Source organism: Fringilla coelebs (genome assembly GCF_963513975.1).
Source record: "Fringilla coelebs genome assembly, chromosome: 11".
In the NCBI taxonomy this organism is placed as follows: Eukaryota; Metazoa; Chordata; class Aves; order Passeriformes; family Fringillidae; genus Fringilla; species Fringilla coelebs.
Window position 1 is genome coordinate 7,334,494 of NC_140037.1, and position 105,997 is coordinate 7,440,490.

The 105,997-nt window shown below is 46.9% G+C and overlaps 1 protein-coding gene across 2 annotated transcripts; it reads left to right on the forward strand.

Annotated features, from left to right (window-relative positions):
• Positions 1 to 24,215: 24,215 nt before the first annotated feature.
• On the forward strand, positions 24,216 to 88,065 carry DCX (doublecortin; the record flags this gene model as incomplete). Of its 2 annotated transcripts, none has more annotated exons than XM_084212818.1 (6): positions 24,216 to 24,594; positions 33,565 to 33,905; positions 75,218 to 75,320; positions 79,248 to 79,385; positions 85,253 to 85,347; positions 88,009 to 88,065. In XM_084212818.1, the coding sequence occupies exons 1-6, from the start codon at positions 24,231 to 24,233 to the stop codon at positions 88,063 to 88,065; spliced, it is 1,098 nt and encodes a 365-aa protein (XP_084068944.1). In that variant the 5' UTR covers positions 24,216 to 24,230. The 2 variants fall into 2 exon arrangements, with proteins under 2 accessions (XP_084068944.1, XP_084068945.1); XM_084212819.1 differs by having other exon boundaries at positions 24,228 to 24,594; positions 79,248 to 79,370.
• Between the last annotated feature and the right edge of the window lie 17,932 nt (positions 88,066 to 105,997).

Sequence of the window (105,997 nt, forward strand, 5' to 3'; positions counted from 1 at the left end):
AAAAATATTGGTCCCTCCCCTGCCAAGGGCTACACAAATGCAATGGTCATGTGTCCCCTGCCCCAGCAGCACCCTTTCCCTCTGTGCATTCCCACACAACCTCCTTTTCTCCAGCACACTGAGTCTGAAAATGCTCATGAGTTTGGACTGAGAGAGTTTTGTTGCTTTGAAAGGCTCTGGGGCTGTTTTGACAATTTGGCTTTGTTTGGAACTTCATCATGGCAATGCCTCGGTTTATTTATAGAAACTTAGTCTCCCACAGATGACTGAAGAAATTCAGTGTTGTCTGATGTTGCTGCTAATTTTTAGGAACATTTCTAATTTGATTTACAGTTGTCAGTGAAGGGCTGCATTGTTCTGCACAGAATTCTGTCTGGAACAGCCCTGAGCTTCATTTTTGCGAGTGAGCTTGTGGGGAAGGCATTGCAGGTCCCCAGAATGGCACTGGCACCTCTTGCAGAAGGGACTGGCAGTGCTCAGGATCAGTCAGAGAGGGCTGGCTCAGGTGGGGCCAGCTGGCAGTGAGCAGGGTCCTGTGAACACCTTTGGAGCAGGGGGCACTTGGGAAGCAGATTCCACCAGGATCCAAAGTTCATGGCAGCCGTCCTCCATCAAGATCCCACATGGATCACGTGGGCCTTGGCAAAAACTTATTGAAAAATAAACAGATCTTGTGTTCTCCAGCCCACAGTCTGGAATGTTATTATTTCTCCTGAAGTAGGATAGTTCTTGCAGCAGTGCCTGTTTTTAAGGGAGTTCAGCACAAACTCTAGATCCAGGTCTGGAGCAACTTTGAGATGTGCTGATCCTTTGTTTTTGGCTGGCCAGTTGCTAAAATACAACCTGAGAGACAAAAGTGAGCCACTGTGCCTCAGTCACTGAAAATGGGTGTGCCATTCACATTTTCTGAAAAAATCCCTTTGCCCAGGATTTTTCTCCTGGGAAGCTGAGAAGCCTCAGAGAAAAGGAAAACAATTCTTATATCATTTGCTTCTCCTGTGTTGTGCTCATGTGGAATGTGTTTGGAGATTGTTCACCCACAGGTGATTGTTCCGTTGGATTCTGCTGGGAGTTGTTTTCACTCTTTGGCCAGTCAGGGCCGAGCTGTGTCAGGACTCTGGAGAGAGTCAGGAGTTTTCATTATTATCTTTTAGCCTTCTGTAAGTATTCTTTCTGTATACTTTAGTATAGTATAGTATAGTATAGTATAGTATAGTATAGTATAGTATAGTGTAGTGTAGTGTAGTGTAGTATAGTATTCTTTAATACAATACAGTATAATAAAGTAATAAATTAGCCTTCTGAGAACATGGAGTCAGATTCACCATTCCTGCCTTTATCAGGACATTTCCCAGCAAATCCAATAAATGCATTCTTGTTTTTCACCCTCCCAGCCCAGCTCATCCCAGAGGTCACCAGGGCTGCACAGTGAACACCCCACCTAAGCCTCCAGGAGATGAGGCTGTGTCCCTGCCTGATGGACATACCATCCATGAGGACAATGCAGGGTTTGTGGAGTCACTCATGGAATTTTCTCCTTCCCATCTGCAGGGCAGGGCTGGTGCCCCAGGGGACACCTGGCATGGGCCTCAGCATCAAACCTGAGGTGTGTAAATGTGTGAGATGTGCAGGTTTTGTGCTCTCTGCTTTCCTCTGGGCATTCTGCATGGAGCCTGGAAATGTGTTTTGTGTTCCCAGCTCACTTCCCCCCTGCCAGCCCCATGCTCTGGCTGAGGACAGCATTTCCCTTGGTGCCAGCCCGTGGTCACTCCTGAGGCACTGGAGGACACCTTGTCACCACAGAGCCCCTCCCAGCCCAGCCAGAGCTGTGTGCTGAGAGCCCTTGGACTCCTGGGGGTTTCTTCCAGACTTCTGCCTGCAGGAACAGCTTGTAGGGTCAATGTAGGATCCCCTGAAAGATGCTTTTCACAGCACAGGTGATGTCAGGAGTGAAATAAATGGGGCTGGTGATCTTTCTCCTTTTTAATGCCTTTATTAAAAGTGATCAGCTCAGGTGGGGAGAGCTGAAAGGTCATGCTGCTGCTCCCAGGAGTGGTGCAGAAGAGACTAAGTGCAGCTTTGTCCACTAATCCATGGGCAGAGCTGGAGGTTCCATCCTCAGGAGACCAACCAGGGATTCCCCATTTCCCTGTTTGACATTTGAGGTCCTCTGTCCAGCCAACATCTTTTTAGTTTATGGTGAGGGGCAAAAAGGGGTCCCAGCATCTCTGCAGGCTCTGGACTTTGTTCCTCACGCCCAGACATCACTTGGATCTCTTGATTCTGGGTTGGCTCGTTGTTTTGGGGGTTTATTTGCAGAGTTTGGTGGGGGCTTTACCCTAGTGCATCCTGGCTCCGAGGTTATTTCCATGTCAACTCACAGGTCCCCTCCTTTCACCATCCTGGGGGGATGCCATCCTCCTGGCAGCAGGCAGGGTGGTACTGACAAAAAGGGAATTCTCAACAATGGAGAGTTACCAACAGACTCTTACCAGGTGATTACAACATGAAGCTAACAAAGAACTCTCCTCTGCCAGAACTGGCTCAACTTGTAATTCTACAACCTTTTTAAAAAAAATAGGGAACCCTTTTTTTACTCATAACAAGGAGGGTCTCAGATAAGATTACACCTGTTAAAACCAAGGCACCCCCTGAGCTTGCCAGGCAGCACTTGTGACCACAACACTGATCAGTAATTCCTGGGCAGAGCCATCCCAAAGCTGGAGCTCCCTGTTGGGCAGGATGGCGTTTGGGTCAGGTATTGACCAGCTCTCTTCTGCCAAGGGACCCACCAGGCAAATCTTCAGAACAGGAACAGAGGATTCCTGGGTTGTGACCAAATCCCCCCAGCCAGGCCATGAGCTGAGTGCAGGGTGGGTAGAGCGAGGGGAATGTGAGCTGCAAAACAGTTAAAGCCTTCTCTGAAGCCTCTGCTGCCACATTATTTGCATGATTCACAGTTAACAGATGGGCTTCTGCCTATGCTGAGGGGGGACCAGTTCTTCATTCACCATCATTAAATAATAATCATGACCGTTTATACTGAAAGGAAAATAATTTTGTGATGACCCCATTACACCAATTTTTATTTCCTTGGTTTGTTTGTTTTAATTGCAGTCTTAGGGAAGAAGGTCTCTTTTCTCAATTCTCATTTACAGAATATGCAGCTGAGAGAGCTCTGCCCACCCACACACTTTAACATTTCAGATATCAGCATTTCCAAGCAGGCTGGATGAACTCTTTCTAAACCTGTCTGGAGGAAACATGGTTGAAATCTTCACAGCAGAAGAGTGAAAAACAGTGATAGATGCAAACACTGCCATCTCTGCTCTGCCACTGCATTTTTGAGGAAATCCTCTGTCTGGATGCATCTGTTCTGTACAGGAGAGCACAGCACAGGAATCCTGAGCTGCTGACAGCTGTACTGAAAGAATTATTGTAGTTTAAGCTAAAAAAAAATAAAATCTTCCAAGTGATACAAAAGCCATTCAGGTGTTTCTCTTTAATCCCTTCTCAACAGCAGGGATCTCTCTCTTGCCATGGCTCCCTTGGCTTCCACCCCAAAGCATTTGTACCTCAGCATCTGCCATGCACTGACACAGAGCCCATGTGCTGCCCTGGGCAATGTTATCCCACTCTATTCTGCTGCACCAAGGCAATGAGCAGAGAGTTAAGTCCCATAAACCAGCCCTGAAATCCTTTCTGATTCATGGGGAGCCCCGTTGTGTCATAGCTGGGACAGTCACCATACAAAGCAACACTCCATTTTCAGAAGGCTTCAAACCCTGTTTCATTTTAGCATGCATGCTTTTTATGCATCCTTACAAAAATCATCAGTTTACTCAAACCAAGTGCTCATTGGAATGGGCAGTTGCAGGTTTCTCTGATTTATCTTTCTTTCTTTCTTGGTTTCTACATCAACAACCTCAATAGGAAGTTCTTTCAGGGGTAAACATGGGTCCTCTTATCAAACATGGGTCCTCTTATCAAACATGGGTCCTCTTATCAAACTTGGGTCCTCTTATCAAACTTGGATCCTCTTATCAAACATGGACCCTCTTATCAAACTCCTCTCTGGCTCACAGAAGTTGCTGTAAAACCTCTTCCACTCGGTTGGTGCCTGGGGAGTGCTGAAGGGGAGAGCAGGCAGGAGGAAGATGTGAATGACAACTGCACAGTTCCCATTTTGTTTCACAAATGTGAAACAAACAACAATTTTTAATTTGTGCTGTTTTCATGAGGGAGTGCAGACAGGGTGTCAGCCCAGGCAGTCTGAGCTGTGGCAGCAATTCCTACACATTTCCAGTAAATCTAAATGGGGAGATGTTTCCATCTGATGCCTTTGTTTGTCTAATAGCAGTCACAAGTTCCCTCTTCCCCAGCCTCTGGGTCAGTAGCAGAACAAGCTCACTGGCCAGTTCCACTTAATTATTGTTCATTTTTGGTGAGGAAAAGAGTAAACATCCCTGTGTGATTCTGCTGAACTAATGTGCTGGGTTATTAACAGCCAGTTTTAGTCCCCCTTCCAGCCTGTGTGCCACAAAATACATTTCCCTTCTGTCTGGGAAGAAACTGTTCTGTGAAAACACTGGACAAAAAGCTTATTGAACAACCCTTCCTTTTGAACAGAAGACTGATTTATCTTTTTATTTTTAGCCTATTAACAACAAACGTTGCTTTATTGCCTCACTTTTCATAGCATGTTTTCAATTTGGACAAAGATCTCTGCCCAGAAAGATTCACCACATGGTCCTTTTCCTCTGCCTTGCTCTACACAACCTCTCTGAGCTCTCACTGGAAGAGGTTTCATCCCTGCTCCAGATTGGCTTTGCAGCAAGCCCCAGCTTCTAAAACCCCAGAAAATTTCTAAAACTTCTCCAGTGCCTGGTAGGTTAACAACCTTTTGACACAATGACATTCCTATATCCCTCTGGAATTTAAACAGCAGTTCCATGTTTAAGGGACATTTAAACATCCCAGTCAGCTCTCCACACCTGACTCCCCCTGGAATTGTAAAGGAATTCAACCTTTCCCATCCCAGTGTCTTTAGGGAGTGTGAGGTTTGTGTCAGTGTCTATTCAGTGCTAGTGCTGTTGTAAAGCTTTCAAATTCTCTATTTCCACTTCTGGAAGGGAGAGGAACTTTCTGTCTTACCCACTAACGCCAGCAAAATCCCTGTTCCCATTCCCAAGGATTTTAGTCCTGGGCTACAGGGAGGACAAAGCCCGTTATCTGCTTTTGCAGACAACTTATTGTCAACATTTCCTCCTGCTTCAGCTCTGCTTCTGATGACAGGCCCAAAATAACAAAGAAAAAGTGCAGGAATGATGTGCAGGACTGCACACTAAGTGTCTTAAGCTGCACCAGGAGCAAGTAGAACCTGTGTGTGATGGTCTGGGGCTCTCAGCAGAGGCCAGTCCTGCAAAGGTTATCCTGGGAATAAATATATGCATTAAAATGGGATTGGAAGGTGAGAGAATAGAGCTCTGCTTTAAAGGGCCACTGCTTCAGAATGAGGGAATCTCCACAGCATGAACTTGGAGCAGACTCAGAACCATCAGCTGTGAGATTTCTGTGGAAATTTCTGTGGAAATTTCCTTGTGTGGACCCCACCAGACTGCAGGAGTGCCCTGCCTGGTTTAATGCAGACAGTCAAATTAATCATACAGAGAACTGTGGGAGTGCAGCTTAAATTCCACTGGGGATCAGTAAAGTCCACTCACTGCAGAACTTTACAACACCCTGCAGTGTAATCAACTCTGCTGGTTTAAATAGAAGTCCTCTGAAGGGAATTTAAATCTCTGAATCTTCCTGAACCAGCTGATCTCCTTTCAAGAAGAAGGAAGATTTGTACCACTACTTTTTCTACTCATAAAATGCCACTTGTCCTTTCACATTTTGAAACATTTCATTTTCAGTGCCTGTAATTCCACAAGGTACCTTCATGTTGTGAAAAACACACAGCCACTTTGCAGTGCATGACCTGTGGTACAGAAGCTGCCTTCTCCCATCAAATATTTCCTGTAGGCAGGAAAACACTTTTTAAAAGCAAATAAGACAATCTGGAATTCTTTCCTGCTCTTTGTCCCAGGGAAGCACAATATCAGCCACAAAAGAAGAACTCTTTGCAAAGGGATCCTGTGTTAATAGAACCTGGCACATCAGTCCCTCCTTCACAGGTTGCTGTGTGAGGAAATCGTGGCTGTCACTTTCAGAGGCACCTCCTGCTCTTTCTGGTGGAGGGAGATTGAGGTCTTGCTCAGATCTGCTGACAGGTGAGGATTCTCTTTGTTGCCCTGCTTGTGGCTGTCACAGCACATCAGGTTCATTACCACTGAGGTAAGATTCGTTTTATGAGCCTGACAAGAAATGTTGAAGTGTCTGAGGCGCTTGGGATAATTCATCTGAGGAAGAGGGTGAGTTCCTTGTGCTGGAAAATGCTTTGTGGGCTGGAAAGAGCTACAGCTGAAGGGGGAGCAGATGTACAGAAGAATTCCATCACAAATGATTGCACCATGTCACCTTCCCTTAATAACCTTGGCCTGACACAGCCAGGTGAGGGATGCAGCTGCCAGGATGACATTTCCCTCAGGAAATGCTCTGTCCCTCCCCTGGTTCCCCCCCTCCCTTCACTTGCAAAATCTTTGATAATTAAATCACTGTGAAGGCAAATGATCTGTTGGTATAATTCATTTGATAATTCAGCCTAAGCCCCACGTTTCTCTTTGCACAAATGAAATTAGCTCTGCTCACAAAAGATCTGCTCCTGAGCTACCTGCTCACTCACACAATCCCTTTTCTAATTAGATGGCTGATACCAGCAAAGTATGGCTTTTTCTTTTTTATTCCCAGCACAGGGAAACCAGAAAGGTGCTTTTCACTGGAGAGGTCCTGGAGACCCTGATGGAAAGGATAGGGAGAGATTAATTCTGATTTCTTACTCTTTTTCTCCCACCACTCAGCTGCGTTTCCTTTTCTTTAGTGTGTGTTTCTGAGAAAAATAAATGAAGTTTTCATAAATCCCTATTTAGAGTGTTAGCTGCTGGCCTCCTGCTCACCTGGTGTCACATTTTCCCCTAGAACCAGCCCAAAGGAGCACATTTTAATTTGGGGGGAAAGGCAAATCTCTTTGTTGTGTTTGACCTAAAACTCCAGCTAAAGGGGAGGCTCTGTTGCCCTGTGCTTCCAGCACTGCTGCCCCAGCTCTCCCTGCAGCCGTGACCCCCACCTGTGCCTCCCACCCTGGAACAGTTTTCTTGTGGGAGCCTGAAGGAGAAATGGGGGAAGCATCCCTTCCAAGGCTTGATTTCTGAAGAGGAGAGCACCACAGCCTGACTGATATCCTCACACCAACAGAGGGCAAACCCAGCCTTCCTGGCTTCTCTATTCAGATTTTGTCTGTAACTCATTGAAGCACAGAGGGCTTGGACTTCAGGAGCCCATAATGACTGAAGAGAGAAATAAATACGTTGTACTGCATACTTATAGACTTTTGAAGGGTTACAATTTCTCTACCACACCCCACCAGTATCAGCAAACACTAGGAAAAGAGCAGGAAAATTATCCCTTTTATTTAAAGTACTCTGAATGGCCAGACTTGGTCTTTGTTTAAGAATTGTTGAAGTTGGAAAAGACCTTACAATTCATCAAATCCAGCCTTTGCCTGAATACCACCACAGTACTGGAATTTTAACCTGAAAGGAAGGAAAATGCTTTGACTGTGCAAAAGGCCTGGTTTCCCTTGAGTGCTTTTTGTGCTGTGGTGTCAGAACAAGGCAAGGGAAGTCTGTGTGCTGACTCGTGCCAAAGATGCCAGGCAGTCCTGCAGAAGTCTGTGTGCTAAACTTTGCAGACTCTGGACTCCCTTAGCAAGTGAGGCAATCTTTGTTTCTGTTAGTGTGGCAGAGAACTCCTGTTGTGATGTCCCTGCTGGCATTTTGGTGTTCACATCTGCTATTTTCACTGCTGAGGGATTTCCTGACTCAGTGGGGTTAAGAACTTCCCTGAACGACTGTTTTTCTTATTTTTTTCCCCCTGATGATGCTCTCAGGTTAAGTCTCCTTTCCCTTTCTTCATGTGAGCAAACAGACTGAAAACATTTCCTACAGCTCCCAGCTGTGCTTGCTCTTAGTGAAACACCAACCCCAGGCTCTTTAGAGCATCCCTCGCTCCCTTTGCTCCTTCCCTTGCTCTCCCTTCTCTCCAGGCTGTGCCTGTGCTCCCTGCCCGGAGTGTCCCAGCCCCGAGCTGCTGGCACAGGGCCACCTCACACCCCAGATGGTGCCACCTGCTGCTCCTGCCAGGGGCTCGGGCTCCTCCTTCCAGACACAGATCCAAATGTTGGGGAAGATGGAACAGGAAAGCCTTGCAAATATGATTGCCTGGAAAAAGGATTTGAGAATATGGAAACTATAAGTGAGATTGAAATGAAGGCAATCTCTGAGATCCCTCAGTTACTGAACAACTGGAAAACAATGGCATGGCCAGCTGAAGGTGATCCCCTTTGGATGGAACAACAGCCTCTGCTTGCAGGCAGCTCCAAGGGGCAGAGCAGACCCTGCTGGCTTGGCAGAAGGGGCCCAAAGAGGAGTTTTTAGGGTTTAAAATGTAACACAGTGTGGTAATGTAATGATTCTTATAGGCTGTATGTAAATGCTGTAGGATTTGTATCTTGTGTTAGATTGGTCAGTGAGAATTAGAATAGTCAACACAGAGGAAGATTTATGGTACTGTAATGGGAACCTTGCTCTCTCTCATCCTCTTCACCACACTCTTGCCTTCTTTCTTGTCACTAGCACATTTTCTGAAAAATCCTCTTTGCCCAGGATTTCGTCTCCTGGGAAGCTGAGAAGCCTCAGAGAGAAATGAAAACAATAATTATCTGATTGCTTCTCCTGTGTTTGCTGCTTTGGAATGTGGTCTGGAGATTGTTCACCAACTGGCCATTGTTTGATTTGGTTTCATGTGAATTGTTTTAACTTAATGCCCAATCACAGCCAGCTGTGTCAAGGCTCTGGAGAGTCACAAGTTCTTCATTATCATTCCTGTTAAGCCTTCTGTCTGTATCCTTTCTCTATTCTTTAGTATAGTTTAGTATAGTATTTTTTATGTAATATAATACCATATAATAATAAATTAGCCTTCTAAGAACATGGGGTCAGATTCACTCATCTCTCCCCTCATCCTGGGGACCCCTGCAAATACCACACTTTCTCTTTACCTCTCTCTTTACCTCTCTCTCCCTCTTTGGGGCTGCTCTGAGCTGTGCCTGGCAGCTCCCAGCAGAGCCTGCACCCAGGCCCTTGGCAATAAACCACAAGTTTCTGACCTGGCTTCAACCATATTTCAAAACAGCAAAACACAGGAGAAGCAAATGACATATTATTATTTTTCCTTTTTCCCTGAAACTTCTCAGCTTCCCAGGAGAAGAACTCCTGGTGAAGGGTTTTTTCCAGAAAATATGACAGTGACAGGATGGCTTCACCCCTCCTGAGGACATCTTTGTTTAGCATCATCTGAGTCTGCTCCAGGGCACCCTGGCTGAGGCATGGAGCAGGCTGCTGCTCACAAAGGTGTAGTTGCACCTCTCCTCCTTGCAGCTGCTGTCCTGGTGATGACTGTCACTTTGGGGCTGGTTATTCTTGGTTTTATCCACCCCAGGGGCTGTGGGTTTTTTCCAGCTGGTGTGGTGAACATAAAGGAACCAAAAGCTCTTTTGCCAGCTGGTGTGATGCAACCTCTCCCAGCTTCTGAGGAGCTTGCTGCTGGTTGTTTGGAATGGTGCTGCTCCACTCACATTGTGCTCTCTGTTTCAGTGCTCTAGAAATGTGGTTTTAGGGCTTGAGGTCTTGTAAAGTGTGATTTTGCTTATGGATCCCATGGTACCCTCTGGAGGCTTCACAGCACCAGACATTCTGCAATAGGGCAGCCAAAGCAATGAATACTTTTCTCCTGCTGTGGCTGAAACTGGTATGGGCTAGCCACAGCAAAAAAGCTATCCTGGAATGTAAGCACACAGTTTGGGGTCACTGGGATGGGGCTGTGTTCCAGGCACACAGTTTGGGGTCACTGGGATGGGGCTGTGTTCCAGGCACAGTTTGGGGTCACTGGGATGGGGCTGTGTGTGGCACAGTTTGGGGTCACTGGGATGGGGCTGTGTTCCAGGCACAGTTTGGGGTCACTGGGATGGGGCTGTGTGGCACACAGTTTGGGGTCCCTGGGATGGGGCTGTGCTGTAGGCACAGTTTGGGGTCACTGGGATGGGGCTGTGTTCCAGGCACACAGTTTGGGGTCCCTGGGATGGGGCTGTGTTCCAGGCACAGTTTGGGGTCACTGGGATGGGGCTGTGTTCCAGGCACACAGTTTGGGGTCCCTGGGATGGGGCTGTGTTCCAGGCACACAGTTTGGGGTCCCTGGGATGGGGCTGTGTTCCAGGCACACAGTTTGGGGTCCCTGGGATGGGGCTGTGTTCCAGGCACACAGTTTGGGGTCCCTGGGATGGGGCTGTGTTCCAGGCACAGTTTGGGGTCCCTGGGATGGGGCTGTGCTCCAGGCACAGTTTGGGGTCCCTGGGATGGGGCTGGCCCAGCTCATCCCCCGTGGGCACAGCTGTGAGCAGCAGGTGAGCAGCACTGACAGCAATGAGCCAGGGAGTGCCCAGGGGTGCTGAGCAGCCACCCAAGGGAGCAGAGGGCACACGGGTGCAGGGCATCAACATGAGGGGTGTAAGGGTTGGGCTAAAGAACAGGAAGGGCAGATGCTTGCAGCCCTCAGAGGTAGCATGGAGCTGCTCTGTTTATTGTGGATCTCTTGCCTGTGGTGTTTGCTGCAACACTGGAACCAGTTCCTATTGATGGGGAAGGAAAGGGAGGCATGTGGAAAGGTCAGTGCAGTGTGTGCAGAGTCTGGAAAATGGTGTCACTTTCTGGGGTGCCCACATCCAGCTGGATTGTGGCTAAACTGAGAGGAGTTCAGGTGGGGAGTAGCCAAGTTGAAAGTGTGATTGTTTCATATTAGCAAGTATAATTTGGGTTTGAGCTCCCCATTCCTTTGGGGCAAAGGGATGTACAGAGGTGTTTGGGAAATGCAAGACAGAGAACAATTATTATGCAAAGGACAGGCTGAGAGAGCCCCTGAAGAAGAGTCATAAGATAAAGCTGAGCTCTACCTCCTCTGTAACTTGAAGTTAGTTTGAGAAGCCAGAATTAGGAAACACCCAAGAGACTGTGTGTGCTCATCCTGGGACTTGTCCAGCTCCTGTCACTGTGGCAGAAACACAGAAATGCCACCTACCACATCCCACAGCTGTGAGCTGTGCCCACCCTGTCACAGCTCTGCTCCAACACCCCCTGACCCGACGTGACCCCTGCTCTGCAACACATCCAATGTGTGCAGTGACACAGCTGCCATCCACAGCCTTCTAAATCCTGCAGTGGATTAGAAATGTATTTATAGGAGCTGAGATGAATATTAATAAGTAGTTCCTCCCTGAAATCTAAATGTCTCCTAAAATCACCAGCTTTTCAGCCAACATAAATTAGCATAAAACTACTGCTAATCTCTGTCCTGGGTGAGGGGTTGGAAAGCAGCCCTGCAGCACAGCAACTCAGTCTAATTAAAAGCACCAGCTCAATCAGTAGTTCAGTGGATGGGACCTCCTGTCTATTAATTAGCAGGATGTTGCTGTAATCTCATCCCTCACCAGACAGGTCACTCCTATCCCCTTTGATGGCTCCAAGTGGTCACTACAAGTGCTTCTAGGTGTGTTTGCCTTGCCCTGTTGGAGGGATAGTCCATAGTTTGTCTCTTCTCAAGGAAACTCACATTGGTGAAGATGTGCCTGGGTTTGGGGTTTGTTCAAGTGCTGGGAAGCCTGAGCAGTCTTCTCCATTTCAGATCTAAATTCTCCACTTTGTAATGTAGAAGCACAGGTTTAAGAATAGTCTGGACTCTAATCTGAGCAGATATCTCTCATGTAGACCCAGGCACCTTGGGTGGGCTCTTTCTCAGCACAGAACTGAGCCATTGACAGGAACATGAGGGAAAAGCCTGTGGGCTGTGGCTTGGCAGAATTCCTGCTCCAGTTTCAGTCCTTGGGGTCCTGTGGCTGTGGGTGAGAATTGCTCCTTCAAAAGGGGCAGCTCAGCAAGTCTGCAGGGAACATCAGACCTGCTCCCTGACAGCCTCTGGAAGTCCAGGAGGACTCTGCTTAAAGCACTGCTGAAAATGTTTCTGCGTCTAAACCCTGATCTGTTGCTGTTGGAGGAAGAGGGAAATATGAACAGCAATTCACTGCACAAAGTAGGAGTTCTTCTAGAGCTGGCTGAAATGAATTCCTGAGCATGGGACTGTGAGAAGATGGGCTGAGGGCAGATGGATTTATGCTGCCTGAAATGCCAGAGTGTGTGAGATCAACGCTGTGCCCTGGACAGCGCTGCTCAAAGGAAACCACCTGCACCCAGCCTGCAGGGGTGGGAGAGAAGAGGGACACTGACCCTGCTGACTCACAGTGATCAGTGACCAGTGCAGTGGGGTGAACTCCCATGTGCCAGCACTCAGAGGCCAGCAGGAATTCCATGGGATGAGTTAAAGGCTATTGAAACGGGTAAGAATTCCATGGGATGAGTTAAAGGCTACTGAAACGGGTAAGAATTCCATGGGATGAGTTAAAGGCTACTGAAATGGGTAAGAATTCCATGGGATGAGTTAAAGGCTACTGAAACAGGTAAAAATTCCATGGGATGAGTTAAAGGCTATTGAAACGGGTAAGAATTCCATGGGATGAGTTAAAGGCTACTGAAACGGGTAAGAATTCCATGGGATGAGTTAAAGGCTACTGAAATGGGTAAGAATTCCATGGGATGAGTTAAAGGCTACTGAAAGGGGTAAGAATTCCATGGGATGAGTTAAATACCCGTTACTGAAATGGGTATTTTGGGGAATGCCATAAAGGAGTGGTACTGCAGAGAGGCTGGCTGGAGTCTAAAGCTCCCAGGTGTTCTCTTCAGCCTCTGAGCTCCTTCAGAGGTTTGGCTGCAGTGGCACAGTGGGGGGTCTTTGCTTCTTTTTTGCCAGGGTTGGGATTAAATGCCCAATGTGAGAGGGCATTTCTTGTTGGGACTCAGATGTTTATCAGTTCTTATCTCTGCTACAGTCTCACAAACCCTGAGCTCTACAGCACTTCACTCTAAGAAACTAAAAATGGAGCCCCATCTCTCTCTCTACAAGGCCTTTTAAGGATAAACTGTCCAATTAAGAAATGACACCTAAATTATTTTACTTTTATGTAGGGTGATAGAATATTAGAAAATAAAGATAGTGTAGAAAGTAACCTTACCCCTAAGGAGTTGCAGCTGGGCCAATTATCAAAGATTAGGCCTGACTTTGACAGGCCACAGCTGTAAGCAATGAGAGGAGTGCTATAAAAGAGTGGGGTGGCTGGTTGAGAAGGGAACTGGAATTGGTTGCTCACTCTGTGAAGAAGAAAGACTCAGTGCTCAGAGGAGCTGCCCAGGAGAAACACCGAGAAGGTGTGAAACTTTTGTGATAAGGAGGCAGCAGTATGGAACCCCTGCAATGAGGTGAGAACACTTCTAACCCAATAACCAACCACTTGCAATGTGGACTTTTTTACCCAATTACACAAAACCACCCAAAGCCCATGGAGAAGAAGGTGAAGAAGAAGAACCAGCTTCTGACCCATCCTAGCTTTATCTCTATTACTGCACTCTAAACCCTTAAACTCTGAATTTCCCACCCTGTGATATCACACTCTTCTATTCAAACTCCACACCCACAATCCCAGTGCTGTCATTCCATTCTGGAAGCTTCTCCACGGCCTCAGGTCAGAGCAGTGTTCTCCTGGGGGTCGGAGCCTGGCGGCACAGACAGTCTGGAATTCTCAGCAGCCAGGGTTCCAGCAGAGCTCGTCCCCTCGGAGGCAGGGAGGGCAGCGGCTGTGGCAGCTGCTGGGAGCTCAAACCCTTCTTGGATTGCCATCTGCCGGCACCGCGTTTAACTGCTGGGGACAGAGGGACAGTGTCCTGCGGCTCCTCCTGTTCGGGTGTCTTTGCTCGGGCTGACCCCATAAGGTGCATTACAGCTGTTTCACTGCAGTACTGACTGAGCCCAAACTCCATCTCTGCCGGCTTTTTTCCCCTGAAATAGCTCAGGTTGGTGGTGGTGGCTGCTGGTGTAGCCTAAGGAAGGGCAATTCTGCTTCTGATCCTGGCCTGAGCAACCATTCAGAATGGTTTGAGAGAAGCCGAACAGGGGAATGTGATGAAAGGCTCGTGGGGGAGATAAGGCCGGGGAGATCACTCAGCAATTACTGTCACGGGCAAGACAGATTCGTTCTGGGCAAATTAATTATTACAAATCAAATCAGAGCAGGGCAGCGAGAAATAAAAGCAAATAATGAAATACCTTCCCCCCATCCCTCCCTCCTTCCTGGGCTCAGCTTCTCTCCTCCCCTCCCACATCTCACTCTCCGAGCGCTGATGGCGCTGTGCAGTTTTTGGGGTTTTCCCCCATTTTTAATCAGTTATCCCAGAGCAGCGCTGCTGTCGCTGTGTGCCGGTCACCCCGTGCGCAGGGACAGCTCAGCCGTGCCCGGTCCCGCCGCTCGGTGTCACCGCGGGGTGGCCCCGCTGTCGCCTGGCGGTGGCACCTCTCGGACCTGTCCTGTCTGCTCACCGGGACACAGCCTGTGTGGGGTGAGTTAAAGCACCCCTGAAAGGAGTTTTTTGGGGAGTACCACGGCGGTGTCTCTGCTGCAGAGGGGTTGGTTAGGGTCTAAAACACCCAGGTGTTCTCTTTAGCTGGGGTCTGTGACATAATTATTTAATAGAGTCATTAATATTTAGTATTATTAAATGCACAAAACCACCCAAACCCATGGAGAAGAAGGACCAGCCTCTGCCCTAAACCCTCCATCTTACTTATACATATTATTATATTCTAAACCCTTAAACTCTGAGTTTTCCACTGTGTGATGTCGCACACTTCTATTCAAACTCCACACCCACAATCCCTGTTCTATCACTCAATTTTGGAAGCCTTCTCCACAGCCTCAGCTCAAATTATAAATAATATCTAATAGAATAATAATTTAATAGTATTTATTATCATTTAATATAAATATATTCTATTTAATAATTATTTAATATAAATTATTTAACATCATTATTTAGCTGGGGCACATGACATAATAATTATAATTACCATATATTATTGTTTTGTTAATTTAAAGGTTGTTAATTTTTTTGTTAATTTTTGTTATGGCCACAGCCTGAGCCCACAAACTGGAGATCTGGGCTGCTCAGCAGAGCTGGGGCTGCAGGGTGAGCACAGTGGAACCAGTCATGGCCCTGTGCAGGGCTGTTCATGCTGGCTGGGCCCGGAGTTAAACTGGGTTTAAGTGGGCAGAGTGCTCCCTGTGCAGGGCTGTTCATGCTGGCTGGGCCTGCACAGTTAAGCTGGGTTTAACTGGGCAGAGTGCTCCCTGTGCAGGGCTGTTCATGCTGGGTGAGCCTGCACAGTTAAGCTGGGTTTAACTGGGCAGAGTGCTCCCTGTGCAGGGCTGTTCATGCTGGGTGAGCCTGCAGTTAAGCTGGGTTTAAGTGGGCAGAGTGCTCCCTGTGCAGGGCTGTTCATGCTGGGTGAGCCTGCACAGTTAAGCTGGGTTTAACTGGGCAGAGTGCTCCCTGTGCTTGCAGGGCTCAGAAACGTCAGGATCAAATGGAAAATATTTGTTGGGTTGCCTGGAGAGTGGAAGCCACCGAATCCAGCAGGCAGTTTGGGTTTCTAATTGGAAACAGAGCAGAGCCTGGGCTTGGAGCAGCAGAGCATTTCATGGCTGCAGCCCTGAACAATGGTCTGTCAGTGTTTGTGGCTCAGCCTGGCCCTGCCCTGGGCTGAGCTGCCTTCTCTGGGGGTCAGAGCCAAGAGGAGCTGGGCAGAAGCAGTGCCTGTGGCAGTTTTATCATCATGCACCACTGTGCCACCTGCAGAGGTGGGCTGGGCACGTTCTGCTGGGTTTTGTGCAGCAGAGCCCTTGCCTCTGCAGTTTGGCTGCTCTAATGAGAGAGGTGACTGTGGCTGCAGCCCACAGGGCCCTGGGTAAAGGCAGGCTGCTGCTGATACCATTTAATTGCAGCTAGCCAGGGTTGAAAATCATATTTATCTTTTTTTTTTCCCACTACCACAGCATTTCATCAGTTGATTTTCTGGCCTGAGCCACTCGCCCTGAGCATCCCCTGTAGAGACAGTGCTCAAACCCACACTGAGTGAATTCACACACTGCACAGGCAGTGGTTCTAGGGCTTGTTTCCCTGGAGGCTGGGACCACAGGAACAGCCATATTCCCTTGTGATTCCTTGCAAGTCTCTGCTCCAGCTCTGTGGTGACTGATAACTGCTCAGAATGGACTATAACTGGAGACCTGCTGGTTTTTTGGTGCCTGAGCAGCTGCTGTCCTTGCTCAGTGTGAGTGTTTACAGTGGGTAACCCTAGGAGAGCACATGGAATCAGAAATGTGCTTGACAGCACCCTCAGAGGAGACCAGGAGCTTCTTCTTGACCTTCTTCATCCAAGCTTTGGGATCCTGATGTTCTGATAGGGTTGTCATTCTCCTGTTCAGTTACTCTGCGGTTCACAAAGTTTTCCAGGCTGGGAATTTAATCAAATAACCTGTGAGTAGCGTGTGCCCCTCTGGGAGGGTTTCCTGATGAGCAGAACGTGCCTAACCTGAAGATGGAATAGCATCAGAGCCATCTCTGTGGAGTTTGTGGTGTTGGCTTCTTGTCCAGCAGCTCCTACAAGCATCTCCTACCCCCCTGCAATGCTAGAAAGGATTTTTCCAGCAAGATGTTCACAAGGTAAAAGGGTGCTACTTTTATCCCAAAAAGGTGAGTGCCAAAGTCACTGTCTCCCTGCTGGATGATGCTTCTCTCCAGTCATCTGTCCAGGGGCATTAATGGTGCTCAGTGCTTTTCTCTTGATGTAGACAGGGAGAACTTCTGCCTGCAGCCATCTCTCACCTCAGCACAGCTCTGCCCTGTGGGGAGGGAGCAGGGGAAGAGCTGCACAAGTTCAGCTCCGAGTTTCAGTACCTGAAAAAAAGCTATTTAGAAGGCAGAGTGTCCCACAGTGTTTCCATACTGTGAGCTTTGCTTTAAAGGTTAAAAACACAGAGGGTTCCACCTCTGCAGGTCTTCAGGAGGTGTTTCAGAAATCCCTGGGTGCTTCAGGAGCTGCTTGGGTGTCAGGATGTGTTTGGAGCCTGCTTCCTGCCTTGTAAGCAGCAGGGTGATGCTGTGTGCTGTGTGCCAGACCCAGGAATTACAGAAGAAAACCAGATTTGGTTCGGTTTGAGGCAGAGTTTGCAGTGTTGGCTCTCCCTGCTGGGGAAAGGGGGCTGAAAATGCTGACCTTGTACTCGGTGTTTAATTGTTCCTCCACCCTGCCAGACTGAGATTCTGTGTCTCTCTGGAGGGAGGGGCTGCAGCTCTGCAGACAGGAGAGCCCGGTTCATTGATGTTTAAACAATGGTCTTTCAGTGTGCTCCTAATTTGCATGAGACTTCGGGCAGATAAGCTTTTCTTTTGATGTCGCTAAATGAGTTTTCTCATTGCTCCATCTACCTCTAAATGCCAGTACAGATGCAAAGCAGCAATTTTCAATAGTTTATTGTAGGTACATGATATTTGTGCCTGAGGAACAATAGCAAAATAGCTGGGGAATATTTGCTGCCGTGAAAAAAATCACCATTCATTAGTGCTGTCTGTATTTTTAGGATAAAACAGATTGGAACCATCTCCAGCAAAGGGTAAAACAAGCACAAAGGCTTTCTTTACCTGCTCTCCTACCTCTTCACTCCTACTCTACTGCCCTACTCCTGGGACACTGATACAGCAAATCCTGCAGCCCCTGCTGGGCTTGGTCTGGGATGACATCTGCTGAGTGGAAGTCTCATGGAAAACAACTTCTGAAATGGTCTGTTGTTGGGATTTCTGTGCTTTTAAAATGAACTGCTCGGGTTTCTTTTACAAATGCTTCCCCAGTGTCACCTGACTTCACTGTCACTGCCTTCAGAGTGACAGGAAGGATCTGTGTTTGAGGGGAAACATCTTGCACTCCCAAGTTGAACGTGACATGATCCCCCGTGATGGCTTTGATGGGATTTTTCCTTTCTATCACTTAGAATTCCATCAGGAAAGTCCTTCAAGCCAATGTTGCACCCAGCAGGCATTTTGAGAGAGGCTGGCAATCAGGTATTCAGTTCCAATTACTGTATAAAATAAAATTATCAAGAAGTTATTAAATTCTTGGTCACAAGTCTCCTAACTACTATGCTGCAGCCCATGGACAACCTTGTAAAAAGGAGAATTTGGATGTTTTGCCGTTCCATTTGCCATGACCTTGGCTGGGGCTCACAGACCATGTACCTTGGTCAGCACAAATGCACTGACAAGCTCAGAGGGTTCTGCACGTCCCTGGGCACAGGCAGAGCATGAGGCAGGCACAGCCATGGATTTCTGCAAGATTTGCACTTTGATTTTAAGGGAAAATGTTGCCACTGAGCTGCCACCAGAAACTGGCTCCTGGAACTCGCTGGCTCTGGCAGAGCTCACCCAAAATTCACAGGGGGGTGCTGGGGTGGGATGCTTCACTTCCTGCTGTCAGGGAATTTGTTTTCAGCTGGCAAAGATTTATTAATTATGGTGGTTTGTTGTAGAAGGGAGGGGATTGAGCCAGAAGAGATCTAGTGCAGAAGGTATTTTTCTTTTGGATGACTGCTGTGGGGTTTAATGCTTTGTTGTCTCTGGATGTGTTTGGAATATCTTGAGTTCATTGAGCTGCACAGTTTCCAGACACTCAGCACAGAAAATGGCATTTTCCCTCTCAGCCTGCTTCCTGATGGTTCCTCAGAGCACCCAAAGGCCCCTCCCTGACTCCCAGATTTCAGAAATACCCAAAGCTGAGGTCACCTGCTGAGGTTGAGGGCATGAGGCTTCCTTTCCCTGGCTCAGCACAGCCTTGGGGTGTGGAGGAGTGGCAGCTCCCACCCAGGGGATGCTGCTGCTGCTCTGGGCACTCCTGGGCACCCTCACACCAAGGTGGCCTCGGAGCCCAGCTGCTTCTTCCACCCTCTCCTCCTCCTCACCCTGAAAACTTTGTCCCTGCTCCTCCCTGGAGGTTCCAGTGCTTGAAGGGTCCAGTCCTTCAATTCCAGACCTGAGCAGCCCCTGCAGATGTTTCCAAGGCTTGCAGAGGGGGAGCTGCTCTGGAGGTGACCCTCCACCCTTCTCTCCCCAGTGGCTGGGCTGACTTTGGCTCTCCAGCTTTGGTATTTAAAAGACTTTCAGATGTGTGTGGTCCCCATAAAAATAAATCTCCAAAGGAAACAAATGTTATGTGGTGAAAGTCTGCCAAGTCCTCGTTGCTTGTTAGCTCGTAGTATTCTGTAGGAGGAACTTAGCTCTATGGCCTGATATAGGATAACTCTCTGATGAACTCTCAGCTCTTTGAAGATTCAGATTTAAAGGATTTTGCTCTGTAGGGTCGAGGTTGAGCCACTGAGTTGATGGGATTCCAGCTGTGAGTGCCTTGACACACTTGTCAGGTCCTTCAAATAACAATTTGTCATTTCAGAGCGTTTGGGTGTTCGAGTTACATCAAGCAGTGATCAGGGATGACAATTTCCAAACAGCCCAGAACCACAGAGGTTAAAGTAAGAAACATAACTAAACGTGTGCATCCAAATAGACTGACTTGGAGATGCTGACCCAAGGCTTCCTTCTAACCCAGTGATCACTTGATTTTTCTGTGATTCTGTGCCACAGCCAGACCTTGGCTGCTGATCACCCTGACTTAGCTCCTGTTCAGACAATGTGCTGCGCCATCAGAGGCAATTTTTATACAGGTCAGGAAGTTGCACAGCAAGGCAACAGGGCATTGACACAGAGTGTTGGAGACTGCAGCTCCTAGTGATGCTAGGAACTGGATTTTCTAGGTGTGTGTGAAGGAGCTAGCACACAGCATCACACAACTCCTGCAGTCTGCCCCTTTCCAAAGTGTCACAGTTGCTCAGCAATGTCAACAAACATGTATTTAAATGGATTTAGTTACACTGGCAAAAGTCTAAATATTACCTTCCTGGAGGAAAGATGATTCACCTGATTTGAAGTAGATAATTTAATGGGAAGAGCTAAATTTATCTTTCCTTTGCAGCCAGATGAACTTCTTGATGGGAAGTGGAATTTTCTTTCCAATTCTCAATCACTCACACTGCCTAAAATTGTTTAGAGTATGATGTCTCAGAGGGTGAGTCTCTCCTGATGTAAATATGTTTTGACTGGCATTAACTCCTTAAGGCCAGGGAAGAAGCTCTGAAGAAGAAATGCAGTCAGGAGCAGGCCCTTGCTTTCCTCAAGAAACTGCTGCTTATTTCTGTGCTGGTGTCTGTGGTCTGAGGTGATTCTGTTCTCACTTGGAGAGAAGCAAATTAGGTGTGATTTCACTGAGGACATGTGAAATCAGTCTGGCTCCAGGGCTCTTCGCCTCTGATGGTGCTCTGGCTTGTGAGATCCTCCTGGTCTCGTGGAGGGAGTAAAGGAGGTGTTCTGGAGCACTGGAGGTGTTCTGGGCACTGTTCAGGAGGAACTCGAGGTTTTACCCAAGACAACATTGCCATGATTTGCTGTAGAAACCTTATCCTTCAGTCAGAGACAAATTCCAGTTCTCTTGTTGGAGTAATTAGTTTAAAATGCTTTCCAAAGGAAGGGCCTGTGCTTCAAAAAGCTCTGTCCTGAGCAGAGGTGTCCGTGCAGACACACTCATCTCACAGAAGAGCCACCTGTTAATGATGCTTGGCACCCTTTGCTGCCCTCAGAACTTCCCATACAAGTCAGACCTGGGAGACTGACACATTCTGGTACAATTCCAGCCGGGTCTGCATCATCCTGCCTGGTTACTTTGGTGTAGTACCTGGATCCTGAGCCATCATCCCAGAAATCTTCCTCTTTGTCAAAGCTGTGTGTGCCACTGAAGGCTGAATGAAGGCTCTCCTTTTCTCTGTTCTTGCTGCTGCTGTACTTGGCACATGCTGAATGATTTATATTTTTGGCAAATTTTTTAAAGCACAGGCAGATTTATATTTACAGCAGTATTGTGTTCAAGGAAAAAATTGTTAATTCTGGGCAGATTAAGCTCATGGTGATGAACAGCCAGGAATTATCTAATTCAGAAAATAGGACCAAATGGGAAGGACAAGGTTTGAAGTCCCACATACCCCTTGCAACAGGATCCAGAGAAATACTGAAATACACCCTGGAGAGGAGAGACCCTGTTCTTCCTCTCAAGGGCTGATTCCTGAGGGAGGGGAGCAGCTCTGTCTCCTCTGCAGTGATCTGACCATGCACACAAGGGAGCAGCCAAAAGCTCCAGCAGGGGATGTGTGGGAGCCTCTGAATAAAAGGCTGGTTTCAGGGAATAAGAAACTTTTCACAAATGTCATGTGTGAGAGTTGCTGGCAGACAGAGACGAGCTCTCAGTGGGTTTGTGTCAGTGTTGCCTGGACTGTCATGCACAGGGCAGACAAAGCTGGAATAAATACCAACTCCTTCTGTGTAAATGTGATACTGCTGTGATGTGCCAAAATGACAACATCTGATGTTTTCACTCGGAACAGACACAGTGTTGTTAGGAAAGGTTTCCTTCTACAGATGGGAAAACTCTCCCATTTCCAAATCCCATTCTTTTCTGATGTCAAGATGAGGCCAGCACCAGTGGGGTTAGGAGCGGGGTTAGTGGTGCTGCAGCAGAGGAATCTCCACCCAGAAAGCAGGTGAAAGATTTTGCTGTCAAAGTGAAAGAGCTCAGTAGGATTTTTTAACAGCTGGCCCCTCCTGTGATGGAATCAGAAAATAAACTTCCCTTACAGTGGGATGTGAGCCACGCTGGATCTGCTGGGTTTAGCTTGTGCTGGATGCCTCCATCCCAAAGCCCCCAGGGGTTTGAATGAATTGGGATTCAGCGCTCTGGCTTTGGCTTGTGTCCAATGCTAACAGAGAAAAAGTATTCAGGGGCACCTCATGCAGAACCACCAAGTGAATTCTCCCTTTCTGCTTGCCAGTGTAAACCACAGATGCCGCGTAAAACCAGCACAGGAGCAGGACTGTGCCCAGTTCCACTGGTCAGAGATTTTCTCAGTTGCCTTCCTAATGCACAGGAGTCGTGTGCCAGCACTGTGCCACACTGTGGGACTGTGACTGGGGCCCCCCTGTACTGCTAATCCTGGAGGATTGGGGCAATTATCCTGGCTTTTTTTCCTTTTTTTTTTTTTTTTTTTTTTTTCAGTTGAGCCAGATGATTTCTTGGTAGAAGTGTGTTCAAGGGGAAATTTGCATCCTTCCAAACACCACCCCCAACCTTGCCCCTCTAAAACCCTTTGTTTACTGATTTGCTGCCCTGTCCAGAGCTGGAATCAGCACCTCAAACACAGCCTGTGAGCAGACAGCTGATGGTGAGAGTGAGAATCACTGAGGCAAAGTTACCGTGAGGGGATGGAACAAGGCACTAGGACCTAGGAGGCGTCTCATCCACCCTGGCAGGAATTTCTTGCTTGGAGCTCAGACAACAAAGGCAGAGTGAGCCTGCTTTTCTTTCTCTGAGCATCTCCACCCTGCACGCTGAAAACCGGTGAGTAGAGCTTTCCTGAGTGACTTGCATGCAGAAAAGTAACAGAAAGGAGGGATCTTTACTTGGTGCTCTGCAGCATCTGCAGTTCATTTTTAAATGAAAACCCCTGCATCCTCTGATTCATTCCCGAAGTTGCTTGGCTGTTTCATTGTTCAGTGCATGACACCAGACTGAATCTACTGAATCTGGCATCGTGGGGGGAACGTTCCCAACTCGGGGTTTCTGTGTGGAATGCCTGCATTGTCATCTGCCTCCCTGCAGCCGGGGGACAATGATTTTTTTTCTCGCGTGGGTCACGCTGACATTGTAAAATACAGAGAAGGAGCTTCATTCCGGCGAGTGAAAAGGGCGGGGATGAGATAGCAACAGCTTTTCCTGGATTTATACCTGGCTGCCAGGCGCTGTAAATCCCCTTTCAGCCCTGTGTTAACATGAGAACCGCGTACATGAGGTGCATGTACCCGGCGCTGCTGGGGGAGCCGCGGGGTCTCTATTGCGGCGTTTGGGGGGGTTCCCTCTCCTTTTGTGTCGGGGTTTGGTGCAGGGGAAAGGTTGTTCCCGAGCATAAACTAGAGATAGTGCAAAACCCCTGCTCGCCGGGTGTCAGCTCCAGCCTCGGCTTTGCGGCGCTGGAGCCCCCGTGCTCAGAACAATGAAAGGTGAGGAGCAGGGGCGGCGTGTCCCTGGGGCACGGGCACTTCCAGCTATTAAATCGCTTAGGGCTGGGAGCGGGGGGTGGAAATAGCCCCTTTATTTTCTCCTCCTCATTAAACGGGAGCAAAAATGCAATTCAGAGGAGGCTCGGGCTGAAAAGAGCTTACCGAAGCTGCGTTTCAATGACAGATTTTTCTTTGCAGTCATTTCTTCTTGGAGATGTAGGCTGGTCCTGGGAATTGATTGATGGGCTAGGAGGGGGCTGCGGATAGGGGGAAGGGTGGGCTGGATCTCATTGCTAACCCTTATTGAACAGGCTGTCACAAAGAAACTGCTTATTCCCCTGTGACCATTCTTTCATAAATGCCAGTTTATTCTAATGTTAAACATTCAGATGCTCTGGGTCCTTCCGTGATTCGACAGATTGAAGGGCTGACTTACTGGGATCTCCTTGTTTTCTGTTGCCAAAGGAAACCTCGCAGGGCTCAGAGGTTTAATTCATTGCCAACTGGTGTTTGGATGAGTTTTTTTGGGGCCGAGTTGTGATTGCCACGTATCCCTTTGGCCCCAAGTCCCAATTTGCTGCACTTTGAAAACTCCCAGGTGCAGGAGCAGGCAGCTCTCTGGAAACGTGTTCCCTGCCCCCAGTAGCTGGATCCCTTTCAAAATGCGAGGACCCCTCCTACTCTCAGTCCCCAGAATCGATACAAATCTGGGTCAGGGGAGGGGGCGCTTCCCAAATGCATCTGTCCTGCTCCAGACGCAGCCTTAGTGTGGTTTTGCTCTCCGGATTGCGGCTCTAACCCGTCCCTTTGCCCTCCTTCTCTCCCCATCTCCTTCCTGCTCAGCTTCAGATCTTTAGGGCTCACCAAACTATGGAACTTGATTTTGGACACTTTGACGAAAGAGACAAGGCGTCCAGAAACATGCGAGGCACACGGATGAACGGCTTGCCCAGCCCCACTCACAGCGCTCACTGTAGCTTCTACAGAACCCGGACCTTACAGGCGCTCAGTAACGAGAAGAAAGCCAAGAAGGTTCGTTTCTATCGCAACGGGGACCGCTACTTCAAGGGGATTGTATACGCCGTGTCCTCCGACCGCTTCCGAAGTTTTGATGCCCTCCTGGCGGACCTGACCCGGTCCCTGTCCGACAACATCAACCTGCCTCAGGGAGTGCGCTACATTTACACCATCGATGGCTCGCGGAAGATCGGCAGCATGGACGAGCTGGAGGAAGGTAACGAGCATCAGCATCCCTTGGTGCAGTGAGGAGGAGGAGGAGGGAGTGGGGAGGGGGCTGCACCACTCGGGGCTGCCCGCAAGGTCACCTTTCCCCGGCTCTGGGGGTGCTGAGCCCCGCTGTGCCCGGCCGGGCGGGGGGCGGTGCGGGTGCCACCCCCGCCGTGTCCCCAGCGCCGGGCAGGTGTGCGGCCGGAGGGGCGTGTCCGGCTGGGGGCCGCGTCCGTGTGTCCGGCTGGGGGCCGTGTCCGTGTGTCCGGCTGGGGGCCGCGTCCGTGTGTCCGGCTGGGGGCCGTGTCCGTGTGTCCGGCTCGCAGCCGGAGGGGCGTGTCCGCCTCCTGGCCGTGTCCGTGTGTCCAGCTCGTGCCCGTGTCCGTGCGTCCGGGGCTGCCTCAGGGTGTCGCCACGTCTGTCCGGACTGTGTTTCCCAGTGGGGTGGGTGGGGATGAATGGAAAGGGAAGAGGGGCTGAGGTGTTCCTGAGTGGGAAGGGTTTGTGCGCTCCGTGTCGGGGTTTTGGGGTACGGCACACGCGGGGTGTGCGCGCAGGGGTGCGGACAGGGGTGTTTGGAGGGCGCGGGGGTCTCTGTTTGGGGAGCGTGTGCAGGGGTGTGCAGGGAGTTCACGCAGCCTGATTAGAGAGGGGATTTAATGAGCGAGGCTTGTGAACAGAGAAGGGCGTTTTGGACAGATTGCGCTTGTGGAAATTTGGGGGTTGTGCGTGCGGCTGTGAGGAGGGTCAGTGACAGGGAGCTGTGGGGGTCTCTGTGCCCGGGGGGTGTGCGGGGCTGTCTCTGAGGGTCTCTCTCGGAGGTGTGCACGGAGGGCACCGGGAGTTGATGCGCTGGGTCCGTGCGGGGGCTGTGTGGAAGGGAGCGCCTCGCTGCCTTTGGGGAGCGGTCGCTGCGGTGGCTCTGGGGCAGTGCGGGAGCATCCTGGGGTGCAGGGGGTGCTCGGGGCAGTGTCCCCGTGTCCCGAGGGGGTGTGGCTGTGCCCGCTCCTCTGCGTGTCACTGCGGGGTGAGGGATGAGCCGAAAATCGATGCTGCTCGGAAGGGTGCCCTGGGGGAAGGTTTGCTCCGGCAGAGCTCAGCTGCCAGCCGTGGGGTGCTGCCCTGCTTGCTGCCTTTCCCGGCAGGGGCAGCACGGCCCCTGGGATGGGATTGCAGGGATGGATGGCCACTCCTGCCTCCCTGCCCGAGGCGGGACCGCGGGGCAGCTCTGCCAGAACCAGAGGGGGGTGGACAGAGGGCACCAGAGCCACGCTGCTTTCCTCTTCCCCGAGCAATCCATTCTTTGTTCGGACCTGGAATATCCTGTTGCAGGAGGGGAGGTGCTCTTCCCTTTTCCTCGGTGTTTTTCTCCAAGCAGACATCCCCGGCCAGTTTGGTAACTCCCGAAAATCCACGAGGTTTTTGCCTTTAGCGAAAGACAATGGATGCGAGTGAGGCACGAAATGCAGGGGCTGCGAGTCATTGTGTGACCTTGACTAAAGCAGCTCTCCCTGGAATTTCTCCTCGGTCAGGCAGGACACTCATCTCCCCGCAATACTTCGAGGGGAGGAGGACGTGGAATAAATCTTGGTTTCCATAGAGGAGTTTTCCTGGGAAGAAATTGCTGCCTTTCGGAGCTGTGATGCTTCCTGGTGGAGTTATTCTCAGCCCATTTACAGCTGTCGAGTGGAGGTGTGGCCTCCCTTAATTTTAGAGATTCTGCCATGTTTCATTCTGGTCTCTTAATATGGCCACAGCCTTTCTCTAATGGCAGCTCTCGGCCCTGCTTGTCCTAGGTTTTATGCAAATCTTTAGAAATAACTCCAGGAGAAAAGGCAGTTCTTTATTCTCTTTTTACACTCTTCCTGCTTTTTGTCAGCTAAGAAAGCTTTAGTTGTTACACCTGCCTTAAATGGGTTTTGCTGCAGGTAAGGAGGTACCTACCTCATGAAAATACATTTTTCTGGTTGAGGCACAGACAGGAGATGCTGGCATTTGGGTTCTGGCTTTGTTCTGCCAAAATGGCATCTGGAAACAGCACCGAAGAAGAGGCACTAAAACCAAAATGGGATTGTCTGTGTGGCTGTGTCCTCAGCAGAGCATCTAGGAAAATAATACCTGAGCAGAGTGAAGACAAAGGAATCCATTTTTGACCATGCCAGAGTAGGTCTGCACGCTGCTATTGATCCCATATTTCTAGGGGTGACCTACACTTCTGCTGTAGAAAAGCAATTTACAACACTGTGGTTATAACCAGCCCTTGTGGGGAACTCTGCCCTCAGCTTGGGTGTTTGCATAGCTGTGTACAAAATACCTGTGTGCCAAATACCTGCATGAAACCCAGAATTTGGGAGTAATTCTGCTGTGACACACAAGAACTGTGCACACACAGCCAGGGCATGTCTGCCTTATAAATTGGCTTTCTGCTTGGAGACTGAGGGTGACCAAACCATTGCTTGTTGCTATCATGGGGCTAATTTATCATTGTCATTTCCAATAAACAAGTAGAATCTAAGAAAAGTCATTAAAGAGGCTCATCTCAGCGGTTTGATGGCAAAAACTTGTGAGTTACTGACAATATTTCACATCATGTTCTTAGTACCTGATTACTCCTGATTTAAAAATGTACTTACATGTTGTAGCCTGAGTGTACTTCTGGAGGGTAGAGAATGATATTGCACCAATATCTAGAGACAGACATTTCAGGTGAGCAAAACCCACATGGTGTGATGCTAATGAACTGGGGCTTGGAATCACCCTGTTGTTCTCCAGAGTTCTTCCCTGGCACTGAAGGTTTCTCCCATAATGAGAACAAGTGAAGTTTTTCACACTCTTTTTTTTCACATTCCTTCCATCTGTTGGGCTGAGCCTCTTGGTCCTTTCCTGTACTGCACCCTAACTTCTCACATTTTGGGAGCCCTCAGAGCTCTGTCACACAGGTGCCTTTTGCTGCCAGCTGAGTTCTCCCTCACAGGTTGCTTTTTCCATTCTTTTCCAGGGAGCTGTCTCATCTCCCAGTGACCTTCTCTCAAAATTCTCCCACCTGATCATTTTTTCTTCCCCTTTTCAGTCCTAGCAGCCATCTTTCATCACTATAGTCATTGTCTCAATCCTGACTTCTTATTTTCAGCATTCAGCTTTAATATAAATTTAAAAAAATAAACAGTAAGATCTAATAAAGAATAATGATAAAAAGCTGTAATATAAATATGTAACTGCATTTACTGGTGAGTCACTTGTAGCTGATAATTCTGTGCCTCGTGCTGTCATCAAACTTGCATATGAAAGATGCTAAAATAATCATGTGCCATCCTTTGCAGCCTTTCTCATGATGGTTGTAGAGCAATTCACATTTCATCCAAATTTCAGCTCAAATTTAGTTCCTTTGGTATCTGGACGTGGTGGTTTGGTTCATTTTGAGCCTCTTCTTGTAGGCTTGATGTGATGAGAAATTGTCCCACCTCAGCTCTGATTATTTTTTGTCCTTGAATGGGGGGCTGGGTAGAGGTGGAAGCTGATGTTGTGCATTGACTTCAGCAGCAAAGGTGCCTTAGGAAATGCTGCTCTTGGCCACTTGCTCCAGTCCCCATTGTCCCATAAATGAGTTCTTTGTGGGACAAAAGGGCTTTTTTTAGCCCTCTCCATAATTTTGCTGCTTTCCCATATTCAGCTTCTTGACATAACGAAATGGACAGTGAGGCACAACCTGGGAGGGAAGGCAAGGCACATCCCAAGGTGGATTTTATGCCCTGTCCTGGGCTGCTTGTTTGAAATTTGCCCTTGTTTCAAATCAAACTCTAGAAAAAGCTGAGTAGGATTTGTTTTGCTCAGTGTAGTTTTATTGCAAATCTTCTTGGGCTGTGTGAGATATTCCACAAAGTGATTCCAAGCTTTTTGTATCCTGTCATGCCCTTGGGAATATTTTCCATAATCTTGTCCAGGAGCATTTAAATTAATCATAGGAGGGGCTCCACCCTGGAACTGAAGAGTCTGGTGTGTGCTGGGACTGAGGGGTTTATAGGAAACATCCTGGAATCCCCACCCAGTGTGTGTCTTCCAGTTTGCCTGGAAAAGTGAAGTTCCTGTAGTTTCCTACTGAAACCTTGGTAACCTGTGGAATTGTTTTCTGTGGGTGTCTGTTGGCTGATAGCTCAGCTAATTACATCCTCCAGAAGAAGATTTCTCCGTGGGGCTCTGTTTTATTTGCTTGCTCACCCTGGCTAGGTGCAGCCAGGACTGGTGTGGTCCCAAAATTCTTTAGGGGCATCGTGTGGGTTCTGAAGGTGATTTCTAATCAAGCATTTCTTCCACTTCTCCAGCAGAACAAGAGGTGCTTCTGTTCATGGAGGAGCCAAGGGAAGGGAGCTCTTCCAGGGCTCATTGTGCCATGCTGGAAGTAGGAATTTTTAGCCTTTTTAGCTGGAGTGGGTCCTTTTAACTCATGAAGCAGCAGCAAGTTCATGCATTTGAAACTCAAGGCCCCCTCCAACACCATATGGAATGAACTCTGCAAGGTGTTAAGTCCACTTAATTCCTGCTGCAGCCCTGGTAAATCCCATGAAACACAAAAGCTGGGCACAGTAGCACATCCTCAACTTTGCAACTGCAGGTCTAACAGCCAGAATAACTGACTGCTGCCCACAGAGACTGTTCCTGGAATAACTGTTAACACTCAGACATTCAAATGGCCTCAATCCAGCTTTCCTGATTTTTCTCAAAAGACTTCTGCCCGCAGTTCATTATCCTTGGAAAGTTGCTGGTGCATGCTGAGGAAGGATAACTTTTCCTGAAAGCACAGCCTGTCATTTTTGGTATTGTCACAGGGAGCTGCTGTAAGAGGGTTGGAGGATTAGCACTCATCTGGAGCTTAGGATTTTTCTAAGGAACCTTCTCCAAGGCAAACCTTAACTTTGCTGAGATCATCCCTTCTTTAGGAGCTGAATAATCTCCTTGTGCTTCCATCAAATGGGTACCACTGGGATGTGTCATGCACTTGGAGTAATCCTGTGTGATGCAAGCCTGGCTTCAAATGGCAAATATGATGGTCATGACAGCAGCTCTGAGGTCTGCAGCCAGCCCAGCCATTGCTGAGGGCAGGCAGGAGCAGTGAGGAAATGCCTTGGCTGCTTTGGTGGCACAGCAGGAATTGTGACACCTCTGGAGCACCCTGGCATGGTGACCACGCTCATCCCCCTGTGGGCTCTGGCTCTGCAGTGTAAAAAGGGCATCATGCACTGAACCAACACTGTCCTTGGCACCAGCACAGGGTTTGGTCAGGATGGTGCTCCCCAGCCCCAGGGCACGAGTCTGTCTCTTTGGGCCTCCCTTTTTGGGGTTGGTTTGGAATTAGTGACGTGGCTGACCATTGTACCTTCTCATGGCTTGCAGTGGGATTTCTGCACAGCTGCTTGCTGGCTTGGGATGTGCTCCTGAAATTATTTGTGCACAGATTTTTGTGCTTAGGGCTGGGAGCAATGTTCTTCTTGGAGTTGTTTCTTTTGCTCGTGACAAGATCTCACATCCTCTTCCCATCCCTTCTGTTATGCTGAGCACATCTTCTGCTGTCACGCTGTGTCTGTCAGTCACATTTCTGTGCCTGGCACAGTTGTACACCTTGACTTCTCATTATAGGCTTAGCACAGACAGATGTGGCACAGAAACCCGCAGAGAACCCACTCCTCCCTCCGTGGTAGCTCTATTCCCTGCTAGATTTCTCTTCTTTATCATCTCCTGGCCCCACTGTGCAGCTAAAAGCTGCAAAGTTCACAGGTCTTCAGCCCATGCTTGCTCAATCCTGCTGCCACCACGGTAAGGTTTGGGTAAAACTCCACTGTGGGAGGTGAAAAACACTGTGGAAAATGTGTTCCTGGCTGGCAAGTGCGTGTGCCACACTGAGGAGCTTGAATGATGATTTTGCTGCTATTTGAGGGTCATAAACTGAGTTAGGAAAGACATTAGTTGAAGTGGTTTTTAAATGAAGTTAAAGCTTCAGGTCACATCCTTAGGTCAGGGAGGAAGGGAAGAAAAGCTCCTCTTCCCTGGAGCTGTGCTGCTGTGACTGCAGAGATGATGCTGAGAAGAGCTGCTGCTCTGAGCTGCTCTTCTGGAGCATCCCTCCAAGGAAATTTCTCCAGTTTTAGAATCGAGCACAGCACGGATTTTATGTGCTGGAGTTTGGGTTCAATGAGACAAGGGGAGAAAGGGCAGATTCCATTTGGCACTTGTGAGTGTGAGCACAGCTCGAGAGGCCAGTGTGTGGGTCTGCACAGATGTGACCTGCCCAGGATGACATCTGTGGAACAAACCCTACAAGAGCTCTGCCTTGGGTGCACAGTGGTGTAAATCCACAAAGGGCTGGGCTGTGCAGTGAGCAGCTCAAAAGGACTCAGCTGGAACCAAGGGGAATGGTACTGTACCAGACAGATCAAGAATCTCTTCGGCTTACTTTAAAATATGCAACTTGTTAATTGAAAATATGCTCCAGCACCTCATGTGTCTACAGATTGCAGATGTGTGCCTTCTTTCACTGTGAAAATAATACAGATGGAGGTCAAATGCAGATGAAAGTCAAGCCTTGCCACACTTCAGTGGCTGATAGTTCAGTTCTGTTTTTCAGGTGGGGAAGCAGAGGTGAATGTGAGGTCAGGAGCTGGCACAGGGAAGCTGGGGTGACAGCAGCATTCAAATCACTAATTCTTAGTGCTGCATTTAAACAGAGAAATCCCTTTTCTCAGAGGATAATGCACAGTTCTGCTGAGCACACTTAGGAGGGCTCTGCTGCCTGGGGATTATGGGCTTGGGAGGGCTCAGGTTCTTAGGATGGTTAATTCCTGGGGGCATTCCAGACTCCTTGCTGCCCTTCTCTCAGTCATGAAACTGGAGAGAAGCCTGGGCCTGCTCTGCACCAGGTGTTACTTGGCTGAAGCAGATGAATAAACCACAACTTATCACTTATTAATCAGAAAGATCTGAAGTATTCAAAGCTTTTGGAAAACGATATCCCCAGAGGGAATTTTGTATAATGCGTGCTACTCTGGGGGCTATATTTGAGTTTTTATTGAGTCAGATTCACAAAATGTTGGGGATTAAGGAGCTCCAGCTATGGGCAGGGCTGTGTGGTTGGTTTACTGAGGGGTGTTGCTGTCAGCAAATAGAGAATTTTACTGTTTGTTCAGGCCAACAGAACCTGCCGGTGGGATTATTGTTAATTTGGGGGCACTGCCAAAATGCCCAACTGAGTGTTCATCACAAACCTTGTCAGCTCTCTTCTGTATTTGTATTCCATCTTTAGAAGGGGAAACAGAATATCTGCTTCCTGTTGGTCAAGGATTTTGGCCATTTTTATACAACTGATGGCGAAGAGCTGCAGTTGGTGATGCAAACACCACGAGTGGGCATCACAGTGGCAAATTTGGTACAAAGGTGGGGTTAAACTAAGTGAGAATCCTTCATCTTTTCTAGGCTGCTTGTGACATCACACCCTGGTCAGTAATAGGGACAGAAATACACAGAGTGCTGCTATAAGGCTGTTAAAATCTGATTATTGTGCGTCTGTTGTGGTCTCACCATGGGTTCTGGTGCCTCCATCAGAGGTGCAGTTCAGTCAGCAGAAGGAGCTCCAATATGAACTTTGTCCTGGGCATGTTACGTGCCTGGGCCACGTGAAAATCAGTGGGATGTTTGGAAATCCCTGTTTTGCCAGCTGGATGTCAAATCCTGTCCTAGAGATCCCTGGGTGGGAAGCCAGACTTGGCTGTGGGATAGGCTTTTCAAAGATGTCTGAGCCTTGGAGTGTGCAGTCAGGGACAGACAAGGAAATGCAGCCAATCTGTTTTTGGTAAAGAAGGAGTTTCTTTCTTTAAAAAATTGTCTTTCAAAATAGTTAAATCTGTATTTTGATTCCAAATGTATCGCAGTACATGAAGAACTTAATTCTGTAAGATCAGACAAAGAAAACACCAGAAGAGAGACTCTAAAATCCTACAGGTCATGCCTTCAGTTCCTATTAAAATTTTATCTAATGGCGAGACGAAAGCTTCTTCCTCCAGCAGTGAGTGACTTTTTTTCAGTGCAGCCTGAGTCATTTCAGACCAGACAGCTACATTCCCTTAGGGATACTGGTTTACAGTCTAGTTCTAGTAATAACTCTTCCAGCATCCATCAGATTTGCAGGCCCAAAAGAAGCTCCTACAAATCCTTTAAGGTGCTTTTATAACCTTGGATAGATAGGATCCTGTAAATTACAGACAAAGCCTGAAACTAATTTTGGGTTAGATAGGGAAGGGCTTTTTGGGAATTACTAAAAAGACCCTGTTACTCTTCTCTGCCATGTCTAAATTTGGATTTAATGTATTTTTGGTTGGTATCAGCCATGTAAATCAAGGAGTGGTATTTGGTGCAGTGTTTAATCTCAGCTGCCACTAGGTCTGTTCCCTAATAAACCACTGATGCTCCAGCAGTGCATATTTGTTATGCCTGCTGGCTTTATTAAAGCTACTTTTAGTGCAGACTGTTCAGGATAAGATTTTGGTTATTTTTCAGGCATGATGCAGAAGGCACTTTTGTGGATGAACGTTGGTGTCCTCTTGGCAGGGAATGACACATTGAAGTAGCACCTAGATCTGTAAAGATAAAGGGAAAACTGGCAAATTTATAAAATAATAGAGGTGGTCAAATGAATTTGGTGTTCTGAAGCTCTTAGAAAGCATAGCTGCATCTTCAAGTCCCTAAATACCTTTATAGCTCAACCTCTCTCAACCCCTGGTTCATTGTATGTATTTGCTGATGGCTGACTTGCTTTGTTTGTAGAAATACCAGCAATATTTTTTAAAAAACCATAAATATAGCATTAAAACAAAGCAGAATGTTTTAAGAACAAGCTGTTGTGGGAGTGCTAATGGGAACAATTATCAGTGATTTGCATGATTCACGGGGGAAGAGCCCAGGGCTTACCTTAGAATCTCGTCTCTTCCTCTAGGGGAGAGTTACGTCTGCTCGTCCGACAACTTCTTCAAGAAGGTGGAGTACACCAAGAACGTCAACCCCAACTGGTCTGTCAACGTGAAGACCTCTGCCAACCAGAAAGCACCTCAGTCCCTGGCCAGCAGCAACAGTGCCCAGGCCAAGGAGAACAAGGATTTCGTGCGCCCCAAGCTGGTGACCATCATCCGCAGCGGGGTCAAGCCGCGCAAGGCCGTGCGCGTGCTCCTCAACAAGAAGACGGCCCACTCCTTCGAGCAGGTCCTCACTGACATCACTGAAGCTATCAAACTGGAGACAGGGGTGGTCAAAAAGCTCTACACCTTGGATGGGAAGCAGGTAGGAGGTTTTTACAGATGTTACGTCTTTTTCTTGCTCTCGCCGTGCGGCTTTGCTGACTCAGAGCAATTCTTGAAGGCTGAAATTAAGCTGAGATGATTGCTGCCATCTGTTGCCTTAGAAGTATGGCTTCTCATGCCAGTGGTTAGGTTACTAAATTTTCCCTGATATTAATACCAAGTAAAGAATGTAGCCGTGGGTCTGGGTGGAGCAGATGCTCGCCCCGCACGCCGGCGTGCGCTGCGTGTCCTCTGGGCCAGCTAAATAAATAACAGGGGGGCTTGGGCTCACAGCCTCCAGCTGGTCTGGCTCTGGACTCACTGGAAGAGCTCTCCAGCTTTAGCTTCACTCAGTGAAAACATGTTGCTTGACTTTCCTCGCCCTCTGGTGAAGGCTTGCTAAGATAAAGAGGTCGATCCAAGCATGCTCTTCTGGCCAGCTCCACAGAGAGCAGGGAAAGTGTGGAACTGTGGAGCGTTTCCTTGACTAAATGCACGAGGAGGTAACGTGCAGAAAGAGTCAGAAATATTTAGCAGGTCATCAAAATGTGCTTCATGACTGCACGTTGCTGGAACTGAAGGAAACATCTGTCTCTTGTTAGCAGCTACACAGCGACGAGCCATTTCGTATTGCTGTATCTATGAAAAGCCTTAAAGGAATGTGGGGGATCATTTTCAGAGCTGGGAAGAGCTAGATTCTTCAAGGATAATTCTGAGCTTGATTTAACATTTCTGCTTATTGTAATTGAGGAATGTCTATTTTTCCTGCTCCAGATTCTGGAGTGAGGCAGCACACCTCTTGTGCGGGTTTGGAGGCTGGCTATTCTAAGGATTGATGGGTTTGCATTAAATTAATTCTGTCATTTCTCTGGAGAAAATGATTCAAGGACTGGCTTTGCCCAAGGAAATGCAGATTTTACAAATAAAAATGTTCATCCCAAATGCAGGTTCCTACAAATATCCTGCACAGTCCAGGTGTGCAGTGTAGCTCCTGGGAGAGCAGCGTGTCCCTCTGACCTGATTGTCTGGTATCCCTGCCCCTGGCAGGGGGCTGGAAATAAATGATCTTTAAGCTCCCTTCCAACCCAAACCATTCTGTGATTCTTGCTTTGTCCCATCCTGCACCCTGCACCTTAGTTACTGTGTGGTTCCAGCTTCAGACACACAATAAATCCCATCCGTCTGCCAAAGCTTTCCTTTCCACTTCTCTCAACACAGCACTTTTCCTTCCTCAGATGCACACTTTGAACATGAGAGGGTACCTGTCCACAGACACAGAAACCTGCTGGAAATGAGCAGTGATACCAGGACTGGGAGCTTGGTGAGACACCAGGGAGAGAGGAAGGAGATTCTCACATGACCTGTGCTCCCTGTGTGATCACACCTGGGTACAGGCCGTGTCCTTTGGGTCACAGCAGCTTTGCAGAGGGTTCCATGGCTGGATCTGGCCTGAGAGCAGCTCCCTGCTCGTGCTGGCACAGAGTCCTGCTGTTCTCCCAGCTGGGAAGGGGGATCTTAATCTGAACCTGTGAGTGGCCTCAGTTCTTTGAGAGCTGCTGGCAGTTTGGGGCTGAGATGTTGCTTTGGGTGGTGCAGAAATAGGGATGGATGCTCCATGAGCTTCCATCAGACTGCTCCCTTCTCCCCCTTTTAGCTGTTTGCAGGGGCAAGCGGTGATTCCCTTCCACCTCTGGCTGGAGAGCAAGACAGGATCAGCCCTGATATGACATTTAACTTGTTTCTCTGGCTTTATAATTCACCATTTTATGAAGTCAGATATATGATTCCACGTTGGAGATGCAGCTGGGAGTTTCAGTCTGCAAATGTACACCCAGTAATGCAGTTATTGAAAACAGTGAGACTGTGATTTGGCAGTAATGGGAAGTTTGATATTTGTTTGCAGCACCAATTGCTGTTGAAGCTTCCTGAGGAGCAAACCTGGCTCACCAAGGCTTTGTTTGTCGTGGTTGTTTTCCTTCAATGCTTGTTCTTTATTACAGATGTGTGTTCTTAGTGTGGAAGTCAGAGCTAGAAGCTTATGCTGGCTCTTAGGGTTTCCATGACATACTGCTCCATAAAATCTGACCTCCTGACATGACATTGGGGGGTTTTACATGTCTGATGCTGACATTAGAAAGAGATTACTGCATGCGTGGTTCTGACAAACAGCGCTTTATTTTCAGCGGGAAATATTCATGCAAAAATGCAAGCTGCTCAAAGCTGAAATACTGACAAGGATCCTGACAGTCTGTCTCTTTGAGTGCCATCAGAGGCACGTTGCTCCCTCTGTTGTGAAATGATAAAATTTACAAAAGGAACGTACAAAGGGAAATCATCCTGCCTCAGTCCACGAGCTGGAACTTAATGAGGGAAGATGATTATTTTATTTATAGTCATTCCCATTGTGCTCATCAGTGCAGTAATCAAGATGCTTTAGAAGTACAGACAGTGGTGGCAGTGACAGGGTGGTGTGTGAATAATTACATTTCTGTGCACTGCAGACCTGCTGCAGTTGGAGTGCGAAAGCAGTTAATTGAGAGCTGGTGGGCTGTGTCTGAATGAATGTAGCACTCAAAACGACAGTGGGGTTAGGTTATTTTAATGAAATTGTGTCTTTTTATGTCTTGGGTTGGCTGGAGAAATGTGGCCCTTGAAGCTGTTAAATTAGCATCTTGTGTTTAAGTAGTTTATTTAACTTGCACATATTTCTGATGTCTGTACTCAGGCTCCTTCCCTCCCTGGAGCACAGCGTTACCTCTTGATGCACACCCCTGAGCTCAAAATGGTTTTCAAACAGTTGACCAAAAATGAGCATGACAGGGGATCACAACAGAGATTTACCTTCAGAACTTCCATGGCTGTGCAGGAAATGGAGTGGGTAAGGGAATTCAGTGCATTAAACAGATGCTATCATGGCCCAAATTCAGGACTTGGCTCTGTGACTACACCTGCTGTAGCTGTTGAGATATGCAGTACAGACAATTAAAATACACACATCCAGGATTTAATCTGGTCAGGCCTGTGAGTCATGCTGGAAAACAGCTATTTTGGTCGATTCTTCCTCCTTTTTTAAACTCTCAGTTCTACCCAACATCCCAAATAAGTCTGGGCTCCTGGGAGCACTGGCTGCTTCACAGACACACGATGGCAGTTCCTGCCCCGCGTCGCTAACAAACCAAATCAGAAAGCAGAATTTGAGAACGGGGATGGGGTTGCATTGGGGTGTTTTGAATGCAGCAGGCTGAGCTAGACTTTGCAAAGGTTGTGTGGATTTCCTGTCCTGCTCATGCTGGAGCTCCCTCCTCACCACAATGGGTCGGTGTTCAGCGGGGCAGAGGAGGCTGCTCCACCCCTGGCAGCCAGAGCTGCTGCTGTCAGCACCTTGCCTTGCAGGTGGGCTCTGCCTGCATCCCTTCCTGCTTCTCAGTGACCTGTGAATGTTCTGTGCACCCTGAGCTTCTCTTTCCCTGCCCTGTATTTTATTCCAAGGTCTGTGAGTTGTTCAGCCAAGTGCCTGAAGAGATGCAGTGACAAAAATAAATCCCTTTTTTTTTTGTCATTGTCTGAGTTTGGTGATACCCTGAAATTCATCAGGCATCAGTCTGAAATTCATCAGTCCAGTTGTACTTTGGCATTAATATATTCTTCTGTAGTGTGGAATTCCTTCTTTTTCTCCAGCTGTGTATTGCCATGCCTTAATTATCTGAACACCCCATTGTGCGACCCAACAATTATCATCACCAAAAAATAAGCAGAATAGATGCTGTTCAGAACAGGGAGAGCTTGTGCTTCAGCTGCACATAAATAGAGATATCCTGGCCAACAAGCAGGGAGCAGATTGTGGTTTTAGCCATGATAACATCAGTGATCTCCTCTGGCCTTTGAAATCTTCAAACAGGGGAGAAGTCTCCCATGCTCTGCTCATTGGCTGTTCCCTTGCCCAGACACAGTGCTGAGTGTTAGCTGTCTCATCAGATGAAATTACATCCATTTCCATATGTCAGGGCACTTGTGACTGCACTCCCAATAGAATTTCCAGTCTTAATAAAGCAGTCCCCTCTAGCAGCCTGAGCTCTGATAAGGATATCAAGTGGCAGGTGATGAGGGGAGTTCATCCTGTGTTTGCAGAGCTGATGCCAGTGCCCTGGGGGCTAGCCCACCTCTCCTGGCCAGGCAGGAAGTTGCCATTTCAGATTTCCTGTGCTGAGGAAGGGCAGCAGCCACAGAGGGGGAAGCAGGATGACAAAGCTTACAGCAAGTTTGAAGTTGGGACTTTGTGATCAAAGTCAATAAATGAGTTGATAATAAAGCATCTCCTCTTAGTTGATAATAGGAGATGTTGATTAGTTGATAAGTTGATTAGCATCCTCTAAATTAGTTGATAATAAAACATCTTACTGCACAAAGGCATCCCTGCATGTTGCACTGGAGAAACCAAACTTTGGAGTTGCTGCACTGGTTTTAAGCTGGTATTTGGAAAAAAAAGTAGTAAAAACTTAATCGGTAAAGTGTTGATAACAGCAGTGGACCAAACTCTTCCAGGCCAGTGTAGATCTATTGATTGTATTAATGAAATTGCATCAATGAGCCACGGAACAAGGTTTGTGCTGAAATATAAAAATGCCTCCAACAGCTGTAACCTGTGATTGGTGCTCAGGAAGGAGGTGACACCCGAGTGACTGTGGCCACAGCATCTGCACTGCTGGAGGATCAGAGGGAGCCTGTTCCCTCCAGAGCCCTGGCAGGAGTCAGCTCACACCCCTGAGGTTCAGGGTTACAAAGGGAGCAGATTGCTTTGTGCTATTGCACACGCTGAGGAGAAGGATGTCAGAACAACTCCTCCCTCTGGGCTGTTGGCTGCCCTTTAGGATGCTGAAGAGCTGCACTGGAGTGACCCCAGAACATGCATCCATGCACTGGTGTTTGTCTTGTTTTTCAAGCTTTTTCAAACTTTCTGATGTTTACATTCTTGTAACAAACTTTCTCACACACTTTATGTAAATAACTCATTGTTTTGCATTCGTTTATGGAAGAGGAGAAATTTAATAGATTGTTGGTTTGTCCAGTGTCATTGGAGAGGTGGCACTGTCACCTTCCAACCCCCTGTCACTTTTGGAAATCTATAAATGCTGGAGTCAGAAATTAAACACCCTCTTTTTTACCTTAAGAGAGCTGTGTGTGCATGTTGTGTTATTTTATGTCCTGTAGCAGCACACTGGAATTCAGCCTCGGTGGAAATAGGAGGGAAGAGCAGGAGAGGGGAGCAGTGTGTCCTGTATCCCACTTTCTGTAAAGCTCCCGCAGCAGCCAGTGCCAAGGGCAGTCCCACCTTCCCTCCCTGCCTCACAAAGCTGGAACAACACACCCAGATCTGCTTTGCATCTGCTCCTCAGCCCTTTCCTCTCACAGCTTCTTCTGAGATTTGCCAGGCCCCATGTAAATCTCCCATTTTGATAGAGTGTTGTAAATCAAAGACGACTCCGACGTTGGTGAGGGGAGAGAGGGAATGATGATCTGACTCCATCCAGAAGGATAATTAATTACTTTATTATTAGACTATGTGCATTGTATCTAAAGTGAATCTGCCCTGCACTCGCTCTTGCTCACAACTGCACAGAACTGCATCATCTCTGATTCTCTCTGCCTGTCCCGTGACAGTCCCACACACACCTGGCCCTGACAGGCCAGGGGAACAAAACATCCTCACTGTGGGTGAACAATCTCCACATTGCATTCTGCTTTAGCACAACACAGGCACAGCGAGCGAGATAAGAATTGTGTTTTCCTTCTTCTCTGTTTGTCTCACAGCTTCTCTCTGTTCAGAATACCACAATAGCAGAGGCAGGTCTGGCTGGGCAGAGGAGCTGAGCAGGCAGGATCCCTGCCCACATCCCTCAGGATGGGGATGGAGCCCAGGCTCCCTCCTCCCCTGCAGATGCTCTGGCTCGGGGTGCTCGCGTGAGATCACTGCTCTGCAGCAGCAGGGAGTCATGCAGGGAGGATTAGTAATAATGTATGGGCTGGAGAACTTCTGAACCCAGCCACTTAGAGAGCCAGACAACACAGCCCAGTTCTGCACCTTCAGGGAGCTCTCAGTGCAGCTGCAGCTTCAGCACTGCCTGATTCATGCAGTGACTAGACACTAACACAGACAAAACCAATTAGTCCACAGGTATCCCACAAGGATTTCAGCACTCACTAGAATGAGCAAGCCCAGCTTCCATGAGTGTGTATCTAAGTGCTTAGGATAAAATATTCAGAAGACTTCCTGAGATGTTATTTAGAAACCTTATGCTCATTAATTTCCATTTCCTTTGGGTCTGTGGGACACAGAATCTGGGTGAAGAGGGGCCTGTCTGGAGCACTGTGAATCCTGATTCCTGTGCTTCCTAAAGCTGGCACAGGCTGATCTCAGCACTGAACTTTCCACCAGACCTGCTCTCCTGCGAGCCCTGCACTGACCTGGTTACCACTGGTGTGGTGTCCCACCACTCCTCAAGACAGGTAGCGATAGAAACAGGAAAAAATGGATTTAAACTGTCAGGGGGCAGATTTAAATTAGATATTGGGGGAAAAAAATTCTTCCCTGTGAGGATGATGAGGCCCTGGCACAGGTTGCCCAGAGAAGCTGTGGCTGCCCCTGGATCCCTGGCAGTGTCCAGGTGGCACCAAATGAGCTTTAAGGTCCCTTTCAAGCCAAACCATTCTATAGTTCTGTGTGTAGAGCAAGGGGAGGCAGTGGAGGACAGCATCATCTCGCAGACTTTGCCGGGTGTTTTGCCATTGCTTTTCCTCATCTCAGGCTCTGGAGGAGGTGCCATCCCCTGCCTGCCATGCATAGGGCTTTGAGCACTCACTGACACAGCGCAGATCCTGGCTGAGGTAAAAAAATCTCTGTAAATCCGTTTTTCTCTCAGGGCAGCGAGGCTCCCAGCCCACCAGCAGGCTCCAGAGTTGCTGTTGGCTGGAAATGGTCGATTTTAGAGCCATGCACTGACCCTGCTCCACATGAACACCTGCTCCTAGTGCCACAGATGGCAGGCTGTCAGAGTTATTGAAAGATGCAGTCAGAGCTGACCTGGTGACCTGGGAGTGTTGGCCCCTGGTTCTGCATCCTGGTGCTATTCACACCCCGAAAGGGACGCGTGCTCCAAATTCGATCCTCAGCAGCATCTTTATTTTAGCAGCTCTCTCTGTCACACAGAGTGACACGTTCCCTTTTCACTCTGAACCCCAAGGGAGAAGGGGATTATTCACTGTAGTGCCAGAGGGTTTATCTTGGAATAAATGGGCTGAAAATGAGCAAGGGAAATAAGGCTGAATATCTGGAGCTGTGGACAGGCCAAGAAAGCCTTGTTGTTCTTTCCATTGTGAGTTTGTGTCTTTATATGAAACTTGAGTTTCTGGTTCCTTTTTGATGCTTCAGCAGCAATCCCACCAATGTGAATGAGAGTCCCTCCTTCTCTGAGAGGGAGAAGGTTACACTTAAATTATCTTGAGCAAGGATGTGGATTCTTGTAAAGCTCTTATTTTGATCACCTGGAATAATCAAATAGGTGAATTTTCCCCTTTGTAGTGGGGAAATATCTTGCTTATTCTGAATTCACAGGATAAGCAGAATTCTGTGAATTCTGTGCTTACCTTGCTGTGCCAGGGTCCTTAGTGTTAGGCTGTGAGTGGCATCACACATTATTTCTGCTCACCCCTCCTTACCTGCAGTAGCTCAAAGATTGAGCAAACACCCCCTGAATCCCCTCAGGGGACACAACCTTGAGGGTGTCCTGGTGCTTGGTGCCACGTTCCACAGCTTGTTGCAAGTTCACCTCTTTTTCTTGACTGCCTGAAACCATTCCTTCTTTTCCCTTCCCTTCCCTTCCCTTCCCTTCCCTTCCCTTCCCTTCCCTTCCCTTCCCTTCCCTTCCCTTCCCTTCCCTTCCCTTCCCTTCCCTTCCCTTCCCTTCCCTTCCCTTCCCTTCCCGGCCTTCAACCAAAGACCAGTTCTTACTGGCCTTCAACCAAAAAGCTGTTTTCACTCAGTGGCAGGCAAGCTATGGGACAGTTCACACTTTTCTCTAGGAAAAGCCTGCTCTAGGTGTGAATAAGGCAAACACCCAGGTAACAGAGGCTGGGAGAAATGCTGGGATAGAGCTGTCAGCCAGCACAACAGCATTTCCTTCTTTCTTGCCTCTGAAACTGCTCATGGGCTGAACCAGTGATTATCCATTTGGATGGAGCTTAAAGATTAAGGGCTCTGTGAGTGTGAGAGGTTTTCAAAACCCTCCTCACCCTGTCTTTTGGCCACGATGCCCTTGGCCACAAAGGTGTTTTTGTGGCTCAGTGAGGGATGCAGTGATAGCCTTGCTCACCTGCAGAGGATGCAGCCTCCATCCCCCCTCAGCTCTGCCAGGAGTGACAAAAGACAGAAATGTGTCTTACAGCAGTGTCTAAAGGAGCTGAGGAGAAAAAACAATGTTGGCTGCAACCCCTGGAGCTTGTCCTGGCTGGCTGAGGTAGCCCTGCACAGGTGGGGAGGTGCAGAGAGGAGCTGTGAGAGCTGAGGGCTGCCCCAGTGCTCCTCAGGCTGGAGCAAATCGATTAAAAGAGAGCTGGAACTGCAGGCCTGCTCCTGGAGATTTGCTCAGGCTGAATAGGGAGGAATTAGCCCTGAAGCAGGGCTAATAACCAGAGCATATCCTGCTCCCTGTGAATGTGCAGCCAGGCCTTGCTGGGTGCTATATAATGGATATTTAATAATAATCTACACTACTAAACCCAGTTCTAGTTCCCTGGTTAACTGCAAGCACTGTGTGTGTGAGTAAACACGTTTTTATCTGTATAAATACATTTTTACTAAGTGTTGTACAACACAGCTCTGCAGCTCAATTTGCTGTCTAAGCAATCCTAACTCTTCCTGTAGTTAAAGAATCCCAGGGACTGGGATTGTTGTGCTCTGATATCCTCAAGCCATGTTATTGTTTTTTGTTCCCTGACCCTAATAAATCAAAACCAGAGGCATCTCACTGCGGTCTTTAACTGCACTTTGAAAATGTTTGCTTACTTTTACATTATTCCTTGACATAAATGCAAGTCTCAGTGTTATTACCAGTTTTTAAATTATCCACGTAATCTAAAATAAGTAGGAAATAATTGTGTATTAGCTCATGGCACTTTTGTATTTTTTTATCTTGAAAAATACCTCAGAACAAGGATTTTTCAGCTACAGTAGGTGTAAGATCTATCCTACCTTTTACTGTTTCTTTTCTCCTTTTTTTTTCCCCACAAATGGGGGATTTAGTTATGAACAAACCCCGACGTGGGGAAGATGAGATAATATGCCCCCTTCATGAGCAGGATTTTTCCAGGGGATTTTGCTCCAGTCAGAACTGGCATGAGAGGTCAGTGCTGCCAGTGCTCCAGGTCTGAGCTCTGTTATCTGCAGGGCAATCAGCTCAAGGGGCTTTGATGGGCTCCACAGGGATCATTGTGCAGCCCCTGAGCCTGCGGGGCAGCCGGGGAGAGCAGGGCTGGGGCTCCTTCCTCCCTGCCCTGCCCTGCCCTGCCCTGCCCTGCCCTGCCCTGCCCTGCCCTGCCCTCACCATCTGCTCCCTGCCTAGCCTGCTGCATGCCCTGGGGCTGCAGGACCCTAATGGGCTCTTGTGGGCATCAATTCCTGCCCATGGGCATCAACTCCTGTCTGTGGGCATCAATTCCTGACTGTGGGCATCAATCCCTGGCTGTGGGCATCAATCTCTGGCTGTGGGCTTCAATTCCTGCCCATGGGCATCAATTCCTGTCTGTGGGTATCTGTCCCTGGCCATGGGCATCAATCCCTGCCTGTGGGCTTCAATTCCTGACTGTGGATATCCATCCCTGTCTGTGGGCATCAATCCCTGCCCATGGGCATCAATTCCTCTCTGTGGGCATCAATCCCTGGCCATAGACATCAGTTCCTGGCCATGGGCATGCATTCTTGCCCATAGGCACCCATCCCTCTCTGTTGGCATCAATCCCTGGCCATGGGCATCAATTCCTGTCTGTGGGCATCAATCCCTGGCCATGGGCATCAGTTCCTGCCCCTGGGCATCAATCCCTGCCTGTGGGCATCAATTCCTGCCCATTGGCACCCATCCCTGTCTGTGGGCATCAGTTCCTGGCTTTGGGCATCCATCCCTGCCCATGGGCATCCATCCCTCTCTTTAGGCATCAATCTCTGCCCGTGGGCACCCATCTCTGACTGTGGGCATCCATCCCTGGCTGTGGGCATCCATCCCTGGCTGTGGGTACCTGTCCCTGGCTGTAGATATCCATCCCTGTCCGGGGGCATCAATCCCTGGCTGTGGGTACCCATCCCTGTCTGTGGGCATCAGTCCCTGGCCATGGACATCAATTCCTGTCTATGGACATCCATTCCTGTCTGTGGACATCCATCCCTGTCCATGGGCATCCATCCCTGTCCGTGGGCATCCATCCCTGGCTGTGGGCATCCATCCCTGGCTGTGGGCATCCATCCCTGGCTGTGGGTACCTGTCCCTGGCTGTAGATATCCACCCCTGTCCATGGGCATCAGTTCCTGGCCGTGGCAGAGCAGTCCAAGCCCCCACCTGAAGCAGCTCCCTGTGCTCCTGGCAGAACAGTTTCTGGCTGCAGGTGTTGTTTTTTCTGTCTTTATTCAGGTTCTCTGAGCAGGGAACAGAAATGGGTTTAGGAAAGCATCTCCTGGTGTGTGCACTCTTCTGTGAAAGAAGCATTTCCTCAGTGATTGCTGTGCCCCTGCACTCTGGACATCTTCTCCTGTGCCCTTCCTCACTCCCTCATGCCCAAAATAGTGCAGGAAGAGGGGCAGAGTGGGACTAATGGTACCTGCTCTCCTCTGTGTGTCTGGCAGTGAAAACACACCAGGAAATTCAACTTCTGTGCTAGATAAATCAAGTGAAAGACAAAATTGTGAAAAAATGTGCTATAACATGCAAAATCCCCTTTCACCTTCCTGATCTATTAGTATAAAATAATAAAACCATGGGTGAGGGAGAGCCAATAAACACTTGGACTTCATTATTCATGAGGAAGGAAAGGCTTCCTCAAGAACCTGTGAAGAAACCTGAGGTAGTGATAAGGAGTGAAAATGTTATCACATATTTGAAATGGGTTTAGAAGAAGAAACCAGGGTGGAAATAACTTCTTATCAGAGTAAAGAAAAATACCAATAAACAAGTGGTGTTTACTATCTCCTGGAGTGATCTGGAGGTGGGAGCACTTGGTGAAGATGATGAAAGGACTGTGGTAATAAAAAACTTGGGAGACTGAGATGAACAGGCAGTGTAATGGATGATTGTAACTTCAAAGCAGCACTGGTAGAAATTACTCTGATATTTGTCTTTTTAAATTAAAAATAACTATTCTGGAGAGAGGATTGCCTTGCTGAGGCAGGCTAGTAAATAATATCTTAGCAGAGAATGAAAACAGCATGCTAAAGCATATGGTATCCATTCAAAATTCACACAGAAAGGAGCAGCTTTTTAAAATTTACTGTATTCCCTTTATCTTTCCACTTCACCTCTCCACATTCTAAGATGTGTCTCAGAGAATGGAAGGAAATAAAGAGCTGCTCCAGGGGCTGTGCTGTGCTCCTGCAGCACCAGGAGGGCTGGGCTGGCTCCTGCAGGTGCTTGGGAACTCGAGTACCTGCAGGGTTTTGGAGCTGGGTGAGACCCCAAGGGGGTTGCAGGTGGTCAGAGCCTCTTTTCTCTGGAGAGCTGAATCTGACTGCTGCCCAGTCTTGCTGTATTTTTGTGCCTTTAGACCTGGGAGTTTGGCTGTGGCTGGGCTATGGAGGTGACCAGGCTGCAAGGGTCACTTATTTTGGAGACCCAAAGTTTCCAGTTGTGCAAAGATGCTGAGAGAAGCTCCAGCTGTAGCAGGTGGGCAATACCCTGAATTTCTACAGCCAGGTGACACATCTTATCCCCCTGCATGGCATGGCCTGGGGCAGCCTTTCTGTAAATAAAGGGGGTTTATTATAAAATGGGGACAAGGTGTAATGGTTTTAAACTAAAAGAGGGTAGATTTAGATCAGATAAAATGAAGAAGGTTTTTACAATGAGGGTGGGCAGGCTGTGGCTGCCCCTGGATCCCTGGCAGTGCCCAAGGCCAGGCTGGACAGGGCTGGGAGCACCTGGGACAGTGGAAGGTGTTCCTGCCATGGGTGAGATTCCCTCTAAAGGTGCCCTCCAGCACAAACTGCTCTATGATTCCCTGGTGGAACCTTTGAAATGGATTTGTCAAAACTGCCTGGAATGACTCTGCTCTTTACCTGAGGGACATAAAATTCAGTGCTTGTAGGTGTCTTGGTCTTGATGGATATGGACCTGTCCATCCTTCAGCCAGATGTGCTGTAGAGCCACTAACTCAGCATCTGTGGCTTCTCTCAGCCACTTCTGTAACTTTTGCTTTCCTTTTACCTGCCAAATAGAATAAATGGAAGTGAAAACAAAAATACACCACACACTTCCCCCCCACCCTCCACTGTTAACAGGAACTCATAAAATACTTTACTAATGTATCCAGTGCAGCCATTTCAACTTGGTCAAGAACTTTAAACTTGGCAGATAAATTATTTGGGGAGGAATTCTGTGAAGTATTTGCAGACAAGCAAAAAATCTGTGTGAAACCCTAAACCTGAGCAGCCTTCCATCATGGAGCTCAGCTTTAGCCCATCATGGACTAAACTTCTCTTCCTCAAATGTGCAGATATCAGGAACCTTATCAACTGCTGGCAGGCTGCAGGATTACATGTAAATGAAGTGTATCAAAGAGTTGAGTTAGGTAGCCAACATTAGGATCTAAGAACGTTATTCTTGCCTGCTTGAAAGCCCTTCATAATGGATTAGAAACAAGAACTAACATCTCTTAATACCAGCTGAAATTTGAAGCATCTTTCTTTTCTGCTTCTAGTGAATTTTAATATTTTGAGAGTAAATGGTACTGGGGATTTCCTTCATTTTAGACAACCTCAGTCACGGAGGTTTGCAAAATGATGTGTTCATTTCACAATCAAAATGAAAGCCATAAGGCTGAATTTTGTACAAGAGACTCAGCAGAGTTGTTGGCAAATGTTATTTTTAGCACTGTAGAGCAACAGAGATCTTTACAGTCTTGGCATTTCTTGCAGTTTTAAAATGGAGAACAGCTCTTGAAATGTCTGCTTCTCCTTGAATTTTCATCCATATCATGAGTTTCTTCCTGAAGTTTTTGCACTGCTCTTGGCAGCAGGCAGTGATTTAGTGCCAAGCAGTGCAGAACTGCTCCATTTTACACCATTTCTCCAGAAGGCCCTTTCTTCCAAAAGGAGATGCTGGAGAAAATGCTGTCTGATCCTGACATTCATTGTTTGGGTTGTTTCCAGTTGCATGTGTTCAGTGTAGTGTAAAAGGGACAGCAGATAAAGAAAAATTAAAGTTGGGCCACAAGTGCACTGAGCACCGTTTTACAGATCTCATAATGAGTGAAAACCAACTTGTTTTTTTTTCCCAGCACAGCTGACAAAGACCTTCTTTCTCTCCAAAGCAGAAGAAAGTAATAGCCCCAGGAAATATCTGATGTCACAGATGAGTGCTGCAGGTATTCAGGAGCGGCTCCAGGGGCTCCTGGCCTGAACCCAACTGCACTGTGTGACCACGAGCAAGGCAATTAATTTGCTGTTTTCAGTCTGGGCTGCTGTGACACATTTAAACTCACAGGGAGCTGAAATGAGTTTGTCAATTTGTCTTTAATGCCCGGGCTGGAAGAGTCCTCACGCATCTCTCAGGTAAAACAGGACTCATTTGTGAGGCTGCTGAGAGCTGGGGAATGCTGGGGCTCAGGGAAGGTGCCAGCCAGGGTTTCTCAGCCCTGCCTGAATTCTGCAGGAGGAATGACTCTTGCCCCTCTCTTAACAGTGCTGTACAATCAGGAACAAGCAGAGCCCACTTTGAATGGTCATTGATCTCTCCATCCCCCTCCTCCCCTTTCATTCACTCCCTGCCTGTGTGCATGGGGATTTGCCTGTTTGCTTTGCTTTCCTTGCCATATTGTTCCAATTACCAGACAATCTTTTTTCACCTCCACTTGACTCACACGTGGGTGTGCCTTACAGCTGAGACAATGCAGTCATTCTGGCAGCTCCATCCTGGGCCACCTTCTGCTGCCTTTTGGACCACCAGCTGAGACTGACGGAGAGGAGAAGCCCCAACAGCATCACAGCAGGCTGAACCCCCTTTCTTTTCATTGCACAGCTGACAGAATACCTGATCTCAGTTCTAAAACAAAGCAAGCATCCGGGTTCTGCCCCCTCAGCGGGTGGGGTGCACTGGGGGCGAGCTCTGGTGCCGTATTTAGGCAGGAGACAAAGCTGAGATTGATTCAGTCCCAGCCTTCACGTGAGCTCCCTTTCCATAAGTCAGGCTTTCACCTCTCTGCAGCCTGGCAGCTGCCTGGGCTGTTGCTTGGTGACGCTCTCGGCAGCACAAAGAGCTCTCAGCTGGGAGGCCGGGGCTGTCCTCCACAAACAGCTGGGATAATTTTATTTATCTTTCTCTTGTTCCCAGTAATTGTCAGGACCTGAATCAAAGTCAACATAATAGAAAAGGGAGCAGCGGCAGATACTATTTATGGCTTCTTCAGCGTGCACCTTTCTCTCCCTGAGTCGGGGAGGTGACAGCGTGTGCCAGAAGTGGCCTGTTATTTCAGAAAAAATGAAATGAAAAGCTGTGATTGCCACTGCTGGCTCAGGCAGGCTTTTACCAAGTTCTATATAAAAGCAACATGTGAGATGGGGATTTGGATTTATGAATCATTGTTCCTTAATCCAGTGTGTGACTGCCTGCCTGTTCATTCTCTGTAATAATCCTGTGCTGTGCAGGTGATATCTGTGAAATAGCTATGAATGGCTCCTCCTCTGCTCCTCTGGTATTGTGAAAGATAAAACAATTAATAATATGTTGGTTCTAGTCAGGTGTTAACGGCTTTTTGGTAATTTCTTTATGCAAGGTGCTATGTGGTGACAAATAAACCCCAAATATTTACAGTTCACTGATGAAATGCACACTAACATGGATAAACTGATGTATGGATGCACTAAGGATCAGCTGTTAAACTCCAGGCCAGGAAGTGTTGCTTGTTTCTGGCATTTTCCTCCCAGATCAAAAGCCCTGAGGTACCAAGAAGTAAAACTACCTTTGGAGAGTCTGGGTGCTCTGCTCCCTGGGCTAAAGTCAAGGAAGATTGAGGAGCATGAACTGAAGTGGAAATGAACCTGGCTAACTCAGTGCTAAATGCAGCATGCAGAGCTGCTGAGGGAAGGGAAGGGGCTGCATTGGTGTGATCTGATCAGATTGTGAGAATGAGGACTCTGAAATTTAGTGCCTCACACTCATGAGCTGTCATAGCAGGTGTTGGAGTGGACACCTGGGCGTTTTGGACCTTTTATTGCTGCCCACATGCCTGCTCAGGGCATTATCACATGAACCTTTTCAGTGAATAAACCGCAGCCAGGGTGGAATTTCTTTCTTAAAAAACACATACTTAAGCCATAATCTCTTTTTTGCCCTGAAAACATTTTGTCACTCTAACACAGGCACTTATGGCACAGTTTTCCTCCCTGAGCTGGTGCTTCCCAGATGCTTTTTGCATGTGTGGTATTTGCATGGATTTTGCTGATTCTCAGTCTAGCAGTTCGTTGGGATGTAGGGAGACAATAATCAGGGCAATCCTCTGGCTCATGCTTTGGGGTTTACAGCGATCACTGAAGGGATCAGGGCCTTTCCAGGCAGCAAGATGTAAGTGCATTTGTGAAGGAGGAGCTTCCCTGTCTGCTGAAACAGGGAATTCAGCTCTTAGCCCAGCATCCAGACCGATGAACTGATCCTCTGTGTCAAATCCTTATGGAAATGCAACAGCCTAATCCCCCTGCCCTAATAGGAATTTCACACCTTAATCCCCACTGTGTTCAGGGGCAAAGACATTCCCACCAGGCAGTTTGAGGAGCCCCTCCTTTTTGAGGGAAATCACTGGGTATAAGTTTGTGGTGCTCGGGAAATAAAGTCTCTGATTTGTAGGGAAGACTGAAGCACAGTCACTAATAAAAGAGAGGGGATTATGTTCCTAAATTGTCAGTGGATTTCAGAGGATTTGCCACACCAAATGAGACCATTAACCTTCCAAGTCCTTCATTTTGCCCCTGGCTGACTCATTGCTTTAGCTGGAAACGCTCCCTGGGCAATACAGCAGGGTGTGCAGGAGTGGGAGGAAGAGGATTCCCTCCTGAGCCCTGCAGCAATGCAGGTTGTGCCCTGCAGCTCGACACAGCTCCCTGGGCTTCCACTGCTCAGCTTGGAGAAAGTGTCCATCAGTGCAGGTGGTGTCATTCTGGATAACCTGTAATTTACATTATTATGTAACCTCCCAGAGGTACTAAAAAGGCTGGAGTACAGCACGTGGCAGGGACTGGGCAGTGCCTTGGACTCACCTTTTTCTATATAGATATATAGAAAAAAAAGCATGAATCTCTCAGGCATGGAGATGTTTATTTCTTGCCCAACTGCAGAGCCTGGTCCAAAGCTCACTGAAGTCTACAGAGCCCTTCCACAGGCCATGACCTCAGTCTGATGGTCCATGACAAGGGGAAAACCAGCACTGCTCCTGAGTTGTCACTTCTGGCTATAAGGATGTGCTGCTTTTACCTCTCAGCAGGGAGGAGAAGCTCCTCACACACAGAGGCTCCTTTCCTCTTCCTCACAAGGGCCACGTTTGTATCCCTTGTGCTCCTGGTTTTGGGGATCCTTTTGGGTGCCAGCTAAACACCTGGACGTGCTGCTATGGAGCATCACTCCCCCGTGCTGTTTGCCCTCCTCCTCATGCCCTGAGCAAGGGGGATCTCACCTGGGATCCCAGCCATTTGGAAGAAACCTGTGTAAATGTGTCCTCCCAGCCATTTGGAAGAAACCTGTGTAAATTTGTCCTCCCAGCCATTTGGAAGAAACCTGTGTAAATGTGTCCTCCCAGCCATTTGGAAGAAACCTGTGTTCATGTGTCCTGTTTCTCCCACTGCCAAAGCTTTCCCAGACCAGCCTTTTGTTTTACCTCATTCCTCACTGCAGAAGCTTGTTGCTCCCTGCCTGCTCTCTTGTGGTGGCTCCAGCCCCTCTGGGCTGCTCTTTGTCTGCCCTGTTGTTACTCCATGCTGCACTCTGGGCTTGCTTTTCACCAGGGCACGAATGAGGCTCTTCAACAGTTCCCCCTTTATCCCCATTCTCAGCTGAGTCCATTCTCCCCTTGCAGCATTTGCATCCAAAATGCCAGCACACTGACTCAAATCTGCTGCTGCACAAAATAAGCCTTGATTTTATGGGTTTTTTTCCCTTCCCCCGGGCCAGCTGGCTGTAGAAAGTTTTGTTCTTTTGTAACTCTAAATGCTTGTGTTGTTTTAAATTGGATTTGACTGTAGCTCACTTGAAGTTTGTGGCTTTTCCTTAGGGATGATATCACTGTCCCAGCCAGCTCCTGTGGAGCAAGGACTGGAAAAACCTACTTAAAGGCAAACTATAATTTAGGAATCAGCAATATCTGATGTAGCAAGAAATGCAATTTTGGGGGGGAAACCGTTACCCGGTCATTTAAATGCTTCTGTCATTTGGAATAAACCCATCTGTAACAGCAAAGGTCACAGCATCCCCAAGAGCTGCTTTTATTTTGTATTGTTTTACTCGTGTCTAGCATGGAGTCAGTGACCTGTGTGCAGGTCTGTCCCCTCCTGCAGGTGTGCCTGCCCTGGCTGGGCTCAGTGTGTGGTTTTAGGGAACCCCTGAGAAAGGCAGAGGCAGCTGGGGCAGTGATCAAATCTCTGGGTGGGCCCCCTGCAAATGCAGCCTTTCCTAATGGTTTTGATAATTGCATGTCCTTTTTTCAGCCTGACTAAAGCAATTCTGATATTTTCTGGTCCTGCATCAGCATTTTGTTCTACTAAAGGTGCCCAAGCAGAGCCTGTTCTCTGTTGCCCAGTGCTGTTTCAGCACTTTCTGCTTGTTCTCCCATACAAACAGTGCATCTTGTTGAATGCAGGAATGGACATGGCTGGAGCTGCCTCAGCCTTTTTTTCAGATTTTAAATAATACCTGTAAGAGGGAAAATAGCCAAGCTGAGGGAGAGATGAAGCTCTGTGACACCTTGCAGGTGGGGACCTCAGCCCCAGCCTGGGAACATCCCCAGTGCCACAGTGTTTTTGTCATAACTAAGCATGATACTTGAGTTTTCCACCCCTTTCCTTCCTTTTAGCTGGGAGCAAGATGCTGAGCTCTCAGTGGAGAGCTGTGGAAGAATTACTTGTGGGTAGCACCCATGTAATTGATGGCACAGTGCTGGAGATGCTATTTCTGGTAGCACTCAAAACAAACATATTCCCAAAGCACAGTGCATGCAGGTCTAGACTTTGCAGAAATCCATTAGCAGGGCTGGCATGGGAGTTGTCTGGCTGTCACATTTGGGGATGTATTTGCAAGAGAACTGTTAGAAAAATAGATCCTTTTTGACAATGGAATATCCCCAAAGCATGAATTTGAGACGCTGTAAACAGGAAGGTCTGAGGTGCTATTTGCAGAGGAAGAACTCACATAAGCCTGGGTCACTCCATTAAAAACAGTGCAGATTTATTGACTTACACTGGCTGATAATCTGTTCCTAAAGCTGCTTTTAAAACCAAAGTAATGTAGTTCATATTGCTTTCCCCTGTCCTTCCTAGCAGCGTTGCTTCTGTCCCTTGTTTAAGGGCTAACAGTTTAAAAGTGCATTTGGAAAGGGTGTTCAGAGGATTTTGAGCATGATACTGTTAGCAGGAGCATTGTTCTGCCAGTCTCAGAAATTACCCAGTTTTCTCTTAGGGCAAATCTGCCATTTTATCCACTTAGGCACCAGACAAAACAACCTTTACTATTTTCTCCCTGCCAGCATCTGAGGCAGCTCCAGGCAGGAGGTTTAGCATTTGTCCTCTTCATGGCTGCAGAGGAAAAACAAAATGTGCAGAAGGAAAATCTCTCCTAATTTATCCCAGCCGAGCAGCTCAGGGTAATTCCTGCATCCTTGTAGCAGAGGGGAGGTGAGGGCAGTGGGGCTGGGCATGCAGCACCTCCGTGCAGCTGGGCTCTCACATCTCCCCAGCAGCAGGGATGGAACCCAAAGGATGGAATCCTTTGTCTGAGCAATTGCCTCAGCCCCGTGGAAAAGCTGAGCTGCTCAGGCTGTGGCAGAGGAGCTGCACTGCACAGGAGAGAGCTCCAAGAAACAACTTCTCCTGCCTGTGTCACAGACATGTTCTATGAAAAATCCTTTCCTTAGGATTTGTCCTCCTGAGAAGCTGAGAGGCCTCAGGAACAAAATGTAAGCAATGATTGTCTGCTGCTGTGGGATGCAGCAGGTGGGTCTGGGATTGGTCTCATGTGGTTGTTTCTAATTAATGGTCAATCACAGTCCAGCTGTCTCAGACTGTTTCGGTCAGTCTGAACCTTTGTTATTCCTTCCTTTTCTACACTTAGCCAGCCTTGTGATGAAATCCTTTCTTCTATTCTTTTAGTATAGTTTTTAATATAATATATATCATAAAATAATAATTCAAGCCTTCTGAACAAGGAGTCAACATTCTTGTCTCTTCCCTCATCCTGGGACCCCTGCATCACCGTCACAAATGGTGACCCCGAGTGAAGAAACCACCACATGCCTGCCCTTAGAAGGGATATTTTCCTCTGAGGTGCTTGCCTAATTATCTTGTTTTCATTCTGTTTGTGCCACTGGCACGGGTCAGAGCTGGACTGCCAGCCTCCCAAGCTCCTGCTGTCCAGGATGTGGCCTCTTTGCCTCTGCTCCATCACTGGAGGGTAAGACAAACACCTTCTGAGATGCTGCTCTGGCTCATTAACTTACAGGGATGTAGAGAACAGACCGACTGGAGCAGTCAGGAATACTGGGGCTCAAATCTCATCCGAGAATCTGTAAGCAAAGCCGGACTTTATTAATCCAACCGTTTGTCTGTTCACTGGCAGAACACAAAACAATCTCCCGGTTCCAGGCTTCCTCCACTTCTAGGGGGTAATTTTCAGATTCTTCTTTGGCTTACTGGGCAGACACCTGCTCCAGCTTGCACTTGGCTCCTCCACTGTGCAGGGACCATTAGCAGGCACGAGCTGTCAGTGCGGCAGCAAGCAACAGGGAAATGAACCTGGACAGAGGCACTGAGGTGGGGATCCACTTAATGTGCTGAGAGGAAAATAGGAAAATGTCTGACTGGAGAGGAGGAGAGCATTCTATTGACCTTCCAAATACAAATGTGTGTACCAATAGGTTCTGTGTGCCTGCCCCAGAGCTGCCCCCTGTAGCATCAAGTGCAGCAAATTGAGGGCACGGCCCCAGTCTGATTGTTTGTAAACTTGACACCCTGGTAATCTAGCAAGAGTTTAATCCTGTTAGTGGAGGTGCTTGTTTATTGCCCAGCTGGCCACAGAGCCCCTGATTTTGTGTCTTCCTTTGCAGCCTGCTCTCACTTTATGTTGGTGTAAATGGCCAAACAAAGCCTGGTGCTGCTGGCAGTGGGTCTGAGGAGAGCTCTGCTGCTGTGAGCTCCCCAGAGCCAGAGCAGATCAGAAGTAGGGCAAACACAGGGCTGCTCTGCCTTGCTGTGGCAGCTCTGCTCTGCAGACAGCCCTGGTCACCCGGGCCAAGGTGCTGCAGCAATTCCCATCAGTGCGGGTGGCTGGCGGGTCAGCGCCACACCTGCCCATGGAGGTGAGGAAAGAGACATTTCTGCACAGCCCAGTGGGCACAGGGTTCAAACATCTGTCTGCACAGGTGAATGGAAGGGTGCCCGTGGGGTGTGCTGCCTCCTTCCTGCAAAAGGAAATAAAATTGTTGTAGGAGGCCAAATGCTCTAAATCCAGCAGGGCTGGTGCGCTGGACTGGAAACCTTCATCTTCTTGTGAGCTCAGGAGGTCCCAAAGTTCATTTCCTTGGTTATAGGAGGTATCCAGGCTGATGATGATTTCAGCCTCATCAAACAGGTCACCTGCAGTTGCTTGCTGGGGCAGATCTCAATTCTGAAGGGCCTTGGGTAAAGGTGAGGTTGGCTCTGTCAGGGGTCTGTCCCTGGGCATAAGGACACTGAGTAGAGCCACTTGCTTGGCATCTCTGTCTGTGCATCAGTGCTGCTCTAAAAGTTATCCCTGGATCAATTACAACCAAGAGGCCAGATCTTGGAAGTCACCAAAAAAACCCACACAAAAGCACCACCCCCAAAACCTGCAGAAGGCAAGCATCCAGTGCCTTTTTAACCTACTATAGTGAATTTGACCAGATTATTCTCCATTGTATTCCAGCATTTATAGAAAATAGGTGGACTGGAAATTAAGCTCAAACAGGAGCTTAAACACCAGTAATAAAATTCAGTTATATGAAAGAACCAACATTTACCTCCTGGGGAGATGTAACAACAATTCCTGTTGCTTGCTATCCTTCTCTTTCTCCCTAGAATAAGAGAGAATATGGATATTTTAGTATACAGGTTACCAATGCATGAGGCTTGGATGGGTTTTTTTGGGATCTCTTCAGAAGAAAAAAATAGTGCAGGAAATTTTAAGTGTTGTACCAAGTAGGTGCAAACTAGTCTTGTTTATTTGCCTGATGTAATGGAACAAAAACAAAGCAGTGGAAAGGGAGCCAAGTCATTTTCTTGCAGTCTGCAGGAGGGAAGTTCAGTGCATCTGGAAGGCAGCAGTGTGGAGACAGAGTATTTGTAATTGAACTGGCACATGGCAAAGGAAATGTTGCAGCAAATCTGCCTCAAAATAAGGGTGGTGTCAAATTGGGCTCAAATTCCATAATCACAGGCACCAAATGGATGGATTTAAGTTCAAAATTTAGAATTGTTGTGATTACTGTGGTTATTCTGGGTTCCTTTTTCAGACTGTCCCAGCAGGCAGCATGAAAAATTAAAAATTTTAATGTAAGGATGCTGATAGGGAAAGGCACTTGCTCCTGCAGGAATTCAGAGTGGGAAGTTCAGGGAATATTGATGAAATGGAGAAGTACTTGTGATTCAGTTCAATATAGGACACTCTTCAAGTTTTCCAGCCCTCAAAATCTGGGTGGTAACTTTGGTAACTTGCACAAATGGGTTTATGCCTCAACAAAACAGGATTACTTTGGCTGAGCACACCTTTTAATTTGGGGGGAAAAGAGCACCTTCCAAAACAAGCAGTTAGTCAAGCATAAGAACACTCCAGGGCACCTCATGCTGGATTAAACTGTTCAAGGGTGAGTCAGACCAAAACCCAGGGAAATCAAGTACATTTGGTGTTGGGTATGGGAGGTGATGCTGCATCCTCAGGGAGGACAGTGCAGCTCAGGGGTGTTCCAAATGAAGCCCGTGCTACATCTCATTTTGTGGGCAGGAGATGTCACACTGGTCCTAAAAGCAGCCAAAACCCCTTCCCTCACTGATCTCTTTTTATTTTTCACCCTCAGCCCTCTTGGCTGGTCCAGGTCAGCCAGCAGATACCACAGTGGAGAGGTTGCAGCATTCCCCTCCTCCTCTCCCCAGCTCAGTGATCCTTTCCACACTTCCCCCTCACTAAGTTTCCCTTGGAAGGTTTATTTCTATTTTTCCTTGTCAATTAACCAGGCTCCCAACTGCATTGTGCTGAACTGCTGCACTGTGTGCACTCCATACCTGCTCAAAATTGCTCTTCCTGGACAAAGCACGTAGGCAAATTCCATTTATCAAAGTAAGGACTTGGGGGAGAGCACAATTAATCTCCACTTGTCCCTGGAGGACCTCCAGGTGGAAACCGGTCCTGTAGGTGTGCGCAGCTGGAATAACTTGATTTTTTTTCACAGCTCCAAAATGAACAAAGAATTCCTTGTGGGGGAGGCGTGCATGGAGAGTACAGGATGAAATTAGAGGGCAACAAATGGGCTGGTGACCTGAAGCTTGGGATCATTACTTGCCCCATCTGTGGCTGGTAGAAGAGCCTCTTTATCACTAACCTGCCACAGGGAGTGATTTGAAAGAGCAGGAGAAGGGAATTAGCTAAAATAGAGTCAGCAGCGCTTTTCCAGCATCCCTTGCAAACACTGAAGTTCTGTTTGGTAGGAGATGCTTTTCAAACTGTTTTGCTGGTTGGATAAATGGCTTTGCCTGCTCCTGGAGCATCTGGATGCACAGGGAATGTCCTGCCCCTGCTGATCCTGGGTGCAGGACAGGAATCCTGCCCTCCTGCCCCCACCACAGAATATATGGATGTGCCATATCCCCCATGCACCAGCTGCAGGCAAAGAGGAAAGAGAGCCACAATGGACTGATAAAAACCACCTCAAAAGCATTGGCTGGAGGATTTTTCAAAAACTGGGTAAACATCTAGCAAAGGCCACCTGAGGCTGGTGGCACTGCCTGTCACCTGCAGGGGTGACACTGGGGCAGTTCTTTGCATTGTCAGGACACGTCTCTGGGGCTGGTTTGTGCCAGTGCTCCTTAGGCTGTGGGGATGGGGGATTGTAGTAATTACATCATTGCACATCCTCTGAACAGAAAGAGACATGGCTCTCCCAGGAAAATGGGAGGAAAATCCTGGGAAGCTGTGGGAAACTTAGAGGAAAGAATTCCAACAATTATTATCTCTCTTTCTGTAGCCATTGTTTATAGGTACGGTTCTCCAGAGTGTGCTATTCATAGTTCACCAAGAGGTGAGAGAAGATTCCTAAAGGCCAGTCAGGTCTTAGGTTTCTATAAGAACTGTGGATTTCTAATAATAAAGTGCCTTTTCATGGCTTCCAAGGATGGAGTCTCTGTACCACCTTTGGCCATCCCCAACACCCTTTTGGTGATAGGGGGTTGTAGCCATGACATTTTCTGAAAAATCCTTTCCTTAGGATTTGTCCTCCTGAGAAGCTGAGAGGCCTCAGGAACAAAATGTAAGCAATGATTGTTTGCTGCTGTGGAATGCAGCAGGTGGGTCTGGGATTGGTCTCATGTGGTTGTTTCTAATTAATGGCCAATCCCAGTCTGGCTGTCTCAGACTGTTTTGGGCAGTCTGAGCCTTTGTTATTCATTCCTTTTCTATTCTTAGCCAGCCTTCTGATGAAATCCTTTCTTCTATTCTTTTAGTATAGTTTTTAATATAATATATATCATAAAATAATGAACCAAGCCTTTTGAAACATGGAGTCAATGTTCTCATCTCTTCCCTCATCCTGGGACTCCTGTGAACACGGTCACAATTGGTGACGCCGAGTGATGAAGAAACCACCACAGGGTGAGATCAACACCACAGCCGGGTTATCTCACCCTCAGAGAGAGAGCAGAACGACTGAATTTAGCCAAATCCAGCCAGTTCAGCGCCTGGGCTTTACTGGCCCAAGAGCAAACTTTGAAGCCTGCCTGGACAGGATTCTGGCTGCAGCCACAGAAGGGATCCTGAGCTGTTCTCCAGGCTTGTCCCAGGCTTTGTGTCTGTGAGATCCCGTCCCAGGGGCCGCCTGTGCCCATCTGCTCCTGGGGGCTGGGTCTCAGGATGCTAATCCAGCCCTTTGGAACCTGCCAGGCTGGGCTTTGTTCTCTGCTCTTCTGCCCAGAGAACGTCAAGAGAGGTAAAAAATCCTGCAAGGATGTCATTTGCTACAACACTTTTTTCCTTCCCTTTTTATTTCCCTGCTCCTCGGTTACAAAATCAGGGTATTGACTTGGATTTCCAGAACTGCAGATATATTGAGGCTCCTGAGAGGGCTTCTCTTACCTTGAGTGCTGAAGCAGCAGCAAAGTGAGGGCTCTGAGAGCTTCCCAAATCCAAAATCCAATGCCTCAGGGGTAACTTTACCTTGAAGGCTCTCACACTTGGGCACTGCCTTCCTAGTAGCCTGAAACACATTGAAAATGTGTCAGTGGTGCTCCTCACTCTTGTGTTTCCCTGAGCATCATTGGGTGTCCACAAAGATAGTAATTTTTATATATTTATATATTTAATAATTTTAATATAGTTTATGTAGAAAACTTAGTCCAATCAGGATGACTGTGGGTGAAAGTAAAAATTCCAAGTTTTTTTGGTTTATGTGGGTAGAGTGGCCATGGATGTTGTATCTGAAAAGGTGGAGGGTGGAAGTTTGCAGGAATGGCCTGAGTGGAGCTTGTGATGGAAAATCATGGGCTGAGAAACCCCGTCACTAGAGGACACGAAAAAGCACAAGCACACACTGCTGTTCTCAAGGTGAAGAGAAAAAGGGAAGTTTATTTTCTGACTCCAATATTTATAGTTTTCCAAAAGTGACAGTGGATTGGAGGGTGACAGTGCCACCTCTCCAATGACACTGGACAAACCAGCAGTCCATCAAATTTCTCCTCCTCCATAAAAGAATGCAGAACAATGAGTTATTTACAGAAAGCGTGTGAGGAAGTTTGCTACAAAAATGTCAACATCAGAAGGCTCAGAAAATCTTTAAAAATCAGGGTGACAAAACCCAGGGAAGGAGAACTAATCTGGAAGCAATACACAGGGAAAACAGGAGCCTGGAAGGATCATTCCCTCCTTGGGACAGGAGGGAATCACAGCAGTCACCAGCACACAGGGCTCTGTGCAATCATGGGTTATTAGGCACCATTGCAAAAGCAAAATGCTGGAGGATTTGGTACAAACAGTGCAATAAAATATGCATCAACATGATGAAATATGTATTGGAATGAATGCTAAGTGGGATGAGCGTTATTCTCAGCTGAGTGGTGGCCTTGGCAGGGCTGGGTTAGTGGCTGGACTCAGTGATCTAAAGGCTCTCTCCCAACATAAACCATTCTGTGATGCTTTCCTGTGAGGCAAATCAGGCAGGCTGTAACTTTTACTGGAGATTTTTTATGTTTCTCACTGCACAAAACACTCCTCCTCTATGCTGAGACTGTGCTTTAAAGGGGAGTTCAGGTCCTCCTGGTTTCCCCTTCCCAAGGAGGGCAGGCAGGGGCTGTCACAGCCCCCTGGGGAAGGACAGCGTGCTGATGCAGGCTCCAAGCCACAGGGCTGTGCTGGAAGTGAAATGTGACATGTGTGCCCACAGTGAGAGTTGTTTTTGTGGCAGTCTTTACAGAAAGAAGGGAGAGATGAAATATTTTCTGTAACTTATTCCCACTCCAACACATGGAGAGAAAGAACAAGGCAAACCCCAAGAGGGGAAGCCCTGGGCTAAGTTCTGCCCTGCCTTATGTCATCATCAATTTTCCTGGAGACATGAGAGCTGGACAGGGCATAAAGGAGGCAAGGCACTGCAATTCTGGCAGTGAAATGCCACTGAGGTCACAGAATCACAGAGTTCACAGAATCACCAGGTTGGAAGAGACCTCCAAGACCATCGAGTCCAGCCCAGCCCCAACCCCTCATCCAAACCCTGGCCCCCAGTGCCACATCCAGGCTTTGTTAAACACACCCAGGGATGGGCACTCCACCACCTCCCCGGGCAGAACATTCCAGAACTTTATCACCTTTCTGTAAAAAACTTTCTCCTGCTGTCCAGCCTGTATTTCCCTTGAGGCTGTGACCTCTAAGGTTTCTTATTACCAACTCTTCCCAGGGATGTGGAGGCTTGTAAAGAGCTCCAGTCACTGTGGAAGGACACAGAGCTCTGAGTACATCTCCACCAGGAAACTCCAAGGCTCCTGTGGTTATGTTTCTTAGCAGCTGTTGATGGGTTTGGCTGTGATCCTATTGTAACTATTACTATTAATCATATTCCTATCATATTCCTGCAAAGCACCAGGGAAGGTTTTCCTGAACAGATTAATCACTAATGAATCTGTAATCTGGCTTTGATCACTCATTCCTTTTGAATGCTGGTAGGTGGAGTTTACACGCCAAGATTTTCTGAATAATGAAGATGCTGCCTCTAAGGACCCTTTGGAATTCATTTTTTTCAAATTTGGATCTAATATGTAAACTGGGCTCCCATAGTTATCAAGAAGAAGGGACTCCAAGAAATTATACAGATAGAGAGGCTTCCACATGCTCCCCTGGAAATAAAAAGCAACATTCCCCCTCCTTCTGGAGAAAGCTGGAGCAGGCAGGTAGAAGAATTGCAGTCACAAGGGCAGACAGGGTGTTATCAGAGGAGTTTGAGCAAACAGCTCTTGAAAGGTTCAATCTCTGATCCTTCCACACCGTGGTTTCCAGCACTGAGCCCTTTTGCAATGTCAGCAGCACCTGACAGCAAATATCCAGCCAATAATTATGGTCAGCTTTGACACAGCAAAGTATAAATCTCATGTCTGGTGAGGCGTGAGTGTCAGAATACGGTCTGCACAATAGCCAAAGGCAGTGCAAATCGTAATTAAAAGCATTTAATTTAAGTTAATCTTCATTAGAAACATAATTATGTCCGCACACAAATTGCTTCAGTGTAATTGTCACAGTTGTAAATACCTAGTTCTATTAACCAGCTTTTCTTCAGGATAAACTGGCTGGGAGATTATCAACTGTTTTAGAGCAAAAACCCATTAGTGGATCTGTGGTGTGTGTGTGTGTGTGGTGTGTGTGTGTAATTAGACCAAACTCAGCATCTTTTGTCCCTTCAGGGTGGGACCAGCTCACACATCCCCCGGGGCTCCAAATCATCCACTGTGCAGAGATGAGAGGATGCTGTCTTGGAAGTTCATTAATTTATTAAAACTTGGTCGTAGAGAAGCAGAACAATTGGCCCTCCCCCAAAAACTTGGCTTTCCAAGGGATTTTTTATCTTCAGTGGCACCAGCTTCAGGCTTGTCCCTGTCTCGTAGGTCTGAGTATATGGGAAAAGTCCACTTTCCATGAGGTTTTCCTTTTCTAATCTGATTATCAATGGAATCTGTACATGGATTTGCTGCCCACATGAGAGCTGCAGGTTTGAGGAGCTGAGCTCCACCAGCAATGTTCCTCTGCTGGAGGCAGGCAGAGCTCTGCTGCTGCTGCTCAAGTGGCACCTACCAACCCATTTCTGGAATTCTTTCCCTCAGGTCCTTGATTGCCATGGGGATTTGAGCCTTACCCCTCTGGAATTCAGCAGGGAATTTCCCCAGTGGGGTCTGTGTGCTCAGGATCACATCTGCTGCAGAGGAGTGCAGAATGTGACACACGTGGGGCTCTGCTGAGGGCAGCCTGACCTGAACCCACAGAAGTTTGAGGGTGCAAGATTTATCTTAGAAAAGGAACAATTCAGCCTTCTTCATTGCCTCGGGAAACAATGCCATGGATACATGTAAGAAATCAAACAGCACTTGGGAGATGAGTAAAAATAATCTTGTAAGTGGAGTTGGATGCTTCAAATGGATGTCCCAACAACACAGTTTGAAAGTAGAGGGAGTTTTTAACTCTTGTCAGTGCTCTTCCCAAATAATCTGCACTGTTTCTGCTAATTGGCATAAATCTTGCCCGTAATACCCATAGCAGAGATTTGCACAGAATCCATTGCTAATCCTATAAACTGGTGAGTTTGATAAAGTGGGTTGCTCTGGGCATTGCTAATTTTATTTTCATGCTTTCACTCGCTATCATTCATTAACCCCCAAACAGCAGGCTGGGCTGTGTACACAAACAAGAGAGCAACATCATCTTATTAGGGGCTGTGAGCATGAGTGGGAAATTACAACATGATGAACATGTACACAATTCCAATGGGATCCCTTTCCTTGTGTGTTGCTTTGCTGCTACCTGCTGAAGAAAAAAAAAAAAAACAAAACCAAACCAAGTTGTCATCAGCACATTCAAAATTAAATCTAGTACAAGGACATTTTACATGGAATTTTTCACAGGTAACCAAGGCACCTCCAGATGGGACACAGCTGCTGTTTGTGTCCCATTATTTGTTTCACATTGTTCCAATTCTGCCCCACACACAGCTGCAGGAGCAGCTCTCAGGCCTTGATCTCAAGGGCTCAGACTTTGGGTGTGCTGCTCACCAGGGTAAGCCCAAAATTCCCCCAAATTCTGGGACATCCCTCATCAGCATTAGAGGAGCTACAAAGGATGGAATAAAAGCACCCCAGGGCTTTTCAGAGCTGTCTTTTAATACAGAATTGGGGTGGACGGCTGGAGCACAGTGGCAGACCTTAAAAAAGTGATGCTTTATTTCTGATTCAATATTTGTGAGTTGAAATGGGATTAAATGGGCCCCTTAAATGGCATTACAAAGGCAAAGGCTCATCATAAGAAAAGACTTCCCAGATTTCCATTTGCATCCTGAAGAGAAGGAAAAAAATCTGTTCTGGAAAAGACTGGGAACTTTTTCTGCCACTCACTGGCCTAGACCTTACAGGCAGTAGCCAGAGTAGCACTCTTTTGTTATGAGTCACTATGCTATTATGACATAAAGCTTAGTTCTATGAACACCTGGTGGTCCTTAAATAAATGTATATTTACACTTCATGTGTAAATATACACTTGTACAATATAAATAAATGTGTATTTATACAGTCTCCCAGTGAAGGAGATCTGGGTGCAAAACAGCACCTCACTGAGTCACCAGGAGAGTTTGGTTTGCACACATGGTCAGAACCCAGCTGAACAAAACTGTGATTTAACCAAACACGCCCAGGGACAATGGGTGCATCTACAGGACCAGATCAGAGAACCAGAGGAAAGAGACAGCAGAGTTCTCAGTAAAAGCTGAAATATAAGTCAGCTAGGATAAATGAATTTAATACTTGCCTTGCTGTTAAAAAGAAATGAAAAGGAGTTGCAAAGAGAATGTACCATTCATTATCTAAGGCTGATTTTCTAGGCAGCCAGTATTTTTCTTTTGTCTAAGAAGGCTGCCTTGGAACTAAAACAAGACAATAGTGTAGATTATGTATTCTCTGGGGGAAAGAAACAAAATATTTAGCCTGGACTACAAAGGGAGAAGAGTGTCAGGTTTTTAAAATTACTTTGGCATGTTTGAGTTCAAGACAGCAAAAGCAAAATGCTTGTTAAGCTGTTGTAGTGTGCAAGTATCACGGCTGAGCTGATGTTCCAGGAATTGACTGCACCAGCATGTTAATTGTCAGGACATGAGTGCCTAATTCTTTTTTAAGGATGCTGGTGTGTTGCCTTATTTGGTTACAGATGTTGCACTGCCTGGGCACACAGGGGGAAATTAGAGAAAGTTGTTTTAACACAGTGACATTTTAGTGAACTCCAGCACCAAATTCCGGCTGGAAATGTATTTTCTGAACAAGATTTCTTCAGAGACACCAGGGAAAGCACAACACTGGCTTTGTCACAATTACCTCTCTCCACTTATCCCCGCTCTCCCAAGCCTCAGAAATGCTGAATGTGTTTCTGCAGCTCTCGAGCCCAGCTGGAATTGCAGATATTCAGTGTTTCTTAAAAAAGCTCAGCCCTGGCTGTCTGTGCTGGGGGTTTAGGGGAGTGCAGGAGCAAATTGAAAGCACACCACAGAGGGGAGGGAGAGGCTGACACTGCTGGATTACCTGTCAGGAATGATCTGGCTCTGAGATGGAAGGGGAAGGCAGCAAAGGGAGACTGTAAAGCATTTCAGGGGGAAAAACTGAAAATACAAAGTTTCAGAAGTGCTGTCAGTATAATCAGGGAGCAAAACCCGAGTGATGCTCTGTGGAATTCTCCCGTGGATTTGCACCCAGAGGCTCACGTGTCAGTGTGGCCTTGGCCCTTCCATTTACATTCCTGCTCATGACTGCATCCTCAGCCTCTGTGCAATGCCTACATACCCATTTATGTATGAGCAGACAACAAACCTTGTTCCTTTCTTGGCACCCACAACAAAATTAAACCCCGAAACAAACAAAAAACTCCACAATTACACGCCAAACAAAACACCTGCATCTTTAAATGGGTATTATTAAAGTGTCAGCTTTGCTGAACCTAACAAAGAGTTATTTAAAATCCTTTTGTTTCACTGTAGTTGCCGAGTTTCTGATCCCAGTCACAAAGAGGACTCGGAGTGCTTTGACCCAGGGCTGCTGGGCACACAACTGAGATCAGACGCTGACTCAAAACCTGCCAAGGAACAAGAAACTCTTTTGTGCAGGGGTGAGGATCGGCAGGAAGGGTCAATATCCACCTCTGACCAGGTGAGGAGCGCTGTCAGGTGCTCCCTGTGCTCGTTCCTGCCTCACAGCAGAGTGCCAGGGGATGCCAGCTCAGCCCTGCCTGTGCAGGACAGGGAGGCACCGTGGGACAGATGCCAGGCTGGTGTCCTGCACACCTGCAGAAAGGATCCATTTCCCATGGAAATGACACTCCAGGAGGGAGGGCTGGGAAGAGCTGGGGAGGGAGGATGGGTGAGGAGCTGATGAATGCATGCAGCGAGGGACAGAGGAGTTAAAAAATCCTGATGCATCATTGCTGTGGTTCAAGGAAGCAAAGCAGCTCCCAATTATCCCAGGGAGTGCACAAAGGGAGCGTCAGGGAGTGCAGCCATCTGCAGCAGGCTGGTCTGGGAGCCTGCAGCCACCTCTGCACCCTTCCAGGGGTGGAATGGGCTGTTTCCTAGAGACTGGCAGAGAAAAAGATTCACTTCTGCTTGCAAGTCTCTGGCCACCTCCTGTTTCCATCACATATCTCTTGGGGGAAATCCCATAGCAATTAGTTTCTAATTGCTTCAGTAGTCTACAACTGATTTGATGAGAAATGCCATGCCAATGTAATGGCTCTTGCATGTTTCACAGGAGCAGAAATTAATTGCATCATCATTTTAAAAACTCATGCTCTTTCCATTCCCCCCCTTCTCCCATCACACAATATTTTATATTGCAAAAAGAAAGGTCAAATATTACAAAATCATATTTTTGTCTCTCCAATCAGGTGCTCTTCTGCCCCTGCTCAGTGGCACAGCTCCACCCTGGCGTGCTCTGTGTTTATTGCTGAGCTGAGATTTGAGTGGCTGCTCCCCAAAGCAGTGTGAGCCCTGTAATGCCTCTCCCAGGTGCTGTTCTGTCAGGGTAGGAAGGTTTTGACCTCCTGCCTTCTGGAACCCCTCCAGTAAATCGACTGCATCTTGGGATCATCTCCAAATGAAATCTGCTTGCCACGCAGCGGCGAGGAGACGTGATGGGAGTGTAAAACAGGACAATTTTTCACTGCAGAAATACTTGAACTCACTCCAGACAATTATGCAGCCTGCCATTTTACACATCATCTATTTCACTGTTCCTGCATCAATTATTCCATTAACGTTGCTGCACGCTAAGCTAGAACCTGTCACTGGTCCTGCAGGTGTGGAAGGGATGAAATACATTGCAAAAAAAGGCCAAAAAAGGTATTTTCATGTGAAAGGCTTTGGGATATCCATTTCAGCAGCCTCTCTACATGTGCTATACAAAGTATTTTTATCTCCCAGCCTGCTTAACACTGTTAATTTCTACCCTAACGTGGTTTAGCTCAGGACACAAAGCTGAATTTTCCACTACTCTGTTCTCTGTCAGCTGAGTTGAAAAGACCTGTTAATTAGGAAAAAAAAAAAAAGCTTTGTTCAAAGATTAACAGAAATTAGGGTGAAAACAAAACTCTTCTGATAGGGAGGGGATATGCATTAGCTGTAAATTCAGGATATCTCCCAAAACACAAAGAACAGGTTCCGACTTGTAATTAAGGAAGAAAATTTAGCTCCCTGGAAGAACAGCTTGATAACAATTGTTACTTTCCTTTAGATTTCATGTAGCATCTGTTACAATTTAATTTTTAAAGGCCGCCATTTTTAATTCCCATTAATCTCCAGAATTAACAGTGTGATAAAGATCCTGGCAAACACTGAAATTTAACGAGTCAAAATGCCTCTAGGAGCCTTTACAGAATATTTAAGGAATTGAACAACAGCACTGATGCTTTGAGTGAGATGAAATGCAAAGCCAGTGTTAATTAGACACAGACCAGTTGCATCTTTAATTCAGGAATTTGGCTGACTTGGATCCATAGGCTGCAAATGAATTTATGCTGCTGGAGGATGGGACATTTGTCCCTCACTAGGTTTGGAGGTGAATTAGGAAGATTTACTTGGTATTGTATTTGGAGGGCACCCCTGAGGAAGGCAGGGATGATGACTCTGACTCCATGTCTCAGAAGGCTAATTTATTATTTTATTATACTATATTATATTAAAGAATATTATCCTATGCTAAAGAATACAGAAAGGATACTTACAGAATGCTAAAAGATAATAATTAAAAATTCCTGACTCTCTCCAGAGCCCTGACAAAAAGTGAAAACAACTCACAGCAGAACCCAATGGAACAATCACCTGTGGGTGAACAATCTCCAAACACATTCCACATGAGCACAACACAGGAGAAGCAAATGAGATAAGAATTGTTTTCCTTTTCTCTGAGGTCTCTCAGCTTCCCAGGAGAAAAATCCTGGGCAATGGGATTTTCCAGAGAATGTGAATGCCACAATTTAGAGGTTGAATAATTCACACTGGTGTCTTTTTTCCATGAAGGTTGATAGCAGCAAGTGAAAATATCAACTCCTCAATGTGTCCCTTGGTGGGGAGGTGTGTAGGGTTGCACAGATGCATAAAACAGAGGGGCAAACCCTGGACCTGTGCCCAGGCCCCTCACATCCCAAAGGACTGGGGCACACACCCTGGGCTGGGAAACCCAGGATGGCACCAATGAGTCCAAAAACATTTGCCAAAGTGCCAAATATTCAATTATTCAATTGAATAATTGAAATAGGATGGAGGGAAAGCATTTATCCCGTTACTCTCTTGATTTATTGTGTTTTGTTGGGTTTTTAAAATTTTTTATTGCCACTCTTGAAAAGAAGGTGACATAGGCCAAACAAGGCCAGGCTGCTGTGTCTTTTTGAGGGAGATTTGTGGGGTTTTTGTGACTTACTCAATCCTACCCAGCATCTTCTGTCTACCACAAGTGCCAAGGAGGGCGAGGGTGTCCCTCAGGAAGCGTGTCAGTGTGCTGCTGTGCCAGGAGAGACACAGCCAGTGCCAAATTCGCTCCTTCAAAGGAGTGCTGCCTCCTGACTCGAACTGAAATGTCCCCAAGCTCTCCTGATGCACTGATAAAAACAGCAAGGCTGACCCTCATTTCTCCCCAGCACTATTTTGGAAGGAAGTTACTGATGTCAGCAGGACGTGGAGAACCTCAGGTGACCCCATTTCTCAGGGAGACTGCCTCAGTGGGTAAAACACATCCTCGTGTTGCAGGGAAACTCAAAAATCAATTTGATGTCGTTTCCTTTGTCACTCTGGGCGAATACCGAGGGCAGAATTTTCTCTCCTGTCTCTTTGCACCACATCACAGAGGATGTAGGAGCAAACACAGCTATTTTCTGTAATCCCCATTTTCCAGACCTCTGTGTGAGGTGGGATGCTGCCCTGTCCTCCCATGGCTGCGTGCTGGGCAGCAGCAGTTGGGAAGAAGGGTTGAGAGCCAGTGGATTTCCCCCAGGAAATGGAAAAACTGGATACAGCAGTTTTGTCCCAAACCACTCCATGCTGGCACTGTGTTTGTGTGGTAAGCAAGGTGAGGATTTATTTCCCAAGACCTCCTCCTCACTGTCAGTGCCTCATTCAAGAGAGACCTGCAGGAAGATGAACCACAGCCTTTCCCTTTTGTGAAAATGGGCACAGCAGGACAGCAACAGCTATAGACTTTAGGGGTTTTTTGGGGTTGGAAATCCCATAAATGGATATTCCAGCCTCCCCTTCACAGCCTCCCTGTCTCCTTACTTTCAAGACTCCCATTTCTGTTGGTCTTGCTTGACCTTGGCTGTGTAGTTGTGCTACTTCCAAAGTCTCTGCTGCTCTTCTGCCATCCAAAACTACAGTCTCTCCTCAAGAGTGATGATAGGGATGCAGTTTAGGAGTTAAACTGCTGATTAGGATGCAGTTTTCTGAATTCCTAAGTGCTACCTGTTCTGGGGCTATTTGTGCTGGCAATCTCTCCTTTCAAAGTCAATCTGTCACCCAGAATTCCTGTTTTTATGGTTTTCCAAGGGAGAAATGGTAATGTTTTATATACTGGTGTGCATGGCTGTGCTCTTTGTTCCCCCAAACTTCACAGCACGTTCATCTCAGCGTAATACCCTCATGAATGCAAGAGCAAGCCTTTCTTCTGGTTAAAAGGAATCAACAGCCTGAATATCTGTTTCACAGTCCCCTCCATATGTATAGGCAATGGGGATAACAAACTAACCTTTCTCCCAGAGGCTAATTGGATTTCACACAGTTTGGAAGCGCCACTAATTCATCAGAGTTATTAAAATTCAGCTTTAACATTCCTACTGGCTAGCTTGGCTATTGACCTCCCTCCCTCCTGCTTTTTGTTCCATTCTGTTTCAAACTCACCCATTTCCAGCACTCAGATAAACAAGGCACTGTGTGCTGCAGCCCCTTGAGAGCAGCATTTCTTCATGCATGATTTCTTACAAGCTGCTGTGGACATACATGCATGAATATTCCTTATTCCACTTAAATAAGCATCACAAATGCTTATCCTAGATCAGGAGCTGGTGTCCCTGCTCTGGTTTAGCTGCCTCAAATAAAGTGAGCATAAGCACTCATGATCAACCTGCTGGAGTTATACAGCCTAATTAAGAGGATCTGCATTTTTCAGGAACAAAAAGGTGTAAAGGAAACGTTTGTTGGTCTTGACTGGCCCAGAACTTTCTCTTCTGTAGGTGAGAAAGGAAGAAAAAACCCTCTGCAGGAGAGTGGAGTTGGATTGTGTCAATCCAGCTGTGTAGGTAGGGCCTGAATGGTCTCTGTGAGCACAAGAAAAGGCTGAGATCTCTGAATAATGCATGAAGGAATGGAAAAAAATCTCTGTGTTTCCATTGAGAGGTCACAGAGAAGCCCAGAGGGCAGAGGTGACTTCTCCTGCCCTTCAGGGTGCCTCCCAGGAGTGGGGGGACAGCGTGGCCATGGTGTGGCCAGGTCTCCAGGTGGGCATTTGGTGGCCCAGGGGGGCAGAGGTGGCAGAACAGGTGACTCCCCAAAGTGCAATTAAAATATTGGTGTGTCACAGGAGTGCTCTGGGTGCACTTTGGAATGTTACTGTTTGTGGTTTTCCTGCTCCTCCTTTTATTGCTGATCAATTTTAAGTGTTTTTTTTTTTTTTTTTTCAGGAAAGCAGATAAGTAATTCTCTTTCTGGGAGTGCAAATGTGGAATCTATTGAGTGGGTGTGTGCATACTTTAAAGAAATAATTGAATCCAAACATCTCTTATTTTTAAATGCAGGAAATCAGAATCTAATAAAATGTAAATCAATTCAGTGTCTGCTTTGGGCTTGCAGCCTTCAGACTGTTAAAAAGAAAAATGCATTAAGTGCTGTGCATTCCAATACCAACATCTTTATTTTCCATTGCATTGCCTTAACCCTTCAGTCTTCTGAAATCTTTTTCTTTGTGGGTGTGTGGTGAGGAGCTTACTACCCATTTATTAATTCCCATATTCCTTCTGAACCTTCCTGTGGGTCAGTCTGAGTGTGTTTGGTGTGGCCTTTGACACATCATAAAGCACAATTTCCTTTGTGGTTCAGGACTTTGGCTCCTCAGACCTGAAACAAGCTGCCAATCTGACTTGGAGTCCAGCTGATGGAGTGTAAATAAATCCCTGAGATTGCTGGTGGGAGTTAAAACAGAGTTTAAAGAGGTTTTAGTGCCATTTTCAGCTCAGTTAACTCTTGGTGCCTGCCTGGCTGCTGAGAGAGAAAGGACAGGAGCACCTAAAGCACATTAATTGTATTTATCTGATGATTGGACATGTTCAATTTTACAGCAGCCTAGAAAAGAAGAGTGTGTCTTAATTCAGCTCTGTGATGCAATTGTCTTCTGGGGTACTTTTGGCCCTTTTTTGGCTTTTTCTGCAGACACTTTTCCCCTGTTCTGACCTTTGGAAGCCTACAAACTGAAGAACTGTGATGATTTAAAGAAAGCAAGAGTGGATCTGTTTTCTTTGAACATAACCATTAGATTTGTAAAAACTTAGGGACTTTGGAGCTACTTATGTTCTTATCCCTGTTCTGCTGCCTAAATTCCTAAATGGGAGATTGCAGAGAGAATGGTGTACAAAATTATTATGGCTGAGGAAGAGAGCTGAAAATAAGAACATTTCCTGACTAAAAAGGACACTTGTCTGAAGGGTGAAGAGGATGGTTCAGGTCACCCTCTGTCACTGCTGTGCCCACGTTTGTCCTGGAGGGACAGTGAGGGACAGTGAGGGGTTGAGAGGGGCAAAAGGAGCTGGGAAATCCCAACCCTTCAAAGCAGCCCAGGCTCTGCTCTGCTGGGTGATTCTCACTGAGTCTGAAGTTCTCAAATTTTTTTATTTCTAATTGTTTTATTGATGAATAAATCACAATTTCTCAATAGTGCTGCTGCCTCCTGGAGGGAGCTGGGCACTCAGTCACTCTGAGCTGGGCCAGTGTGGCTCCTGTGGTTTTCCTGCTCCTTTTCCAGGTGAACTCAGAATTTCCCTCGGTGCCAGCAGAGGCATTTCAGCAAACTGTGAGCTCACACCCAGGATGTGTGTGAGGCAAGCTCCATTTTGTCAAAATCCTGAGAAATGCTTAGTTCTACAAGTGCTGTATTAAAATGAGGCAGGGGCTCAGCAGCTCTCACAAGGCTGCAGCTTTTCCTCTCTGCAATTAAAATTGCTGCAGCAGACACTGATGGACTGTCACTGCAGAAATCCCAGCTAGGCTGCCTTCCCAGGGAGGCTTTTTCTCATATAAGCAGAGAAGGATTTAATTTAACAAGGAAAACCTAAGGAATTGCAAACTAATCTCTACGACCTTCTATTTCTTCCATCATCTATATTATAAGGGTTTTTAAAGATCAGACCTTGGCACAAAGAAAAATGCTGCCATCAGATCTATTAGGAATAATGACTTTGTAAGAAATAAATTTGTGCCTCATTGACTGGGCTGTGAAGATATGATTTCCTTCCTTGGAATTGCTTAAGCTACAGGAATTGGAGAGCAAACATTTCATGCAGTATGATCCTTTCCCAAGTCAATATTGTCCTTTCAATCCTGAATTTCAAATTCAATATTATCCTCCCTTAAACAAAGGCGTGCTTGGAAATCAATGCTATTTATCTTGTCTACTGTAGCCATAAACACCAGGTTAATTTTTGTTGCAGATGAAAAATGCTTGTAGACTGAAATCTGCAGAAAGACAAATTCTTCCTATTTTGCTGGCTCCTGGTGTTATTGCTGAGGGTGTATGACAGCAGCCACCAACAAAATCACCATTTTCAAGTGGCACTGTCCTTGCACTATCTGCCTACTAGTTGGCTTTGTCCTGTGCTTTAATAAATTTATAACTAAAAGCAAAACGCAGCATTAAAAAAAAAATATTTTCAGGTTATCATCTGGGGTAAATTTTTTGTTGCTGTGATCCTTCTTTCAGGTTTTTTTTTTCCCATGGTGTTCCAGATGAATTATTGGATATTATTAGAGTGATAGATCAGAGTAAGCTAAAGCAGAAAATATTCTTTCAAAAAGTCCACACTGGGCTGGGGGTACTAGATTGACTGACTGACTGATTGATTGATTGATTGATTGATCCATGTATTCATTTATCTATGTATTTATTTATTTATCTATGTATGTATGTATTTATTTATTTAAATGGAGAAAACCTCAGAAAAAATACTTCTGAAGAATGGAGAGAAGACCAATAATGTTATTTGGGAGTCACTAAAAGCCTCTACAACATCAGTGCAGGTAGAGGTTTGGCCTTGACAGTCAAGGACAACCCTTAAACATTCCACACTGGTTAATGAGGTCTCAAACCAGTTATTCCAGCATGGCCTCACTTCCCAGCTTCATGTCCTTCAGGGATGAGCATATCCAGGGCTTTTTCCTGGGGGGTTTCTTTTTTCCATGCCCCCCCTCAGACCAGCTGGCTCTGGTGCTCTCAGATCCAGCAGAGAAGTCACATTTTTCCCCAAAGAAAGTTTACTCCAGTGGCTTCCTGTGGGCCACTGGGATGTGTTTCAGGGGCTCAGAGCAGTGATCAAGGTCTGGGGGTGAATAAACAAAAGGTAAATAGGAAATCCCACACATGTGGTGAACATAAGCAACAGAGCTACAGGCCCCACAGCACAGGAGCCCAGTTATTTTCTGAATTTTGCAATGTTTTGCACTATTTAAAGAGACTGGGGTTGGGTTTTGGCTGTGTTGTGGTGAGCTCTTAGTAGTGGAAGTTACAACAGGAAACCAAAAAGGAACAAATAGGACAAAGGCAGAAGTGATTGCTTCCTGAATATTCAGAGTTCAGCAAGGAGATTATCGAATTCTCCACCAGCCTCCAGTGCTCACCAGCTGTTCATAACCATTATTTTTTATATAAATCTATCTAGCTACAACTACTGGGTGTATTTACACACATTAACTGCTCCCTGGAGGGACAGGCAGGCAGAAAAGTGAATTGCAAGTGTCTGTGTCTGAAATGCAGTCAGGTCCCTGTCCTTGGGCACTCTGGGATTCTCCGTTGTGTTTGGACCCTTGGAGCTGAAGATTTTCTTGATTGCCTGGACTTTCTTTTTGCTTGGGGTGGTTGTGGGCAGTCCAGGACAAAATCCACACTTGGACTTCTGACCTGGAGACAACAAAAGCATCTGTGGGTTCTTTGTGATGTCATGCAAAAGGCTGGGAAATTTCTGAAGCCTTTTGATCCAAGTTTAGATCACAGATTTAACTGCACAGTGGAGCAGAGCAGCCCATGGGTCTTTTCAGTGGCACAAGTGTGGTACTTAGCATTCAGATGGGAACTGGTTTGTTGAGCCAAACCCAATTATTTGCAAATGAACCAGTGCCACACATCCTCAGGGGGAGGGCTGTAATACCAAGTGCTGGTTTGAAATGTCATCTTTTCTTTGGGAGAATTCTCTATAGATGGAGTTAGCTATTTTCAAATCTAATTTTAGACAATCAGAAATAGGAATTCACTGGAGTTAGCAGAGGAAATTTTAACTCTGATCATCAAGGCCACGGCAGATTTCAGCCTGCTCTATTTTGAATGTCATGACAATGTGAAAAACAGGCTTTTCACTGAGGTTTGGCATTGTAACCAGAGCTGGCACTCACGGGCAGTGCTTTAATTATACATTATACTAACCAGTGTGAAACACTGAGCCTTATTAAGATAGCCAAAAGCCTTCTTTAGAGTTGATTTATTAGAGCTTGAAATTAACTTTTCACAGTCCAGCTCCAAGAGATCAGTAGATGCAGAAGCTCAGCTCTGCCTGCAGTGAGTTCCCCGTGGTTGTCTCCAGTGCTCTCTGCAGTCCCTCCCAGTGCCCTGACATGGTAAAACCCTGGCCAGCAGCTGCAGCTCTCAGCCTCTCACCTCCATACAAGCACCACAGCTGACCCTGGGCTTGCTTGGAAAGGTTTTCCTGGGAAAGTGGAGCTTTGAGAAGCCACCCTGGGCTCTGCTGGGTGCTTGGGTGTGCAGCTGTTCCACCCTGGGGTGAATGCAGAGGAGCATTTGTGCTGCTCCTGACACAACATTTGGTCAGGATGTCTGGGATATCAGGAGAGTGTTAGGAATTGTTAAAGCAAGTCCATCCTCTGCAGATCTCTGCCAGCTGTTGATGGGGAGGAGCTCCCAGCCTGGGAGCTGACTGGATAACCAAGGGTGTGTTAGTTAGAAGGGGTTTTATAGCTTAGAGCAAAGGATAAACCCACCCCAAACAAGAAGATGTTTTTACCAAGCAGAAAGAGAGCACAGGCAAACAAGCCTGCCGATGTGAAGTAGAAAAAGGTCTCAGAATTTTCCACTGCAAGAAAACTGGAAAACAACTTCTAGCCTAAACTGTAATGTACTGACTTTTAGTGACTGGAGAACAGTACCATGGATATGGTAATGACAGGAGTTATGATGGGCTATAGGTAAAAGTTAAGGTGTAGGTTGGTTCTGCTGCATTAAGATACTCAGCAAAGAAAAGTAAATAATGCATTGTAACCTAAACTCAGGGTCTGCAGGCCTGCCTGCAGCTGGAGCTGACAGCTGTGGGCACAGCTCTGTCACCCACAGCCCTGCACTGCTGTAACTCTTGGGTACAATAAACTGCATTTTGAGGAGCTGCCTGGAGTCCCACATCCCTCATTCAGGCTCTTACAGTTGAATGCTTGGCAGGTTCAGTTTAGATGCAATGTAACACAGTATGGAATAATATAGTATAATAAAGTAATTAATCAGCCTTCTGATAGGATGGAGTCAGATGCACCATTCATTCTTCTTGGGGTTGCCTGTAAAATACTCCAGGCTGCCAATGACCACTGCACTGCCCGCCTGTGCTCTCTCTGCAGGTGACCTGTCTGCACGATTTCTTCGGGGATGACGATGTGTTCATCGCCTGCGGCCCCGAGAAGTTCCGCTACGCACAGGACGACTTCTCCCTGGACGAGAGCGGTACCGCCGCACACACCCCTCGCTGCCCTGCCCTTCTCTGATCCCAGGGCTGCATGCTCCTGCCCTGGTTCATGACCCCCAGTGCATGGAATCTAACTATATCAGTGTTTTCTCTTGAGGGAGTGACAAAACCATCCCTTGTCTCCTCAAAAAGGAAAGAAGCCCAGGAGTTTCTCGCTTAGATTAGGGGAAAAGCCACCAGGTCACAGGCTCAGGGGACATAATTTCAAACTTAAGGATGGCTAATTGGACAGGACCCAAAAAGTCTCACCTGGGCAATTTACTAGAAATAGAAGTGAACAAAGAAACTAATGGTTTCTGTGGGGTGTTTTACCAGGAGCAAAGACCTCCTGCACCTGGCTCGTTTTTCTCTGTTATTTTGCCTTTTCAGAAGCCATCCCGCTGATTTTTATGCCTCCAAGAGTAGCTGAGCTATGGTGTGTTATAGACCTATAATACACCCATAGCTGAGCTATCTTGGGTGTGTTATAGACCTCCGAGAGCTTATGAGACCTGGGTCAAGAAGGCCACTCTAACATTTAGCATCCTTTGGGGATACTTATCCAGTCAGCAGAATTATAATCAGGCAAATACTGACTGAGGTGTAGTCAGAATAAATTAAGTCCTACAGCATTTTGACGTTTAATGCAAAACCTGGGAGTGTTTATACTTTCAATTTTCTCCAGTCACATTCAGATAGAGGCATTTTTCTTGAGAACTAATCATCCTTATGTAAACACGTGCATATTAAAAATGTAAACAAGCAACAGTTAAAAAAAAAAAAAAATCACATTTCCACTGCTTAGTTCTGCTGATTCAAAAAGCAGGGTAATAATTCCCTTTTTGGGGGCATGACTGGGACAGCACTGTTATTTTTCCTTGTCACCACTGCCAGCAGAAGTCTTTAATAATTTGAGTCTCTGTGATCAATTACACCATGAAATCTTTGATTTTACAGAATATACAGAGCTTACTTGTAGGACTTACCACCCGCCCCACCTAGCAACTGTACCCACCCATCTGCAGGTGCCAGTGAGTGCAGCAAGAGGAAATTAATGTCATTTCAACCATTTAAACTGAAAAAAATGTGTTCTCCAAGCATCTAGGAACACTTCCCAAAGCTCTAGGTGTGCTGTGTAAGGAACACAAGCCCGTTCTGTCCTATATGCTGCAAACTGGCTCTGTATTGAGCACCAAAGAGGATTTTTGTTGGATGCCAGGAAGCCAAGCAGCCTCTAATCTCCAAACACCGAGTTTTTTATTACTCCTTTTCAAGCCTGATTTCATTTTAGTGCTGGTACTTCTGACCTGTGTACTCCAGATGAACCCATTTGATGGTCTTGGGGTAATTCAAAGGAAGTTTCCAAGGTTCAGCTGAGACTCTGCAGGCAGAGAATAAAGCCTGTGTCAGGCTGGGGAAGCGATCTGTAAGCTGAGCTTCACGTTGTTTTTCACCACTCAGCAGTTGAGTCAGCTCCACAGGGAGCTCCAGGCTGGAAAACAGCTTGGATGCAGCCCTGGCAGAACAACTGGATGGAAATCCCAGCCCTCTGCCTCCACTTCTGGGCACTGCTCCCTTCTCCAGCTTGGATTTCTCTGGCAGGCAGAAGCCCAGCTTGCTGTTGGGAAGGCAGTGAGCAGCTCCAGAGGTGTTTTCAGAGGAGCCTTGCAGCTCCCAGGGAGCAGATGAGGAGCCCCAAAAGTGTTTCCCCACTGCACACCCACCACCCTTCCTCCTTCCCAGGCAGATGCTGCCAGGGGAGCTGCAAATCCTGAGGTTTTGCAGATGAGCGTCACTTAATAAAATCTCCTCTGTCATGGGGGAATTTCTCTTGCCTGTTTGGATGACACACACCAGGATTGCTGGTTATTATGTTCACTCTGGCAGGACGTCAGGAAACAAAAAGAGAAGCAACACAAGAGAGGATTATGTCATCTTTTTCCCCCTGGCTGCCCACCACAGCTTCCACCCTCTAATCCTGCTCCTGAGCCCCTTCCAGATGATATTGCTCTGTCCCTTGTGTACCCCCTGGTTTCAGCACGGTGGAAATGTCACATTTTGGTGGCATTTAGAGGCCTTTTCACACCAACCTCAGCACAGCCAGGTTTCCACCTCCTGCAAAAGCTCAGGGATTGCCTCTGACACTTGCCAAGGGCTGAGCTGGAGGAATTCCTCAGAGTCAGCCTTTCTGTGCTGGAAAATGCAAAGCCAGGTTTCCTTCCAAGGAATTACTCCCCTGGGAAGAGCATAAATTTGGAAGCTCTTGCAAAGACCTAACATGAAGTATTTTTACTTTTTTGGTGGGTTTTTTTTTTTTTTTTAGTGAGTAATTCAGGTGACTAAACACAGCTGCCTGACACCCTTTGAGTCCCCCCACAACAGCAGTACTGCTCTGCATGCATAAAAAATTGGGGCTGTATTGGGGATGGACCTCTACAAGCCTTTCAAGTGACATCATCTGTGAGAATCCAAGTATTTTTGAAGGAAAAAAAAACCACAACCTTTTCTATTTCTGATTTAGAATTTCCAAAATTGATTTGGCAGGAGATAAAATAAGCTGACTGTAGGTTTAATTCTTGCCATGCAGCATCCCTGGAGCACAAGGTCTCCCCTCCTGACATTCTTGTGCTGCATGGCCCAACAGCAAAACTCTCTCTCAAACCATCCAGAAGGAGCAGAGATGGAGCCTTGGCTGGCTGGGAATGAGCAAAGCCTGGGGAAAAATTGAAGGCAATTTTCGTAGATACACTGATATGTAATTAAATAACACATACATTTAGGTCAGACAGCTTGCTTTTGGTTGACCAATTATTTATCTGCTCTGTGCTGCCTTAATTCCTCTGGGGACTCCATTCCAGGGGGTCCTCAGTGTGAGCATGTGGGGCTGAGCTGAACCTTCCCATAAAAACCTGCCTGCATGTGGAACACGTAACTCACATCTGCAAAAAAGACACATTTTTCACATCTTGGTGAGGACAAGCTGTTGGAGGAGATGAGGTGGAACCAGCTAACATTTGACAAGAAGGAAATCCCTTTTTTATTGCCTTCTTCATAACTGGGTTAAGTTAATAACTTGAGGGGTGGAAAGTTCCTTTTCTGTTAGCTCTCAATGTAAATAAAACCCAGTTCTGAAGATCAGGCGTGCCTGAAATCCTGGGACACGTGGAGGTTTGTTAGCATTTCAGTTCCCCTCTGCAGGACTCTGTAGAATCATGTTTACATTTTCCACTCTTCCTGGCCCATTTAGTTTTCAAGGAAGCACAGTTGGGGTCCTCATCTGCTCACATCTTCCAGCACATAAATCTGCTGGGCTTGTTTATCCAAACCTTGCTGAAAGGGAGGAGTGGCCAGGACAGAGGATGTGCTTTGTAAAACCATTTTGTCTCCTTTGCTCTGTGCATCTGAAAAGTTGCAGCTTGCTGAGGACAGAAGAGGCAGGTTCCAGCTGGGTGAGAGCCTCCTGGGGCAGCTGCCCCATCTGCCACTTGGAGGCTTCGTTTACAGCACACCAGAAGCTGTTTGCTGCCTTTCTGCACCTGCAGAAAGGGCACTCATCATTCCTGGGGCTGGGTCTTCACGGGAGGGTTACAACAAATTAACTGGGTTTTCTTGGCCTGAGTGTTCCCTCGGGCAGTGTTGGCCGTTTTTATTGTGGACAGCCAAAGGAAGGGGAAGGGCAGAAAACATTTGGTGGGACACAGGAGGGAGCCAGCCTGACCCCCACAGAGCCTCAGCACCTCCTCGAGAGGAGCAGAGCTGTTCTCTTTGCCCTGCCCTTGAGGAGCCTCCTGCCAGCCCTGGAGAGCAAGGGACGGGATCACCATTCCTCACCCTCGGGATTTCCTGCCTCTCCCTGGGCACAGGCACTGAGCTGCCAGGGCTGTTTCCCAGCAGGGCCATAACCAGGTGGGTCTGTGTTCCCCCAGAGTGCCGGGTGATGAAGGGGAGCCCAGCTGGTGCCACGGGCAGCAAATCCTCCCCCACCCCCCAGAAGAGCTCGGCCAAGAGCCCCGCGCCCATGCGCCGCAGCAAGTCCCCGGCCGATTCAGGTAACCACCAAGATGGTGAGTGATTGTTTCTTGGTGTCTGCCTTTCTCTGAGCTCCAGGGAAAAGCACAAACTCCCTGTGCTTGCTCAGGAAACTCGGGTGTCTTTTGGAAACAAGATGTTATTAAATGTTGGGAAGGAATCTCCTGGTTGGTGAAGCGCGGTTGTGGTTTGAGGTTGTTCCGGCCATAGGCTCACAGCCCCCAAAAATATTTTAAAGGAAGTTTCTCTTCCCCAGGCAGGAAATCAAGGCCCACAGTGCTCCCAGATGGTCTCTGCAGATACAGAGTGATTTAGGGTGACCTCCTGTGCAAAGCAAATGGTGATTATTGCACAGGTCAGGAGCGGCTCCTCGCAATCATTATTTAAAGGAGACCAGTGACCTTGCAACTGCAGAACTGCTGATGGGTGTATTGATGTGACACTGAGACACTCATTCAGTAATGGGAGAGAGGGAAAATGGGAATCCTAATTTGCTGCAGCAGCTTGCACCATTTGAAATGCCTCCTTCCTCCTGCAGCAGCACCTGGGCTGGCAGCACACCTGGGGAGCTGCAGGGCTGTCAGTCCAAGGCTGGGCTGCATACTGCAGCAATTCTGGTCACTGACAGTCTTTAGAGTCATGGAGAGTTTCTGGGCTCATGATTGATCCCTCACCTGCCTACCTGCTCTGTTCCAAAAGAGACCCAGACAGGGTCTCTCACTGAAATGGCCAAATCATCAATTAAACATGTCAGAGTTCCAGGAGAGCTTCACAGCTCGAGTTCAGGTGTCCCACACCACCAACACAGGTGACATAAGCCATAAATTCCTTTTCACCATCGTGTTAACATGCTGCATATTGCATGGGATCATGAGTAGAAATGTGATTATTAGTCAGAAAATTCAGTCAGAAGGGTTTCCCCCAGGAAGCAGTTCATTTGTTTAGGGTGTGTGGACGTTCTGCAGCTACCTAAAGGGACAGTGTGAAACTGGTTGGCACATGCCAATACTCTGTTTTTTGGTTTTTTTTTAATATTTCTCTCTGAGGTGATTTTGCATTCATAACGTTTTTCTTCCAGATTCCATTGTTGGCTATTCTCAAACCCAGGCTTGCCATAATTTACCCACTCCCACAGTCCCAAATGCCTGCTGAAGGCACGGTGGGAGACGTGATGCTGATTTACAAAAACCCAAAAGTAACACTCAGTGATGTGGGAATCAGCTCATGCCTGAGCAGCTTTAAACCTTCTCCACAAGCATCAGGCGCTGGTTCCCACCAGAAGCAGAGTTTAGTGCATGAGCACAGAGTTTAATATGAAATGGCAATTATTGTGTGCCTGATTTTAACTGATTGAGCCACTCCAGGCCCAGGATGGTGACTCATCTGATGAGCTTTAATGAGCACACTTAGCAGAGCTTTTCAGGGGGAGATTAAAACAACCAGAAAGGCAGTTCCTGGAGTTAGGGTCAGTAATGAAGAGCAAATCAGGTTTCTTTAATCCGTCCAGACAAGGGTCTTTCGTGCCTTCCTGTAATTTCAATAAAGGAAAAAATGGCACTTGTCCTGCTTAATGAGAATAAAAAAGACTCAGCTCTTTTAGTACTGAAAAATAGAAGACTCTTGTTTTCTCAGGACAGAGAGAAAAAAGAATACCATTTTGTATTCCTGTATTGAACTGGTAATAAATTAAGTGGATTTACACATCTTTTAAGAATCAATATTTACATTTAGATGAGATTTTGGAGTTATCACATTCAAAAAGCAAAGAAAGCTGAATGAAGTCTGATTAATAAAAGATGATCTGACCTATTTTTTTCCCTCCAGAATCTCACCCATTTAATATGTGAAACTATTTAAAAGCAATTTTACTTCAAATATATGCAATATTTCTGCTGTGTGTTTGCTCTCCTACCCATTTGTACCTTTTGTCTTTGCTGTCTTTCCCTCTCCTGTGATTGTCATGTGGAAACTCATGAGCATTCCCTTGGTTTTGTGTTGTTTCTGTTCTTCCCAGTTCTCTTCTGTGCAGGTTTCTGCATCCTGTTCTCCCACCAAGGTCTCTGAGGCCATTGTGATAAATCTGGGCACTGATGTCTGGGCAGGTTTGGAGGGAAATCATTAAATGAGAGGAGTCTGAACCCACCTCACAGCAAGGTGTCAGGGCCTCACTGTGGAAAGCTCCAACCCTTTAGGCAGCCAGAGCTCCCAGGATACCCAAAAAAGTGAGGTGGCAAATCCAGAGAAGAAATTTAAACATTGTTTTCTCTTACCATGCAGCCATGGAAATGAAGGAATGAAAATTAAATGCAGAACAAAGAAATGTCTCCCTGCTCTAAGGAGATGGGAACTCACCCCAATCCTTGCATTCCCTTTCTCCCTTCCCTCACTAACACCCAACCCACATCTGTCCTTCCTAAGCAGTGCCAATGGATTTCTGGCAAAATTGGAGTTACAAACCTTCTGTGTATTTCTAAACTCGATTTTTCCTCCTAGGGAGTCAGATTTGCTAAAAGACCCAGCTCAGAGCAGTGAAATCCATACTAAACCTCACCTGCAGGGCACCAGCCAATTCCTCCTCCTAACTGGGCATAAGGAGAGGAGCCTCTGTGCTTCTGCTCTGATCCATGAGATCTAAATGGAGTAGGGTCAGCATGAAGTTTGGCAAAAGTTCTTTAACAGACTGCTCCAATAAGGAGTCAGGCTGAGCAAAAGCCAGAGCTTAATCTCAGGGGAGAAATACAGGAGAGAAAATAATGATGTCATTTACCATTCTTTCTTTGTTATAAAAACTTGAATTTATCTTACACTAACTGACATGCCAAACAAGGGCTCAGTTGTATAAAACATGTGCTGTGATGGGAGAGCTTATGATTATTAAAGCCAGGACAGAGTGACAGGTACCTGAACTGAAATATGAAAATGTCTTTGCCTTGGTTTGTCTTGGGGAGAATACGAGCAGGGCTCTGAGGCTGCTGCAGGACCTTAATGTCTTGGTCCACTAATGGACAGAGGGACAAAAGCACATTCAGCAGGCAGCAGCAATTAGCAAACAGACCCAGAGTGTCCGTCTGTCCTGGCTGCAGGGCTGCTCCCAGGGGTCATTATGGATGAGTGTGTCCAAAGGCAGCAGATGTCTGGGGAATGCCTTGATGCCTCAGGTTTGGCTTTTCTATTTCTCAGGTTCTGCTTTAGTGTGCAGTTCTGAGCTTCACATGAGGGGATGCTGAGCTCTGTGCACAGAGCAGGGAGACAAAACAATTCCTGCTGAGGCTGGGCACCAAGGACAAATGATCCAAATCTCAGCCCAAGAGCACCAACACCATGGGCTGGAGAGAGAAAAACAAACAGGATGGGACTGCAGGGGCTAAAGCTGGAACTGGACAATTAACTCTGGATCCAGAGCCCCAGTCATCCCAGCAAACCTTAGCAACACTCAGGGAACAATTCCATGTGAGGAAACTGCCTAAAAAGGGGGCTAAAAAAAGGCTGGAGAGGGACTTTTGACAAGGGCATAGTGTGATGGGACAAAGGGGGAATGGACTTCAGCTAAAGGAGGGCAGGCTTAGACATTAACAAGAAACTTTTTGCTATGAGGATGTTGAGGCTCTGGCACCCTGTGCATCCCTGGCAGTGCCCAAGGCCAGGCTGGACAGGGCTGGGAGCAGCCTGGGACAGTGGGAGGTGTCCCTGCCATGGCAGGGGGTGGAATGGGATGAACTTAAAGATCCCTTCCAGCCCAAACCATCCTGGGTTTCTAAAATATCTGTGGGGGAAGCAGACAGAAAATTCAGTTTCCCTGGATGTCTCATCTCAAACATGACAGGAATATTCTCCATCCTCCCTCTCATGTGCTGGACAAGCCTGATTTCTCTCTTGGGTACAAACTGCCTCATGCACAGGGGGAGGTGAGGATCCTGTGGAAAAAGGTGCACATGCTCCTGCAATTAAAGAATATTACAGATGCACTTTAAGGTAAATTGATGTTGCAGAGCAAATACAACACCATGAATAAGCCATAATGCACAAAGAATAAAATGGTGGGAAAACCCCAAAGAATTGAAAGGAAAGCTGGTTCTAAAGAACAGCTCCTGATAGCTGAGTGTAGGTGGGATCCTGAGCTACCCTAAATCATCAGCAGATTTTAGTGGAGCAGCAGTGTTGTGCACCACCTGGGACCCGCTCTTTGCCTCCTGTTATTTTCTTGCATTTCAGTTCAAAGGGAATGCAGGCAAGTTTGCTTATGAACACTATTCTTCATTAGCAGGCAGAGAAAATTAAACTGGGCTTCTTCATTGTTGCTCCTGCAGCAAAATTCTGCTGTCTTTGTAATGATATCCATCCATCTCATTCCATTTCTGATTTGGATGTCGCATCTGTTTTTTTTTGTTGATGCTCATAAAATATTTACACGCCTGCTGTAGCACTTAAAACTCTCATTGTATTAGGGAATTTCTGTGCTGCCCTGCAGCTATCACATCCATTTTGCTGCACACTGGCTCTGCTGTTGTTCCAGTCTTGTTTGTGGAAAGGAAATTGGGGTTTCTTGCAGAGTTGTTAGGTGGCATTCTTCAGCTTAGGGAAGGATCAGTGACAATTGGAGATAAAGAAAAAAGCATTTTAGAAATTGGAAATGGATTCTAGCTAATGGAGATTATATCAATCCTCTTGTTCCCCACATTTTCTTTAATAGGAAACACAAATTCACTCAGTGAAATAAAACATAAAAGAGATCCAAGTCCTTTTTTACTGAATTGCCTTCATTATTTGGCACACAGTTAGAGAACTCTACTTTTTTCCCCACCAGCCTGGAGGGCAGTTCATTTTGTAGACTGGCACAGCTCAGTGCAGGAGCCAACAGGAAACAGCTCCTGCTTTTCCAGAACAGGTTTTTTCCCCTATCAATAAAGCATGGTTTGAGTAAGATAAGGAGGTGAAGTGTCACTCTGTTCCCCAATTATCTATAAATCATTATTTCTACCACCTTTTAAAAACATCCATTTCCTCAGGTAGGTGCATTTGTAATAGGAAAAAAGCTGTGTGGGATGAATAACCTCCTCTTCCAACAGAGTGCATGGAAATGATGGATGTGAAGGCACAGGAGCCACACCACCAGGAATTTGTTGCTTTAAGGTGCTGGCAGCTCCTCCTTTGTCCCGGGGCTTTGAGCACATGTTTCTTTTCACACCTGCTCGACCTCTGCCTTTGCTGCACACCTGAGCCACCCCTGTTCCTCACAAGGAGGTGACAGAGAAGAGCACTGAGGCTTTCTGAGGCTTTAAAGCAAGAGTTGGGCTGGTTTGGCTCTTAAAAATACCACATTCAAACATTTTACTCTGTGATACCTTATTACACATCTTCAGCCTCCTCCAGACACTCAAGTGCTTGATGAATTTTAAGTAACTGATTTGTACATTCAGCTGTTACAATTGAAAGCACAATTCCATCAGGCTCTTTGGTCACTTAATCCCACCCCCAGCAAACTACATCCAGGGCATTCCAGGCTGCTGTTTGCCTAATGTTTCATTTCTGTAATTGACATCTGACATTGCTTGGGTAGGATTCAGGATATCTTCAGCCTCTGGTTTCCAGAGCCTTAAACACTTTGAGAACACAGAAATTGTCTTTCTGTTTTCCTGGTGATGTGTGCCTCGGATTGTCTTGGTGAGTATTTGTTGTGTGAAATATTGCTCCCTCCATTTATTTTGTATCTCAGTGTATTTTGCAGCTGAAATCCTTGAGTTATGTTTATAGCTATGCCATTCACTTGTTTTGGTTTTGTTTTCTGCCTGCCTAATACGAATAAACCACGGTGATAAATGTTCGGAGACCTTCCGTCTCCCCAAAGGAGAAAAACCTTCCCCTTGCTTGCCTGATTTCCAGCTTGTGTCTCCTTTTCTGGCAGCCAACGGGACCTCCAGCAGCCAGCTGTCCACCCCCAAATCCAAGCAGTCCCCCATCTCCACGCCCACCAGCCCCGGGAGCCTCCGGAAGCACAAGGTATTACGTTTCTTATACCTTACTACACCTCCTTCTGCCCCAGCCCCTCAGCTCTGGGGGACACTGGAGTCATGGCCACGTCCTCTGCAAGAATAACAGCAGCTCCTGGTGTTCAAACAGGGGAGTTTGGCAATTCACCTGTAAAAGCTGTCCTTTAGGGCAAGGTGGTGAGCAAAGCACTGGCCTCACTCCTCCCCTGGAGTTGTCAATGTGTGCTGGAGACCATCCAGAAACCATCCAGAGGGATCAGAGGACACAACTTAACCATGAGCTTCTACCATTATTTAAAAAAATCATTGAAGGATGTGGTTTAATGTCAACCCTCCTGGCCTGAAAAGCCTCAAGTGTTGGCAAACTGGGCCCGTTAAAGAGCAGAAGCAACACAAATGTTACTGGAGCTCTCAGACATCACTTCAATGATGCTCCTCAAGAATTTAAGTTTTTTAAATAATTTAAGGCCATGCTCTGTTTTACAGGAATCAGGTGATTCTTACAGCTGGTGTGGTAATTGTGTTGTGGAACAGGCCAACAGGTAGCACAGCATCCTGGCAGGGACCAGGAAACCTGTGCTGCCTCATGGATAATTAATGTATTGATTTATTTAAAAGGTACAGCAGCTGTCACAGCTTTTTCAGTTCCTGTTATTCAGGGCCACTCTGTGCTGAGTTCTGACTTTCATTTCTGTGGGCCTTTGCATTTCTGGAACAGCCACGATGCTGCTTCTAACAGTTTTCACTCGGTACAGGAACTGGAGCTTGGACACAGAAGGAGGTGGGAGAGGAAGTCAGGGGGGTTTCTCTTCAGTAGAACAGAATGCACCTCTCAGCCTGACTTTGAAAGCATTGACTCTAGGATTTTGGAGAGTAATTTAAAAATTCTGGCGGTGCTGAGGTTTTGCAGTCAGCAGCCACGTGGAACCCACCGTGGGGCAGCTTGCAGGGGTTGAACTAATTCTGTTTAACCAAGGCATAGCTGAATCCAAATGGAAACTGTGTTTTCCTCTGGACCTCACTCTGTTCTCAGCTGCTCCATCTGAGTTTGAGAAAACACGCCAAATTTAACACAATGTGTCCAGATTTATTTTTCATTTATAACTGAGGGCAGAATCTGGCCCGTGGTCTGAGTTCATCAGTTCAGCAGAAGTAGTGCTGCAAACTGCATCCTTTGCTTCAGCATCAGGAACACTAAATATTTTCCAAACTTTCCATCTCATTGAGAACTTTGTTTCTTGGTCAAGACAAGTAAAACTCACCTTTTTAATGTTTGATGTAAGTTTTCAGCTGGCTGATTTATGACCTTCCCAGTGCAGCCCTGAGACCATTTGTGATAGATGGTGACTGCTGAGGGCAAAGCCAACCCAGCTATGATTTTCTCCACTAAGTTAAGCCAATCAGCAAACACAAATTCAGCATTTTAGGTTACCAGAATATTCATGCATCATTGTCTTTCTCCCAGAAGCAATTTCCTGCTTATGATGAAATCACTTTTCTCCCCTTAAAGCTCAAGTGATAAATGCTTAGGTTGAGCTCACCACAAAATCCTATTTTACCTCTTCTTATATCAAGATTTCTATGGATTTCCTTCCCAAATACTTGTTTTTTTCTTCCTTTTGCTCACAGTTATTACCTGTGTATGGGTCAGAGTTCAAAAAGGTCCCAGGAGAGCTTTAGCTCTTGAGCTGGTTCCTGTACTTTGTCCCACACTGGACTTTAAATGAGTGGAATAAAATGGTTACCCCAGAAGGGACACTAGACAAGCTTTATATTGAGCATTTGATCCAAATAATAAACTTGGGATTATTTTATTAACCTTTCCAACTGATTAGAAGTTACTTAAAATAAAGAATAAACCATGGAACATGTGATTTTCCTGGAGATTTGTCCTGAGGGCAGCTGCCAAACCAAGGTAAGACTCTTTATTGTGGACTTAGGTTTAAAGAGATGTGCTTAAGGCACGATGCTGCTCTTTCATGCATGGGCTGGAAGGGCCACATTGATCCAGAACAATAAAAAAACACTTCTGAAAGTTATACCTGAATAGTCATCAGGAACAGAGATGTGCTTGCTGGAATGGCCACATTGATCCAGAACAATTAAAAAAACATTTCTGAAAGTTATCCCTGATTAGTCATCAGGAACAGAGATGTGCTTGCTGGAATGGCCACATTGATCCAGAACAATTAAAAAAACACTTCTGAAAGTTATCCCTGAATAGTCATCAGGAACAGAGGTGCACTTGCTGGAATGGACACATTGATCCAGAACAATTAAAAAAACACTTTGAAAGTTATCCCTGAATAGTCATCAGGAACAGAGATGTGCTTGCTGGAATGGCCACATTGATCCAGAACAATTAAAAAAACATTTCTGAAAGTTATACCTGAATAGTCGTCAGGAACAGAGATGTGCTTGCTGGAAGGGCCACATTGATCCAGAACAATTAAAAAAACACCTCTTGCTCCTCTGTGCAAGGAGCCTGCCTTGATTTTAGCCTGGAGCTCCCTGGATTCCGGTGAGCCCAGCCCAGCCACCAGCACATTCCACCCTCTGGAATGTGAATTTTCGCCTCTGAGCTGCCCAGAGCCACTCAGCTGCTTCCCTGTGCGTGGCCAAGGGTGGGAGCTGATGGTGAGGGTTAACATTTTCTCCTTTCTCCCTACAGGACTTGTACCTGCCTCTGTCTTTGGATGACTCGGATTCCCTGGGAGACTCCATGTAGAGTGAAACGTCCTGGTCACGTTTGGGATACAGCGAAGTACCCCTGCCACAACAAGCAGATCGGTGACTGGTGCTTTCAAGTCAAAGGACACACGGTTAAATGTCATTTTTGTTCTGTGATTTCTCCTCTCTGTGCCACAAACCAACACCTGCCAGTCTATAGAGATAGAGGGATACCATTCTTCTCAGCCACAGGGGTGCAAAATGGGCATTGTGAGAAATCTGGGGCCGCCGTGCCGACGATTCTGTGCATTTCCCATTTTCTTCTGTCGTTTCTTCTGCTGCTGCAACCATGTGGTTCTCCTAGTGTTAGTAAAGTAGTTTCCCTGGAGGTGTGCAAGTGGACCCCTTGCTGAGCAGTTTGCAAGCTGGAGCAGGGCAGATGATGTTCTCCACCTGTGCAAATTGCCAGCTCGCCTGCTTCTCATTCCCAGCCCCAGTTTTGGCACCTGCATTCTAAAGAGCCTTGGTTTTATTGTGGAGGGCAGGAAGGGAATGTCTAGTTGGATGCTTAATATGCCAGCAGAAGCTTGGATGAGATTAGGAATGATTGTGTCAGATGCTAAGTAAGGTTAGTACAATAACTCAAATTATTCAAATATTGTTTGGGATTTTTTTTTTAATAGTTAAGCAAAAAAACCATCAATCAGCTGAGTTATCTGGAGTAGAACACCTTCCACATGCAATGCTGCTAGCTTATAACAAATATTTATACCTCCCCTATGGTATCTCTCTATCTCTGTTTGTAACAGTAATGCCTTGTGAACAGCCAACACTGAAAACACTGTGAGAATTTGTTTTCAGGTTTGACACCCTATAGGTCACTTTTTATAGCAAAAAATTCAATACTCTTTTTATAATGGAAAAACCTTTTATCTGTGTTTTGGGAGTAAGGATTCAAGCTCCTTCTTTTTTATAAAAGCTGGTGATTTTCTTTTGTTTAAAAAACACGTTCAGAAAAAAAAAAAAGTACAAAAAAAAAACCAACCACAACTGCAGAACAATAATAACAGCAACTCAATTTAGAAATCCTGTCATCACTGCCAAAACAGACACGTGTAGGGGGGGAAAAAAATGGTCAATTCAAAATATTGAATGTTTTGATAGTTTTTGTAATGTTTAAGACTACGTATTTGGTTTTTTACACTTCAGTATTCCTAACTATGGCCAGATTCTCTACTTATATAACAAATGAAGTTTTGTGGTGTTCTAAAAAACCTGTATTTTAAGAAACTCTTCTATCTGAGAAAAACAAACTTGCTGTATTTAGAGAAGCTTTTGCTTTTATTAATCAGTAATGCCTCCTCCAGAATGCAAAGTTCATCTCCTCACGCAGGGCTGGTGGTTTTTACTGCGCCAAAGCTTCATCCTAGGCCAGCTGCCATTGCCTCCCTCCCTCATGGAATAAGCTTTGATGAAACTGATTCTTGCAGAACTTTACCTAAATGAAATCTGTGCAATCAAGCTTTTCTTTGTTGCTCTATTTGCTTTTTTTCCTTCTTTTTTTTTTCCAACATAGACACCTACTCCCTGTTGCCTTGCAACCCCTTGTGGTTAGGATGGATTTTATCCTTGTGATGTTTGATGCTCCATGAATGCTGGGTTGTTCCCAAAGCCACTCCACATTTTGTTTGCTTGCATTGCTGGGATGAAACAATCTGTGCAGGCTGCATCTTTCGAGGCTCGTGTGATCATACTTATAATGCAACTTTTTAAAAAAGAGATTTATCAGAGAGAGGCCAGGATTGGGAATTGTCAAGGGGTCAGAGTTATCATGCACCAAATTTGCACCCTGTAGTCTTAGTGCATGATCATTTACAGCCAGAGTTTTGCACAAGGAGCCATTTGTCCTCACTGATAGCTTCATTGCATTGAATAACTCTCTGACTGCACAACTGCTAAATGGTCATTTTAAATATTGTAAATAGAATCCTGGGGTGAGTTCACAGGCCAAGGGCTCGCAGAGGGTTTGTGGGGGGAAGGATGGTGCTGTGGACAAAGCTTGGGTGCAGCAGTCAGCACACCTCTAAGCCCTTGGCATTGCTGAATTTTGTGTCTGAGTGGGAGCAGGTCTCTGAGTAACCCTGTGCCTCAATCTGTCTGTCTGTCCCTGCAGGGACAGCTCTGTTCTACCTCACTGGGGGTTGTGAGGCCAAATGTTGGTTAACATTTGTCAAGTGCTTTCAGATCCTCTAACAGAAGGTGCTGAAATATTCTGGGTGCAGATTTGGTTATGGGTGCTAATTTTTGGCTGTTTAATCCTGTGAGTGCTACTGTAGACACTGGTCATGAGCAAAAAGGACTTTTTTAAGCATAAGGATGTCAAAGGCCTTGGTTATGCTAATAACAATATTATTCATGAGAGCTTTTGTCTTAGGGAAAGCTTTAGTGGGACAGGTAGCTTGACATGCTTTTACCCTCTCCTCTGTTCTGTTGGTGGAAATCTCAGAGTCCCTCTCTGAGTCTCTGCCTCTCCAGGGACCCTGAGCAGTCACCAGCCCAGGGTGTTGTCACACTGTGACCATTCTTGCCACAGCCAGGGCGAGCCTGTCCTGCCAGCTTTCCTCAGATAAACCAGGAGCCCAGCCATGCAGTCCCACCCAGGCTCTCGTGCTGCTCAGCGCAGCACACTCACCACAGACCCACCAGGAAACCCAAATCTGGGCTGCTCTCTGCAGCCTGAGCTGCTGGTGGGAGGAAAGGAATCTGGGAGATGCTCTCACCCAGTTTGTGCAAGGGAAAGCAGGATCCCAAGGGAGGAATGATGCTTTGTTGGGATGGTTGTTGGGAAGGGGCTCCTTTCCTCCCTGCCAAAAGCTCTCTTGGGTTATTTGGAGATGCTTTTCCTGGTGGAGCATCACTGAGGAATCACTGAGCTCTTCCTCCTGAGCTGCACCTGGTGACATCTCAGACCTGATCCTGCCAGCTCTCCTTTGGAAATGCAGCTTGGTTTGCATGAGGATCACCCTGTGGTGGGGCTGAGCCCAGCAATTCCTTCAGGGAATTAGGGGGACCTTGAAAAGGCCTAAAAGGATTAAAATTAACTGTTCAGTGGGAAAAATAGCCATTCAAACCAGCAGAAGCCACAAAGAAAACAGGGTATGAGGTCAGACTCCCAAGTTTTAAGAAGCAATTTTCTAGGTAGAAATGCCTGGGCAGTAGAAGTCAGTGAGCATTTCAGTTGTAGCATAGAGTGAAGTCTGTAATAATGCCAATATTGCATGAGTTCTTGTACAGAAATGCATGTGGAATGTTACATACATTCAGAACTAGTTATCTTTGGCTTTGTAGGATCCCTCATCTAGATTTGAATACAAAGAGAAACAGTGCACAGGCATCAGACCTTGGTTACTGGAACAGAAGAACAGCTGTGATTCAGGAGAAAACCCTAAAAGCTTAAATTTTAGCACGTGCTTTACTCCTGTTGACTTTTCACGAGATGAAGCTTGGGTTTGGTCAGAAAGCTTTCCTGAAGTGCTGTGAATTAGTAATTACTTCCAATTTACTATGGCAATTCCAGACCCTGTGAGATCCTGGAGCAGATGACAGTAATTCCACTATATGCTCCACACTTCACCTTTCATATTTTATTTTTTTTTAACATTTACAAGCACATAAAGCTCCACATGATATGAGGATTTGCCATATTAATTCTGCTATTAAAACCCTGTCTAATTTGCCTCATGAGACTGCCTTTAGTGCTTTCAGAGACTAATTTAATCACTGAGACTATATTGTTTTAAAACAATACAGTATTTAAAAACAAATTGGAGAAACTCTTAAAGTAGCAGAGCTTTGTTTCTTTGAAATCTGTCTTTATTCAGAATAATTTAGCAAATTTGCATATTAAGATCCCTGTTTCAGACACAGTCATTAGGAAAGAATAGTACAGACAGAAGGGTTTAGCATTTTTACACTCAGGTGATGGTCTTGACTGTAGAAGATGAGAGCAATGCAGCAAAACCTTCAGCCTTGGGATTTTTATCACTTGTAAAGCATTTATAATCCTGAAGTTTCTGGTTTAAAGCCTCATCTGGTAGATGATTTGGAGCTAGTTCAGTTCCACCAGCTAAATATCTTGAAGTGATTTGGAAAGAGTTTGATAATGAGATTTTACTTTGTGGTGGGAGTTGGAAGCAGCTTTCCCCTACCACTGTCTGTGTTTCCAATATCTGCACATTATTTATTGTCTTCTCAGGAGCTAGAAACCCTAATTGTGTTATTTCCATAGATAATAGAAGAATCCTGCTTAGAAAGCAACTTCCACATCTCTGTCACCCTCATGTGTAGGCATACAAAAATCCATACGCTTGGTCGAGCTGCTATTTCTCTCTCATTTGCTTGTTCAGTACTTTTGAAGGGGAAAAACCAAAAACTGTGGCAAACAGCAAAGCAGTGTCACACCCAGGTGTATTTCCAATGGGAAGCAAGGGCATTAAAGTGTTAGTTTCTCCTTATCCATATGGATAAGATTTCCAAGGGATGCCTTGTCTTTGCCTTTTCAAGCCTTTGGGGTCAGCGCTGCCCTTCCTGCTGCTTCCCAGCACAGCCTGTGGGAGTGCTCTGGGATTCCAGGCTGAATCCCTGCCCAGACACTGTTCCAGGGACAGCCATCCCTGGAAGTGAGATCTTCCCTGCAGGGGTCCAGTGTGGATTTTGCAGCCCAAGCCTTCCCCAGTGTGCTGAGAGCACTGGAGGGATTTTGTTGCTGACCTCTGCGGTGCCCCGCAGCCACGCAAAGCAACTCTTCCACTGGAGTAGAGGCAGAACCATTTTTAGAGAAAGGGATAAAAAATAGCCAAGTAAAGTAGATATAAAATTAGCCTAGAAAGTGTCTCCTCAAGCTAAGACAATCCATAACCAGAGAAAGGCTCTGCAGAGGTGTGTTTGCCACACGCCAGGTGCTGATCATGGCCATGATGGAATAAAACAGCTTTTTGTTTTTCCACGTGGTGACTTAGGCTCCAGGTCAATTTTCTGGTTGCTGATGGAAGCAGGCTGGGACAGTGTTTGGGACTGGTGAGGTTCTTTGTAGAAGCCAATGGGTGGCACAAGATGAGGATCTTTTTTCTGTGTATCTAAAGAGTCAGGCCAGTCCATGCAACGGGACGAGTGCTTTACACAAGACACCTGGAAGGGACCCAGCTGGAACCCCACCCTGGTGTGATGAGAGCAGGAAGGTGAAGACTTTAAGTGCCTTCTAGCATCCCATGGGCTTCAGAAGCAGGACTGTGCATGTGCCCAGCAAGGCCTGGGGTTCAACAGCCTTGAACAAAGGAGACAGGGCACACTTGAATTCTCGAGGTATTTAGCCCACCTCTTGAAAATTGCTGTCTCCAGAACCACAGAATTCTTCTGGCTGATGCCTCTGTCCCATCTGCACGAATCTGAGCCTCTCCCCAGGATCTCAGGAAATGTAAAAGCTGAGTCTTGTGTCTCACAGGACACACGAGTGCTCCTCGCTGTGGAGTGAGCAGGGCTGGGTGCTGCTGCTGCAGGGGTTGTTGATTCTGCTCTTCAGATGTTCTTCATCTCCTCCTCTGCTCCTGGCTCCAGAGCTGGTTTCTCCTGGTGCCTGCAGGTGAAAGGCTGGGAGCAGCAATGTGTAGACCCCTCTTTGCTTTGTTTGGTTTCCTCTGGAACAGTTCTAGTCAGTGATGACTGAAGGTCTGAGGCCGAGGTGACAAACTCATGTTTTAACAGGGAGAGGGGAGATTTTCAGGGAATAGAAGTAGGTGGGTGGAAAGGGTTTTTCCAGCAATGCCATTGCACAGCTGCTCTGACAGGATCCCAGCTGCAGGGCAGGTGTGAGTACTACACCTGCAGAGGAGTTTTGGGGTCACAGACCACTGTCCATCCCTTGGGACACTGCTTAGAGGAGGTTAAACACATCAACACCTATTTTTGGCCAACAGATCAGCTTCTGAGCAAATGAGAATCCAACCTGGTGGATTCAGCAGTGGGTTTCAGAGCTATTGGGATGTGGCAACTCTGGACAGATCCTTGTGCCAGTGCACAGATGGCTGGTCCCAATATTTCCCTCCACCTGTAGGGTGCTTAGAGATAAGTGACACAAAGAGCTTGATTTCAAAATGTATTCATTGCTCAGCAAAGTCTGAACACCTTACAGAAGCAAACTGGCAAGTCTCTCACAGAATCTGGCTCTCTCAAAACTCTGCTGTAAAAATGCCCAAGCATTTCAGTGGTGGGGAAAGAGAGACACCTCATTTTTAGTTTCCCATTGAAACCATGCAGGAGCCAGCAACATCCCTGGGAGGAAGGAGATGCTCTCATCCAGCAGCCCATTTCTCTCCTGCTTGAACACAGCCCCCACTGCCCCTCTTTTTGTTAGATGTACATATGGGGCACACATCAGGGGCAATTTGTGCTAGTAGTCAAAATATGGGCCTTGTGTTTACAAACAGTGAATAAGTCTAGTTATTTCAGTGGCTTTCTACCAAGAAAACAGTGGGCCAGGTGTTGAAAACCTTCTTGTTTAGAAAGTGTCGGTGGTCACGAGTCTACATGGGAGAGAGCAGTGTCCTTGCTTAGTGCACCTGAACTCACCTCTTGTAACTCTTGCTCTTTATCTCCCTGGACTCAGGGCTCCTGAGCCACTTTGGGCTCCCTAGGTCTGAGAGTTTAGCACTCACACTGAAGAAAAAGGAGGATGCCCAAAGGGAATGAACAAATCTTGGCAGTAATTAATCTGTCAGCTGAAAAAGAGAAAGCTGGCATCATCAGGGAAAGATGCCATGATGGAAAACACAGGGAAGGGAGGGAAAAGCCTGTTCCTTGGAGGAATGGTGGGGGATGTGTGTTGGGAGGTAGGTACTGAGTCATGAATTGAGCTGGAGCTTCAGAGCAGATCCAGTGGTCAGGGAGAGCAGGAGGCACTGGACATGTCAGTGCCCCTGATGTGTGGGAATAATGAAAGGCAAAAGGCAAGAAATTCCAGGGACAGACAAAGGAGGAGGCTGGGGCTAGCTGAGGATCTGTGGCTGGGAGTGGAGAGAAGAGCAGCAGCAGCTCCTGGCTGTTTGTTGAGCCAAGTCCCTGCAGGTACCTAGGCCAGGGGGTGCTGTCTGTCCGCAGCAGCGTCTGTCCCTCTCCCCTGGGCAGAAATGAGGCCAAACCTGGCTGCAGGCAGGAGGAGTTGGTGTGAGGCTCCCTCCCTGCTGCTGTTTCACTCTCCTGCCAGCACTGCCATCCCTCAGAGGGAATGTCCAGCCCTGTGCTGGAGGACAGCACCAAGCTGTGGGCTGGGTTTATTTACACTCCTCCCCGTGTCAGATCAGAAACAGCAATCACTGATCAGCACGCCCTGGCCTGGGGAGGACAGACCTGGCACTCTGGGGGATGTAGGAGAATAATGAGGACACCTCAGAGCCTGCCATCCCCTCCCACAGGGCTCTGGGGAAGGTGGCAGCCAGGGGGAAAAGGCAGGAGAGAGCCTCAGGGAGGGTTTGCTGTGCGGCACAGAGGCGATGCCCAGCCCCTGTGTGAGAGCTGCTGCAGCCACACAGCAGTGGGATCTCTGTGCTGAACAAGGCACCTGTGTTTGCACTGCTTTTCTCACTGCTTTTTCCAAAATTCAGTTGAGTTGCTTGTGAATTTAATCCTAAACCACAAAATAACTGACTCGTCCAAACACTTTCTTGCTGTACGGTCTCAGATTTTTTTTTGCTGTTGCATAAAGGTTGCATCTCTTTTATTTCCATAAATTCTCAGACACTTAATATACAGAAATGGAACCCAATACACCTAATTTTCTGCTGTTTTAACCAGGCAGAAGCTCCTCTGTAATTAATTTATGAATCTCTTTGGTCCAAGCTTGGTCTCCTATTTCAAAGATTGATTACTGTTGATAATTCTTGTGTGATTGATTACTTGAGTGCAGATTCAGTTTCCTGGGTGACAGCTGCAGCCTTTGCAGGGAAAAACCTCACTGACCCCAGTTATCAAGTGATCTCTTGTATGGACCTTGAACAGCAAGTTATAGATGGGAGATAGTTTAATTATAGTTACTGATAAAGCTGAAATAGTTTTCTGAAATACCTTAAAAGAATTGAAAATTAAACAAGGAACCTCAGCAAATCAGGGCCTCCTCCATATTTTTTGCTTCTAAAGAGTGTTGACTTTATCTCACTTCACTCTCACTCGGTCTACCAACAGACATGCCTTGAGCCCAGCAGGTTTATGGGACTAGAAGTAGTATTTCTATTTTTACCAGTCTTTTTCTACTCTAGTTCCAGCTAGTACCAGGCAGAATAGAGATTTGTGGTTGGCTTGGTTTTTAGAGAAAAGCATTGCCAAATGCCTCTGAAATAAAAAGGAAGGTTGGGTTCATTTTAGGTGACTCATCTAAACTCAAGGCTGCTTTTGAATTTCATCCAAGCTGGTTCTTCCATCTCTCTTTGCAAGAGTTATTGATAGGAAATGGAGCCAAACTGGAGTCACCTTTGCAAGGGGGGTTGTTGCAGAGCCCTGGGACTCACCTGGCACGGGCAGGCAGGATGGGACACGGTGCTGGCACCTGGTCAGGGAGAGCCAGAACCAAACCCTGGCTCTGAACCCCTGAGCTCTGGGAAACCCATGCACGGGGTGAGGCTTGGGAAACACCTGAAAGGGACCAAAGGGATCCCAGCCTTGGGTCCAGGCCCAGTTCTTAACAGGACAAGTTTTATTTTCAGAGAATCCCTGAGAAACATTTTGTGGGGTTTGTTTTTGTGGTTGGTTGGGTTTTGGGGGTTATGTTGGTGGAGTGTTTTGTAATATTTTTTAAAATTACAGCATGGCTGCTTTTCTCTATCTGCTTCCAACCACTGCAGAGCATGTATGGATGGACTTGTAATTTGCTTTCCTTAGCAGGTGGCAGGTGAAATCCTGTGATGTTCTGTTTCCCTCTCATGCTGACCATACAGCAGGGTGCAGAACACACAGCTTTTTTTCCTTTCTCTCCCTCTCTTTAAGACAGAGGAGCTTTTTCCAGATTTAGTGTGATGTCTAATGATGCATCTGCCTAAAAGGAAGAATGTCTAGGGAATTAATTGCACTTAATTGGTGTTTTTAGACATGGTGAAGCAGGAGTATTGAATGTAAGAACAAGGAAGCCTGTGAGTTATAATTACATGCTGAATCCTGACATGTGAAATTGTTGTTAGTTTGCTTCTTATTTAAATGATGGGTGATCCAAGCAGCTTGAGCACCGTGGCAGTCCCAGTACAGCTGTGATTAGCAATTAGAAGACACCCAGGGTCTTTTGGAAAGAGGAAACCTGTCTAGCCAAAACTCTTCTGCTCTCTGAAATGACACACTCCCCTCCATAATCCTCTGGATTTTGTGACACAGTCTAGCCTGGAAGCACAGGAAAGGAGGAGCCTGCTGGCTTTGCTGTCCCTTTGCTTTCCCAGTTACAGATCCTGTCCCAGGCTGAGGTGAGCAGCTGCCAGCCCTCAGCCTGAGCTCCTCAGGAGCTGCCTTTGCTCAGGACCCTGTGGCTCCCAGAGTGCTGAGGGAGGGAGATGTACAGCTGAGCTGGAACTGCAGCTGGATTACTGTCTCAGACCACGCATTTGTGTGATTTCCTCATTAACCACAAAGCTGCAATATAATATAACAGAACTGAGAGGCCACGATGTATTTTCTCTTGTGGTTCAGAGGGTGGGGGTTGGAGGGGCAGCTGGGTTTAAAGTTTAGCTGGTATACTTTAAACTCTGTGTACATAACCTGGGAGGACACGGGGGCGGGAGGGGGTCCGTGGTTATTTTGGTGGGATTGGTAAACTTCAGGATGTTTTTTGTTTAAAGAGTAAGGTATTTAATTAATGACATTGTACAAAGAGTTATTAATTTAAATGGTGCTTTTGTTCTCCTACCCCAGACCTGTCTAACCTTTCTCTTTGGCAAGCCTGCAGCAATGCTGATCACGTTGACTTTTGTATCTTGGGGGAGTGTGTGGAAGGGGAGGGGAAACGCTTTTCTCTTCAGACAAATAACGTTGCCCATAGTTAACTTCCTGCTTGGACACGTACCTTGAATTCCCTTTATGCTGAATTTTTATGTGAAGGTCTCTTCAAAGGGACAGAACAAGCAGAGGTTATTCCAAAAGATCTCAACTGTATCATCTTGTAATATATTGCAGCTTTATGCCAATGATTCCTTGCTTACCTGTACACAGTCCATGCATGTTTTGAACTAATTTTGCATTCTCCATTCGTGGTGAGTTACTTAGCATTTTAACCACCTTTTGTGCCATTCAACTTGTACAGAAAACATTTTTATTGACGTTTTAAAGGGAGGGGGAAGAAAATAAAAAGGCCCCTTCTGCTCTCTAGTTGTAGGTAGAACTCAGTTACTTAGCAAACAGATGTAGATGAGTGGTTGTAGTGTTAGAAATGTTGGCTTGCTCGTGAACAAGCTCTTGAGAGTAAATGCATGGTCCTGTACCTCTCTTTCCTTAATTAGCTCTTCCTTTCCTCCTGGAAAGATTCTCTCTCTCTCCCTCTCTCTTACTCTGTCTTTGTCTCTCTCTCTCTCGTGGTTGTAAAGTACAGATTTGGGCGTAAATAAAACGATAAACCACCAGGTTTGAAAAGCAGTTCTCAACAGGTTCTCTCGGGGAACGTTCTTCTGGCAGTGCCTTGCCTTGGCACGCTGATCAGATCCAGCTTGCAGGATACAGCAGGAGGAGATCAGTCCCCAGTGCCTCTGCCCGAGCTGGGAGCCAGCACAGCCTTGGGAGTTTGGCTCTGCTGGAGGGTGAGGTGCTGCTGGGCACTGCAGCTGGGGCAGGAGGCACAGGTGGTGCTGGTTGTGGCTCCACTCCTGGTGCTGGTGGTGGGGATGTCCCTGGGACTCGTCCCACGGCCCCTGATTTGCGGAGTTTGCACACACTTTTGATTTTCCTGGATACACAGCAAGGGGGTGGGGATGGGATTTGGGAATTACGTTGTTGGGGGGTCTGTAAACAGCTCCTTCTCCACAATCCTGAGCTCTGGGTTGAGTACAAGGGGCTTCTTGTTTATTAGCTGTGGTTCTGTTGGCAGTGGAGGGCAGAAAGTGGGCAAAGTCTTGGAGGAGGTGGGGTCACTCACAAAGATGCATTTTGTAAGAAATGGACTTAAAGAAACCCCAAAAAGCCGTGCCACAAAATCACAAAGTGTACCTAGATCCACACCTCTATTCCCTATGGCTCTTCTCCCTTAACAGAATTTCCTTTTGTCAGAAGATTTGACTAGGAAAAAATTCCATTTTTGTGAGGTGTTGTGAACTGTTTTTACTACTTGTAATAACCATCCCGGGTCTGAGTATTCTTGTAATGCAATGCCATGCAGCAGAGAACCTGTCCACTTTATAGCTTTGCTCTCAATATTTGTTACTCATTGTTTTCTCATCTAAATGTACATTTGCAAGATGTGTGTAATGTCATTTTCAAAAAATAAAATTTGGTTTCAATATTTAGGCCGATAAAAACCTTTCTGAGGCTTTTATTTGTCCAGTGTGTGTTGACTGTGACTTGTGAATTATAGAACACTCATTCCTTGTGATACCTCAGCTTTCCCAAATCTGCCCCACCTGTATAAATGCAGAAAAAAAAAGAGGATGGGGAGCGAATTTGATGCCCCTGAATGAATTAAGATACAAACCTGCCTGACTGAAGCAGCCCAGCCTGTGCAGGGCCCATACTTTTGCCTAAAGGGATGAGCTCTATGTGGGTCCTGCTCTGGGAGAAAAGGGGAAAATAAGGACAGCTCTTTCCCTGCAGATAAAACTGCAGATCCAGAGCAGCAAATGTGTCCCCCATCTGAACTCTGCCCTGGCATCCAGAGCCTGGGCAAGCCCCGTGCAGTTCCACATGAGTTTGGGGAAGTTTGGTGAGATTTGAGAGCTGTGCTGTGTTTGTCCTGCCTTCCCACACAGGCCTGAAAAAACTCCAAGTTTTCCTTTCCCAGCCTCTCTGTCAGAACCACAGTGAGGACAAAAGCTTTCTTCCCTGTGAGCCCTGAGAAATGCCAATAAACTTGGGCTACCAACCCATGGCCCCTCTTGGCAAAGTGCTGGCACCCACTTGCACGGACAGCGCAGTTCTGCTTGCAGGGAAAGGCCACCTGGAAAAAAATGCAGCTCCCATCATGAAACCAGGAGAAAACCACACTCAGGGCAGCCTTTATGTGAATGTGCACGGGCTGAAACTGAAGGAAATGTTACCAGAAAAGCAGAATGAGTGCTTTAAAAAACCCTGCTTGTGTCCCTGTGCGCTCGAGGAGCCAACAATAAAGCAGCCTGGTGTCTCTTTCAGGGGCTGTGTGTTGGATCAGGTCAATAAAATCCTGGAGGAAGTCCTCCTGCCCATGCAAAATGTTCTGAAAAACCTGCTGTGTGCATCTATCACAGCTATTCCAGGGACTCTGGAGAGAGAGTTAAAAGGAAATCTAAATGCTGGTAGTGTGGCACCCCCAACCAGCACTGCAAGCCATTGGAAATTGTGCTGCTGTCTTAGCAGGAGCTCCTCTGGCACGTATGGAATCACTCCAGATTTATTGTTGTGTCAGTGAGAGCAAAATTCAGCTTCCACAGCCTGGCCTTCCTGCTGCATCAGCCTGGATCTAGACAGAAATGAACACCAGGGGTCCTGGAATATGTTGGTAGGTAGGGGGATACAATATAAGAAAATAAAGCTAGTATAGAAAGTCATCTTACCCCTTAAAGAGTTGCAGGTGAGCCAATTATTAGAGACTAGGAACAGGCCTGACTCTAACAGGCCAATAAGAAGAAAAGTGCTATAAAAGAGTAAGAGTGCTATAAAAGAGTAATAGTGTTATAAAAGAGTGGATTGGGTGGTTGAGGGGAACTGCAGTGATTTGGCTACTGCAGGAAGAAGGAAGAGTCAGTGCTCAGAGGATTTGCCTATGAGAAGCATCAAGGAGGAAACTCCAGCAGTATGGAACCTTTGTGGTGTAATGTCAGCATTGGTACGTCAGGGCAGCAAAAGTTTTTGCTCCTGAAAAGTCTCAGTCCAAGTGTGTCAGCCCTTATGTGGTATCAGTTGTTTGGACTGAAGTAACTTCTGGCCTGGTTCAAAACCCCCTGGCTGCTGTCTTCTGCTTTTTCTGGTTTGTGAAGACAGCACAGAGGAGGATTTTAGATCCCTGGAAATGATGCTAAGCACCTATGTTCAGATTTTGGGCTTCCTGAGCCAGGGCCATCAAATCCAGAGTTCGACCCCACTTTTTGCTGCTTCCTTTCACCATCTGCCATCCAATCTTGCTATTTAAAAAGCTTTTTTCAGGTTGTCACCCCAGGCTGGCTCTGTGCTGTGCTCCAGACAACACAGCAGGGAGTGCTGGACCACCTTCCAAAGCAGAGGCGTCCCCAAGGATGGGAGTGACCATAACCATGGGGGGATTCTCCAGGGAGCTGTGAAAACCCCTGAGTGGGATGAACAGCCCAGTGGCACTGCTTTAATTGTATCAGTGCTTTGTCAGCCTCATCAGGCTGAGCTGCATCTGTAGCTGCCTTAAAGACTTACGCAAAATTTGCTTTTAATATTCATATATTCTGAACATGAGAGACCTGACCAAGAGTTCCCTGGCCTGGTTTTGGCTGGGAGAGAGTTAATTTTCTTCCCAGTAGCACCAACTGTTGTGGTTTGGAGTTGGTGAGAGGATAATGTTGGTAACACACTTGTTTTCAGTCGTGGCTAAGCAGTGTCTGTGTCGCTGTAGGACACGAAAGAACACGCACACACCGCTCTCAGGGTGAAGAAGAAAAGAGGCAGTTTATTTTCTGATTCCAACATTTATAGTTTTACAAAGGTGACAGTGGATTGGAGGGTGGCAGTGACACCTCTCCACTGACACTGGTTTAACCAACAGTTCATCAACTCTCTCTTCCTCCATAAAGGAATGCAAAACAATGAGTTGTTTACAGAAAGTGTGTGAGAAAGTTCCCCACAAGGATGTCAACATCAGAAGGCTTAGAGAATCTCAAAAAACCAGGGTGACAGTGTCTGTGCTCAGGCTTTTCAGCTTCTCCTGCCCTGCTAGTGAGGAGATTCAGGGCACAGGGAGCATGGAGGGGTCACAGTCAGGACAGCTGACCCAAGGATGTTCCAGACCATCTGGAGTCATGCTTATCACATAAACTCAGGGAAAGCCATCCACGGGCTGGACAACTGCATAGTGCATCACTTGCTTTGTACATTGTAATTCTCTTTTATTATCAACATCAGGATTAGTTTCTTCCTTTCTGATGCATTAAACTGCCTTTATCTCAACCCACCAGTTCTTTCACCCGTCTGACTCCTCCCTGTGCCCTGGGAAGGCAGTGAGTGGTGGTGGTGTGGGGCTGGGGTTACACCAGGCCACCTGAGGTCATCCCCAGGGTGACAGGGCAGGGGCTGGGCTGGGCAGCACTGCTGGGCTCCTGGAGGCAGCTCAGCTCCCTCGCTCTGCTGTGGCCTCGGTGTCTTTGGGGATGTGGCAGGGTCCCTGTGAGTGCCACAGCCCGTGGAAGAGAACCCTGGGGGAAGCAGAAAGACCTTCCTGGGGTCTGCTCAGGTCTTCAGGGCTGGTGGAACAGGAGAACTCAGTTGCTCTTCTTGGGTACAGGAGGGGGACAGAGATGCCACTCTGACATGGCCTCAGTTTTGCTGAAAAATAAGGTACCAATGCCAACATAAGATTGAATTAACACAGGACAGAAGCCTGGAATAACCTACAGCCAAATCAGCCTGTAAATGGTATTTCTTCCAGTGCTGCCTAGAAAGGTGAGCAGCACCTGGAGCAGGGTGCAGCAATAAAACCTTCATTTAAAATAAACACATGACCAGCCTGGCCTCTGGAGAGCAACGCATTGGTGCAACCAGGAAAGAAAATCTTTGAAAATGCTATTCTGTCACAAATTGTCCATGCTTTAATTAAGAATTCCTCATCAGGGAGGAAGATAACGATGAGATCCACGAGGGGAGGAACAGAGTTGATCTATAATGAAATCAGCTCTCAAATGAGGTCGCCCACCCATGCACTGCTTGTGCACACACAGCAGGAGCAGGAGCCAAGTGCAGGGAGATGAGGCCAAGCTTTTGTAGCTCTGCAAATGAGGGGGTCAGGCTTTGGGTGGGGAGGGGACACGGGGGGAGGAATGCAGTTACGTGCTGGAGAACTTGAGGACAAGGGCAAATGTGTCCTCCCGTGCCCTCCTCTTAAAGGACAATTCCCTTATTCCTGTGTCTCGTGACAAAGTACCCTGGAACAGGCTCCAGGCACACACAGGCCAGTGCAGCATCCCCACAAGGCATACCCCATTAAAACAGAAAGTAATAAACACCTTTCTGTCCCCTTGACAGAGATTTAGGTACATAAAACCAAGCCTGCCCTCAGGATCCTTAAATTTTTAAATGACTCACCATACTCTGCTTTTCTGGTCAGAAAAGTAGATCATCTAAATGCCAGGCACCAGAATTAGGAAAAGAATATTGAGAGCAGTAGGCTAAAACTCAGGAGACTTTCAGCTCTTGATGTGGCCACAGGTTTCTGTGTCACCTGGGGAATGACCTAGGACCACAGAAAAAACACAGCAAGTGCCCAAAATGGGCTTAGAATTTCTTTGGTCCCCAGCAGGATGGGGATAATCACACCTTCAGACTCCATGTGAAGAGTTTCACCTGGGAAACTACAACAGCTGCTAAGAGTTACCAGCACAAGAAATCACCAGCCCTGTGAGAGCAGAGCTGGCACCTGAAACTGCCAGAAGACAAACTTTCAGTGAATAAAAAAATGGCATTGTATGATCAAGCGTCCAAGGTGACACATGCCGGGTTCCAAAGCAGTTATGAACTGCAGTGAGCATGGCCTGGGCACTGCAAAAAACCCCTAAAGCTTGGTGCAGTGGGTTCTGCCTGGGAGTGCAGAGCTGCTCCCGTGCTGGGGAGGTTTGGACAATGTTCCTGCAGCAGCAGCATCCTGCAGGAATGACAGGGCAAACATGGGCCAAACCCCGTCCAGCTCCTGCCAACATTAGACAAGGCTCTGATTTCAGGCTGGGTGAGAGGGGCAGCACTCCTGGAGGGCCTGGAATCTCTGATGGAGAAGGGGAACACGCTAAGCCTGAGCACATTTCTCATGACCCTGAGACAGGAACGGCTTTATCCAAATCCCACCGCAAAACAAGAGTGCTACAGGCAATGTTTTAAATATTTAATGTTTACACAACACTTGGAATACAAATGGCAATTCAAAGAGAAGGGAACTCCTGTCTCTGTGAGCCCCTCAGGGAGGTTTCTCTTCATGTGTGTTTTTCAGCTTGATTGATGCCTGCCCACACAGAAGGTGAACAGCAGCAGGGGATGTGTCCTGTGTGCCCCAAAATCCCCCGTCCTGCCCCACTGCACAGGGCCCTCACTGCCAGACAAGTGGGGAAGAGCTGGTGGTTTCAGCTCCTTTAGTCCCTGTCCCAGCCCCACAGGCTTTATTTCCCTGCCAGCTCTGCCCATGCAGCTCGTTCCACTTCTTCCCACTGCCATCAGGTAGCTGATGGGAGGTTCTCACAGCAGGACCTTTGCTACAGCTCCAGCCCAGCCCCACCATGAGCTCCACCACTACAGTTTCTCTCCCGTCCCAACCCCATGGTTATTTCAGCTCCAACCTCACAAGCTTTATTTCACTGCCAGCTCAGTTTCCACTCCAGCTCTCCATCTCCTCACTGCTGCCAAGTGAAGCTGCTCCAGGTTCTTGGCAGGATCTTCAGTTTATCTCCAACCCTTCAGTCCCTATCCTGTCCCAGCTCCACAGGGGTTTCACCCCCAGCCATACCATGTTTATGTTTTGCCAGCTGTGCTGTCTCAGCTCCAGCTCCTCAGCTTCCCTCTGCCTCCAGCTAAAAGCTGCTCCTGGTTCTCACTGCAGCCCAGGGCTGTTTACAGGGACACAAATCCGTCACTCCATTGCCACTTCAATATCTCCATGGGCTGTCATACCATCCCAAATGGGCTCTGCTAATGAAACCTGACCCCAAACACACACCCTTCCATCTCACCCCAGCCGGCAACAGGGGCAAGGAACAGCCACTGAGCCCAAGGTTTCCCATCCCAAAATGTGCCCCTGGCCTGGTTCTGAACCCCAGGAACCCCCCTGAGAATCCACCCCTGGCTGGGCTGGAAGCCCCTGGAGCTCCATCCCCTTCCCTGTGGCATTTATTTCATCTCCACATGGTTTTGGGTCTGCCTCCAGTGCCAAGCCTTTATGTTCCCTGTGGCCCCAGTCCCACAACCTTTATTTCATGAACAGTACTTACCTAGTAAAAGAATTAAAAAATACAATAAAAATACTCTATTGCAAAACATTAGCGGAACATAAAAGCAACATAATAACGGAATAAAACAGCTTTATTGCTTATATTTTTAATATTACTTCAAGCTCTGCTGGGCCTCATCCTGTGAACCCCTCATTTGAGGACAACTCTCCTCACAGAGGCTGTGCACCAGCCTCCAGGGGCACCTAGGATTAGGGTTAGTGTTACCCCTAGGGTCAGGCTTCTGAAAACCACAAAGCCCAGAGCTCCAGGCACACTGCAGCTGCAAAAGGCATCCCAAGGGGGGCAAAAACCAGGATGCCTCCCAGACCCAAGCTGCCACCAGCAGAAACTCAGGCTGCTTTGACAGTGCCAAGTGTCTCCTGCAAACTGACACCAGGAACCCAAGCAGGTGAGTTTTGTTTCATGGGGAAAAGGGCCGGCAGTGTTGGGGTTCAGTGGCCTGAGGCCCAAAGTGGCCAGCTGCCTCCTGGAATTCAGCATATCACAGGATGCCCCCCATACCCCAGCTGCCATCACTGCCAGCTAGGGCTGGTTTGACAATGCCATATGGCTCCTGCAAACTGACAGCAGGAACCTGGGATGGTGACTTTTGTTTCCCATGGAAAATGCTCGTGTTTT